The 121,896-nt window shown below is 42.6% G+C and overlaps 3 protein-coding genes and 1 long non-coding RNA gene across 17 annotated transcripts; all 4 read left to right on the top strand.

Moving 5' to 3' along the window:
* The first annotated feature begins 811 nt into the window (after window positions 1–811).
* Window positions 812–25,183, top strand: SERPINE2 (serpin family E member 2). 9 transcript variants are annotated; one of them, XM_030496094.1, is made up of 11 exons: window positions 867–932; window positions 10,574–10,639; window positions 15,096–15,370; window positions 16,571–16,690; window positions 17,840–18,067; window positions 19,136–19,333; window positions 21,824–22,022; window positions 22,166–22,266; window positions 23,297–23,383; window positions 23,927–24,010; window positions 24,515–25,183. In XM_030496094.1, the coding sequence occupies exons 3-11, from the start codon at window positions 15,115–15,117 to the stop codon at window positions 24,550–24,552; spliced, it is 1,311 nt and encodes a 436-aa protein (XP_030351954.1). In that variant the 5' UTR covers window positions 867–932; window positions 10,574–10,639; window positions 15,096–15,114; the 3' UTR covers window positions 24,553–25,183. The 9 variants fall into 9 exon arrangements, with proteins under 9 accessions (XP_030351956.1, XP_030351957.1, XP_030351955.1 ...); XM_030496097.1 differs by lacking the exon at window positions 16,571–16,690 and having other exon boundaries at window positions 823–932; XM_030496095.1 differs by lacking the exon at window positions 10,574–10,639 and having other exon boundaries at window positions 843–927.
* An 8,773-nt stretch (window positions 25,184–33,956) lies between these two features.
* WDFY1 (WD repeat and FYVE domain containing 1) lies at window positions 33,957–62,416 on the top strand. The gene is made up of 12 exons (XM_030496085.1): window positions 33,957–34,247; window positions 41,298–41,365; window positions 44,124–44,197; window positions 45,415–45,469; window positions 46,819–46,969; window positions 49,828–49,940; window positions 52,528–52,654; window positions 54,526–54,631; window positions 56,773–56,874; window positions 57,652–57,782; window positions 58,714–58,822; window positions 59,523–62,416. The coding sequence occupies exons 1-12, from the start codon at window positions 34,111–34,113 to the stop codon at window positions 59,580–59,582; spliced, it is 1,233 nt and encodes a 410-aa protein (XP_030351945.1). The 5' UTR covers window positions 33,957–34,110; the 3' UTR covers window positions 59,583–62,416.
* A 2,718-nt stretch (window positions 62,417–65,134) lies between these two features.
* AP1S3 (adaptor related protein complex 1 subunit sigma 3) lies at window positions 65,135–91,190 on the top strand. 6 transcript variants are annotated; one of them, XR_003992896.1, is made up of 6 exons: window positions 82,752–83,379; window positions 84,651–84,829; window positions 85,982–86,090; window positions 87,040–87,177; window positions 88,126–88,811; window positions 88,901–91,190. XR_003992896.1 is itself a non-coding variant. In XM_030496089.1 (5 exons), exons 1-5 carry the CDS (start codon window positions 65,247–65,249, stop codon window positions 88,159–88,161), a joined length of 471 nt encoding a protein of 156 aa, XP_030351949.1. In that variant the 5' UTR covers window positions 65,135–65,246; the 3' UTR covers window positions 88,162–91,190. The 6 variants fall into 6 exon arrangements, 4 of the variants coding, with proteins under 4 accessions (XP_030351949.1, XP_030351948.1, XP_030351950.1 ...); XM_030496089.1 differs by lacking the exon at window positions 82,752–83,379 and adding an exon at window positions 65,135–65,255 and having other exon boundaries at window positions 88,126–91,190; XM_030496088.1 differs by lacking the exon at window positions 82,752–83,379 and adding an exon at window positions 69,504–69,976 and having other exon boundaries at window positions 88,126–91,190.
* LOC115612149 lies at window positions 78,700–81,041 on the top strand. Its single transcript, XR_003992898.1, has 2 exons — window positions 78,700–79,478; window positions 80,553–81,041. It is a non-coding gene; the product is annotated as an uncharacterized LOC115612149 (long non-coding RNA).
* Window positions 91,191–121,896: the final 30,706 nt, after the last annotated feature.

The raw sequence follows: 121,896 nt of genomic DNA, 5'->3' as shown, positions 1-121,896 counted from the left end.
CTGTCAGTCAGTGTTAAGATTCACATGTGTTTTCAGGATTTTCAGGACAGCTTCTGTCCTGTCATGCTGCCATGGCTGTGCCCATGCTGTTACGCTGGAGCGGTAGCTTGCCTCCCTCACATCCCCCCTTACATAGTTTGTGAAGAGTAAAGCCCCAGCATCACAAGAGGGATCAAGGTCCTAGGCCACTGGCACGTTTCCTCACCCTTGCTGCTAGAGGACATGGGTGCAGTAGTCCCAGCCATGGGGAGCATGCAGGGAGGCCTGGGTGGTGAGAGGAGGTGTCCCTTTGGCCAAAATCCTTGAATCTCCCACAACATCACTGCCACGAAGGGGGCCTCATGGTGTTGGAGGTGGCTGCAGCCTTCGGCCTTAGTGATGCATCCCCTCACTACCCTGCTCCATCAGCAGTCCTGCGAGGCTGAGCCTTCTCCTTTCGGCACCACGTCTGCCTTCACCTCCCCTTCTCCCCTCCCCTCGCCCCAGAGAGCAGCCGGTGTGGCTCGGCAGGGACGCCGGCGCGACCAGGGCAGGGGCACAGGCGAGGTGGCAAGCCTGGGGCGAGGGGCCGCAGCCCGCCGTGCCCATCACGATGGGCCCTACAGTGCCACAGGCGGCATGGGGTGCCGCCGCGCCGCCCGCTTGCAGCCCGGCACCCCGCGGGCCGGCCGAGCTGCCCCCCTCAGACGGGGTCGGCCCTGCGCTTCCCGCCGGGGCTCCCTCCACCTTCCCGCTCTGCCGCGACGGCCGCGGACAGCTCTGCCCCGAGGCGGGCCGCCGCGGGGCTCGGCGGAGGGGCGGGCGGGCGGGTGGGGCGGGGCGGGCCGCGGGCCCTATAAACGCCGGGCGCCGCCGCGCTCCGGCTGAGCGGCGCGGTGCAGTGCAACGGTGCCGCGGCGGGACCAGGCTGTGAGGCACGGAGGGGAGGTGAGGTGAGTCAGGGCCGGCCGGCCCCTGCGCCGTTCTGCTGTGGGCGGGAGGAGGAGAAGGACGGCGCGGCGTGGGGCGGGCCGGGCCGGAGGGCCCGGAGCAGACGCCCCGAGAAGGAGCGGGACCGGGCGTTGCGTGGGCTCTGCGGGGCGGGTGGCACCCAGCGAAGTTTCCCTGTTGACAACCGGGAGGCTGCTGGCCGGTAATGGTCGATCCGGCCGCGTTACCCCGGGTGCCTGCGGGCTCTTCGGTGTGCTTCGCCTGTTACCCGCTCCCACAAGTTTCCCAGCGCCGGGTGCGTGGCGCTGTGGCGTGAGCGGGTGGGGAGCTGCTGCTTTTTCCTGCCGTTTCGGAAGCGAGGTGGGTTTTCCCCCCCAACAAGAAGCGAGTTTCCAGGCTGGTAGCCTTGCCCTCTGCCAGGGCCGGCCCGGCTCCGGGGGGGAGCGCCTGCGCCCCTCTGCCGTGGGCTCCATGCGGTGTCCCCGGCGCTGCATCCCTGCGCCAGCGTGGGAGCCCGCTCCCCAGTCACGGATGCGAGAGGTGGCACTTCCCAAGCATCAGCTTCATAGCAAAGCTTGAAAACTCGAAGTTACTGACTTCATTAGTGTCTCCTGTCCTCTATGAGGGAGAGTTCGCATTCCATGTACTAAACACCCACCAAGAATTCCTAATTCACTTAGTAACCGAGATTTCCTTTGCATATCGAGTGATGGAGAAATAGAAGTATTTACCTCCATTGCAGTTCAGGGAGGAAAGGGTGTATATATTTTGTTATTGAAACAGGATTTGGATAGTGCTGGTGACATCAAATTGTGTGTTGAGGCAGAGAACTGCCTAAAACTCTTATCTTGAATCTCGAATAATGTGGTAGCATGCTTCATGTAATGAGTTCTGGGAGGATTGGGAAATGCAAAGTATCTCACCTCAGGAGAGAGTCTTTTGTCTCCTGGTTAAAATGGTGCTCGGTACCTTGGCTCAATGTTGTGCAACACAGGAGGATCTCCACAGAGAAAGAAAACCTTTGGAGATACCATTGTGCTAGCAAATAGCTGTTAAAATGTCAGACTTTCCTTAAAATTTGTGCATATCTGCTTCTGGACTAGAGGCCTCAGTGTGATTAGTGTGATTTACTTCTCTCCCCCTTCCTCATGCCTGCAGAATATTCCGAAACATGGTTTGGTTTGTGGTTTTAATTGCATTCTTGGGCAACTTCCTGAAAGAGAAACCTGGCAGACTGATTTTTTTTTCTTTTTTTTTTTTTTTCTTCCAGTGCAGTGAAAAATGACCTCTCCTTTCACTTTCTCTTATGTGAGCATAGTAACATCTTACCCCCTGCTCTCCACAGGAATTCATTAGAAATGTGGTTTTGTAGGGGCTATTCACAAAACATATGTAGCTGTAAGCTACTGTCATGTAGCTTCGAAATAGGGGAGAAGCTGCAGAAATCCATGAGCAAAGTGAAAAGCAGCTGCGTGCCTGCGAAGCCATCAGATGAGTCTTTAAAGCATGTGAGGTGAAGACCAACACAAATAAAAAGGCAGGATGATTAAGTAGACTGAATCAAGTATGTGTAAGATGTGCTAGCTTGGAATCTTAGCATTTTATGGGGTGTGATTATACCTGTGAGAATAGCAGCTGTTTGGCACAGGAGTAAACTTTGAGTAATGAATGCTAGTCCACAGCTTCCTTACAATTGTGGACAAGTTGTATGTCAGACAATCTGTCAGCAAACTTCGTTAGATCTCGTAAGATGCTGAAAAGCTGCTTATGTGGACGTTACCCTTGCATCTGCTACCTAGGCATCAGGATGTTATAAAAACTCTGCTTTGGATGGTGATGTGGCCATCACTGTAGACAACTGTCTATATATAGCTTTATGTACCTCATGTGGGAGGTGATATAAACTCATGTCAGTACAAAAAAGAAAACAAAGAAATCTGCAGTGGATTTTGTCTCAAGGTGTATACACAAGTGTTGAAGCTTCTGTTTGGTGTTGTCATTGACAACCAAGAGAATAGCATGTCTTAGTGGCATGCGGAGACTTTTAGTGTGGGTCTCTAAATTGCACAGCCAGAAATGTGTTCCAGTTCTGAAGCTTTGTAACAGCATACTCATACTGTTAGGCAGGAAAATGTCAAGCAGCAAGCCCAGTTAGCCTGCACTAGGCATTTTTAGACTAGATTGAAGAGTGTGTGTATGCATATAAAGATATAAAAATAACCACTTCACCTTACTGCTAGGAATTAAAATGGAGACATGTATAAATTATTGCATCTACAGTAAGGAACAGTTGGTTCAAAGGGAGCTCTGGCTAGAGACTGGTGTATCAAGCTCAGTATCTACCTGGCTCATGCAGCTAGTTGTGGCTTTTGATTCTTGCTAGGCAACTGCAGTGTTCGTACTTGAAAAAGCTGAGGCTCAGTTTTTCTTGGAAGCTAGAGTTAGGGTTTTCTGGACTGCTTGGATTGCTTAATCACAAGCATGCATGAGAGAGCATGCTTTTGTAATATTAATTGGGGGGAAATCCAGCCTAATCATCAAAACACTTCCAGTTGGTTGATATGTTAACTGGATTCTACTGTTCTTTAGGGTCAAAGGTTTTATACATGGGAAGACATGGAAAAGATGGATTAATCATCACTAATCATGAAGTGTTGCTGGATGGAGTCATCTTTGTGTGCCTCCGGGCATACACCCAATTGCCTGTGACATAACATCCAAATCATGATTTACAGCAAAGTATTAGCCTCTAAGTATCATGTAATTCAGTGCACCTATAGTAACCATAAATGACTTTTGAATAAGCAAAGCGGGATAAAAGAATTACCTCTTTAGCTTTGGAGAGCAGGTAGCATGGAGTAGCCACTCACATACATGTGAATTTAGAAATTAACAGTGAAAATTAGAGAACGATGAAGATAGATATAAAAAGGTGGGTTTTTTTATTAAAGTATATAGCTTCTGTGTGTGAAAATGAGAGCTGAATATGTGCAACCGTGTACATGTTCAGGTGTGTCTGCTCTGTGCTGATTAAAATGATGGAGTTGGAGGAGACCAGAAAGAGGTGAAAATAAAGGTCGTAGCATTCTACAGCTGTAGCTATACAAAAGTTTAGGCTGGCATGTTATGGAAAAAAGCTGTCCTGTGCTCTGCTTTTGCCTGTCTCATCTTTAGTACTAGAATAGAGTTCATTACTCAACTACATGAATACTTCTGCAAACACAGAGGTCTGTTGTGTCAAACAACTGCTGAAGTTGGAGACAGTGATCATGGTCAGGAAGAGGAAGGGCAATTTCAGTGGCAATGCTAGTATAAGCCATACTTGGGTTGTTTGTCGTGGCCTTGAAATACACTTAAGTGCTAACTGAAATGCTTTATTTATCCTTTAGTACCTCTTCTTAAGCGGTGTGTGTGGAAACATGTGAGTCTTGGCAGCTACTGTATCTTGCCTGTGGTTTGGTGTTCACCTTTAACAGCCATAAAGATGATTCTGCTTATATTTGCAGGCTGAAATCAGGAGGTGTCTTGTGCTGGGGTCTGATAAATATGCTGCAAAGCAGTTTAAGTATGAAAGCATTTTCATCTGTGGATTGATCTTCCCATGGTGGAAATCTCAATCTTGCTGACCATACTTGGCAACATGATGTAAACCATGTGCTTCACGAAGCCTACTGTTCTCTTCTTGGGCTTTAGAAACAGTGGCCTGAAGTTCTTTTTAGTATCTTGGAATATAACAGCAATTATGGAAGGCATCAAGACTGATTACCAGCAAGTTCTGAACTCGAGACCCCTGCTCAAGGCTGTGTATATGTAGTGGCCTCAGCATGCAGGTAGAAACTGCTTGCTTGTGAGAAATGTTAGTTGTCAACAGACTAAAAGCTACAGTTGTTAATCACAGAATTGTAAGGGCTGGAAGGGACCTCTGAAGATCGTCTGGTCCAAGCCTTCCTGCCAAGGCAGAGTCACCTAGAGCAGGTTACACAGGAACATGTCCAGGTGGGTTTTGAATGTCTCCAGAGAGGGAGACTCCACGACCTACCTGGACAGCCTGTTCCACTACTCTGCCACCCTCAGCGTAAAGTTCTTCCTCATGTTGGGGTGAAACTTCTTGTGTTTTCATTCATGGCCACTGCTTCTCCTGTAATAGGCACCACTGAAGAGAGTCTGGCACCATTCACTTGGCACGTGCCTTTGAGATACTTATATGCATTAGCGAGATCACAATGGGGTCTCCAGCAGTCCTGTTGAAAAATGTTGGTACATCTTAGCTCTCTTAGTTCAGCTGATGTGCAGATGATATGAATTCATGTTCATCAACTAGGTAGCTTTGACGAAGCTTCGATTTCTTCTTACATGCTTTTCTCATAATTTAACAACTTGAACTTTAAACTTCTATTCCTGCAGAAGGGCATGTTGTGGTATTTAGTGATGGCCCTCACTGCTTCTGGAGATACCTGTGTCGTCTGGTCTGAACTGCAAGTTTCTGCTGACCAAAGGTTTAGTGGGTTTTGAATTTTATGGTTTTATTTTACTAGGAGAGGAGGGGTAGTCTCTGTCATTGGCTCTGGTAGGTTACAGGTACAAAAACAAGAGGAGAACTGAACATACCTCTAGCTTTTTGTCTTTCATTCTCTTCTTACTTTACATCCTTAAGCGATATGAGAAACCTAATTTGGAGATTGGTGGATTTGGTAGCTGTATGTCTCTATTATGCTGTATACCTTCCTCCTCCATAAGGAGTAGTTCGTGTAGCTTTCTCGGCAATGAAGCAAGCTTGAGGCCTCCAGCTGCTCTGGCAACTCAGCTTAAGAGGCTGCTTTCCCAGCTAATTGCTTACTTCCTCTGCTGAGGTTCATCATCTGTGTTACAGAAAGTGATGGACTGTGCAGCGGCTTCTCAGCCAACGCAGCTCACAACTCAGCCTACAAACTTTCAATCTGAACTGAATCAGATGGCTTCATATATGAGGTCATGACCTGCTCTTGCAGGATTCTTGTGCAGTTCATACTCAGTTGTCCCTCTTTTCTATGGAAATTTAGGTCTTGCCTTTCCAGAAACCTGTAGTAAAACCAGTGGGATTAATCGGAAGTGAGGTCAGATTAACGAAAAGTGCATGTTTTCTTAAATACAGGTCTTCGAAATAGCTGCTAATTCTCTTATTAACTGGATAATGTAAGTCGTCTTGCAGATGGCTGAGAAGGTATCTATCTGAGTATACAGTGAAGTTTCCCAGCACAATGCTTCACTCTGGTGTTCTTACTGATTGTGATCCTTAAAAGCATCTGTGATTTCTCATGCTTTTGGGGTTGGCTGGTTCTGCTTCTGAAGCTGCGGGGTAGGGGGAAAATGAATATATGTAAACGCCTATATGCTGTAAAGAAAAATATAAACATCCTTATCCTTTTGGGTAACTCTGGGGCTAGTTCTGAAATGGTTGAGAGAAGGCCATTAGAAAACTAGTATCTAATATTTCTGTGAGCTTAAGTCTGTTATGGCGATGCTGCCCTAGAGACAGAAAATCAATATGCTTTTTTAATCATAAATGTTGATAACTTTAATCCTTGGCTACATTACACTTCAAGGGTTACATTTGTTACATATTATTTCAGATTAGAATAGCATTTCTAAACTTGCAGATAGGAAGTGGTTGATTATTAGTGTTGTACAGTATGATTAACAAATGAAAGGCTAGTCACCTATCACTCTGCAGATCTCCAACCACAAGTGAAGTAGACAGAGAGATCAAGAACACTGCTCTAACCAAGTATTTTGTCAGATGGTAGCATTCCTTAGATACAAATGCTTGTAAGTTTCAGGTCTTGGATATCAGCAAGTTTGAGTAACTACAAATTCTCATTATGATCAGAGAACAGGGGAGTTTTTCCAGTTTACTTCTGTGGTGGAATGAGTGTATCAAATACAACTGCGTAACTTTATTGAACTGCCAACACTGTTATTACCATAGCCTTACCTCTTGTAGGAGGAAGAGTAAGTAAAAACTTAATAATTTCAAGTAGGATTTCTTAAAGGCCACTTGGAAGACTGAGAGCCTGCAGTTTGGCATCCCTAACCAAAGCATGCATGTGGCTGGTATGTCCTGCCATCCCTTAGCTTCCCAGGAGTATAAAAATATTGCTACATAGAAACCCCTCTTTTCAGTTGTGCTGTAAACCCAGACTGAACCATAGAGTGTGGGATGATGGGAACTGAGCTTCATGGGGTGTTTTTAATAGGAAATACAAGTACCCCTTTTGTAAAGTAAACTAAACCTAAAAGGTGTAGAATCTGGAAGGCAAGCAGTCATCTATCTTCCACTCTACAGCAACTCACATGCTTTGTCAAAGCTCTACTGAACTTTTCACAATTAGCTTGAGGAATCTGCTCTATCTGTAGCTTTCATTATTTTTTTGCAAAGGTTTTTTTCTTCCTTTAGTGGTTCTCCATGTCTGAGTGTCTCAGATATTAGTATCTTAACCCTTCTGAAGAAGGATGTGTACTGGGAAGTTCACGAAGTTAAATCTGCTCCAAGCGCAGCTCTGCATGCAGTCTCAAAGTGGCCATGGAGCCATCTCTACGAGGCTATTTCTACTCTTTCAGCCTCAAATGTGCAGGAGATGGGGCATGTGTTGTTGGCCTGCAGACTAAAATTTACCTGGGGAGAGAAGGAGCAAGTTTCAGTTTGCTCTGCAGGGGTGTAGAGGTGCAAGTCCTGGTATCAGATGAGTTCTGCAACAAGTAGAAATGAATAAGGGTACTGGGTTTCCCTGTAATATCCTTTAAGGAAGGAAAGAAGGTCAAATACTATAGCGGAAGTTGGGATTAAGGTAAAGGTGATGGTGGTGAGGTACCAGCCATTGTTAGCCCAGCACCTTGTGCTGCTACTCCATAAATGTGGCCCATTACCAAAGAGTTAATACGCTGTGCCTTACTAATAGGAGCTGGCAATCCTGTAGGTTTGCCTTTGGCTCTTAGTGAGCCTGTACTTGCACAGTGAGTACTGTAATGTACAGTAAATGTGGGAACTGTGGTTCTATGAGGCTTTTCCACAAAAACTTGAAATGGGAGCCTGGTTTGTGGACCTGCTGCGAAGTTTTAGGCAAATGCTTTAGTTATTGAACCATCATTCCCTCTACTGGGGTGAATCCAGAGCAAGAGGGAATAGCCTCACTGCCATGTTGTGAAACACTCCTGTATTGCATCTTTTTGGGAAACTGGTTCTGCAGCATTAGTCACGATGGGCTGACTGTCCCATGCTGTTTCTTCATTATGTTAAAATAACCACATTGCATAAAGAACCGAAGATCAACAAAACCATTTCTTTATTAAAGGGACACCAGTAAATTAAAAACATAATTCTCTTTAATCTTCTGATACTGTAAGACTTGATAATAGATCTTAGAGAAGATTGTGGAAACTCCGCTTTAAATACAGGAGTAAATAACACATAGAAACTTTAACAATAATTGTAGAGCTTACCATAATGAAAGAACACAAATAAAATTTGAAAATGGTGGCAGAACTATAACGTCACAGAATTCTCTGTGCCCCCTGCTCTGTGATACCAGCAAACTCTGTTTCATGAAGCAGAGCTAAAGTTGTTGTTATGTATAAATGAGAGATGGAAGTAAAAGCAAATGATACATAAGTGTCTATGTATGTTCTTGAAACTCATAGTTGTAGTACAGTTACAACTAAGTGGTGAAATCAAAAGCCTGAAATCAAAAGTGTCTGGTCAATCTCACAGACCAGTTTTGTATCATGAAGTGAACTACAATGAACTGTCATCTAATACTGCAGAAGATACTGGTGAGAAAGTCGGTCTTGCTTATGAACTGGAGACACTAGTTGTGAGGCTACAGAAAGCTTTAAATGGAGCTTGTCTGTCTGGCCTTCATGCTGAAAGGAAACTCCCATGAAGCAGTGGTCAGGACTCTTCATAAAGAAGCACTAAACACTAAACTATTGGCTCATATGGGAGCTGTGCTTGGATAAAGAGATGGTTCCTATCGGGGCCAGCCGGTTTTTGAAGCTGGCGCTCTGCTGGGAAATTCCCCCTTGGCAAGGGAGGCTGGTTGGACACAGCTGAAAAGGAGGTGATCCATTTTGAAACAAACACAAATGCACTAATGAACTGAGAGAATTAGAAATAGCAGAGAGAGAATTAAAATTGAGAGAAGAAAGCCTCAAAACCAGTACCATGCTTCTTGCAGTTGTGTGCAACATTGGCTGTATTGCCTGAAGTCAGACCAATATCTTAACATACAAAATGTTTTTAAAATAACCTTCCAGCTTATCTCTGTGTGCAAGTTGTTTATCTCATGTTGACAGTAACTTGCTCCTCTTCTGAGCAATGTAAGTACTGAGCTGTTTAAAAGCTAGCAATCATCCTTTCTTAGTAATGCTCTGCATGTACTAAACCTTCCAGGTATTGAGTAATAAAAATCTGTTTTGTTATGTTAGATATTTTTAATGTGACCTGACGTGTTGATAAAATGTGGGGTTTATTTTTTTGTTTCTATGGGGATGTCTGGAGTTTTTTTCCTCACTTTAAAGCAGGAAGCACTGGAAAGAGTTGTTAGAAGGGAAGAGCCAGCCTTCAGGACATACCAGAAAACCTGGATGAAGAAGAAACATCTCTTACTTCTGTTGTAGAAGAAACCACTTCTGAACTTGGCTGCACTCAGACCATGGGTCCTGCTGCTCTGAACCTGAAAGCATGTTCAGATGTAGCAGAGGCCAAGCAGCATGGTAGGAGAGAATACTGAAGCTGAAGGCTTTAGGGTAGAAGAGGCTTAGGTAGAAGGGGAGTTGTGAACACCCATGAGGGGAGATGAGAAGCCTACCAAGACGCTTGAGCATTTTAATACACTGCCAAATGTGCATCATAATCTGAAAAACAAGACCCAGCATGTGACCTTCCCATTGCAACCAGAGTGGTCTCATTGCTTTGGAGAAACAATTGCAGTGCGCTCAGCCAGCTCCATAAATGACTGCTAACAAGTTTGGTTGAGTATTTATTCGGTCCTGCTGGAAAGAGTTAGTTAAATGCCTGAAGTGAAGCTGCTTTCTTTGAGCTCACATGTCAGTTGAAATAAGACTTTTAAATTAGTAGCACAGATGGCACTGACAAGGGAATATCAACATCTCAAACTTGAAGTCCCTCATTGTTTGTTCTAGGCCATGTTTCTCTGGGCACACAGGCTGCCCAGTGCCTGCCATGAGGGCTCAAGGGCTTTGAGTGCTTTGGGATCAATACAGCAAGACCAGCAATGCTGCAAGACTCTGCTTTTTAGTTTTACTCTGTTTAGCTGTGCTTGCTGCCATTTTGGTTACAGCTATTCACAGAAGTGAAGTCTGGTATCTAAACTTCCCTATGCTTGATATGTCTTCAAAGAAACTATAGAATCCATGTTGCAGCCGCAAGAATGCGCTTATATCTTATAGCTGTTGAAGTTGGGCTTCAAAATAAATGTGTAGAGATGTCTCATAGGATACAGTACTTAGTGCAGTTGGTACAGTTAGGTAAAAATCTATGTACAGGTCACTTTCTTCCCCAGTTAACTTCGAAGTGTTCTTGAGGCTCTCTAGGACAGGTCTTTTCTCCAACTCGTGCTTTACATCTGGGTTTTTTTTTTTTTTTCAGGTCATGATTTTTGACTCTGATCTTGAACCAAACATCGTTCTCTAGCTCTTGGGAAGAGTGCAGCAGGTTGGTCTGTCTCTTTCAAAATTGAGTCCTTCCTAAGCTAGTGCTTTCCTGTAGGAGGATCTCCATGCTCAGCAGCTTTTTGGGCCTGGGGCTGAAGATGTAACTTCTCCCTGCTCCACCAAATGCCTTTCTAGACCTAGATCAAATGGTCTGTATTAATGTAACTTTGCTTTTGTACCAAGCAGTTCTATAACTGCAGGCCGAAAGCATTTTGTCCTCTTTGTTGATGTAAACACTTCCATAATAACTTCAGCCAAAAACTTGAACTATGCATTATGTGGGTGATGTGAATAGCTGAGCCTAGTGAGAATTGAGTACACTGCCTAGTATGCATGAAGGTTAGTGTTTGCAACACTTGCTAGAGGCTGAGGTCATCCAGAGATTGGTAGCCTGAAGACATTTCATCATCTGTCACGAAACACCACGAAGTTACCAGTCTAAATAGGACACACTACAGTGTTTCCCTCCTGCCTTCCCCAGACCTCTGTACCTGACAGGACTATTTCAGCTGCTTAAATTAGGCTCTGCAGTCAGATACAGGTAGTAACTACTAATTTAGCATGGTGTACAGGACTTGGTACAGTGCTGTTCAGTGAAGGAGGGGGAGTAATGGAGTTCTTTGTATGCTTGCCATGGACAAGGCATCCCTCATACAGCTGAATGCATGACACATCTGTTTTGTTCAGAAACTTTAGGATTAAGAACTGGATTCGCATAACATTGCATTTGGGGGTTTTGTCATTTATAATTCTCTAGCTGCATTTCTCTGGGTCAGTGACAGTGTTTCCATTGTCCGTTTAGAAGTTTTAATTGTGAGATGTCCTTCCTGCAAGTTCACAGTCTAAGAAGTGGGCAGCCTACCTTGAAGAGGGATTTTTTAGTCCAGCAGCTTTCAAAAGCCCACGCTTATGTAAATGAGTTTGCCTATATACCTTCCTCCTTCTCAGTTAACTTATAAAAATATAAAGGTCATCGGCAAAGAAATGCCTAGCTTTTATTTTTGTTCGGCTTTCTGAAGCATTAGATTCAAATTTAACTATCTCTAAGTTTTTAGCTGCAGCATTATGAAAGCTTGTTGAAAGCTTGTTGGTATTCTGTATAGCAGGTCAGCTGTTTTCCATCCTACACATCCTACATCCTTTTGGATTTTTTCTTCTTGCACTGTACTTAAGCTGTTTCTTTCAGGATATGCAAATGTATGTCTTGTTACTGAACTGCATAGAAGTTGAATATACTTAAATCCATGCCAGAAGCATTAATAACATGAATGCCACTTCAGCTCAAAGATTAAATTAGCTCCTCAGTTAGCTGGTCAGACTATCCAGTGGGCATGGCACGGCCAAGAAGTGACTGCTCTAACCAATGCTGAATAGCAGTTTTACTCTTTTCTTGTGCTCAGAGCACTGCGTGACTTTGTTTCACTTACTGAGTAAGCATCTGCTGGAGATTGTACTCCAAAATGGAGACCAACCTGCCTAATGGCATAGTAGGAGGGAGAGGTAGGGCAAGTGTGGAGACTTCTGGGGAAACCAGGTGCAGGAGGTAATAGTTTTTCCCTGAAACAAAAAAAGCAAACCCAAAACCTGCAGCAGTGGCCTTGGGAGCAGAGTTGGGTGGTTCTGACAAGGCTTCACACATGTCATGGGGAAAATGGAAGGTTATTGGTAGCTGTCACCCTGAGTCTGTCAGGGGCTGTCACCAGTGAAGTACAAAACTTGGGACTTGCAATATATTGTGGTAAAGGCAAAGAAGAGAAATATCTAACTTCAATTAGGCTTGGGCAGGTGCAGTACATAAATGACAATAAAACATTGTTGTATTTGATTTCATGCAAGCGTCACTCCTGTCCTTGCCCTCATAATATACTTCTGGCCGTGTAATGTGTCAAGAGTAGATGCGCTCAAAATAGCCCAATCTCTTCTTGTTTGCTGTCTGTACCAAGTGGAGCTGCCTCAATCAAAAGCAGGGTTTTCAAACTACAGCTCAAATTGTGTGCTCTGGGATTGCAGTTACCTGTCACTATCCCTGGTCTCCATCACTACATGGGACAGGCTGTATTGCACCAGTGTTAACTGTTTATTTACTTGTAAGTACTAAGAATCTCTAGTAGCTGTGAGGTGTTTTTTGTGGATTCCCCCCGCCCCCCCGGGTACTAGGTAAAGGTAAAAGTCTGATTAATATTGGGATTAATAACTTGTTTAAACTGGTCCTTGGGCCTCTGGGCAGGGAGAAGAGATGGCCACCAAAGAAAGACCTTAAACAGCTTTTCTTGGAGTGGCAAGCCGCACTTGCCTCCTGCAAGGCAGCATTGCCATCAGAGTAGAGGTGCTGCTGGGGAGAGAGGGAAGCATTTCCCCTAAGAACAAAACTAGGGATTTCAGCTGCTTTGTTTGTGCTACCATCAAAGAACACTCCTTAAAGAATATTTTGTAACACTTTTAATAGAAACAGTACAAGTTCACTTTCCCTGTCAGGCTGCTGTTCTTCCCATGACTGCTTCCTGCTGTAACCAGTAGTGTGGAGTGCAGGACAAATCTAGGAAATGACTCATGTAGTAACCCCCTTCGGGGGTATTTGGGTTTTCCTCCTGGAGGTCTCAGCTGCAGTCAGCCAAATCCATTCTAGTTTTCAGACCAAGCTTGAGTAGTGCCAGTTGATGGCTGGTGTGGAGCTTCTTTGGAAGGAGTTGTGGAGTTACTTTAGTTACTCCAAAACTGCTTGGCAGATTAGCAGGTTGATGGGAAAGACTTAATTAGTGGGTGAGCTGTTAACCCGCTTTGTAGGGCAGCATTTTCACTTGCATAACTGAAATCAGTCCCACGTCTTCTGGTCACAGCAATACCAACACTTGGGTTGGGGGGAGAAAGATGCCTTGCCTCCTGTTGTTACTTTATGTTCGGCACTTGCTTTTTCTGTGCTGCAGCGGCAAATGTTGACGAAGCTGATTCTATGCCCTGAAATGGTGTAGAAGAAAGTGGAAGTGCTGTATTTGTTACTTTCAAGTGCTTTAGCACAGTGAAAGTACATACTATTAAAAGGCAGTTAAATGAATCTGTACAAACACCAGCTGGTTTCTGGTGATGGGGTGCTGCAGCATGGCTTGAATTTGCGGTGTAGGTAGGCTGTGCAGTGGCAGAGCTCCCTGGTGCCGTACGCCCTTCTGTGGGAGTGGGAGCTGGCTGTGAAGAACACCCAAGCCGAAACACCCTCCCCGCCTGCGCGCTGCGGCCGCCAGCTCGGGGCTATGGGAGGCAGAAGAGCAAGTGTGCAGTGCTGAGCAGAGGGCTCAAGGGGCGGAGACTCCTATTTTGGGGTTTTGCATGTGGTTGTATGCTTTCTGCAGCCTCATTTAGCCTTTGGTGAACAAGGGAACTAGTTAGCTCCTCAGCATGTTCAAGACTAACACCTAAATGTGCTCTTGGAGCACCAGAGTCAGCTCGGTGGGGGAACAGACTTGCTTGTTGGGCTGAAAATGGAAGTCAAGACTAGAACTGCAACTGAGATGTCTTAAAACAAAAATGTTGTGATGGAACCTCTGAAAGGTGAGCAGGGTACCTAATTTGATGAAATAGATCATTGCATGACTATTCTTCCAGGTACTTGTTTGCCCTAACAAAAAGGGGATTGTATAAACTTCCATGAGGAGGAAATACAGCCTTGTAGTTACTGTACTCAGTGTTTAAAATTTGGGCTTGGTTCTTTCTAATCTGTTGCTGAGAGGTCCTGAACAAACTGTTGCTGCTTGTGCCTCCTTTCCTGGGAGGTCATGGGTGTAACGATACTGCATTCTCTTAGGTGCTAATCTGCAGATGAAGGTTGGCCCATTTTGAATGTGAACTTCCTTCTGTACTCATTAGCTGCTGAATTTTTTTAATGGAAAAGCACAGGCTAAAATCGAAACTTAACCTTGCATTTTTAATATCTTAAAAAGTCTTCCTCTATATTCCTATCATGGAAAATGCTAGTTACACAGCCAACTCTTATTATTCTAGGCAGGTGTAAATTCCCAAACAGAAGGTCTGTTTGCATATGTATACATGCTTCTCTTCACTGCAGAAAATGATCTGTAAAATGTACTGTGCATCACATTTGTGGGTAAGGACCATAAGGCTGCTTAGCACTAATTTATCCTAAAGGGCAGCTTAAATAGAATGCTAAGACTCCATTTAACTGAAACACAAAACTAACTGAACTTGCGTGTGGTGGAAGGTAGTATCCCAGCTTGGTGGCTTTTGTCCTGTTATATGGTCACTCACTGATATCTGGCTATTTTATGGTTATCTCCTGCTTCTGGAAATCCCTAGACCTAAAATACTGGTAGCAGTAAAACACAGGTGTGATTCCCAGAGCATGTGCAAGACTTGCCTGCTCTTTAGGTAAATAAGAACTTAGGCTGAAAATGAAAATGCTGTGCTTGTGAAAGCTGACTTAACTTTCCCCTCTTGTTCTCTTGCAGGTATCTCCATCCAGAAATCATGAACTGGCATTTCCCACTTATCTTTGTTCTTGGGACTTTAACGTCTGTATGTTCCCAGTTCAGTTTTTATCCTCTGGAGGAACTTAGCTCTGATGTTGGAATCCAGGTCTTCAATCAGATAGTGAAAGCTAAGCCTCAGGACAATGTTGTTGTTTCTCCTCATGGGATTGCATCAGTCCTGGGGGTGTTGCAGCTGGGTGCTGATGGCAAGACAAAGAAGCAGCTGACAACTATGATGAGATACAGCGTAAATGGTCAGTGATTCCTAAGGTGGTTTTGGCTGTGGTTTGTCAGAATCCTCATGCTCTTTTGAGGTGGCTTTCAAAGTGTGGTAGATAGCATCATGCACCAGTTAACTTTGTTTACTGAAGCACAAACTGGACATGCTTGAAGTTAATTGGTAATTTGAGTGTGGACATGTACATATACTTGAACTGGCTTATAAGCAGCTTTGTTAATGACTTCAGGGCCCTGGCTAGAACTGCCTTCATCCTTGCTAAATTGATTTTCCAGAACAGCGTGGTTGGCAGTCCAGTGCCAGCAGTATGCAGGAAGGCTTCAGAACCCCGTTCCAGGCTGTACTAAACGGCCTTTAATGTGCCACTCGTAAATAACAGGGCAAGAGAATACATCTCATCACCACATGGAAAGCAAGGCAAACTCTAACCATACAATTGATGCTTTCACTTTGATGCTCCTCAGCTTTGCTCTTTTGTGTTTCTGCTGTCAGGATCCCTGAATCTGTAGTCCTTGTAGTGCCCTCTTCTTGAAACAGCTGTTTCTGCTTGTCTCTGTGCCTGGTACTGCATGCATCTGTGTTTATATTCATCTGCCAATGTCTGCCCTCGAGAGGGTGTAGGCTGAAGGTTCTTGCTGCTTCACTTTGCATGCTGAGTATTTTGTGAGTGTTTGCCAGCAAGACTTAACATCTTAGTGCCAGCATTCTGCCTTACTTCCAGGAATAGGAAACCCTCCAAGAGGTAAGTGCACATTTAAATCTTAAGCAGTATTGTCATATAACATGTTGTCCTGTCTTCATTTGCTTTGCTGTTTTGGTTCTGGGTTTAAAGCACAGCAAAATGATTTGTCAGCTTAAGATCTAAATGCTGTAGATTGAAATCTCTTCATGGGATAATCAACTTTGGGAACATCTGAATGCTCAGAAAAAAAACCTTGCAAAAATTTTGAAGAGATATATCAACTACTTTTATTTGGCCTGCAGGCTTCCTAGTCCTAGCTGTGAGACACAGAGGTTCTCAAACTCCTTAGAAGGTAGCCAATACCTCATTACAGGGATTTGGTATTGGGATTGCTACCTATCTCTGCACAAATCTCCTTTGCTCTTGTTCATGATTGCCTTGCAGTCTTTTGGCAACTACAGCAACTGCTTCTTTGGAAAGTTAATAGTTGGAAAGTATTTAATTTATCTTTAGCTGTCTTTCAATGCAATTTAGCAGCTGGAAGCAAAGAGGAGAGCCAGCATCATGAGACCAACCAGCTCTCCCCAGACCACCAGCAAGTGCTCCGTGGACCACCAGTGGTCCACAGAATACAGTTTGAGAACCTCTGTTATGGTATGTTCTCCAAAAAAATTTACCCATAATATTGGAGAGTGAACATGTAGAAATTCATACAAATGGTACTGCTAAAGCATTCATGATACATGAAACAGCAAAGCCATCTGAGGCTTTTTCTTATATGCAGCTACTAGAATAACGCTGAACTAATTTATTCCCTTCATATCCCTTATCTCAAGTTTGTCTACATAAGGAAGCAGTCTGGAAATGTTTTCTCCTAAACTGTTTTAGGAAGCAGGGGGAGCCCATTAATAACTGCTGTGAAAACAGCCACCCAAGGATTCTGTTCAATATTATGGTTGAACATGAAGTTGCTTGCCTGGCAATAGCTTCCCTGTGTAGACAAGCACTGATTCATAAGCCATAACAACAGGGAGAACTGGGTATGGTGAACATAGCAGTTCTTCTGTGCTACCATATGCATTGTCTTACATACAGTGAAGGAGGTAGTAAACACTTGATGATACAAGCTGCTTTCAGCTCCTAAGGATCTTGACTGTAAGCACTGGAACCTACTGCTTTCCTTTTTCTGTTTTTTTAAAGACAAGCTCATATTAAGGGGTTGACTCCTGCTTGTAGTTGATTTAGGCCAGGACCTAGTCTTTAAGGAAACAAAGACTTGAACCTTACCGTAGAAATCTTGACAGCTCCCTTTATTCCCCAATAAATGGGAAGGAAAGATGGTGAGAAAACAACTTTTGCTTTGCATTCTGAGGTTCAAGACCACCTGCAGGCTGGTGGCAGATGAGCTTTTGACTTTCTCACTGTCACAGAACTGGCAGGTAACCTGGGCTTATATGATATGAAATACACTTTGGAGCAGTCTTTGTGGAGGAGCGTGGTTAGTAGCTCCACACTAAGACTTGAACCTCAATACTACCCCCAGCACTGTTTGTAGCATTCTGAGCAGACAGCTAGAGGGGCAGCAGGCACCACAGTGAAGGTCATGGTTTTGCTGGGAAACAGTACCCCTCAGAAGAGAGATCAGAAATGGGTGTTTGGAAGGCCTCTTAGAATGCCTGCTTTGGTCTCCTTGTCTAGTCCAGCACTTGATGTCTGACTTTTAATGTCATTAATAGTTGCATATGAAGTAACTGTTTGTTCATCATCTTATTCTAAATTAAACTTGCTGTTCTTTCCAACTAGGAGTTGGTAAAGCGTTAAAGAAGATAAACAGGCTCATAGTCTCAAAAAAGAATAAAGACATTGTTACAATTGCTAATGCAGTGTTTGCAAAGAATGGCTTTAAAATGGAAGTGCCTTTTGTTACAAGGAACAAAGAGGTGTTTCAGTGCAGTGTCAAGAGTGTGGACTTTGAGGACCCAAGTGCAGCATGTGATTCCATCAACCAATGGGTGAAAAATGAAACAAGGGGTGAGTATTGGTGAGTGCTTTTTGTGCCTGGCAGGGTGGTGTCTGAGACTTATCAGATTTGGATGGAAATACTGGGGAAGATGGGGAGGTAGAAAAAGCTCTGCCTTGCAGCTAAAAACTGTCTTTGTGCTGGTATTAGTGTGATGTTTTAGAGCTGGTGGGCCAGGAATCTGCAGTCTCACTGCCCCAGTAGATGTGCCTGTCTGGTGGACTTAAGGGATGCGTATAGTCTGTGTGTATGTCCATCTGCCTGTGGGATTGAGGAACTTCTACTGTTCTCTGCCATTACACAGCTATTGAGAAATCCAAGCTCAGTTCTCTTGGAGCTATGCTTTCTCAAACATAAAAGATGCTTTCCAGTAACCCAAAGTTTGACCCAGTAAATCAGACTGGTGGAAAGCTGTAGAACAGTTAATCTTTTGTTCTTACTGCCCTAAAATCTTGCAAGATACAACCATGTTCTTAGGAATCATGTTTACTGGAGGATCTTTAACCTTGCCTGGACGGATGGTTCAGGCCTCTTGCCACCTAGTTGTTAAGCTTACATATGCTAAAGGCAGAAATCATGTATTGCAACATATTCATAGTCTAGGTGAAGTACATGTTTAGTATCTCTTAGTTAAAACCAGTGCCTCCTGGATGTGAGGAATGTGTTGATGTTGGATGTGGTATTTGTGAAATAAGACTGTCAAATTCTTTCTTTACCATGTCAACCAGTTTTGCATAGCGATGTTGCAAGCAGTGTGTGAATGGGGAAGTTCTTCAGCTAAAACTGTTACCACTGTAACATAGTCTTAGATCTGCTCATATGCTTGAAAGGGTAAGGCCCTATTAGTTATAGTGTCAGTCTGTCAATTAGCAAAATATGTTGGCTTTCTAATTATCCCAAAGGCTTACTTTATGACAAAGAATACTGTTGGCTTTATGACCCTCAAATGTATTTCCCCATGAGGAGCTGGCACACTTGCAGATCTAAAGAGGTCTAAAGTAATATGTGCTTCAGGTTCTTAATGAACAGTTGGCCCATGTTATGACAGCAAATACTCAGGCTTCCTTTATTTCTTCTAGGTATGATCGATCAGGTTGTAGCTCCAGACGATATTGATGGCGGTTTGACCAGACTGGTTCTAGTAAATGCTGTGTATTTCAAGGGCTTATGGAAATCGCGATTTCGACCTGAAAATACAAAGAAACGTCCATTTTATGGAGCTGATGGGAAGACTTACCAAGTTCCTATGCTGTCCCAATTATCTATCTTCCGCTGTGGTAAGCTCAGTAACTCCCACTGCCACTGGTTGTAAAATTTGCTTTTTTTCCTTGAAACCGAAACTAGAGTTTGTTGTACACATGGTGTTTAATAGTATTGCTTAATCCAGGTTATGTAGGAGGCTTTGCATTACAGAAGTATCTCATCCATGAGGTGTGGATGAGCTTGCTGTGCAAGGTATTTGACAGTTGCTTAAGGTTCAATACTCTGTCAAAGTGCTTGCCTTATTCTGTTGCCTTCAGAAAGGAAAATCTGAAGTACTCAAACTGAGAACTTTGCATGTTACTTAAGCTTTGCAGTAAGGAGAAATTCTTATTTTTTGTAAGGGATAAGAATAAAGGAAAACTGCCAACAAAAACAGAACCCTGAGGTTTATCTGGTGATGGGCTTTGTATGAAAGAGACTTGCATAGAATCAATCTATATGTTACTGTATAATAAAGAAATGGGACTTGCACAGTCCCCAGTCCTGTGGGACCCAGAAGAGCACAGGGTTAGTATGTTGGCTATATCTCAAGGTGTGAAACTGCTCTTCAAATTCAAATTGAGTCATAAGTGAAAAGAAGTTCAGCAGGTTCAGCTGGACTTCGTCAGAGACTCTCAGAGCTGACATAAGCAGCTTTGTGACTGGCAGTGTACTTCAGAGCTTCAGTGTTGCAGCCCTATGGGGATTTTATCAGTCAAAGCAGGATTGAAGCTCTGATTAAAAACTTCTGGTTTGTCCTTCCAAGCAGAGAGCAGCGCTGCCTGGAACTCGCTTCCATGTACATTAAATACAATCTGAGAAATAGGCCTGAGAATACAGTTTGCTAAAAAGTCAAAAACCAAGACCCACTGTGCTTATAAATGTCTAGTTTTATTGTCAGTAGTGCTCAACTAATATTAGTATTTATGTTAAACAGCTGTAACCTTGTCCCAAATCCATGTATTCAGAGCAGATGTGATGTAATACTCTAAGATAACTGCTGAAAGTGTGAGTTGGGTGAGGTAGGAAAGTGTATTCTACTTATCTGTGGAGTTTGAAAGAAGTTCATAACTTAAGATGAGCTTTAGCAAGGCTATCTTAAAGGCTTTTGAATCTGATGGTGATGGTGAAAGAAATCCAGTATGATGGCTTATGTTAAGCTAGAAAATCTATTGAAGCTAGAAAGGAATAAGAGAAATACTCAATCAAAAATGAGTCGTAAGTTGACAGTGTCTCTGGATATCTGAATGCAGGGCTTCTGCCTTATTTATGCTTGCAAAGGGGATCTTTAAAAGTTTAAATTTCTTAAGCATCTTAAATTCCATCAGTTGACTGTGAAGATGAACTCCCCTCCTGTTTTGATTTGCCTCAGTAGTCATGGTAGTAGCACATAGCAGACCAGGAAAGCAGTACCTCACTGTTGGACAGTTTACCTTTTGTCACTGTCCTGTAGATGACTTAGACAACCACTCTTTTGATCTGTAGGCCCCAGTCTGAGAGCCAGTGCCATAATAAAGGGAAATAATCAGACTGCCAAGTTTGACACAATTCCTGCAAAGTAAGCACAGTATTGTCAGTTTTCTAGCAGTATGAGCTCAGTCAAGGCAGGTTACATGGCCCTGGCAACAAGATTAAATTTCTAATGAAGATGTCAATTTTCAGCTTGGGCTGACAAGTGCAGACTTAGATGAAGAAATGGGAAAGATAATAAGATCTTATTGCTATCCAAAAACTTTCCCAGAAACCTGTGTGTAGTTGAACTGACAAGTTATCACTTGAAACTCCTATAAAAAGAAACTTTTGCTTTCCAGTCACATGCCAGAAATTTTACAGTAACCAAGGGGAACTTGGAAGAAGAGGGCTGCCCAAAGACAGTCTTCCTGGCACTTACTGTAACTCAGAGGCATTTCTGTCTGTCTCCTTCTCATCTAATTGGCCTCCTGCACTACCTCAAAGTGGCTGCTCTCCACTACCTTGAAGGACTTAAAGCTGCTTCCTAAAGAGATCCCTATTAAGCAAGAATATGAAGTAAATGCAAGAGACTGCTTTAAATAGGAGCTCCTCCAATAACTCTTGGAGGAAAAAGAGCTTGCCTACAAGATCTCTTTAGTTTGGAAAGATAGTCTGCTGTTTTTTATTGCTTTTTTGTTTCTCAGGGCTCAGCTGATTCTGGTACAGCTGAAATCCAACTGATTGACAGACCTGGTCATTTCTAACATGACTGGCTTGACACTGTGGGCTGATGAGGTTTGTCTGGTAAACAATATGCTTATCAAACTCAAGTGAGTATTAGCTTCATGGTGTCATCCTGTCTTTTTTTTTCTTTTGTCAAACTAGCATCTGTACAGAGCCCATGACACCTTTTGAAGGGCTGTCTAACAGGAAGGCAGGCAGTCTGTTTAGTCACTTTTTAGTCAGTTTTAAGATGTGAGCAAAACTTTCTAACAGACTCATATAGCAGTAGTTATCTATAGAGATTTAAGGCTGTAAGAATCATGGCTCATTAGCTCTCCTTATTTTTTTAGGCACTACAAGTACTCCGAATGAGCTGTGGTACAACATCATTGAACTGCCATATCATGGTGAAATGATAAGCATGTTGATTGCCTTGCCTACTGAAAGTACGACGCCACTCTCTGCTATCATTCCCCACATCAGCACCAAAACAATAGGAAGCTGGATGACAACCATGGTAGCAAAAAGAGTGCAGGTTATTTTACCTAAGTAAGTACTAGTATAATCCATTTCTCCTTCATGAAGTGTTTGGGGGTCATTTATTTATCTGCTCTGGTATAGGAGAAACAGAGGTTTTTAAGACAACTTTCCTGCATAATACTGATGCATTCCTTTTTGCTTGTTCCAACTAGATTTACAGCAGTAGCAGAAACGGACTTAAAGGACCCTCTGAAAGCACTTGGTATTACAGATATGTTTGACCAGTCGAAGGCAAACTTTGCAAAAATAACAAGTAAGTTTGGGTTGGTTGGGTTTTTTTGGGGTGGTGGTGGGTGGGTTTCTTGTTTTGTTTGACGGGGTTTTTTATCCATGGTGGTCCTTATTCATAGTTTCTGGCACTAAATAAAGGGCTTTATTTAACAATGCAGTTGTCTCTTTTGGATAAATGTTATCATGACATTGGAGCTAAGTTCTGTTTTGTAGCCAGCCAAGCATGGCTGCTTGCTCCTATTGAATGCTGCAATGGCTCTTTTCCCTTTGTCCTGCATTACAAGAGTAAATCATGTTGGTCAGCTTCTAAAGATTTGATATTACAACCTGAGGGTCTCAAGCACTGTCTAAAATCTATGGCAGGACTTATAACAATACCATACCTTAGACCATAACAAATATTGCAACTGCAATATTTAGCTTTTCCCTGAAGCATGTGTTCAATGACTTGAGCTGTAGGAAAGCTCAAGGACTACATTTCTGGTTTAGGGGACTGGACCAACCTAGAGCTGTAAATGAGGTGTAGACATTTTTTAACTCATGGCTCTTAAAATGTCATTTTATTTATGGTCTCTGCTTCATTAAATTCCCAGTCTAGCTTCTACAGAGAGATCTAACAAAAAAGCCTGCTTTGTGCTGGCTTAATTTGAAAACAAATTCCTGTGTTTCACTGAAAAAGGAAGGTGTCTAGGTGCCTTTTTTTTCTTGTCCTGACACTGAGATAAATGGGAGTGTAACTTAAATTCAGATAGCATATTTTTTCAGTCACTTGCTTAATGAAAACTAAAAATGCAAGTGAACACTTCAAATTTAAACCATGATCTAAGAGAACCTAGTAAATGGGTTAGGTTATTCCTTATTATTTGTAATTACTTAGTGACTGTATCCGAAGATATTACCAGTAGTGTTCTTCATTGCAACTTCAGGATTTCAGCAGGATTGTAGCAGCTTTTATTACTCTGAGCTATGCTAGCATAGCTGCTAGCTACGAGGTACTTCAGGACTCCTGCAGTTAGTTTTACTGAACGTGCTGTTCTCCTTGGGATTTTCAGGAACAGAAGGTCTTCATGTATCTAATGTTCTGCAAAAGACAAAAATTGAAGTCAGCGAAGATGGAACCAAAGCTTCTGCAGCAACAAGTAAGCATCTGTACTGCTAACTGTCAGACTCATGGAAAACTATGAGAAGGCTATACCACTAAGCAGAGATAGCCCACTTTGAGACCACTGCAGGAACGTGCTCTGTCATCAGATCAGTTGATGTATTTTATGCAATTTCTCAGGAAAATCCCAATTTGTCAGTATTGTTCAGACCACTGGTGTCCTCTAAGAAATGCTATAACAGGCTTACTTCTAGAGAGGTGTCTCCTAATAGCTAACACTTTGGCCACCAGTGTAGTGTTCTAGTAATCCAGGTGTTGAAAAGGACCAAGTTACTACATTGTTTGGGTGACAACCCAACACTTCCAGCTTTCTGTGGGTCTTCTGATGTGTCTTTTAGAATGGGTCCTGTAAGAATAACATGTGACCTGTGGGGGTTTAAATGTCCATGTTGGTAGGTTTTAGGCATTTATCTTTACCTGTACAAGCTTCTAGGATACACTAGGAAACTTCAATTGATAGAGTATATAATGTGTTGTGGTACTTGCTTTGTCTAACTTTAAACCTTATCTTTCTTGCAAGCTGCAATTTTAATAGCCAGGTCATCCCCTCCCTGGTTCATAGTAGACAGGCCGTTTGTATTTTTCATCCGGCATAATCCTACAGGTAAGCAGCATTTGTATGTACTTTTTTGCTTAGAAGTTGAATATCAGCATGCAATAGAGGCAAAGTCTGGAGCTACTGAATAACTATTGCTTTAAAAAGAAAAAATCCTACAAGAATATTTTTATGCCTTTAATATTATTTAGAATACAACTCAGAGTTCTCCCAGTTACTTTGAGTAACTCACCTACTTCTTGCAGTGACATGTGGATGATGTATGTGCAAGTTAGTAGGGAACAAGATGCAGCTGCCAGCACCAGGGGAAGAGCAGGCTCCTGGCAGTAATCCTCCTCCCAAGGCTCCACAGAGCATCAACAGAAATGTGTCTCTAGAAATACAAGCAGGCCACCTATCCAAACATAAGCTTTGCTGGGCTCACAAGCTTGAGGGAGGCTAGACAAGACTGACGGGATGGCTTGGCTGTGCTCTGTGGGCTTTATGCTTTCATGGAAAAGTTTAACTGTGTCTGCAGACTATGGTAATCCTTGTTTTCATTTCATCCTTCAGGTACAATCTTGTTTATGGGACAAATAAACAAACCTTGAATGTGGAGAAGACTTTCTTCAAGAAGTAAACACTCATGTGGCACACCCTGTTCTGTTAAATATTTTGTACACTACTCCTTGACTTCACTCAAGAGCTAGTTTTAACCACTGACTAGTTTTTGAAACAGGAGTCGATGTAGTTGTGGCTTTGTGGGGAAAAATAGAGATTGAAAACTACAGTATCTCTTCAAAATGTCTAAAAGATTCTCTAAACTACTGAATGGTTACCTATGCTAACAAACTTTTGAGCTTTTTCTGTATCTACTAAGAATTTTATGTATGGCTTTTGTGAGAGGATTTTAACGAAGAATGATAAACGTTTCTATTAATGTTGGTTTCTTCTTGTGTGTGGAAAAGGTCTAATTTTGTAGATGCTGCCTATCAAGATTACTTTTGGTTCTTGGGTGTCTTGGTACTTGGATATTCTTGGTAGAAATAGATTAAAAGTTCTAGCAATTTTTATATAGTGCATGTATCACTGAGAGTTTTAAAACTAATGTGGTGTTCAGTACACATCGCATTGTCCTGTCTTATTGTAATGTAAACTTGTCATTGCTAGTATACACTTTCTATTGGATTTAAATTTTATATTTGTTTTTGTACAAAGGAAAAATAAAACTGCATTATGAACTGTCAATGTTGTGGATCATGGATGTGCTGATGGGTATTTGGGTACAGAGCCCTGTGAAGTACTTGTTTGAGATTGCCTTCTAAGGAAAGTGAAAGAAGGGTGGGTTTGAGATTATTTTTTTTTAATTTTTTTTTTTGCGTGTGTGTTTGGGGGCTTGAGTATTTTGTGGTATTTTTACTGCCTGGTGCTTATTGACTTCAGCAGAAGAGATATTCTGCTGTGGATGAATTATCCATAGGTTCAGTATCTGAAGAGTAAACTTTATTTGCTATGCCCAAGTTACTGCTAAAACTGCTGTGTGAGGACATCTCGATACACTTTTGGGGTGTTTCTTCCTGCTTGTTATATGTAAGTTGCATGCACGTTTGCGTGTCCTCAGCCCCTTATAGGACTCCCCTGAGTGCAAAACCCTTCAAAAGATAAGCAGTAGATCTCTTTGGCTTATCACAGATGGTTCTTTGTTTGCAAGCATGTTGTGTTGCTCCTGTGGCAACAGAGGGATTTGGATGGGGAAGGTAAATTTCTGCTAATAGCTGCTCTCTTAAGGGCACATTGACAGGGAGAGGAGGCTGGCTGATGTGGTCTGTGGTCCTGTTCTGTTTGGCAGACTTAGCCCTGGTGTAAATAGATGACTACTGCATAAGCTGGAGGATGAATGAGCATTGAGCCTCTTCATCAGGTAAGAATACAAGATGAAATGCAAATGCTTCCAGCAGGAAATACCTGATCTGTCATGGATGGCCAGTCATAACCCAGTACAAAACCCAGGATGAGATCTTGCTATGTACTGCCACAGATAATCCATGGATACTAACTTGGTAAGGGGGAGGGGAGTAACAAAACAGCTCTAGAGGAAGAATGTCTGGCTCTAACTGCTGGCCTTTCTTCCTGTTTCAGCTGATTACTGTGAACATTGAGAAGAATAAATCTGTCTAGCTGTCTTTTATGGGATGTATTAGCTGCCTGCCACCAAATCCTCATAAGCTGAGAGGGAAATGCTCCTGCTGCATACTTTCTTGTGGTGCTGCATACACAGGGCTGGGTTTTCTGTGCTCTGAAGAGGTGAATGGAGAAACTAGCATGATCTCTTCCTGTCTTGAAGAGAAAGTGAGCCGTGCTGGGGGGCAGGGGACCACAAAAAAAACCCCCACGCCTTTAAGTATGTGACTGATTTAACTAAAGATTCTGGTGCTGAGCAGGAAAGCCCACCTGGCTAGCCTTGCCTAGCCAGCCTTGCCTTTAATTTCTTACATCTCACAGAGGTAAAGAGTAAAAGTAATAGCAGAATTGTTACTGAGTTTTGTACAATTATAAGACAAACCAACACAAGTTTCCCTGTATCTAGCTTAGGTATGTTTTTTCCTGCAAAAATAGAGGAATGTTGCCTCCCAGAAACTACACAGCTAAGACCTGAGCTGGACTTCAGAAGGCATAATGCATGTGAGAAGTGACTACTGAGGTGCAAGTTGCCTTGTTAGGGCTCTGGAGCAGCGTGGGATTGTATTTCAGAGTAACAGCATTCCTATTTTTATATAAAAATAAACTTACAATATGAGAATTAATTTTCCAGTTGCTTCTACTTGATGTTTGTGGTAAGAATTCAAATATTAAGGGCTTGGCACTCAAACTGAGCTCCCAAAGGGCTTGCACACAGCAGCAGTGTGTGCTCTGTGCAGTAAACCGGCTTGGGATTAGAGTTAGGCAAGAAAATAAGCAGCCATGACGTAAGCTTTCAGGCTCTCCTTAGCACAGTTTCTTCTGTAAGTAATATCTGTTAGTCCTGAAATAATTTACAAAATATGATAGTTTAGAGCACCGAACAAAGAGTAACTGTGGCTATTTCCTTTTTTCCCATCCAGGCCAAAGCTGGACAACGAAAAGCGTGTCTTGGCAAATGTGAACAGGCTTATTCAGCCTTATGGGTCCAGGACTAACTGCCCAAGCTGAGCTGTGAGCAAACTGATGGGGAATGTCACACGTAGCAGCTGCTTGGGAGCTTCAAGGTTCTGCAGGACACGGGTGAAATATGTCACCACTCAGGAAAAGTTTTACAGCTCTGACGCTCTTATGCAGTATTTCTGTGGGGTTTTTTTTTAGTGCTGGGAAAGAAAAGTTTAACGAAAGCAGGTTTGAAGTAAAATGCTGATGGTATTTGCTTATAAACTAGGTAACGGAGATCAGGATGAAGGGAAGTGAAATAAAAGCCTGGGAAGGAGAGGGTTAGGTTAGCTGCTAAAATCTTCCTTTTTAGTAATGCTGTAAAAACACTGTCTGTGTTCTTCAGCCTGGGAGTTGATTCATATCAAATTTCCAGTCCTGCTCAACGGAGTAACTAGAGTTCAGTGTGATGTTTTAGTGGTAGGTCTGTGCTTACTCTAGTCTTATTAACCCTTACTGTAGCAGTCTGTTAGCTGCTTTTGAAAGCCTTTGGGGAATCTGCCTGCAACCTGCAAAAGTTGTCTGGTTTGGTTTTTGGGTTTTCATTAGGAATATCAAGCCTAATATAAATGATCATGCTGCTTGGTTCTGCTTCAATCTATTCCTTCTTGACTCCCAGCTGCTTTGCAGTTCAACTTTTGCCTTCATGGAAAAATCTCTCCATGGAGGTGGTTTTGGGCCCCTGAGCCCTGTGACAGACAGCCCTTCACTCTGCTTGAGGGCAGGTGGAGGAATTGTCCTCAAGGAGGAACAGAGATAGTGAGTCTGAATGTGTGAGGCTTGTAACTTAATGATGGATTGATAACCTCAATCAGGAACATAACTCTCTGCAGAATTGCAGCTCAAACAATCTCACTCTCTACCTGCTGTTACTGGCTGTTTTCCCTGGGTATGCCTCTCTTTCTACATCTTTAAAAGTGGAAGTAACACATCCTTTGTAAACTTTTCTGAGGTGGAAAGCTCATGGAGACTGTTAACTCTTAAGTAATATGAGACTGAAGCCCTGGCAGAGAATGATCATGGAAAATGCCTGTGGTTACAATTGCTTTAGCCTAGAGACTAAGCAGGGAGGCAGAATTTGGTAAAACTCACCCTATGTTTCCTGAGCCAGATTTGTAATGAAGTGGTTATTCATGAAGTAATTAACAGCAAAAATAGCAGGCTATTAATCTGCTAAGCTGTGTCTCAACTTCGTTTTTGTAACTTCAGAGAGCTCGAAAAAGGCTGCTTTTCTTTCACAACTTCCACATTTCATTAACACTTTGTAGTTTAAAAATCTTGTCTGCTGGACAGAATGGGGAGAGTAGGGAGGGGACAGATCCTCAGCCTTTGTGAACGGATAACTTCTTTCATCCCTTGGCATCACACTGAATTCCCTGCTGGCAGTCCTCTTCTGACAGCAGCCTCTCCTTTAAAAACATGGCTGCATTGCCTCCCAGCAGCAGAGTGGGTTAATAAAGATGAAAAAGAGAGAGAAATTCAAATACCTCTTTGTAAGCAATGTTCTGAAGACTCTCTCTTATGCTTCAAAGAGAAAGCCCTTTAGCTTAGCCCCATCAATTTCAGCTGCATGTGTTAGTAATACTGCTACTACCTGTAGTGGTTGAAACCTGTCTAACACTAATGATTCCCATTATTACTGTGGTGCCAGGAGGCTGTGATAGTCTCATGTGCTGGATGTGGCACCCGGGAGGAGACAAGCCCCTACCAAAGCCAGCAGGGGAACATGAAGGTAGAAGCTGCAGAGGGTGATGCAGGAGGCTAGTGCTGAAGCTGGTTTCAGACTGCAGATCTCCTTGCTCCTCGTTTGCTAGGCTTGCTGCTATGGCAAAGTAGGCACTGTTCACTTACCAGATGACAATTTTCTGTGAGCTCTTGACTAATGATGCTTTGTGTGCCGCAGGGACATGAAGTCCTGTTGAGTGGATACTGCTAACTCACAGTAACAAAGCCATCTCAGTGCTGTGCTGCCTTTAGTCCTCCCATCCTTCAGATCATCCTGAAATTTGCAGGGATGCCATTTTTGCCTTCAAAGCTATGGTGGGAATAACTGTTATAATCAGGAAGACTTGGACCCTGTGTGGTTTGTATGTAACATGTATGTGTATTGACATGATGCTGACATTTCCATTCCAACATACCTCCAATGCACAATTACCCTGAGCGTTTCCTGGGCTAAGCCTATGGCACCTCCCTTGAACACTGGATCTGGGCTCCTAATGCACCAAGTTCCCTGTAATTAAGTGAACCAGCTCCTGGAGGGTGTTTGTGCAATAGGGGGAGTGAATCAAATGCTTTTTCCTTTGGGGCAGTGAGCACCTGGAGCCTGTGGCTATCAGTTAATTATAATGGCTGTGAGCCACCCTGCCCTAGACCAAAGGGCTGGGCATGTCTCCGTGGTTCACAGGCAGCATTTGTTTCACTTCTAGACTAATTTGTGCTGGCTGGTTTGGGACCTGAACAGATGGTCGAGAGTGGGGAAGGCAGTGTTGTATCTTTTGCTGTATCTCACCAGCCTGGGCTCTTCTTCCTTCAAGAAATGGTTGAGGTGAGGACACTGCTGCTATCCGCTTGTTCAAGAGGGTTGATGCCATGGGCTGGTAGATGCATGCCCATGGGAAACACTGGCCTATGACCTTTCTTGCAAAATACCCCTTCTTCTGCCTGGCTGTTGTCTTCAGCAGGCATCGTGGGGCTTCTGATGGAGCAGGGGCAGTACATGTCTCTTTGAGAAACGGTGCCACCCCCAGTGCTCGTCTTCATACTTAAAAATATATATATATGTATATAGAGGGGATGGAATTTGGATAGTTTTGTTTTGCTTTATTCCTTCTGTTGGGGCTCTTAAAGGATGTCCTCTATGAACCAGGGTCGCATACAGGGTGAATTTCCTGCTTTGCTGGCACCTCCACGTGGCAGTATTTCAGAAGGAGCTTCCATGTTTCCTGTCAGTCTGTCTTGTCAGGACTTCTGCAGGGTGACAGGAGGGGGCCATCACTGTGGTCCTGGGCCACCCGTGGCTGCTGCTCACCTGAACACACACACAGACATCTCGCCTTTTTGATAACAGGCTCTTTGTTTAACCCAGAGTCATTGAGCCTTGCAGAGCCCGAGCAGCACCTCTGAGCTTCCTTACAGAGCCTGCCTGCAGGAGGGGGAGGCGATGCTCTGAGCTGTTCCTGCAGCTCCCACTCTTCCCAGGCGAGGCGGCTGCTTTCCCAGCTATTCTGGGAGGGCCTCTTCCTCTTCCTTGCAAGCTCAGACCAGGCGTCCACCATCCCAAGGCAGGCAGCTTGAGCAAGAAGCCCTGCAGCAGGGTGCCGATGGCCAGGATTCCCCTCAAAAGCCCTTGCCTGCTTGCTCCTGCACACTGAAGTGCTGGACAGCAGTGCCCTTCTCAGTGGCTCCTGTCACTCGTGTTGGTCTCTGGTGTGATGGGGCACATGGAGGAGAGGGGGAGTCAATTCTGGGGAGTTCCTTTACCTTTCCATCTTGTTTTCAGGGATGCCTGATCGCTGACACTGTGTTAATTATGCCTGGTTTAAAGAGGAAAACTGTAGAGCAGTAACCTGGCTCATGGTTCTTTGTCTGTTAAAATGGGCTGGAAGGTAAAGTCTTCTCTTCCCCACAACAGAGGCCAGCACAGAGGGTATGCTGGCAAAGAATTGCCTGAATAAGGTGTACTCCTGCTAAAGGCAAAGAAGATGAAATGTGCTGTGTCTTTTTCCTCTGGAGAGGCAGAAGTGAGGGCGGGCACTGGTAAGGAGCGATACAAATGTGGTCTTCTCAGGGAATGGTTTTTATTAACAAAAGAACAGCTTGTGCGGATTTCTGCTGTAGAAGAGCTGACATGATCCAGGTGTTGTGAACACAAATACGAATCTTTCCACTTCAGTGCAAGGTGCCGTGTGGCTGTAGTCTTATTTACTTGGAACAATATGCCTTAGCGTTAGACCGACCATCATGTCATGCCTCTGGCATGAGTGATTTGTGGGAGCACAGGAAGGGGGGGAGAAATGACAGTAGTGTATTTTGTAACTGTACAAGAGGCAACAGGAGGCAAGCTGGAGAAAGGGAGGAGGAGAAAGGGTTTTGCAAGGAGCATCCAGTAGGTTGTGAGTCTGGAGGTAGAAAACAAGGTATTTTCATATCCCCTGTTCCTGCAGAGGAGCTCAGAAGGAGATGGAAGAGCCAGTAGAAGGATATACCTCTGAGCCAAAATGCATTTCCGCCACAATCCCAAGTCAAGGCCAGCAGGATGATGAGTACCAGATGATGAGGCCAGAGGGAATATCTTACAGGAGAAGAAAGGAAGGTTTTAAAAAAAAAAAAAGACTTAAAAAAAGCTCATTACTAGTCATCAAATAAAGTCTTCAGATAGCTGTTATTGAAAACCCTTCTGTATGGATATGCAATTCTATAGCTGCATGTTCGTACAGAGTCCCTGCTGTGAAGTCTCTGTATGGGGGGAGTGCTGCCTTCCCTTCTCTTCTTTGGGCAGAGAGCCAGAATCTCACTTCTGACAATTTGCATGACCTAAGCAGCTCAGGTTTACAAATCAGAGCAGCAGGCATGTATGAATCTGAGGGGGGGAAAAAAGGGGCATTAGGCAACAAGGCGCCTTTTGGTGGCTGCTTGGGTTATGAGAGAATTATTAGTTCTGATTGTAAGTATGTCCACTGGGCTAAGCACTGTGTTGCTGTTTGGAAGCCTGGGGAAACCTTGCACAGCAAACATGGTCTAGGCCTGAAATACTGTGCTTGAAGGATTTTTAGATCCAGCTGTGCCATGTATCTCACCTATGTAGCTACTGCCTGTTGTCTGTACTGGGCCAAGTTGTTAGACCTGGAGTAATACTCTTGTCCTTGGTGACTGAGTCTGGGTGACTGCCACACAGCAGGTCCCCCGTTGCCAAAGGGATTCAGGCCAGATTCTCAGGGCATTATAGGGCAGCCCGTTACCTAATAAACTATTAAGCTTACCCGTGGAGCTTCTCGTAAGAGTGGTACGAGGAAGCGGTAAATGATTACAGGCGTTCCTGGTGGTTGTGTGCAGGCAGCATCCCCGAGTGCAGCGGGCTGAACGGGCAGCTCTGCCGTGTGCCGGACCTCAGCACCGGAGCAGGCACAGCAGCAAAGCACCAGGAGAAACCCTAAGGCTCCCTCTAGCGTGCAGCAAGTGTAAGGTCTGCAGACCTGCGGACGAGAGTCTCAAAAGGAGATTGAGGTTCAACCCCGCTAGAGTCAAAGGGGATTCAGGCACCTGCATCCCTCTGAGGCTCGGAGCTGAGCTCTTGGGGTAGCTCTGCGTAGAGCCACTGGTTTTGGGAAGACCTATTTCCTCCACGCCTCCTCCTGTGACCTTTCCCTCTGAAGCCTGGGTGAAGGCTTGCACAACCCTGGAGGACGTGAACATAGTCCCTTGTCACAGGGACTGTTACTTTGCCGCTTCACCTTATAGCTGTGCCCCTTCAGAACCATGGGAGATGTGAGGTAGTGTGGGGCTGGACTGACTTGCTACTTGGCTTGATCGTGGTGGTGGTGCAAACAGGATGATGGAAAACAAAGGTTGAGGAAGGATAAGAAATATAGAGAAAAAGCAGGTTATAAGTTTAGGAACTGGACCAAAAGAGAGACCACTAGAGAAAGAAAAGCATTTTGACACTGGCATGAGGAGAGATTGGGGAACAGGGAAAAGCCAAAAGCAAAGCAAAGTGTATTTAACCACAAGTATTTTAAAAACTGCAAGCCGGACCCATTTTTCCTGAGACTGTGTCATTTGGTGTCTAGCAAGAAGCTGGGAAACCCAGTGAGACAGATGAAATTCCTCTTTTGGTGCTGGTAAAGGGGGAGATAATTGCTGTCTGCTGCCCGCATCCAGGAGTCTGGGGAAGCCTCATTCAGCCTCCCTGGATGCAGGCATGTGACATGGTCTGTGATGGCACATCAGATGACAGGATCCTCACCACTGTGGTCAGGGAGGTTTGTCCCCACCTCTTCTTGTACCTCATCTCTTTGGGTACAGTCCTGTTTGGGATGTCCTGAGCAAAATAGCTTTGCTCAGCTCACACCATTTTCATGTAAGCTCATGTGTGTTGGTTATACCCAGACACACCATTGTTCAAATATTTATATATTTGCTAGACCTGGGATCAGAAACTACATCTCTGCTCACAAAGGAGGATTCTGACCAGTTAGAGTAACCTTTCCACCAGCCCCAGGCTGGTCCTGATGAGCAGGAGCTTTGGATCAGGACTGGACTCGAAGATGTGAGCACCACCACTGCCATTGTCATAGCACTAGCACCGAGGAGAAGGATTTTGCTGTTGGTTAACTGACTGTGTGGACAGCATTCACATGCACTGGACACAAAGACAATAACCAGTTGCTGAAGAACTTAAAGGTTGATGGCTTACAGCTGCTTCTAGTTTAAAAGACATAAAGAAACTAGCTAATACATTTCCTGTAACTACACATCCTTCCTCAGTCCATATCCTTCTGTTAAGTACTCCAGGGGGAATACCCTTTTCTTTGTGGCCTTATCACGGCTCCAGACCAGCCGGACTGGGCAGTGAGGTGGCAGTAACTGTGTTTAACAGCAGTGTGGTTTGTGGATGGGACAGCACAGCCAGCCGCATGGATCAAACCACGGGAATACTGTTAGAGCCCACGGCCGCCTTCTCCTGCTTGGGCAGCCACAGCCCTGCTGGAGGTGACGCTGCCCCCGGCAGGCCCAGCCACACACAGATCCGCTTCCTCTGCTCTTCCACGACATACGGCCCGCTGGCTCTTCTACTCCGGACAATACGGCTGCCGCCGGCCCGCCCCGCCCCGTCCCGCCCCGGAGGTGACGGCAGCGCGCGGCCGTGCTGCGCCGCTACACGGGGCACCTCGGCGCGGCGGGCGGCGCCGCTACACGCAGCGTTACGGCGGGCGGCGGGTTTTCCCCGCGCCGTCAGCTGATGGGCGCCGGGCCGGGCCCGCGGCAACATGGCGGCGGAGATCCACTCGCGGCCGCAGAGCAGCCGGCCCGTCCTCCTCAGCAAGGTCGAGGGGCACCAGGACGTGGTGAGCGCCGCGCTCCTCATCCCCAAGGAGGACGGGGTTATCACGGCCAGCGAGGACAGGTGAGCGGGGCCGCGGGCCGGCCCGCCGGGGCGCCTCACGGGGCGGTGAGGGCCCGCTCCCCCGCGGGGGGCTGGAGGGGGCGGCCCCTCCGCGGAGGGTCGGGTCCGCTCCGCTCCTCTCACTCGGCGGTGTCCGCTCCGTGCGGGGCTGGGGCTGAGCCCTCTAGTGCCGCGGCTCCGGAGCCGGGGAGCGGCGGCGGTGCGGTCCCAGCGGAAGGTGGGAGCCGACTGAGCTGGGGCAGCGCAGCGCGGTGGCAGGGTACGGGGTAGAATTCAGTTTGTAGGCTCTAACTTTGCCAGGAGGTGTGCAGCCATGACTCTGCCGGGAGCCGTAAGGAAGTAACTTACCGAGGCGGCAGTTCGAGGGAGGAAAATACCGTCAGGCGGCTTCCCGCTCTCGGAGGGAGGCTGCGGGCAGGAGCGGAGCTGGGAGCGTTCCCCTGCGGACGGGGAAAAGCTGTCGTGCTTCGCGCCTGGCTGCCAGCCCTGCGAAGTAGATGGAAAAGTACAACTCGTTTGTGTGTGTGAAAGGGGTCTGCAGGGGCTATGGGTAGAACCAAAAATGTGAGGGTATGTTTTCCTCTGCCTTCATCTGTGCTGGCTCAGTCACTTGTACGTGAGTTTGGAGCTACCCGAGCTGCTTCAGAACAAGCCCATTCTGATGGCTCAGTCAGAAGGTCTCAAGCCTTCTTCATTCTAGCTGAAACAGTTGAGGGAGTGAGTTGGCAGATCTGAGGGGAGAGGTGGTGATGAGGTAGCTGCTGAGGACAGTGGTTTCTGGAAGGGAAAAGGTCTTCAGATTCTAATCCCTATTCTCGGTCCTAGCTCATATGGCATGTGAAACATCAGTCATGAAAGCTGGTAATGTCATTAAGCAGTTATTCAGATGAAATGGAAGTGGAAACGAGGAAGCAAGTAGCATAGAGGATTGTTGGCGATAAGAGAGGTGAGGGGTCTGCAGTGTAGTGGTGAGAGCTGGAATTTTCCCCATACTGTGTGGAAAGTGACTTTTAAATATGACGAGTGGTAGGAGATGCTTCTTCAGAGCTCCTGTTCAGCAACTGTGTCAGGGTTTGGAAAGAGCATGCAATCATTGGCACTGATTATCAGCACTTCTCAGAAATCGGAAAACGCTAGTCTAGCCTCGCTTGCTCTGGAGAGGTGGTAGGAATGTATTTTTCATTGGCATGCTAAGAATTGTTTTCAAGTGCCAATTGAACTCTTTGGAACACAGGCAGTAGAAGTAGTTGAATTTGGAAGAGGAAGACTTAATTAGTTCTTTAAAGTGACTAACTGGATTCCCACCACATTTTTTATTCCCCCTGAAGATTAGCACACTTAATGCTTAGATGAGCTATCGATTATCAGGACGTGAGTAAAAACTCATTACTGAAGTCTACAAGTTTGAGGTACAACTGCTGTAAGTTTGGAGTAACTAAAGGCAAAGATTTTCTTCTATTATTTAAAAGTTATTTGAAAATATTTTTCTGAGGCGCTTGGAGTCAGGCTTCTGTTCCTCAAAAATATTTTTTTCAGCCACCACGTTGGTGCTTATCTTAACAGGCTATTAAAGAAGTACTCTTAAGTGTGTTGATATTAGTGTTAGGGTTATACCATCAAATTCTAGCACGTGACAGAGATCGTGGTCTTCTTTCCGAAGCTTCCAGAATGATGGAGTTCTGGGTGCTGGGAGCACTCAGCATCTTAACCCCTTGAGCAGTAGTACATACTGCTCCTTGCTGAACCATGGCAGTAATTATACCTTGCTTACAGCAAGCATTTACACTTGGATGTGTTAGCTGTGTTTTCTGGCTTTGATTGAAAGATGGACTTGGTTAGTCTGTTCACTTTCTGTGGAAATTACTTTCTGTAGCACATGTTGGATAGCAGGTTTTGGATGGGACTGAGCAGCTTCCTTTTTATTCTGCTCTTGCGTGAGGTTGTTCACCGGAACAACCGGTGTACATCTTAGTCATGTACAGGATGAAGGTGGCCTTTTGGGTGCAAACGTGGGTTGAATCTTAACCTTGTTTTGATGTGCTTCCTGGAGGAGACAAGAGGAAATAGCAATTTTTAAGAGTGGGTATCTGAGTTAAACAGAATTTCATGGTACAGGTTGCAGAGTGTAGCCTGTAGCAGGCAATGTCAGCCTTTAGACTTCAGGGTCTAATGCTGAATGTTAGCAGTCTGCATGCTTAGACTGTGTTGGTAAGAGCCAGGGGTGCAGTTGCATCGTGATCTCGGCAAGTTTTGATGTCAGATAGAGACCTGTGCAAAGAGGACAGAGGTCATTACCCACCTTTGGTGTGTATAAATTTCTAAGAGAAGCTTTAGACACAAGGCTAAATTCGTGTAGGCTGCCTTACTATGGGAGTTTACCTAGACCTTTAAACTTTCAGAAACCATTGCACTGTATTACCTCTAATATGGGATACCTCCTACAGTACATTAAAGCTTACGTATACTTCACCTACAATTTAGCATGTTATCAAACTTACTGCTCTTCTGTTTGTTTACTATAAACAGGGTGTAGGTGCCAATACTGCATAAGTGATGATGCTGCTAGCAGAGAGCATAGTACAGAGTTCAAGATGTGAAAGTGCTGCTGTGTACACCAAAAGAGCAGGACAAAAGCATGTTTGATTACATCCTAATACAGCTAAGGCTGTCAAGTATTTCATAATAGCCAGTCAGAGGAATGTGTTTACAAGTTAAGTAGTGAGGAAAATACTGGTGCACAAACATTTCCCAACAATGTTGTAGATTATCCTCTCGTTAGAGGAGTCGTAGTTCTTTGTAGTGTAAATTATATTTTTTAGAATGAGAAGTAACAGTTTGTTGTTGGTGGTGGTGGTTTTGCTTGTTTGTTTTCTGTTTGGTTGGTTGGGGTTTTTTTGAGGGTACAAAAGATGCCATTGAAGATTTGTGAATACAAATAAAACCCTAACTCTTCTTTTTAAAGTTTTGAAGCCAAAAAAGGAAGCAAGAATATAGCTGCAGGAGTTAAAATGCTAGTTTTCCGAATCTGATTTTTGGCAGGATACTTGCCATTTGTGAAGCTTTCTCAGAACTAACTCAGAAAGGATGATTCACTCTGTGTCCCTATGAGTATCTTGTCTGACCCTGGCTCCCACACAATGTTTGGAATTGTTGCAGTGTGTACCTCAGCCTGGGCAGAGGCTCAGGTACCAGCTGTGAGTTAGATCTGTCTGCTCAAGGCTGGCTTGTGTTTTCTCAGAGCTGAGATAGGCCAGCGTGGGCTGCACAGATCTGTGGTACAGCCAAATCTCTGGACTTGGCCTTATCACCCTTGTTCTCAACAAACAAATACCCAAGGCAAGATTGGTGTTTCCCAGCTGTAGTTGGGGATACTAAGGGATTATAAACTAGTGTATAAGACCCTAAATGCAAGATGAAGGTATTGTATTTGCCACAGGCTAACAGGATCTCTCGAGTCACTAGCACATCTGGATGCTGGTGTTCTGTGACCATCAGCAGCTGCTATTGCATTGGAACTACTGCTTAAGTTGTGGTATTAGGTTTGGTTGGGGTTTTTTCTGTTATGGAACTTAAATATTGGTCAAAATGAATGTTTTTGTGAGCAGAAATGCGATAAAAAGCATCAACTGTGAGCTGTGTCCTTGAGATTGCATGCAGTGGGATTAAACCAGATTCCTAGTGCTGTTTTGGGAACATGGTCAATAGCAATCTAAATACTTCTGGTTTATTTTGACTACTGGAAAAATGCAGTCTTCTGTTCTTGCTAGGAAAACAATTGTGATTGCTTTCAGATAGGAAAGCAATGGTTAGTGGTTTGAAGGTGTTGGGAAGATGCAGTTCTTGGAACACGGCTAGTATAGCTGTGTAGTGCTTGCCATAGTGCTTGTGTTGTAACAAGTTTGGATTTGCCTGCTAACCTTTCACCACTTCCTTATCCCTGACATACGTGCATTTGGCTTTTAGAGGGCAGCTTATGTGGCACGAGCACAAATACTGTTGGAACACTGAGGGATTCTTTAGTTCTCAACCCCCAATTTTATCACCATCACTGTTGGGTGCTTCCTCTGTTCAAGAAACAGCTATTGAGAACAATGGAAATCCTTAGGAATTGCTAAGGCCACACTTAGTATTGCTTAAAGATGTCTTTTTGTGCCTTTCTTTATATTACTTAAAAAAACCCACCCAAACAACTAAAAATTGAATTACTCTTTTATAAACACACATGCTTTCCAGCTGTTTCAGTACGCAAATGTTAGGAAAATTTGGAGGTCTTTTTCAATCTTGTTTTACTTCCTCCTGCTGCTCTCAGATATCTGAGCCTACTGTAATTTTAAAAGTATGTATCTATCTCTGGGTGCTCCTGAATGAGTTTTGGCATTTTCGCATCTTTACTTAGACTGCTGTCAAACAAACCTGTGTCTTTCCAGGCCCTTAATAAAGAAAGCTTAAGGAAGGGTGAGCGTGGTAGTCAGCCGTGAGCACAGACCTCTTTGTTAAATAACATTTTGAGGGGAGTGCTGAAGGCTCTAGGGTTGATATAGTGGTTCTCATAATAAAAAAAAATTAATGGTAGAAGGAAACTGTGGAAGCAGCATTACTGGAGGACTTCTCTAATCCTTGAAGCTAGAACTGGTATCCCACAAATTAATTTGTCCTAACAGAAGGAGATGCACCACAACAGGTCTGTAGGAGAGAATAGAGAAATGGTATTTTGGTATTTTGGTATTTGCTGACTACTGTAAAAACAATCTCTTACAATTTTGCTCAGTCAGAGCTTTGTATAATTAGATATAAAGCTGTCTGACAGCTTATCTTTGCAAATACGAGGCTAGCGATGTCTAAATCTTGCTTAAACCAAAATAAGAAGCTTTCGGAAGTTAATTTTGCTAACTCTTGCAGCTATTTGCTTAGGCTCTCAACTTCAGTGAGGGGCTGTGTTACTAATGATCAGTGCACAAATTATGCACTCAACAAATAATATGCTTAGAAAAACCAAATCCTTGCTTCCTTTATGTTAATTCCTAGTTTAATATAATCGACCAGAATACTGAGAGGAGACAAAGTCTACCTCAGGAAAATCAGCAATGCATGATCTCAAATCACTATGATAACACCTCGTCTTTTTATATAAAAAGATAATTACATGATTGTAGCTAGAAGTGAATGAGTTGAATTAGTAAGTTTGGAAACTGCCTTCTGAGATGTTCAGAAGAGTTTGAATATGATGGAGCTGCTTTAAAAAGCAGATTAAAAAGCCATTAAAGTGCATAGGTGCTAAACCGTGTCACTGTCATTTGCATCATAAGAATGTCTTGGAAGCATTGTTTTTTCTCATTTTCTCATGTTACCAAGATAATAGCAACTGCTCTCCTGAAGTGTTAGCTTTCTGACCATGAGGCAGGGTGCAGATTATTGTAAAAAGAAAGTGATAGCTTTTAAGAGACTGTCTTAATGCAAAATATTTTATGGACTGGAGTGGTATGCATTTGCCACTGAACTGGTGGACCAGTGACTTCAAAAGCTGAAAATCGTTATTGTGAGGCAGTGTGTACTCAGCGGTATTGATTTCAACTTTTAGAAAAGGAACGTAGTGCATTAAGGGTGGCCATAGTCTGCTTTATTTTTGAGTGGTCTTTTAAAGAAAAGCTCTTAAATGGATTACAGAATTAGAATGCTACCTTTATATATTCAACGTAAAAAGTGCTAGTCCTGATGCAGGATACCAGTTCCTTCCTGTGCTCTTTTTGTTAAACTCTTACTGGCAATCCCATATGATGTTTGGCAGATCTATCCCCTAGTTGGGTTGGTTCCTTTTTTTAGCCAAAAGTAAATAGAACAACTCATCTCAGTGAAGTCTCTTGACAATGTTTCCAGGTACACATATTTACAGATCGTTTAGGTTTCCATTTAGGAATGAGGAAGTTGGATTTAAACAGTATCAAGAAGGCAAACAATGGTCTGGAGAGGAAATTTCAAGTAGACTTAAAATAACCTTAATACTGTGTACGTGTGTGCTCTTAACTTCTTGATGTAGATTCCCTTCAGATGTGCCTATTGTAGGAATGTTTTTAATTGACAATAACTTTTCACTTCCTTGCTGACTCTCTTATATCCCTTGTCCCAGGATTAGACAGTTGTGAGAGTGGTATAATGCTAAATGTTCTTCTGGCCATTTTTCCTTTCCTTCCAAGGCCTGATTCTAGAAAACTACAAACCTAAACCAGTTTTATAAACAACACTAGCATGCTGTCCGCATCATCTTGCCAATTTCTTTCAATGTCCCGTGTGACTGGCTAATCAATCCTGTTCATATTTAGGCCAGAGGAGCAGTGCAGCATGACAGTGCTGCTAATGTTGCTTGTCCTTTGCATTCTTACTAGAGAGAGTAGAGGCATGGCTAAGAAGAAATAGTACTGAACTAGATATGATGTCCCCTATGGATCCATAAGTCAATATTTGGGGATGAAGATGTCAGTAATGTGCTGCTCTGGAGGATGAGGTGCTTCTCTATTAATATTCAGTATCTGGCTTGCTGAAGAATGAGTTGCACAGAGAAGCTGTAAAATTTCAAAAGTTCAGACTTCCATAATAGAATTATTTCCCTCTTTTTTTTTTTAATGTATCAAACTCTTAATCTGCTATAAAACAAATTGTGGTTTGTTCTGCCGAAGCTGAGGAGTTCCTGCAACTTGAGTTTGACTTAAATCAGCCAGAGCCGAGGAGAAGGATGCAATATGTAGCTGTTTCTGTGGCAAGCTGAAGTAGTATTTCCATTCCATACTTACTAAAAGTCCATATATAAGTAGTTTTGGAGAAGACTCTTCAGAATCCAAGGGTGGCTATTCTTAGTACTATTATTATTGTTATATTAGAGTGCTATTGGAGTACTGTTATTTGTTACTCTGTTGTGTTCTGTTCCTCTATTATATTTGAGTAGCACAAAAGCTGAGAGGATTTGAGCTGATACATGAGTAAACTGGTTAACTGTTTCAAATGCAAGGGATGATGCACCTAGTTAACTGTCTTCTCCTTGCTCTTTCCCTGACACAGAACAATACGAGTATGGCTGAAGAGAGACAGTGGACAATACTGGCCCAGCATCTATCACACCATGTCATGTAAGTACAATGCTGGAGATGGTAAGTGATGGTCAAGCATGGCATGGGTTTTGTAACCTGTGCTGTGTGTGGGAATATCTCCTTCCCATTTCCCCAAGTGTGGGATTTGCTCGATGATCTTGAAATTGGGAACTTTGCAGCAACTCTAGCTCAGTCGTTAATTTGAAACTAGCTGCATAGTGGGTGAGATCTAAAGCAGCATTCTGTCAGAACCACATCCTTCGCCGCGTGAATCACTCTGTGGATCTGCAGCTGTAGATGTCTCCAATGCTGGCAAATAACTTTTCTGCTGAATAAGTGACCTTTTCAAATGAGTAGTTTTAAAGTTCAGGCATAAGAATATTCTCTGCTTTCCAAGGTTGGCATCTTCTTTCTCTTTTTTTTTTTTTCCCTCTCCTTTTTCCTTTTCTTTTTTATTTTTACCAGCATTTAGATTATTAAGAGAACAACACTGAGTAGCAGCTTCAGTGCTGAGTAAATCTTGAATGTCAGTGTGCTTTTTTGGTTTTGGAACATCAGTCAGCCTGGGTGCTTCGCTGTAACTTCTTTAATGTGGAGTTGCTACCTGGACGCATACCACATATAAAAAGAAGGAATACAATGGCAAAACAAAATGTCATAAAACAAAAAGTAGTCTTTGGAATGACAATTTCTGGAGTAATTTGTATACAAATATTCAATGAAAACCAAAGAATTGGGCTTCATAGTGTTCTGTGCCTTCTTAGCTGCAGCCTACGATCTAGATTAAAAATGTGAACTGTAATATTTTTTTTTTTTCCCTAATAGTTGGTCTAATTACAGCAGTTGCTCCATTTATTAGTTTTCTAAATAGACTATTCAGATTGCTTGTATAAACCTACAAAGGTTTATACAAAACAGTGTGTGCCTGTAGGTAGTTCCAAGGGATGGACTTGTCCTTATGCAGTATGAACACTGTAATATTCCAGACTGTGCTGTCTGGCTTTAAATTTCTAAAAACACCTTCAGGGGCCACATTTTCTGAGGGTCTTGGGAGAAGAAGGTATTGGTTTAGAACACTCGATCTTTCTCATCCTTGTAATTTGCAAGTTTAATGAAGACGTTCTTCAGTGAAATTTTTGTGCAAAGTTTCATTAGGATGCTTTGTTGGTTTTTGTTGTCATAATTTCAAAAATGGAAGTAGGTCTTTAGAGGCTTTCTGCTAAAAGAGATTGTGTGTAATCTCAAAAACATAAGTCTCCTTAAAGTTGCAGATGTTGAGAAATGGTTCCATATGAAGTTGACATGCAATTACCTATTTTTCTCTAGTACTTTATCTCTCTCTAATGATACAGTCCTCAAATGTAAAGAATAGATTATTGTTGTATACAACTTAGGGATCCTCTTGAGATAATTTTAGTGAGCTCAAGTTCTTAAGTGTAATCAGCTGCACATGCTGTGGTTGCTAGCTAGGCTTTCAGCCTGTGTAAAATTTCCCTTACTGGGTTGCATCCTGGGGCAGGAAATCATGTTTGCGTATGCTTCCTAGTGATATATCTGAGCTACTGTAATAGTGTTCCTTCCCTTAGCTTCACTGTCTTACCAAGGGACATTAGAATCATAGAATAGTTAGGGTTGGAAAGGACCTTAAGATCATCTAGTTCCAACCCCCCTGCCATGGGCAGGGACACTCGCACTAAACCATGTCACCCAAGACTCCGTCCAACCTGGCCTTGAACACTGCCAGGGATGAAGCATTCACATCTTCCTTGGGCAACCCATTCCAGTGCCTCACCACCCTCACAGCAAAGAACTTCTTCCTTATATCTAACCTAAACTTCCCCTGTTTAAGTTTGAACCTGTTACCCCTTGTCCTACCACTACAGTCCCTAACGAAGAGTCCCTCCCCAGCATCCTTATAGGCCCCCGTCAGATACTGGAAAGCTGCTATGAGGTCTCCATGCAGCCTTCTCTTCTCCAGGCGGAACAGCCCCAACTCTCTCAGCCTGTCTTCATACGGGAGGTGCTCCAGCCCCCTGATCATCCTCGTGGCCCTCCTCTGGACTCGATCCAACAGCTCCATGTCCTTTTTATGTTGAGGACACCAGAACTGTACACCGTACTCCAAGTGAGGTCTCACGAGGGCAGAGTAGAAGGGCAGGATCACCTCCTTTGACCTGCTGGTCACACTTCTTTTGATGCAGTCCAGGATACGGTTGGCTTTCGGGGCTGCAAGCGCACACTGCCGGCTCATGTTAAGCTTCTCATCAACCAACACCCCCAAGTCCTTCTCCGCAGGGCTGCTCTGAATCTCTTCTCCACCCAACCTGTAGCTGTGCCTGGGATTGCCCTGACCCAGGTGTAGGACCTTGCACTTGGCTTGTTTAAACTTCATAAAGTTGGCATCAGCCCACCTCACAAGCGTGTCAAGGTCCCTCTAGATGGCATCCCTTCCCTCCAACGTATCAACCAAACAACACTGCTTGGTGTCATCGGCAAACTCGCTGAGGGCGTACTCATTCCCACTGTCCATGTCGCCGACAAAGATATTGAACAAGACAGGATCATAAACGATCCTGTTTCCCTGGTCATGAAACAGCACAACCCTTAGGATTTCAGGAGCTTGATGTCAGCTGGTAAGCAAGTGCAAGAGGTTAGTAGTAGCATTATCTATGTAGACTAATTTCAATCAAGCTACTTAATTTTAATCAGCTTTTGTCTTGAGTGAAAAAAAATAGTAAGTCATGCTATCCTAATACCTCTGTTTGAATAACTGTTATGTCCTTGCCTTTTTCGACAGCACCATGTTCAGCCATGGCTTATCATCATGACAGCAGAAGAATATTTGTAGGCCAGGATAATGGAGCTATCATGGTAAGTTGCTGTGACTTTTCTTCAGAGTTTAGATTAGAATTGCTTAGATTGTCTGTGAGCACCAGGTGTTGCTGGCAGCTGATAATTCATTTTCTTTCCTTTGTTTTTGGAATGCAACTACTACTAAATGGCTGAACTTCTTGACAGTTCACCTGAGATGTACATGGGAGGACTGCAAATTAGCGGGGGTTCTTGTGGCTAAATGTGAGCCAGCTACCCTCAAAAAGTCGTTGAGCCATTAGTGTAGCAGTGGACCCAAACAGTTATACTTCATCAGAGAATTATTTTGAGGAGTACATTAAGCTGGGAAGAGTGCCATAGTGGTGCACTAACAGTGGTTGTGAACTGTAGCTACCTTGCATCTGGCCAGAAGTACAGATCTGCTTGTGTCTCACCATGCACATGTCTGGATTCTCTTGATGCAGATCTTTTTATAATATGGAAATTTCAACACTGCCTCTAAAATGACAAGAGGCAGGGCTGGTTTCTTTCTTGGAATTCTTCTGTCTTTCTATACTGTCATTGTAATTGCTCTCACTCTCCTGGTGAGCAGATACATATGGCAGAATAAAATGTGGGTCTGTGTTCTTCCCCTCTTTCTTTGGCAAAGGAGGGGAATCTTGTGACTCTCAGATGCTTTAATGGTTTCCTTTCTCTATGAAAATAAGGTCAAAATCATAATTGTCCTATAAGGAAGGACCCAGGGTGCTGCATGAGTGTCATAAGTAGTGATTCTACTGATAAGTAGGTGTGAATTGTCTACACAGAACTACAGAGAATAGTGGTTCTAGTGACAACTACTTGAAATTGTAAGCTGAGACTTTTAAAATTTCAGTAATGGATCAAATAGAAAATACTCTCACTTAAATCTGTCCATTATGAAGTCTCAGATACATAAATCCTAAATACTACAAGGTACAGTTTTGTTTGTTCCTGCTGGGGCCAGGTGAGATCTTATGTCTTCCTGTATTCTCCCTTCAGCAAACTTGATACTGAAAGGATGCTCCCTATTGAAAATGTAGTTCACTAATGACTTTAATTTACAGTTGGTGTGTCAGTGCACTATGCTCCAGCCTCAGAAACTGCTAGTTTTTAGCGAGATATGTATGATATTTGCTATGCAAATTCTGGCCTTTGAGGTTACCGTTCTTTTTTTGGGTATCAATATTGCTTACGTTACTATGGTATCTTTTCTCATGGTTCCACTTTGCTTTTAGGAGTTTCATATTTCAGAAGATTTTAATAAGATGAACTTTGTGAAGACTTATCCAGGTAAACTGTTAACCACTGTCTACACTCAGATTTGTGTGAAGAGGAGGCATCTAAAATGCTTGGGAAACAGGACACCATCACAGATTAATCAAGTCCGAATATGCTTTAAGTCTGACTGACCTTCTAGTTGTCACTTAGTTGGGGATAACTGCCATAAGAAAAATATTCTGTTACTGAATAATCCTCCGTCAGTTGAGGATGTAATCATTATCATTAAGTTCAGTACATCATTAGTCTGCGAGTGTAATGAGCCAGAACTAGTGAGTTCATCTTTTGCTCTTCAACTGTAGTTATATTGCATGGATGTTAGGGTAAGAGCTTTCTAAAGGTGCATATTGGTATTTGCAATTTTCATCCTTTCTGTATTCACTGGGCTTGGTTACTTCTAGCTGAAGATAAAGAGTCCTTGCCTTCTCTGTCATCTTAGGAGAGCAATAGGGATGAAAAAGATCTCATTTTTCTGGTACGTGGGGAATAGGGATTATTCTTCTAATATTTATGGAGATGCTAATTTCAGCATTTGTCTGCACATCCTTAAAAGAAATACAAAACTCAATTGCTGGTTAAAATTGGAATATTCATCTGAAAGGCGTGAAGGAGACTCTTAAAGACTGCAGATTATGTAGCGAAACAAAGCGCAGTTTGTCTTATGACTCCCTGACACTGATAGAAGCAATGTTCTTGCTTAGGAGAAAAAGACCTTGTTCTTAAAGCAACAAAAAACCCCTTTATCCTAAGGAAGATGACTTGACAGCTCAGTTAAGGAAACTACTTGCATCTTGGGGGCAGAGGGGCTTCTTTCTAATGCTTGTGTAACTCCTTGCTTAGTGGCAGCTTTCTAAATGGAGTTGGGTGGGATTTGGTTGCTATCACAAGTAGCAGTTTGAATGCCGTGGACTAGATACACTTTTAGGTGCTTAAAAGCATGAATCTGAGCATAGCTCCTCTGGGGTCAGGAGAAAGAGGCACTTAGAGAAAGCAATTAAGATTTTTAATGTGTTACATTACTCCCCAGAAGTCCTGGCCTAACTAGAGGAAGCTGAGGATTTGCCTGCTCATTAACCAGAGCATCTTGGGTATCTGGGCTGAGCTCAGTTTCTGCCTCTGTGGGAGAAAGGCTTAAATTAGCTGACTGCCATGTTTGGTTCACTTAAGCTGTTCAGAAGGCAACTACCAACAGAACAATGCTAACCTTTTAATTTGGCCTAGAGGCGAGTATAACTCTAAAAACATCTCCCTGGGGCATTGCTTAGATATCGTCTTCAACCTGGGTCTCTCTGAATTAGAGCATAAGAACACATCACTTTGATTTTTAGGAAAAACTAGCCAGAATCCTATTCTTCCCACAGCTCATCAGAATCGAGTGTCTGCTATTACTTTTTGCCTGGCATCAGAGTGGGTTATCAGCACCGGTCATGACAAGTGTATCAGCTGGATGTGCACCAGGAGTGGGAGTATGTTAGGAAGGCATTACTTCACCTCTTGGGCTTCATGTCTACAGTATCCTTTGAAAAATGATTGCGACCCTGAAACTGGAAGAATATTTTGTTCCTTTAGCTTAATTTGTTCCCTCCTTTTCATGTAAAAAGCTAGAGTGAAATATCTTGCAAGTCTGCAAACCTGATTAGATGTTTAATACCTTTATTTCTGTTAGCTGTTGTTAGTTAGTAGGAAGGGGATGTTGTGACCTTGAGTTACAGAAATCACAGTATGTACTAGTTCCTAATTTCAAAATGTTTGTCTGTAGCATCTTGTGGAAGTGACTAGTAAATATCTATAGCCTGACCTGTATACTTCCTAGGCAGGTCACTTTGTTCAATAGATGCCAGTTTGCATTTGAGTCCTTCTAGAGCGTAAAACATCATGAAAATCCTTTGGACTGCTTTAATTTTTCTGTGTTTGCTCACATTAATCTTTTCCATCTTTAAGCTATGAGGTACCTTTGAAACTTTATTCTTTACTAGTAGCAATTTCTCTGTGTGCAGCTGGCTTTCCTGCAGATTGCTTTTAACTGCAGCATTTGTAGTTTAAGAACTCCAGTTGTCTATTCAGCTGCAAGTACTTCAAGGCATTCTTTATCCTATGTAGAAGACTTACAAACCCAGTAGCTTAAAATGTAGTTCATATATCAAAACTCTTGAGCATGAATTCAATAAATTCTAAAACTATTTTTAGCACTTGTTAATGGTGGCAGTTTAGATGTGGCTGTATAGTAACTGGAGGGACTGGTTGGTGTATGAAGATCAGTGGCAGCAATGCAGAAGTGGCATGATTCAAAAGCTGAACTACATCTCCTGGAAAAATAAAGACCTCTCTAGAATTGTTATATACCTGTGTAGTGTGAAGAAACTAAGAAGAAAGCTAACTGCTTGGTTGCCAGCAGCAGGTCTAGCCTTCTGAGGTTTCACATCTGTGCAGACCCTGCCATGCTGACTGGCAGGTTTGTATTGTTGCACTGTTCCTCTTTTTTGCTGTCCTTTGTTGTCCTTTGAGGTTGTGTCCCACAAAACGTTTCATGTACGCCTCACCTCAGCCGCATGCAGCACAGAATGGAATTAATACTGATGTGTGTGTGTTAGGACAATAGCTCACAGAACAATCTGGTGCCTCTGAGCCTCACTATTTAAATTCAATGGGTTCTATAGCTAACACTATCGCAAATAATGGGACAGTTTATTATGAAAATGGAGGAAAGAATATGACCTTTTCTATGAAGATAAAAATAAATTTCCATGACATTTGAAAATGCATTGTAGTTGATCCTGCCTTTGGACTTTTTTTTGGAAGGACTATCTTTCTGGTGTGTGTACTAGCTGCTGGCTTCCCTATCAGGAGATTCCTTAGGAGTTATTTGTTAATGATCCTATGTGTAAGCTTCTGAAAACCACAGCAGAGTGCTTATTCTTTACTGGATTAGTGGGGATAATGCTTGCCTGAACTTCCAAGATGAAGAAAGGATCACATGGTCAGAGACTTAGTGGATTTGTTGAAAGTGAATTGTTATCTCAAGATTCTGAAGGCTTAAGAGATTTCAGAATGTTATCAGATGGCAAAAACTCTGCTTTTTCACTTATGGTGGTGGGATTTTTGGTAAACTGACTTTTTAAAGTTAGTCTTTTCTGTTGTGTAGAGTAGGCTACTTTGCTAGCTGCTGCTTATGTTTTTGTGTGGCTCCAGAAGGACAGGTAAGATTATACACAACTCCTGGGTTATGTGGTATCAGCTGTTAGGGTTTTTCATAGCTCTTGCATATATCCTGAATAGCAAAAGTCTTGTAAAGGTGGCAAATTATCTAGTTCCATCCAGCTTGCTGTGCTTTAGTTTCTGGAGACAGTAGTTATATAGTTGCAAAACCTGAATATCAGAAAACTGTTATGATGTAAAAGGTAGCCAAACATGCCACGTTTTTAATAGATTACATGTTAGGGTGTAGTGTGGCTTTTATGTCACTGTTAAAAGACAGAACTCTTTCTGAAATTCGTTTTGGTCTTTGATACTGTGCTCAAGGACCTGCATTAGTAAACTTAAAAGCGCAGAGAACATAACAAGAAATTACATGGTCCCACCTTCTCAGTAGCTAGAATATAGCTAGAGTATACTTCTACTGTAAGGTAAACCAGCTGTGGAGGATCAGTGTCCTTGTATCTTAGTTTTCTTATCCTGAGGGCATCAACTAGTATAACATGCCAGAAAACTAAGAGTTTTTAAGAGCAGATAGTAGGTAAGACTGAATGCCACCCGGAGTCCAGTGAGGTGCCCGTAGTGGTAGCTCTGTACTCAACAAGTAGCCTGGGGAGTTCTGGCATTGCTCGTAGACCATGAATGCGTTCTGTAAATAGCTGCTAGAAATGATCTAAATCTACTTGGCCTGCCTTAAACAAGGGGATGAATTACCTCATGGCTTCTCCAGCGGCTTTCTAAAACTTTTTCTCACTTATTTTCCATGCTGTCTTACTTGCACGTGTAGGGAAGTGTGAGAAGAAGAGAGGAATGAAAATGATTTAACTATTATGGTCTCTACCCTGTCTAGAAGTAGTGCCCCTCCTCACTGGCAGAGCATGAAAGACTGAAAAGTCCTTGGTCAGGGTAAGCATTACTGAGCAACAACTAAAACATCAGTGTGTTATCAGCGTTGTTCTCAGACTAAATCAAAGTACAGCACTGCACCAGCTACTGGGAAGGAGAAAAATAACTGTTACAGCTGAACCCAGGACAAGTAGTTATGTAAATATTTATCTGGCATACTAAAATGTTTTTTTCCAATTTGTTTAAACTCTGTAGCTGACAACTGTGCCATCTGTTTCAGTTCCATAAAATACTCTAAGATCGAATGAGGCTTCTCCTTGACTGGCATTCAGATATGATCATGAGACTCGGCATGCATTTGTTGGTGATTATTCTGGACAGATCACTCTCCTGAAGCTTGAGCAGAATACATGCTCAGTTATCACAACACTCAAAGGGCATGAAGGTAAAGTAACTCCTCTTAATTCCACTTGACCCAGATTATAGTACTTCTTTGTAAATTGCGATTATGAAGTTTGATGTCTACCTTGTAAGGATAGACATTGCGTAAACAACTAGTGCAGGGTAGTAGTTATCAGAAGCTGTTCAGAGCTGTACATATGACTTCTTTAAGAACAGACATGTTCTTGTGAAGGGAAATCTTAGCCTTGTAAATATTGTAAATACTGATGTATTTACATATTTGTAAATATTGTAAATACTGATGGGCATTTTTATTATAGATGAAAAATAAACATATGCATTCAATTAAACACAAGTTATCCACTAGATGGCCACCTTTAAAAACTTTAGTCTCCCTAATATTGAAAAGAAAGGATGAGAATGTGGGAGTTTTTTTGGTTGGTTGGTTGGTTTTTTTTTCCTGGAGACCTTCTAGTACTATAATAATACCTAGCAACTCCCAATATAGCTTCTAAAAAGCCACTTAATTTTTGCCAATACAGATTTTGCTGTTCTGATCAGTTTTCATGAGACTCTTAGTTTAATTTTCTATGTTTAGCTGAAACTAAGCTATATGCAAGAAATCTAGAGAGCCTTTTAGGATCAGAACTGTCTAGTGAAAGACAGATGTCTCATCCTGTGTAGTATAGCTGAAGTCTTTATATCAAAGGAAGAACTAAATAGTCTGTAACATGATATGGAGCCACTGTCCGATGTAACAAGTAAGGCAAGAATGCAAATCACAGACAAATGTGTAATTTAATAATATACTGAGAGAAATAAACAAGACTTAATGTCTCTTCCCATGTGGTACTGGCAACTTTCAAATCAGCTGACTAGTTTGCATTTGGGTAGGGGTGAATTACTCAGAATCATGAGTCTGATCCACTGGAAAAGGCTGCCTTGTTTAATAGCTGTAAGTATAGAGTAGACTTTGTTAAAGCTGAGTAGGCTCCTGATTTACAGATGACTGTAAAATTAATCATGCTGATTTTGAATGCAGGAGACAAGTCGAGATTTTCAACTGATAAATGCCTTTTCTGCTTTCAGCCAGAATTTCAGATTGTTTCAGTTAAGAGCAAAATAGTTCTTTTGGCCCTTTACCTCTGTATGCTTTTGCGCTAGTCTGTTCAAGTGCAACTCCTTGGTAGTTATTGTTGTCAGTCTGAAAGCAGTATGTCTCGATATGGCACTACATATAGTGTGGATTCTGTCTACTGCTTCTAAGCACCAGCTCCAGCAGCGCTGTCCATGTAGCAGACAACTTTGGCTTATCCCTATGGGGATTGTGATCCTCAAGACAAGAATTGATCTAGTATAAAAGATTATTAAATTTGAGGCGCAGAAATAGGTTTTCCTTCAATTGGTGTAATAGCAGCTACTTTTTTTCCTCCACAGTATTTATGTAATATTCTCAAGGCCTGGTAACTCTAAACTTAAATGGCATCTAGTTCTTCTCTGAGTGCAGCTTTGTTTGCCAGACTTCAAGACTGACTTCATTTTATTTCCTTTCTAGCTCTTGCCTTACTGTGACTTCATAAGCAAGCAGTGTTTGCTTTGCAGTTTAAATGTTTTTAGAGCTTGTCTTTCAATGGTCAGCTTCCAGAATTCTCCATATTTAACTGCCTACTCTGTGTAATGCTGAGAGAATACTCAAACTACCTTTTATGCTGCAGATGCTCACTGTACTCTAATATAACTATTCCCAAACAGGTCACTTGGAAAAAAGTGTAGTCCTAAAGGAGGCAAGGAAAATCTTTTGCTCCAGAGACCTGGAAAAGACTGAATTGGGCTCTAAATTAGCATTCATCTTGCTTTCAGACTAAAAAGTTTTTTTTATGAAAAAGCTGAGCAATGGAAGGATGCTTTAAAGTGAAGGATGTCTGTAAGGGAATAAAATGTTCTTTCAACTTCAAAACTATAGGTGGCATGAGTGACAAAATTACTTCCTTAGTCTCCTGTCTACATTCCAATACACATGGGTGTAGTATAAGACTGCTACTGTAAGATGACTGGTTACTGTCTGAATAATGAGGTACACAGCCAGGTTGGGCCTTCTGAAATCTAATTTTGTAATATAGTACGTAGTGGCCAGATTTGCTAGCGGCAGTGAAACTGTCACTTAGTTTCTTATTCCAACTATCTCGAGGTTCTAAATAGTTATGTAAGGGAGTTGGTTTAGCTGTGAATACTGCATGCTGTTCTGCAACTGCTGACCAAGCACCTTATTATGTTGTAGATACTAATCTCTACTTGGCAAGTTTTAATACTTTTCACCTTACAAAGATCACATATTAGCCTGCCAACTCTTAAAACCAACCAACTAAATACAAGGGGCACAAAGATAGTAACTCAAACTTTCTGGCTTATGATTTGAATCTAACTTTCTTCTTAGGAATGTTTTGTTCTGCTGTTAAATGCTCTTTGTCTCTTTAGAAGTATTGTATCTTGCTGTCACATGGTGTCCTTTGCCTTAGGACTTTATATCTCTGTTGCTGTAGTAAGGGAGTACCTCAGGTTTCACTTTAATGACCAAGAAGAGCATCACCGAGTGACTCCCTTAGATCTAACTGCAGAATGTTCTTTCCTAGGAAGTATTACTTCCCTGTGGTGGGATCCTGCTCAACGGCTGCTCTTCTCAGGTGCCTCTGATCACAGCATTATCATGTGGGATATTGGTGGAAGGAAGGGACGAACACTGCTGCTTCAGGGCCATCAGTATGTAATGGGATCTTATTTTTCCCCTACATGTTCCATAATGAACACAGAGTCCCAGGAAGAGTAAATAGCACAGCAAAATATTTGAATCTTTGTGAATAATGGAGAAAATAACTTTTTGCAGACCTCTGAGGGGAAAGAAAGATAATCAGTACTAGGAAAGTGTTACTGATAAATCTTTATTTTTGCTCATGTTAGATACTTCTAAATCATGGGTAATAAGAACATAACGTAAAAGGAGGTTATAGAAAGAGGTGGATAAAACTTCTAAATCATCTTGCTTGGACTTCATGTAAAAGTTGCACGCTTCTATATTGTAAATACTTCACTGAGTTGCCTGTGAGGTTGGGGCTAACAAATTAATGTACGTGCATGTTGATGTACCCACGTAGAATAAACTTCAGTATTTTCCTGTTCCCTATCATCTTCTGTCAGTGAGGTGATAAATTATAGGGGTGGTCTCTCAACTTCAGAGAAGTATGTCACATCTCCACTGTTCTGTGGATTAAGTAGTTAGTTATCTTTATTTAATCAAGTCTTTATGTTTACAGAGACACAACACTAGCTGCCATTTTCTAAATCTAGGGCCTTAATTCCATCTGACAGGCAGTTCACCACTGAAGATATAGAATCACAGAATCATAGAATGGTTTGGGTCGGAAAGGACCTTAAGATCATCTAGTTCCAACCCCCCTGCCATGGGCAGGGACACCTCACACTAGACCATGTCGCCCAAGGCTCTGTCCAGCCTGGCCTCGAACACCGCCAGGAATGGAGCATTCACAACTTCCTTGGGCAACCCATTTCAATGCCTCACCACCCTCACAGTAAAGAACTTCTTCCTTATATCTAACCTGAACTTCCCCTGTTTAAGTTTGAACTAAACTTATATAAACTAATATATTTTACTTTAGAAATGCACTGGTAGTAGAGATCTTGTTTATGTTTAAAGATGTATTTGTATAGTGCATTCTCCTCTTGTCTAATTCCATAGATGCCTCCATCCACCTTTGATCAAGACTGATAGCCTTAGCCCTAGAACTCTTGTTAAATCTTGAGGATTTAGTTTTATGGCTAAAGAACTAATTAATAGAGTACTGGTTACAAAAAAGTAACTGAAGTCAGTCACTGGAGGACTTTATACTGCTGTTACTGCTGCATCATGTGTCCTGGTGAAGACTTGTAACACTTAGTTTCTCTTCAAACATCCCACTTAGCATCAAACTTCATACTGAATGGGAAAGTAAGTTTTTCTGAGAAGCAGAATGGCTTTTTTAATTCAACTTGGATGTTGCAAAGCAGTCTAATACTGTTGAGATCCTTTGTTTAGTTTCTTAGGGTAGACTATTATTTTGCCATGACTTTATTTAGGATTAAATTGTCTTATTGGTGAATGCATGCTTTGCTTTGCAGCTACAGACTTACTTATTGTGATTTGTTAGCAAAAGTGGAAGCTCCATCTGCTTCCTAGCTGTATCTTGAAACAAATATTTCTCTTTATTTTTCCAGTTGTCTCTGTTTTGATAACTGGCTTTCCTTGCCAACACAGATGAGTATTTGCACGCACGCTCTGAGCCAGTTGACACTCAGCTCAATGCTTACTGCCAGCAAATGTTAACATGGAACTGTACCTCTGGTATTCTGGTCAAGCCTGTAAAAACGCTGTTCTAGGCAGTGTCCTGATGCCAGGGTCGTGCTCAGGTGACAGCATCTGTTCACTCATCTTCATAGCTCTACTTAGTAGAGTTACCAATATGTTTGGAAATAATTTTTGGCTTCCTAGGTAGCTTTACAAGGATAAATCAGGGTTTGCTGGGAAACTAAGCTTTGTTTAAATACCTATGGGTAAATAGTGTCTACTCTGTTTGCAGTGACAAGGTGCAGGCTATCTGTTACATACAGCTGACACGGCAGCTGGTATCTTGTTCAGCTGATGGGGGAATTGCTGTTTGGAACATGGATATCAGCCGAGAAGAGGTAAGATCATATTGAAGGCCAAAGATTTATTTTTACTTTCTTTTTACTTTTTTTTTTTTTTTTAACCCTCCCCCAGCTTTCCAGAGGCTGATGTGGTTTTCCTTAGTCAGTTCTGCAGGCTGGTTTTCTCACATTACCTGAAACTTTAAGGCTGAATGATACCATTAAAACCTGCGGTTCTACTGTCTGTCCATGCAATTCAGAATGTAGAGATTCAGTCCCCACACAACTTTTTTTTTTAAAGACCTCAGTACACAGCAACTGAGCCTGGCATGCAGATTCTTTCTGCATCAGTTCATATCCATCATAGAAGCTGCAAATATGTATATTAGTACTATTTTTGGTTAAACCACAATTATAGGTGTTAGTTTTGGTTGCTCCCATAAAGCAGTATTTAAGGCTCAGCCTTCCTTGCTCTATTGTTATTCCTTAAATGCAAGTGTCATGATTAAGAACTATTTTCTTCTTCACCTTAAACACACTGAATGCTGTATGTGATGCTCCTAACATTTTCAGCATGATGAGCTCTCTTCAAAGCTTCTGTGATATTATGAAACTTTGTAGTTGTAAAGAATTGACTTACAATACAACTGGGAAAACAAGATGCACCTGTTTCTCTTTTGGATCTGCACACAATAATTAAGGGATCTTGTAAATAATAGTCAGTTTTAATACAATTAAAATAATATGGTTAGCTTAAAACAGCCATGATACCTCAGAACTCATTGGAAAAACATAATCAAGCCCAATCCAAAAGCAAAGAAACTAAACGTTTGAAGAATGATGAACATACTTCCTCTGAAGCACTAGCTAGTGAGTTATGTTATGGGGCATCTTCAAATATGCACAGAAGACTAGAAGACAGACTTGTTTTGATTAGAAGGAATGGTAGCTGCTGACAGTGTTACTATGATCTCTAGCAGTTCCAACTATATGTTGGTAATAGTGTTGGTAATATTGGCAGGTTTTTACCTCCTATTTCATGCTGAAATTAAGATGAAAAGAATAGGAAGATATCCTGGTTTTCTGTTAGAGGGAGTTAGAAAGTGGATTGTCTTCTCAAAAATGCTATTAAGTGAAAACTCTTATTGTAAGTAGCTGAAAGAAGCAATATCTAACATCTCACTTGGGGGAAAGGTGACTCATTTCCTCTACTCTCCTCCCCACCCCCCATGCTGGACTTGTTACTACCCTTTACAGCATTTTCCACTAGCGTGGAGGAAGGAAGGGGATGCATTCAACGTTGAAGATGTAGGAGCTGGACATCTGATATTAATAAATATTCATTTGATGAGATGGTGGTGCAACTCACAATACTATTGTTTTATTACTATCAACAATGGATGTAAGTGAATTCAGGAGGAAAGCTTTGTCATTCCAGCTTTCCTCCTGTGAGGGGAGTCTTCCTGAAACCCATCAGATGTATAAGGATGTATAGAATATAAATGTTCTAATTTAAGTCTGTGTACTAAAAATATTGTGCCTCTCTTTCTATTCCTTACAAGAGTGCTCAGTTAAAGTATCTGAGAGTGTTAAAACGTGTGAAAGCTCTTAAGTATTTTTATTTGGCCTAGTCCATTTATGGCAGGAAAAATATGTCAGTGGGAGAAGGGATGCTTAATGAAGATATGAGCGGGACAGAAAATGCAGATGAGTTCTCAATTATTTCAAACTGCAATCGTAGGGAAACAGAAAATATGTTTGCTTCCAGAATTTACTTCTGGACCCCACCTCTTTGAGAGGGTGACTGCCTCATATCTTTTACAGTTTGGATTATACTAGCCCTTAAAAATCATCTAGGCAACCAGAGCAGCAGTCTTTGAATGCCTGCAGCAAATTTAACAACTTAGACGTTTGAATTAGGTTTCTTACTAAGGCAGTAACATAACACACTGCTGTAGGCTTAAAAAATACAGGAGGTGTGTAGGTAGCAAATAACTGTAGTCTTGGGTTTGGCACCTTGGCTTTTGTACTAAACTTCCTATGTACTATACCTTAGGCAATCTATTATTGTAATGTCTAGAGCTGAGACAGGGCATCTTTCCAAGTAAAACTTTACTTTGGGTTCTTAAAACAGACTTCTTTGGCTGTTGTATGAGGAAAAATAAATCTGATTCCTTACATCTCTTGCTCTTTTGTAGGCTCCTCAATGGCTAGAAAGTGATTCCTGCCAGAAGTGTGAACAACCTTTCTTCTGGAATATAAAGCAAATGTGGGACACAAAGACATTAGGGTTGAGACAGGTGAGATTGCTGTTTCGAATGCTTAGCTGTATTTCAGCACTTAAGGAAAATGCAAACAGAAAACTACTAAAGCTGTTAGATCTTTTAAACTTGGTATTTTTGGTGCTTTGAAGTGAGGGTTTATTGAGAGGTTACAGCTTCTAGGCAGTGCTAAGAAATTTCCAAATTCTGTGGAAAGTGTTAGATCAAACTTCTGTCATGGGGCAAAGCAGGCTGTGTTGTCAGCACTCTGTTAGATTTCTCTGAATATTTCTATGCACTGGAACTGTGGACAGCTAATCCTCAAGTGTTGTGTAAAGTGGCACACAATGCCCCGTAACTGAGCAAGTTGCAGCCTAACATTGTGGGCTACTCAGTTCAGTGAAGCAGTGATGGCCCTGTTCTTATGGGCTAGAATGTAAAAGTTTTCCAGATAGCTTTCTTTTTGGAGGGACTGGACAGGCACCAAGACACTCATCTGTTTCTGACTTTTCTTAGACTATTACTTTCTTGGTTGCTTGTTCAACCCTTTTTTTCCCCTGCTCCCAGAAGGAGCTTGCAAAAAGAGAAGAGGATGGTCAGGGGCAATATGGAGGTAAGCCCATTAATGGCCAAGAAGATTGTACAGAACTCCAGCATCCTTGGTCTTTAACCTAACCAAAGACTTACTAACAGGCTGCTTCCTAACAGGTTGCAAACCAGAAGCTCTGTTGGTTTTGTTCAGTGAACGCTTGTAAAGTGACACAATAATAGTGATTTTTTTTTTTTTTTTTTTTGTTTTCCTCTTCCTCCATGAAGCATCATTGCAGAAAATGCGGGCAAGCAGTGTGTGGCAAGTGCAGTACCAAACGGTCAAGTTACCCAATCATGGGATTTGAGTTCCAGGTCCGTGTCTGTGATTCCTGTTTCGAGTCAATCAAGGACGAAGAGTGAGTATTAAGGAGTAATAAACTAAAGTAATACTGCTGAGGTACAGAGACGCTTGTGTTTGCTCCGTATCCACACAGATATGGAGCAACTGTGTGACTGTTGACCTTCTGGTGCTAGGCCACCTTTTCCTTGGACACTCAAAGCATTACAATAACAGAGATCCCTCAGCTGGCACTGATTTGGATTAGATGTGGTATTACAACTTTTTTATCCACTCTATTTCTTTTCCATGAGCCCAAATCTAGAGCTGAAACATATTTGTCTCAAGATTTCTGTTTAGGTAAAGGCTATTGATTGCACATGCATTAGGTCACGTATACTTACTGAAAACTGTTTCTATGGGGATATTCTTCACAGCCCAACATTATTTTCTCCATGCAAGCAAATTGGGTTAAACATTGTTTGCTGTCTCATTAAACTGTTCTTAGCAATGGAGGAACCCTTTTTTTATCTTGATAAGAACAGCACTTCACTGTCTTGTCATCTCCTTGGACACCTGATGTGCTAAAGGACCAAAGTAATCAGATGCCAATTTTGAGTGTTTGGTTTTTTGTTGTGGTGGTGCTTGTTGGGTTGGGGATTTTTTTTTTTGTTGACTCACTATAGCGAGAGTTAAAAATGTAGCTGAGCTTGACTTAATAACCAAGAGCAGAATTATTTGCTAATGTGCTGTCCCACTTCTGCTCTAGTATTATTAACAGTCAGGTTGCAGAAGACTAGGAAACGTCACACCTCGTAACTGCACAAGTAATGCCTTGGTATGACTTGCTAATTTAATTCTGTCCCCTTTAACATGGCACTGCAGTTCTCAGGACTGATTTATTAGTACTTGAGCAACTTTATTTTCTTATAAGTTTATTTTGCACTGCTATACTGATGCCATCAAGCTTCATCTGATGGCTGGCTTTCATTTGAATTGTTCTCATGCAGCCGTACTTCCTTGGCAACCTTTCATGAAGGAAAACACAACATTTCACACATGTCCATGGACATCTCCAGAGGGCTAATGGTGACTTGTGGGAGCGACCGGATTGTGAAGGTATTCATGTATATCTTTCCTGCATTTATTAGAGATACTTAATAGAGGACTAATGTTTGTATATACTTTTTTCTTTCTGACAACTGTTGCTACAAAGTTAAAACAAGGGCAGCAAGAATCCTATTTGTTTCAGGCTGTTCTTCCTGCAGCAGAGTTGAGGAAGTCACCTGGAATGACTCCACTGTATGGAGTTTAGCTGTCAGACCTGGAGTATCCTCTGGACAAACAAAGCAGTAGGAGAATGGGCCAGCAGCCTTAAAGGCACAGACAGGATGAAACGTGTAGACTTCCTTAACTCTGAGCTCCCTGGCTTCTTGGAGCATTGCGACTAAAAGCCCCGGTTATGAGACAGGGACATGGAAATCTGGCTGATGTAGAATCTTGATGTGCTTCAGATATACATCCACCATGTGAGTCAGAACTGAGACTGTTCCAGGCTGCCCTGTTTTTGTGTAAGCCTGTTTGTGAGAAACCGCATGGCACTTTTTAAAACACACCTACAGAGAACTTCTAGAAGGCTCTCTTGAGTCCAAAGTTTGGCTTTTGGTTTGTAAGGCTGGTGTAACTTTTTGGCATTTTTCTCAAGTATTTGTTACTTTGTCTCCAGGGATGTCTCTATGTTTGCTTTTGTGCCTCTTACAGAAATACCTCTTGGGTCTTATAATAATGCTGTGTAATTCTCTACAATATTTTCTTCCAGATCTGGGACATGACGCCAGTAGTTGGTTGCAGCCTTGCAACTGGCTTCTCTTCACGCTGATCTCATACATGACAGGTTTATGCACCTTATGTACAGCAATATGCACCAAACGGATGGAATTCTTCTTACGAATATTACCACAAACACTGGCCGCTTGATTCCTCTCCTGCTGCTGTTCCAGGATGGACAGTCACCTTTGTAGAGCACAGCTTTTCTGTTGGGCTCACCAGGAATCTCCTTGGTGCGGAAGTGCAGTTTTGCAGCCTCTTGGACTAACTTAAAATAGCTACCTGCAATATGACCCTTTGATGAAAGGACCTGTTGTTTCTCAGTTTACATATGTAGTGTTAACAGTGTGCTATCTCTGCTGATGTATCTTGTACAGATACCTTGTAGCTAAACCATTATCTGGGTAAAATGAGTGTAGTAAATGCAATTTGTGCAAATAGTAAAATAACTTATTCTCTCTTCCAAAAAGCAGTTCTGTAGAAATACTTTTGAGCAGTCACTGTCTAAACTGCCTCCAAAAGGTATGCTGGTTATTCCTATGGAAGGAGGAAAACTTCAAAGTGGCAGGTAACTTCTTTCAGGTGAGATAGTTGGAGAACCTTTAATCACACAAGATTTCCTTTATTGGCTTTCTTGTAGTATTTGTCTTCATGTTCATTTACTAGTGAAATCACCCTTGTGGAACAGCTGTTCTGTTTAGGTAGCTGGTGAGGCTTTGAACAATTCTAGGCTCTAGTATTTTAGCATAGCTAATAAACTTCTCTAATTCTTATGAAAACATGCAGCCCAGCTACTACACTTTAGAGGCAGGCCATTATTATGAGCCGTATAATTTGACAACCCTATAATGCTGTTAGAATGGGAAGCTAAGTAAATCTGCCTGGTCAAATGTAATGGCTAAGAAAAAATGGCCAGCTAAATTTTAGAGACTCTTTTCCTGTGGAAAGGCTGATGTTTCTTTAATGGTAGGGAACCTGTCTCTGCTAAAGTGTGGCATAAATTCAGATACTGCCTTGATGTTGCTTAAAATGGATAAATACAGAGCAATAATTACTGAGGTACAGAACAACTGCTTTTTTTCCCCTGCACTTAAGTCTGTCAATCCCAAAATACCCTTGTTGATCGTTTCCTGTTTGAAAGCAGAGAAGCATGAAGAGCTGGGAGGGTTTTGTGACTGCAGTTGTCACATACGGAAAATAACTATTGAGATATTGTCAATAAATTAGTGTGTCAGCTGTGTGAATTTCCTACATTTGAACACTCCAAGGAGAATTTACTTTGAAACTTTGAAAGCTAAGGTAATATGTCACAGAGTTTTAAGCTTGGTGCTGCATAGATTTTGTGGAAGCAGCAGCATATGTGTGAGGACAAAAATTGTGGGTAGGTCAGCTGGCCTGGGATAGGTGATGTTGCACAACTATCAAAGGTAATAGGCTCTTTCTGGCAGAGGACTTAAAGGTTAGACTGTCTTTATTTACAGCAACAATCAAGTGGTGCTATGAGTGTTAGTGAATTCAAGTCCTAGGTATGTAACTTGACACTAATAACCTGCACTGGACCATGCTGTAGGCTGAAATAGATGAAGATCATGGTATTGTTAATATGTCATGATTCACTTGCATTTTAAGCCAAAAAGCTGGTAGTCTCCAAAGGGCATTAGAATCTAGAATATGTTAGATACTGTTCTTTTGAATCTGGCTTTGTCTGCCTTTCGATGGGCCTTCTCTGGAAGTTTGGCAAAGAGTCTTTTAATTTGCTAGGCTTATTGGGCCACTGAAGAATAAATAAATCCCTCTTTTGTGGGCATCCCAAAACTTGCCTTGCCCTCAGTTTTGGGTTGGAAACTTGTCACGCTGATTTGACTCATGCCTTGCTACATGCTGTATAGCTTAGTGTTTTTTGTGAAGGCTTATTTCTAAGCTATTGAGAGAAAATCAGCTTGTACTGGAAAAAAAGTTGCAGCTTTCTGCTCTGAAGGCCTTCACCCTTGTAAATTAGAAAGGAAGCTGGGTGAATAAGCCTTGATAATGCTCTGCATTCACTTTCAGACTTCTTCGTATCTGGCTCCGGAAGAAAATAGAAGCCTTCTTCCTCACAGTGTGTAAGGCAGAACATAAGTTACATTGCTAGAAGTGTTTAAGATTCTACTCTGGTAGGTAAGGAGAATCTAGGATCAAGAGTTAAGTTGGGAGGCTGATGTAGATGTGGGACGAATAGCATATTTTTGAAACTAGATGTTCTGAAACTTACACCAATGATACTGAGGTGTAACTCCTTTGCAGCTAGCACTCCTGAGCTTCAGCTTTTTTAGTTCCGATTAGTCAATGTGCCCCCTGCGTAGCATGCAGCCTCCCCCTTCCCTGTGAATACTTCCTCTACTTCTTTGCATTACGGTTTTGCCACTAGATAATATATTCTCTACTACATATTGTTAAACCTAAGGAATCTATTTTCTATAATTGATATACTTAAAGATAGCATCAGTTTAGATATAATGACAATTATGGCTGCTAAATCATTAGTCATTTAAGTGTACTCTTAGTGTTGAATGAGTAATGCTTACAAACCACTAAAAAGATAGTGTTTTGTTTATAAACAACTATTTTGAAGGGGCACATACTCTCTCATGAATCTGAACATCAGCTCTAGTGCACAATTACTGAGAAGGCTTGATTTGAAGCATTACTAATCTTGCTTGTATAACCTCCTTCATTGGGGCAGGGAAGGGGAGCAAAGGGTACTAATATGTGCTAATTCTTTAGTAGTTGTATTTCTGTACCCTGCATAGTTAAGAGATGCTAGATATATCTGTCCCTTGCTCCTTCTTGTCTGTTTTTTAAACTTTGATTACATGTATAATAAAATATTTCTTGATATTCACTTAGTCTATTTGGATGATCCATCTTTTCTTCCATTCTGCGAATGCACAACCCCCATTGTGTGCTCTGGCTCCTCCTTTACATGGCCCATGTCCAAATTCTAGGTTGGAGGGAAAGCTTGTCACATGTTGTATTTGGAGCTGAAGGAGCTGCAGCAGTGTGGTTAAAGGCCCATGATCAACCAGTTTGCTGAGAGACAAACAACTGCTGCGTGGTCCCAGCTAGGGATGTATAACCCTATCCTGTATCCTACTTGCCAGTCCATATAGACCCCTTCTCTGGTTCATCTGGTTCCTCTTCAGAGGTCTGCAAAGGTTCTTACAACATAAGAGTATCAGAGGATCAACCCCTTCTCTGACATCCTTTGGACCTGTCTGAGGTATTACAGAAATACTAATTTATGCTGAATGGGATAGTCAGACTCTATAATATGATATATACAGAGGATATAAACTGCAGCCACAGGAGGTGGTTACACTTGTCTCATGATCGTTTCTCACAGAGCAAGGATGGGAACAAGCTGGGAAGCATCCTTATCCCTCACGGTTAGACGCAGCCTTCACGAGCTGAAATAGAGCACTGGCTGGCTTTGTAACGCTTGGAATGCCTGAATGTTGGCCAGTTAATAATGTAGTGTAGCTCACTGCTCCCTTGGGAACTCTGGAGCAATAGAAGGAACCTGAAAGGGTTTCACAAACTCCTTCCACATCTGAAGGCTGGCTAAGTAGCCTGTATGGTATATAATACTGTAATTTTACCTTTTTTAACAAGACACGTTTCATTTCGATCAGCTTACACTCCTCACCTTTTAAAGGCAAAATACCCTGTTTTCTAGTTTCCACAAAAACTGACTGGAGACAATGAAGCTGTTACTGATCTGCAGTCAGAAAAGCCTGTTTTGGTGTCTGTGTAGACCATCTTACAGTATGTTTTAAATAAGGCATATGAACTCTAGGTTTAGTTAGATTTGAAAATGTTTGAGAACTGCAAATGGTGTCCTTGTGAAAACGCTAAAATACGTGTGTTGGGTTTCTAAATGAGAGTATGTAGTTGATCACTTCTTACATTCCTTATGTCACAAACTTAAATTGCAGATAGCTGTGTGGCAGGTCTTAGCGGTGAGAGTTTTTTGGCGTGGTGTTTACTCTTTGGAGGTGACTAGGTGCAGGAAAGTGACAGGTTTTTATGTTGATCTAATTTACTACTGCATTACTTCAGAAGGAAAGTTCTCTAAAGCTTTTTGTCTCTGTAGACAAAGTGGTCAGTGCTGAATGACCTTGCTAACAGTGAAATACCTTTATCAAACTACAGAAAATGATTAATTTCTGCCAGCTTAACATTGAATGAAAAATCTTTGTCATGACCAACCATCTTTCAGTGAGTTGTAACATGGCCTTTGAAGTCTTTCTCTGCTTCTCTAGTGGGTATAAGGCAAGCATTCTCAACAATCTCTTCAGTGACTGCTACCAAATGATCCCACAAAGTTTTTTGTCCCTTTGGAGCAAGTAAGGGCATGGTCTCTAGGTAGCTATGTGTGGTCTACTAAATTCTTTGAATATGTACAAACTAATAGCTGAACAGATTCAAAGACAGTGTTACTGGTTTTATCAGTTTGGCAATAGAAGAAAGTATCAAAATATCAGTAATAAAATCTATACAATTTATTTTCTGTAAAATATAAAATATTTTACCACATAGTAAACTGAAATACATGGAGTAATTAGAAACTTTGCTTTCTGCTTCTATAGCATGAGCCTTTTTCACCCCAAAATACAGGCAGCTCAGAGTTGCTGTTGCTAATTGCTTTCCAACTTACTTGTGTACCCAGGGTCTCTTACCAGTTTTACTATATAATCTGTGCTCACACAGAGAAGTTGAACCATATTCTTTGACTTACTCTCAATGTGTTACGCTAATTTGGGTGGGATTGTCTTCAGAATATTTGGTACATTCATTCCCAAATTGCCTTTTGTCACAAAGAGATCATGAGTTGCCTTATATCTAACTATTATAACTGAATTACTAAGTCCTGTCAATTTTGTTTACAAAGGCCCTGGTGCCCTATGAATCATGCTTTCTGTGAGACACCCAGAGGCTTAGGTATCTCTCAGCATTTATCCAGCTCAACCTAAGATAAATTTATGTGGAAATACAGGTTGACTGTAGGAATTCCCATCTGTATTTTTATGTTTTATATAGTTTTATATTTTTCCATTTTTCCTCTGAAATGGTTTATATTACTCCATTCTTCAGGAAACTGACTTGCAATAGCAAATATTAGAGGTGCACGCTTTTCTCTCCTTTACCTTGTTCACGGGGAAGGACACAGAATAGGGTTTAACTTGCTCCTAGCTTTGCCTCTGTAGCTGTCAAATAAAGAAGATGCCATTACTCTCATTTTGTATATTGTTCTTTTCTTTCTGAAGCCTGTTTTCCTTATGGTTTCAGCTGCTCTCAAAATGTATATGCATGTATCTGTCAACGCTCTTTTAAGTTCTAATGAACTGAAGTGCACCTCTGTGTTGCTGATCAAGAACCAGCACTGCTTGCTAATACTTCTTGATGATGTTGTTGCTAAGCCATAGCTATTTTTCTGTTCTAGTACTGTGCTTTGTCTTTTCTCTGTTCTCATTCGTATCTCCTTCCTTCTCTCTTAGTTTATGGCTCCTTCTCCAGGTTTCCTCTGCAGCACCATGTCCATGTTGAAGTTCAGCTCCTTGAAATAGGCGATAGCAGCTCTTGAATCACAACTGAAATGCTTGCCTGAGCCTCCTTCCTGGTCTCTAAGAGTGAGCTGGTCTTGCAGTGGCTGAATTAAGGATGACTGAGACAGCAGATGTGGAAGGTGAGTGCATTTTAGGCCATTACCTCATCCTCAGTTACAAGACTCCAGCCATTAAGCACCCATAGCGATGCAGCCATGACTTGTTCTTCTGTTTAGTACAGCCTTTGCAGGTTGGAAACTAATACTGGAAAAGCCACTACCTCTTACCACCTTGACTGCGCGGTGTCCCAGCTAAGTGGTGGTCACCTGAGTTCTTAATCTTGGTAATTGGTAGGGAAGGACTGGGGGTCAACGGGACTGTCGATAGTACTTACAGGTTTTGGAGAATGTCAGGATGATCTCTGTAGGGGTAAAGAAACATTGCACATGTCTAAATGGTGGGACACTCACTTTAAGACTTGTTCTCATAGGCATCTAAAAGAGGGAAACAAGACTGTAAATTGTGTTCATGACAGTCCTTTTGCACAGAAGAAATGCTAGGAGTATAAGCATGCTTACAGGCAATGAGAGATGTTTCAGTCCTCGTACTCCAAAACAGCAGTTCTCTTGTTTTATGGTGTGAATATACCACCTGAGCATGCTGCTGTTTCAGAAGCATAGTCTTTGAATATGCTTAGATTTTACAGCCAGGATGGAAAGAGGAAAAGCATGAAAGAAACTGAGGGAAGGTGCAGAGGGCAGAGAACTGAATGGCAGTGTGGCTAAAGCATGCAGAGCCTTGATTTAAAGGGTTCTAAGGAAGGACACTGGATCGAATAACTGATAACCCAACTGAACACAAGAGGGCTACGATAACACATTTTCTCTTGACAGAGAATTCTGGATGGAGCTTTATTAATGTCTGTCTACCTTTTGGCCTGTTCTTAGTTTTATGCAGCTGGGAAATGAAATAAAATGCTACCCTTTAAGTACTTGTGTACACTTATCATTTCAGTACACGCTATAAGGGCTTGTGACTGATATTTTTAACACTTTTCTAGTACTTTAAACTGCTGGGACTACTTCCTGAACATGCTGTTGCTGCTGATAAGGTACCAAAATCTGTGGCACAGATAGATAATTAGCTATGTTTTCCAGTGATATGAATGTTTTTTTCTGCACTTAAATTGTGGAGAATCCAGATTGTGTGAGCAAATAAGGAAAAGGGAACATTTGTAAAGCAAGGCAAAATTGTCTGGAAAAGTACAAACTCCTGCCTGGTAACCAAGAACAAGTGTTAGATTGCTTCTCTATTGATCCAAAGTGCAATTAAAAGCTACCTCCTGCAGCTGAATTTAGATTGGGATTTTAAAGTTTTCTCTTTCCCCTACGGATCTAATATCAAGTGGAAAAAAACGTGCACAGCAGGTCTCCTGTAAAGTCACCAAGTGCAGTGTGCATCAGCTTGAACTCCTGGGTCCACACAGGGCTGCTTATATAAGTAGTCTATGGTTCTGGGTCCCTGGCAGCAGTTCAGTTTAGGCGCAGAGAAAAGACACCGAGACATGTGCTGCTAGAACCAGTGTAAATGGCCAGTGATCTGCTTCATTTACTGTGGTACTCAGAGTCAGTAAAAAGGCTTCTTTCTGCAGTAAAAAGGTGCGTCTTTCTCAGAATGGATTTTTTTGCAATTTTTTAGAAGGAGGTGAGAACATTATATTCTGTTCTCTCCCTGCTGTTCTTTGCTGTTCCCTGCAGTGATTTGTGTCTCTTAATTGAAGCTGTCAGGATTTGTTTGTTTCCCTGGAAATGCACATGAATATAACTTCCCAGTCAATTGTAAATCATTAGTGAATGTATAGCTTTACTTATATGCTCCAGTATTAGCTTCTGCAGTCCATAAAGCTTTCAGAGATCAGGAGGGCCTAAACCAAACCTTATTGCAGTTTTAGGCATCTGACATTTTAGCAATTACTTCCTTTCAAATAAATCATGTCCAAACTCACTGAAACCTACACCTAGGAGCTAGAGAAGCTCTTACAGCAGCTTTAGGCACACAAGGCTCGCTGTAACTGTTGTGAACATTTTGTACTTCTGAATGCGACGGGCTGACAAGCAAGAGGATGCAATACATAGTAGCACTAAAAAGCTGCTTGCCTCACTTGAAAACCTTTTCAAAGGGCCCTTATGAAAGGAGTATGAGCATTTTCCTCCAGGCAGGGGCAGAAGCCATATGAGAAGTGTCTTAAAGCCTTTTTGCAGCCCATTTGAGTTAGATAAATAAATTTGCCTTTCTTTGCAAGCTTTTCTGTTCACATTAATTGGGCCTAAGGACCCGACATTCTTCTGGCATAAGATCACCCCACCAGTTCACCTGGTACAACAATTGTGTGCCACAGCTGCCTCCCCCTGCTCCCATTGCTATGTGACACTGATAACCATCAGTAGTTCCTACCTGGGGAGTTTGAGCTATCTTCTTTATCACAACATTATGCAGGCACTTGGTGCTAGTGGTGGAGAGACAGGGAGGGGAGAATTCCAGCTCCTTACCACTGCTAGTTAGCCAGTGATTAAGTATAGCCTGGCTTTCCGCATGGAAAACATCTAATTTAGGCATGTTCCTGTATCTGCAGCCTTGTTTCTGTAGGGCAGCAAAATTCTCTCTGCTAACCTGCAAGGTTGGCCATGGTGGGTTGATGTTGGCCACTGCTGTTAATGTGCACTGTATGCATTATGTGTTTGCTGCTGCTGCTGCTTTTTTTCTGATGTACTTGCAAAAACACAAAAGCGGCAGGCTATTTCTCTCGGGTTCATGGGCCTAATTACTTTGCATAGAAAAGTAAGATTACAGAGAAGTGGTTGTTAAGCAAAAAGATATTACTGTCCATCACCAAAGTAAATTACACAGGTAAAATGTAGGCTGAACGGAGGTGTTTTCATGAAACTTGGGTTTTTTGAGGGGGAAAGGGTGAGGGGAATGTTCATCCCTTAATTTCGAATTAATTTTGGAGATGAATATTTTGATACCCCTCGTCTGTAGTACAACTGCATTGTGACGTCCACATTCTTGCATGTTAGGCAAATCCAGTTCCAAGTGTTCACAAAGACGTGGCTTGTGCAGTGGCATCTGTGGACTCTCCCCATTCACCAACAGTGAGGAACATTTGGGGTTTAGATGCAGAGACAGCTCTCTGTTGTTCTCTGTTCCGCATAGGCCACAACAGGCAGAGCAGGGGGCTGCAAGGGGCAAGAGCATGGCTGTGGTTGTGTGGGAATGTTTACCTCCTGGGAAGGCACCATGAGTACTGTGGCACTTTGCGTGGCCTGTTTACTGGTTCAGCTGTCTTTCAGAGACTCTAGGGAAAGGTTTCAGTCTAACAGATGCTGATAGCAGTAAGCATGTATTTGACAGGCTTACTGAAGGCGAGATAGTGCCCCAGCAAAACCAGTGAGGCCAGTGCTGTCTGGCAGTATGGTGTAGTGTGTGCTGCACAATCTTGATGTGGTCTGCAGCTAGTGCTGCTTTATGGGCCCAGGATATGTACTCAGGAAGTGACAGGCCATAGAGAAATAAGAAGATGAAGTATGGGTGAAGATCTGTAAGCAGCTGGGACTTGTACTTCTGTTGTGCACTCCAGAAGTGAAACCAGAGCACTTAGCAGCTGGCATATCTGTTGTGCTGCTTGGCAGGATAGGGTTGGAACTTGCAGAAAACAGAACTGAGCAAACTCTGTGAACTGCTAGCATGTCTATATAGACCAAATTCTTCACTGTGAGGGTGCTGAGGCATTGGAACAGGTAGCCCAGAGAAGTTGCGGCTGCCCCGTCCCTGGCAGTGTTCAAGGCCAGACTGGACAGGGCTTTGAGCAGCCTGGTCTAGTGGAAGGTGTACCTGCCAATGGCAGGAAGGATGGAACTAGATGATCTTTGAGGTCCCTTCCAACCCAAACCATCCTGTGATTCTACAAATCAAAGCTTACGGAGGGCAGAGGAGCAGGGTCATGCATGCTTAGGGAAACCTATAAGTTACCTTCACACTGTTAAAGGAGCACACCCTACACATGCTCTCTGCTCTTGTAAACAAGCATTTCTAACTGGGAGTGGATTTCAGTCCATCTGCCCTCTCAACTGTGCACAAACAATTGCTTTTGACCAAGGGACCTTTCCCCCTTCGCTGAAGCCAGAGGCTTAAGAAGGGTTCCACTGGTGTCAGCCATTGACACCATAGTGTCCCCTGGAGTCCCTCAGCTTCTTTGGATTTCCCTTTCTCACAGATGACTCAGGTGCATCACACAAGAGCAGGGTGCCAATCTGCCTGGAGCAAATGGGAACCATATCCTGCATCCAGACACACCGTGCTTGGGGCTAGATGCACGCCATGCACTGGGGAATGTATCTCCTTTAGACTACAAACATGGGACTTGAATGTCCTAAGTCTTCTCATGTTATGCTCATATGGTGGTTTGCATCTGGATCAGATTCCTGGTAAGAGCTTGAGAAGCCTTAGGCCTGGATTTAGAGCTTTTGATTCAAGTGCTGAGTCTGTGGATGTTACACATTTTTTGGCAGCAGCTGCTTATCAGCAAATCCCTGCCAGAGGTTACAGGGGTTGCTGCTGATCTACCGGCAGAGCTGCTCCTGTTTTGCTCTCTCCTCCAGCTCTGTCAAAAAGCACAGGTTAGGAAGCCCAGCTATTTAAGATATTTAAACTATCTGAGTTTCATTTTGATAGAGATGGGCTGCAGAGCAGTCGTGCCGGTTATTCTACTACAGTGTCTTCAGGGTATGAATGCTTTGAAGGGGAGCCACTAGAGCCGATGGAGGACATGAACTGCGTTTTTGTTAAACTCGATTTCACTGTGGTGAGAAGCGCACCTTTTGAGCGGTTAATGCCTGCGCAGGGTCTGGGTCACCCCGTGTGCGGACAGGGTCTCTGCAGCCCCTGCCTGTCATCAGCACCCTCGCGTCCATGACGAGCGGTGGGTGAGGAGCTGTCCCGGGGACAGCCCTGCGCCGCCGGGCCCCGTTCCGCTCCCCGTGCCCGCGGGCGGCGCGGCCGGCCCGCTCCCTCCCACGGCCCCTCTCTCCCACCCGACGGCGGTGCCCGCGGGGCGCCCCTGCCCGGCGGCGGGGGAGGCGCCCGGGGAGTGCCCTTTCGGGGCATTGTGGGAAGGCGCGATGCGGCCCGGGCCTCACCTGGCGCGGGGCGGGGAGGGAGGAGGGCAGGAGGGAGGCGGCCGGCAGCCAGCCCGGCCGGGCCGGCTCCGAGCCCGCCGCCGCCACGCCATGGTAAGTGTGCCGGGGCTGCCCCTGCCCCGCCGCAACCGCTTTCCGCCCCACGGTGCCGCGGCCGGGCCGGCGGCGGAGCCCCCCTCGACGGGCGCGTTCTCTGGGCTTCCCCGGCGGGGCGGGCTGGAGGCAGGGCGGAGGGGAGCTGCCCCCGAGCCCCTCAGACCCGCGGGGACCGGGTTGCTCCGCCCGGAGCCGAGACCCGGTGCTTGGCCGGCGGGGACCCTCGGCGGGGCCGGCCTGGACGTTGCTTTCCCGAGAGCCGAAAGCAAACAGAAATGTTTGCGCGCTGCCCGGGAAAGCAAAGTCCCCGCGGAGGTGGGCTCGAACGTGGAGCCGCTCTGCCACCCGGGTGCCCTGTCCTGGCGTGCCTGCGGAGAGGGCCGGTCCCGGAATGGTGCGGCAGCGGCTCGTTTGTGTTTGGGAGAAAGAAACTTGGGTTTTCTTGGATAATCGTTCCACTGGAGTAATCCGAGTTGGCTTTAAGTAGAGGTAAAAGGTGTTCTTTAGAAGGCGTATGCCAGCCTGCCTGCTAGGGCTGTGCCGGCTGCTCCGAGAAGCAGAAGTGCCATTTCCGAGCAGGTTTGGAACAAGGTTTGCACCTGTTTTGAGGAAATGAAAGTTATATTCTTTTCTGTCTTCTGACCGTTGGGGTGAGCTCGGGTCATGCCGACAGCATTTCATAGCCAACCAGGAAAACAAGGCTGTTACAGAGAGAGGTTTTATAAAGTCTTCCTGTAACTTGAGGAGGTGAGGTTCAAGTCGGCTCCGGTGCCTGGAGAAGGATCGAATGTGGTTTCTTAGGGATCTGTGTCTGTTGGCTGGCTCTGGGGTCAAAACAGAGCAGTGTTGGGCAGTGGGTTTTCTTGTAACGGGAGCATTGGGAAGAGCTTTTCCCCACGTGTATTCCCTGGTGCCGGGTAAGTGGAGAGCTTGGGCGGCAGCTTCGCCTCCCGCTCGGGTGCCTGTGCTCAACTGCCTGGTCTCATGGGGGTTGTAAGAACTTAGTTCTACTTTTCCATCAATTAATGCATCCGTGAGAGAGCATATGGGTCTGGTTCTCTTCCTTGTATGTTGCCTATTGGCAGTCAGTCTACGTGTGCGACCCAGCTCTGTGGTGGGGCAGAGGTGGCAGCAGCAGCTTGTTTTAGCTTGAGAGGGGGCAGCAGCCCTTCAGGTTGAAGGGCTGACAGGCAGGATCCTGGGAAGAAGGCCGTTTGGCTCTCCAGTGCTGTGCTTCGTGGTGGTTTGCTGGGATCAGAAAAGGTTGCCGTGCTGGGATCAGAAAAGGTTGCCGTGGTTATTCTCTTTTGTTAAGTGTGTTGACCAATATCCTCAGAATAATGGCTAGATTTTCCCCAAGGAGGACTGTGGGCTCTCAAGCAGTAAGATGGTCAGTGATGCCTCTTCATTGAGAAACCATCTTGCTGCTTGATAATTCAGACTTGGGGCAGGTTCCGCAGGCATGCCCCGAGCTGCTGTCTTGGACAGTTTGTCTGTGTGTGCATCTGAAGCACCAGTTACTGGCAGTGCAGCTGAACAGAAGTCTCTCAACTCCTTCATCGGAGGCCAAGTTTCGTTGTTTCTCTCTATCCTCAAAGGCAGAGCTAAGTTGTTTCTTTTCAGTTTCATATTTAGCCAGAATGCTAAATATGTGTTAGTTTAGTGTATTTAGAAAGGTGTACCTGTCATTACATTTGCAAGTAAAGTATGCACAGTAATGAATTTACAGATGGCAACGCAGTCTCCACACACCCTAAGTCCCTATGTAGATATAACCTTTTTAGTTACACCCTGAGACAGCCCTACATATCCACTTCCCTCAGGTAAAGCTTATGTAAACAACTGGAGTTCCTATTTTGCTCTTGAAGGTCAGTAAATATAGGAGCTGATTTCAGGGAAGCTGATCTCAGAACTCTCCCTGATGCATGCACTTCACAAATGCCGGTTTTCAAAGCACTCACAGCGGTCCCAGGGGAGCGCTGCTTACAATATTGCTGCTTATTGACAATTTGGAGACTGTCTGCTGTATTGATTGTTATAATTTTAAAAGGCGAGTGTGCATTCTTACAATTAATAATTGTTTTTTTGTCCTTTTCTGAGGTCATAGTACAAACCCTCGCTGGTGTTATTCCATTAACTAGTGCTGCCAGCCTTACCCCCTTCTGTTGTAGAACCAGTGCTGATGAAAGGGTGCTTTTGTCAGGCTACTCTTTTGCTTAAAATTCTTCCGTCTGTCATCCAGTCTCCATGAAGGGCTTGTTACGCTGGGCTACATGTCAAGAAACAAGGGTTACTAGGTTACAAACCAAGAATAAGCCTTATTCAGGCTCACAAGTGAGGAACTTTCAACAAGTCATTTAAACTCTCCATAGATAGGTTCCTCCAGTTTGGAATGACATAGTTGTGCTTGCCACCTTTTTTCTATGTTTTGAAGTCTGAGTGGAAGGTACTTGTGCAAATGGTACTGTGTCTTAGCAGAAAGGTTTTTTCAATTGTTTTCTGCGTTGCAGATTTCCAGGGAAGTTTCGGGAAAGAGTCCATTAAGCAAAGCTAACTTTACATCCTGCTGAGAAAGTCAGGCTCTTCTGCCTGGCTGCTACTTTTGTGACATGTTTAAAAAAAGACTTTATAGTAAAGAGACTGAGTTCTGCTCCCTGACATATATGGGTGCCGTAGAGAAACGTGTCGTAAAGAATCGCTGTCTCAACAGAGTCGAAGAGCAGGGAGAGAGCACAGAGGAGAAAATGATTAGTTTCTCCAAGGATACGTGTTGCTGTAGCCTTTCATGCCTCTAAGTGTTGCAACACCTTGATCCTACTGCCACCTCACTGTTATCAGTATTACTTTCATGACGGTACATAGCTCTGCTTGCGTAGCTTTTTGAGTGCAAAACTGGTGCCTGCATAGTAAAGGGCCTGCTTCCCTCCATCCTGTGCTGCTCATCAGCACAATGAGAAAAATTAGTACTTGTGGGCATGATCTGAAACCCTGGAAGAAGATCAAAAGAATCCCATGGAGCACAGGGGCTCTGAAAATGGACTTGGCCTGACTAAAAAAGGAGTTGGCAAGCACTGTTTCCGTTTAGCAAGGCATTTGATACCAGTCACTGATCTAGAAGCTTGGATGGAAATATTACTGAAGCTGCTGACACCTGCCTGGTGTTTGGCAATGGACTCTCAGCTATTCTGAATGTATATTCAATGACCTTAATTGTTAAAATAGACACAGGTCTGCAGAAGGTGTTTTCAGTGCTGCACAGAATTTACTATCCACAGTTTGAAGAATGACTCTTTTTTTTCCACTCCGTGATACAGCTGTGTATTGACCTAGCAAAGACGGTCTTTGCCTCTAGGCATTTACCTCTGAAATACAAGAAGGGCAGCAGATTAGAATAGATGAGGGAAGGAGAAATAATTGCAAATAAACAATTCGTGTTGTTTGAGGTATTGTTCTACATTGGGGGAAAGAAAAAAGTCCACGTGTATTTCTTTGTTTATTTATCTTGTGGTGAATTATTAGTGTGTGAGTAGGTAATGGTAATGGAATGGCATCCTTTTTAGGAGATCCTGAGTAGACAGACTTTTAAGCTTGGAAAGAGATGACTACAGGGGAAGTGATAGAAATGCATGAAATCATTAACGCTTTAAAGAATGGCTGCTACAGGAAGTATTAGGGTACATCCTTCGAAATTTTTAGGCACTAAGTGTAAAGAAAACAAAAGGGTGCTGTAGGTGTCCTAACACTTAAGGAAGTTCATAGAGGATGGGTCCACAAGTGCATTCTCTGGATCCAGTTTCTGGCTGTGAATCCTTAACCCTGTGATTCCTGGAGACAGGACTACCAGAATGATCTTACACATGCCATGTTGCATATGCTGTCCCCTTCTGGAAGCTCCTCAGTTCAGACTGCTGCTCAGGGGGTGATCCATAATCCGGTATTCAGTTACTCTGTCATTCAGCTGGACTTTTGAATAGCATTTTGTGGGATTTGCCAGGAAAAATGTTTTCTAGGGTTCTTCTTGGGAAGTCTGTAATCTCTGACTGTTGATGTGGTCCTCTTCCAGTTTTATATGGCTTTAAGTAGAGGTAAAAGCACTCGCTGTCATTACAGACTGTCACTGTTACGCTAGAGAGCACTCTGGGCTGGCTGGCTATGCAGTAATTGCGATGCACACTTCGCTGTCCCTGGGTAATAAGCTCATTTCCGGAAAGCAAAAGAAATGTTATGATAGATCATCTGCTTATTTGCTTAGGTGATCTTTTAATTTATTTTCACTCGCAAATAAAGAAATTGTAGGCATGTCTCAGAGCCAGGAGTTACTAGGACGTGGAGTGCCCGGAGGGCTTTGGAGAAAGCCATGGTAAAAAGCCAGGAAGAGGGATGGAAGGTTAATGGGCAGCTATGAGGAGGCGAAAAACATGTTACCAGGTCTGTGGACCATGTAAAGTGCTTGCTGCTTTTCTGTATCTTTCATCATTTCAAAATCCTGTGCTTTATAAACCATCCCATAGAGCTTCTGCCTTCTGAAAGCATCAATTATGTGCAAGAAAAGCAAAGGGACAGAATGATGAAAGTACTGAGGAAACTGATGGTTCAGGGAGGACAGGTAGAGCTGCTCCTCCCTGAAGTACTTACAAGATTTATGCTTTGGCAATACATCAAGCATTTATGTGAGCCAGTTGTAGTGTTTCTAGTGATGTCTAAATTAAAACCATACTGCTCCTGTAAAAAGAATTCTTTTTGTATCACATGCACACAGCTACTAATTACCATCCCTGCGCATTCATTTCCCTACTGTCTTATTCTTACAGGCTGTCATCTGCATTTACTTGGCTGCTTTGGGTGTATGCTTTCTTGAGCAGCCCTTTGCATTTTTGCAGATGTTGCAGTTTAGAGTTGCAAGATCCAGTCATGTACAAATGGTATTTCATTTGTGAGTAGGAATGTAGCATGCAGAGTCACTGGGGTAGGATGGGAAAATAAACTTTACATTTGTGTGTTTGAAGGCAAGCTTGACATGCCTTTCTGGCCAGGCATGTCTTTCTGGACCAGCCTGGCCTTTCTGGCCAGTCTCTTTTCCTTCTCCGACCTGCTGAATTTGTGTAGGATGTCCATCTTCTATCCTCTATTCAGACTTGAGAACAGAGGGCATTAAAATCCCTCTTCACCAGCCAGTAAATGCCTGCTCTTGCCTTGCTGCCTGAAATTGAAACTTGAAGGTATTTTTGCTCAGACACTTGAGTTCTTGATGGCTCATTAAAACCACTGCAGGAATTCTTGTGTGGTCATCACCCTCTGCTTAGTCCCCTGAGGTGAGTGATGGACACAAAACACCAAGGAATGAGAAATGGAATCATTTTTGTTTGGAGAAAGTGGAAAAATTTACTAAGTTGGGAACTATATAAATCTGCTATGCCTCGCAACACTGCATGCTGGAAGGAGAACATGTGAAGTGTTGGGTGAGTGTCTGTCTGTCTGCTCTGAGCTCTAGAAAAGCTGTGGGATGGTGAAACACTTTTCCCAGAGAAGCTGTGGCTGCCCCATCCCTGGAAGTGTTCAAGGCCAGGTTGGATGGGGCTCGGAGCAACCTGGTCTAGTGGAAAGTATCTCTGCCCATGGCAGTGGGGTTGGAACTAGATGAGCTTTAAGGTCCCTTCCAGCCCAAACCAGTCTATGAGTCTCCCAGCTCAACAGCCACTGGGCTTGGGAAATGGGAATGGGGAAGGGACGGTATCTCAGGCATTTCCTTTCCAAGTCTCATGAGAAGACCTGGATGAATGAACAGCAGAATTAATTTTTGCTTCACTTTTTCATTCTGGAGGCTAAATTCTGGGCCAGCATAAAGCGTTTTGTGAGGTACTGTGCTCTGGCCTTTCCTTCTGTAAACAGTGGTTGCTTCTTTTATGCTTAGATTATTAAATCCATGATGGTTTTTTACCTTAATGAAAAAATGACATTTTAAAAGGGAAAATTGATAATTTCTCTATTGAAAATGACTAAATGAAATTGTTCAGTGTTTCCAAAAAATCACTTCTGTGCTCTTTCAGAGTCATTCACAAATGTGGTCCTAACTCATGTGAATCTGTGTCCTTCTGGAGCTCAGGTTTTCTGTGAGCATCTTCGCTGGGAACCGGAGGAATGGTTGTGAGGCTGCTGCAGACCTGCAGTGTTCCTGGTCCACCAGGCACAGGAGTCCCCGGGCTGAAGCACTATCTGTCAGCTGGCTGAGAGAGCCTGGAAACTCATCACCTTCTGGTGTACCCACCCTGTCCCAGAGCAAAGCTTTTTAACTTTGCTCTTTGAAAGCTCAAAGGCAAGGGAAAGGCACTGCAGGACCTTCACAGAGCAGGGCTTTGCTGATGAGATAAACTGGAAAGGAGACTAAAAGAGGCTGCACCTTTTATCAGAGTCCATTGGCCTAGATTTTGGCTCTGTTTCTTCATCAGGTGTTCAAGGAACAGACTGGGAAAATGGCTTCTTGTGACTTTTAAATACACTGGGGCTATAGTCAATTAGGGGTAGCTCTCGGCGTGTTGTTCAGCATCTCCCCTGGTCTCCTCCTCCTTACAGTAACCTAATGAAGATTTCCATTGCCTCCCAAAAATGTATAAACAAATAAAAACAACTCTGAGAGCCCAGCCGAGGAGGCAGAAGGGATGTGATCACCTAGTTAATAATTGTTCAGAGTGTCTTCAAACGGTGCTGCTTTCTGTAAGGTCAGCCAGCTAGCATCCCTGCAACTGTCTGTCCTTGGAGCTGAGACTGAAGGTGCGAGTGCTGTTTCTCTGGTTCACACAGCTGTAGTGTGGTCACTAGCTTGCTCTCAAATGGTGGGGATTGAAGCAGGTTTTACACAAACTCTCTGCCTGGATCTGTTCTTGCTTATTGGCTAGAAACACGAGTAATTCCACATGCAGGAATAAAAAAGCAGTGATTTAAGAAAACTGAGAATAATTATCCTCTGTAAAAACAGGACAGCATTGCCTACATCTACATCTTAGGAGCTATCTTGCAAAGCTGTGCTGTCTCTCCTCTCTGGAAAGGTGCTGGAAACTAGGCTTAGCTGTTGGTGGGATGTCCAGCAGCCCCAGAGGAGAAGGCACAAGCATGCCTGTACTGTAGGGAGGAGGATATTGAAGGAATGCTTCCTGTTTACGAGAAATGAGCCAAGGGTGGGAGGAGTAGACCTGCTGTAGGCAGTGATAAGCAGGAGCAGAGCTGGAGGGAGCTTGTGGTGCACTTACGGCTTCCTTGAGCTTTGTTTTCTGACCCTTAGGTAGGAATCAGAAGTGGGGAGCTTCAAGATGTTTTTGGCTCAGCTATACTGTTTTGATTATAATTTTATTTAATTAAAGTGAGGCTATCAATGAGGTTGTTGTTTGGATCAATACTATATGGTGTAAATATCCTTTAAATGCTAGTATGCTGGTCAATTTAAAATCTTAAGTAAAAAGAAAAAAGTAACTTTTGTATCATGAAAAGCATGAAATCAATGTGTAACTGTAGTCACGTGTGCCTGTAATGATCTGGCACAGCTTTTATTGCATGGACTTTGGATGTATTGTTTAGGGGAAATTGTTCAGAAATGTTCCTAATGGAGATTAAGCGGGAGAGAATTCTGTCCCAGTTAGGCAGCTGCTGTGCTGCCTAGTAGCTACTATGCTATAATATGCTACTATGGTATTTTTGTGTTGCTGTTTTTTCACTTTTTCTTATTTGCTTGCGTTATGCTGACTAAATAAGTGTTTTAAAACAGAGATTCTGAAGTATTTAGCAAACATCTGTCAGCTTCTGCACTGCTGTAAATAAAAGTTTTTAGTAGAGTAAATAAGTAAGGAAGTAGCCTGGTTTGGATTTTACATAATTACATTAAAACCCTCGAGTGTGTGTATGAAAGGTCAGTAGCCAGATGGGGACTTGGTGCAGCAGCAAAATACTGAAATACCTGTACTTCAATGTGCTCTTATTCTGTCTCTTCCTGATGTGGCTAGATTGTTAATGCAATAGCTGTCTGTTTTTCTCATTTCACTCTAAATGCCTGGCATTGCAAACCATCTGTGTGTTCACAGTACAGCTATTCATTTTTTTTCAGGGAAAAATTAGTGTTTGCTTCCCTAAAAAAAAAAAACTAAAAACAACTAAACAAATAAAAAACTAAAAGGAATTTTTTATTCTTTGAATGTTTTGGAGAAAAAAACCCAAACAAACCAGCTAACGGCTGGAATACTTTGGATGTTCATACTTTTATTAAAAGAAACAGTTTAATGAAAGTAAGATTTATTCATTTTCAGATGCGGTGTGAAAAAAATACTAATAATTTCTGGACAGCTGTGTTGGGAAATATTCTTTCATATTGGAGAAAAGAAGGAAAAATAATAAAAGATAAACAGAATATGAACTTTGGTAGACTAAAACAGTGCCAGAAGGTCAAGCAGACTCCAAGAGAGTCAGAATAAGGTAAAAGAGAACTTGATGATTAAAAAGTTGCTTCCTCTCCACCAGGTACAGCCAGTCAGTCTGGTTTTCCCCAGGCCCCTGTTAGCAGCTGTTGCCATGTCAGCAGCCAAAGGTGTGGCTTTATTCATCTCACTTTCCTTTTTATGTGGTCCGTGAGTTTTTCTTTATTAGTATGTCATATATTGCCTGCTGCCCTACTGGCAGTGGCAGGCTTAAACTGGAAGTTTTTAAGGAAAATGTAAGAGTTTCTAAGTTCTGCCAGGCTGACAGTTTTAGAATAGTTATTCCTGATTTGCAAATTTTAGTTAACTTGTGAGTTTCAGGAATCTTTCTGTTTTATAAAGGTGGCTTTGTTTTGGGAGGGCTCTTAACTGAATTTGGAAAGGTTACAGCTGAGGCAGAGTCTACGCCCAGTGTTGCTGGAGTGACAGAGCTACCTAGCTGAACAAATTCTTGCCCAAACCAAACACCCAAGAAAGAGAAGGATGTTTGCTTTTCGGTCTTCCAGCTGCCATCTCCTCTTCTGCCTTCCCTCCCCTTAGGCTCCTTGGGGACTTACTATTTCCCCATCCTCTCCCACAAAAGGACCTGGAGCAACCAGATGCCACAGAACAGGTTTGAAACCAGTCAGCAAATGTTAATGCAGGTTGAAGGATGCGAGGAGGAAAAGCATTTCTAGCACAAGTTCTCAAAGTGGGGTGAATTGGAGCCTTGCTGCATTGACCCCTGGAGTTCACCTTGCAGGAATAAGCATGCCATCTTTTACATGTTTATGTCATTGGACAGTAAACTGAAGAAATGACCCTGGGAGTCAGGAAAGCCACTTTGTTTTCATGTGTAGTCATCTTTATTTGTTATCCCTACAGGTGGTTTGTCCTATATGTAATAGAATATAGTCTGGAGCCCTTTAGTCAGTTGTACTAAACGTTGCAGTACAGATTAGGTTAACTTTTAAAACATTTGTAAAAGCAACAAATGGTCTGAGTTTAAAAACAGTGAACCAACTGTGAAGTGTTTGATCAAACATTTGGAGTGTGAAATGACCAAATACTGGGAAAGGCTGCACCGAAGGGGACCTCCAGTCTTGGCAGGCTACAGTCCAGGAGACAAGATTGGGTGAGCTGCGTATCAGATTATGACAGCCCATTAGCAAAAGGAGGGAGAGGTCTCCCAAGGAAGGTGGGGGAAAAAAAATCAGTTTGTTAGTTTTGCATATTTCTCTTACATTTGCTGTTTGTGAACATGTAAACCTCCTCTATTTTGCATTTTCAATGTCTGTTCAATTTACTGTTAAATTATTTCATGTCCATATCTACCTATGAATGTTTTGTAGCCCTGAAACTGAAGGTGTTGTTTGTTATCCTGGTACAGTTTTGTTCATCTCTACAAAGCAGAAGGCCCCATAACTTTCCAACCTGTTGTATATTTTACAGCTATAATTGATTCAGAGATGCATGAGAAGGGAACAGAGTTCAGGTTTAGTAATCTGGTTTAAATGCTTGGTTTTTAAAAATCCCTATTCTTCCAACTAGAAAATAGTGGCCTACAAATAGAAAATGCAGTCATTTAGGCTACTTGCAGATGTTTATGGGGATCATTTTGCACAGTGCTGTGGGTGGTTGGGTCTGATTCAGTAAAACAAGCTAATAAAATCACACTCAGCTCCTAGACCAAAGCTTGCCTCCACAGACTCTGCATGTGAAGACAGCTGATGCTTTTCATAGGAACTGCACTCCTCATCCCGACCCACTCAGGCTTGGACCTAAAAATTCCCTCTGGCATCGGCCCTGGGTCTGGTGATTGTTAGTCACGGCCAGCACCCTAGAATGATAGGAAAGGAAACCAAGCACCCTGCTTCAAAGGTGTTTTGCTTGAAGCAAGTAATTTACCTTTGTTTGCCTCTGAAATTAGAATTTTTAAAGATAAGTAAAACATTTTGGGGTAATCTACCTCTATTTGTATTTTGGCTGCTGAAAACCAGCCCAAAATTCCTTAGTCAACGTCCATCTTGTCATTAGCAATATAGGAAATCAAATGTTTTCACAGTCAAGGAGCAAGGAACAGATGAGCTGTTACATTTGTGTTTGTGCAGCACTTCAGTGTTTCCAGGTTTATTGATGCACCAAAATTTTTCCAGTGAGCTGTAATGAACAGAGCTATGAGCGTGAGGACTGTGTTGTATCATGTCAGTGTGGCTGGGCAGAGCAGAGCTGAACTGAATGAAACAACATATGTAGCAGTTGGATGCTTACTACTTACAGGAATTAAGCCATTTAAGCTCTTGAGAAGGTAATATTCTTTACCTTCTTAGAGAGTTCCCCGGATTGAGTGGACTTTAGAAATCAGAAAAGGAAGAAAAGTCAAAAGAGGAAAAAGAAACCCACAATATTTTTTAAGTATCTGTAACTTTCTAAGATGTTTGTTTGTTACAGATGCTCTCAACTGGGCAGTAATACATACCTAGGCTTGAGGGTACACTATTTTGTTGCAGACAGTGAAATTAGAAATGAACTATAGAAGAGGCTTTTATCTATTTTCTAGCTGTATATATTTCAATAATAGTAAAATTGCCTTACGAGTTATGCAGTTATATTCTGCATATGAAATATTGTGGGATGGGAGATCCAAAAGATAGGATTTTTTAAGCTTGTATATGAGTCTTGATGTGTTTAAGAGCATTAATGGATATTTTTTGATTGCAAGGAATGTTGCCTCTGCTCATGAAAGTGGTGGTGAAACATCAACTGAATCTTTATAAGAAACAGTGTAGTTTTCAAAGCAATTTCAAAAGGAAGGCCTCTCAGTTTCCTATGGGTGAAGCATAACATCCTGAAGTAAACTAATCAGCAGAAAATGGTGGTCATATTCACAGTAATTCTTTGGCTTGTGGGTTTTAACCTTTTAGAGGCATAAGGTTGTTCTCCTGGAGATACTATTTGCAGGCACTCAGATTTAAGGTCTGTTGGGTACAAAACCTGAACCTAAACTCGAATATCCTTTTATTATCTTTCCTATAGAAGCACTGCAGGCAAATATATTTCCTCCTAAGGATGTCTCAAACAGCATGATCTTGTTATGCTGAACATGCTGTCAGCTTTTGATAGGGATTCATTGAGTAATTCCCTGCGTTTTCAATTGAATCTGATCATCCTCTCCTATCTGATTCACCATATTTTTAGGAATTTGTTTATCAAATAGCTGTTACCTGTGCCTGATTGCTTTTAAATGGACACCTGCTGAGCTGCTGCTCTTATCTGCAGAACCTACACTGCTTTTTGAAATGCACTTATCTTTACAAAGGCTTTGGAGTTAATGTGCTGTGCATCAAGAAAATTGAGTCTTTCATTCATCCAGCTTGTCTTAGTGGACAAGTGTGTGTACAGTAAGTACTGTCCCTTCATCTGCTGGGAGAGGGTATCTGACAGCTGGAACATTATCATGTCAAAACCCAGCTGGTAATATGAACGGAGAAAGGCAAGAACATGGTGCTTTGATCTTCACTGTAATCAGGCCATGTGTACTGCCAGCATCATAATTGTTTTTATTTAGCAAGCTCATCTGGAGTGTATTACAGGACTCAACACAAAATCCTTGTAATTTTATCAAGCACATTAGACTAATGATAGTGAGAGCCATATTTCCAGCAGTAGATCCTGCCACAGGCACATATGAATAAAACAGTCCACCCCGAAATCATCCATGTTTGAAGTCTTTCTCAGTATAGTCAGAACTCTTATCTCTGGATTACTCAATAACTATGCGACGTAATAGCTAGAGAATTGTTCTGAATTATGAATGAATGCTTTATTTAAAATCCAGTAGCTTCCCCCCCCCCCCCCCCCCCCGTCCTTTCTTTCTTTTACATAAAGCTTCTCTGATATATTTCTCTGCTTGGACTTCACCAGAGCCTAGAATGATTCTCTTTGTACAGAAATCTGCATTGTGATCTTAATAGTAGTTGTGAACATTAACTTTGGTCCTCACTGGGGAGATGGAGTGATAGGGAAGTATAGGTACAGGAATAACATAGAATAGAAAACAAGAGGGAGAAGAGAGTAGGATGTACATTGAGAAGCTATAGGGAAGGGTAAGGCTAGGCTAATGGGGATGTGGCAAGGGACCTGCCAGCTCTTCTGTTGGGCAGTTGCAAGGATTAGAAGCAAGTGAGGAAAACAAGGCTCCTATGCTGCTTCCTGGTCCTCCCACCAGCAGGGGAAGCCTTGTCTCTGCATGGGCAAGTGGCAGTGTGCCTGTTGTCATGCACATGGCTGTGACTGCAGTTGGACATCCTTCCTGCAAGTCCATGGCCTCTCCAAGCATTGGTACTGGTGAAAAAATGATGGGGATGCCTGTCAAGAGCAGGGCAGTTCACAGTGTCTGCAGCCATTGGAAGCATCTCTATCTCTGCTAGGTTGTGGGTTTTTTTCCATTTAATAGAGGATGTCCTGTTGAGATGGATGTCATGATATCATCCTCAAAGATTTCCTGCATTCTTAAAGCCATTTTCATGCTGTGGGTAGATGGTTTACCATACTGCTTAAAGACTTAGTATGGTCAGTTATTTTAATCTGCTAATAAAAGTATTTGTATTGTGGTAATTTCTTCAGTAAAACTAGTCAATCTATCTTTCCAAAGTAGTTGGTTTCTTCTGCTTCTTATAGCCTCTTCTAGGAACGGTCTGCTTTGTTTGTGACCTGAAATAGTACAATACCAGATTGTAAGTGATTATGATTACTAACTGCCATACTTAAGCCCAGCCAGTAACTCAGAACCACGCAGCCGCTCACTCACTCCTCCCCTTTTTCTCCCCCCTGCTCCCAGAGGAATGGGGAGGAGAATCGAAAGAATCTAAGTCTCATGGGTTGAGATAAGAGCAGTCCAGTGACTAAGGTGTAATAAAAAACCACTACTGCTACCACCAATAATAATAACGATGAGGGAAATAACAAGGGGAGAGGATACAATTGCTCACCACCCGCCGACCGATACCCAGCCCAACCCGAGCAGTGATCTGGGCCTTCCGGGTAACTCCCCGCAGTTTATATACTGGGCATGACGTGCTGTGGTATGGAATACCCCTTTGGCTAGTTTGGGTCAGGTGTCCTGTCTCTGTTTCCTCCTGGCTTCCTCTCGTCCCTGGCAGAGCATGAGACTGAGAAAGTCCTTGATCGGAGTAAACATTACTTAGCAACAACTAAAAACATCAGTGTTATCAGTGTTGTTCCCAGGCTAAAGTTGAAAACGCAGCACTGCACCAGCTACTAAGAAGGAGAAAAATGACTGCTATAGCGGAACCCACAACAATATCTAAGCATTCATATTTCTAGTCTTGTGCCGCACTGCGTCCTTGATCTCCCTAGCCCTGTGGAATATAAGTCTTTATTCCCTTCACTAAGGTATCTAATCTTGCTGGAGGAGGGGTGGGGACCCTCTTCTCACCACTGCAAAGTGGTGATGCTCCTCCTGTTCCCCAGGGAAGTGGCAGAATAGGAAGCAAAGCAGCTGTTTGCACAAGGTAAGGGAGGATGGGTGGAAGAGGATGCAGAGGGGATGCTGAGGGGAGAGGTCCTACAGGGAGATGAGAGCTGCCAGGGTAAGACACAGGAGAGGGGAGGGATCTCTGCTCCTATGCTCAGCCTCCCGCAGACTGCAGTGATGCCACAGCCAAACGTCATGCCAGGGCCAGAGATGCCTTCACTGAGATGTCACAGATTTCAGTGTCAGGCAGAGGAATGCTCTTCTCTGGCCATGGCCCCAGCGTTAACCATGTTGCTTTGTTTACTCTAGATACACTTTATACTGCTGTTCAGTCGGCAGGGGAAATTAAGGCTTCAGAAATGGTACACGACGCTACCTGATAAAGAGAAGAAAAAGATCATTCGAGAAATTGTTCAGATTATTTTGTCTCGCAATCAAAAAACAAGTAGTTTTGTTGACTGGAAAGACCTCAAGCTTGTTTACAAAAGGTGTGAGTAATTTTATGAGAACATATAATTACTATTCATACAAATAACATATGCTAGAACAGGAAAAATAAAGGCTCACTTTAAGAAAAACAGCATACAAAACACTAAGTGCTAGACTAAGCTAGTAGGAGCCTGCCATCAGCAATCTAACTGTGTGTAACAGCACAGTGTCCCTGGATAAATCAACAGTGTAAATTGTGGGTGCAGACTACTTACACAATCTGTCAAAAGAGAAGAATGGGATTAACCTAATATTAGTGATTGAAATTCTGTTAGAAGGCTTTAGGCTTCACTGCTCCTAATTCCCCAAGGTAGCCTGCTGAGACGTGCTGGGCTTTTTCAGGCTCTTTGGGTGGTTGCAGGAACTGTTCTGAGGCAATTTCAACATTGTGTCATATTTTTGTCTTTGAAATATTTGTTGCTCTGGAAGGTGTTAATTCCCATTTCCTTTTCCAAGCAATCACTGTTCCCCAGCTATAGGATGGTAAGCATTCACTGCCTGTTAATTCTTGTAAAGTTGTAGCAAACAAAAGTAGCCTTAAGGTATAGCGCACTACAAATTAAGCAGCATCTCCCGTTTCGCAAAAATTAGAGTTCCCTGCTGTGAAGTGATGGATGTAAGCATCTGACCAGATGATGTGACAGGTTGAGCCTCCAGCCACAGCACCAGAGAACTGGTGTAGATCGCTACTCCCATCATGGGTTGATTTAAACAGAAAATTTTGCTTTTTTATGAAGATTGTTTAGTTTAAGCAGTTTCATGCCTTATATAAAATACTGTCGGTCATTCGATAGGCAGTAGCCTTCCACCTTTATTTTTGCCTTTATTTTTGTTAATAAAGAGCAGTAACTCATTCTACAGTTTAATTAACCCCACTTACTGTGGTGCTATTGCAGCAGGTGAGTACTACGGATTTACTGTTTGGTTTATTAAGACCAGTGTTGGATGTATCCCACTTTGCCAAGGGTGGAGATTGTTTTTCTAACTAATTTGTTTAAATTGTCTTTTTAAGTGTTCCTTGGGACACCACAAGAATAAAAGTATATTAGTATTTTAGAGACCAGATAGACATTAACTGTCATTTGTGTAACTTCTAACAGACAGAGCAGAGCACTGAGGATTCACTCTCATGTTTTTGCCTCTTTCCCTAGGTATGCTAGTTTGTACTTCTGTTGTGCAATAGAAGACCAGGATAATGAACTCCTGACTCTAGAGGTTGTTCACCGATATGTAGAGCTTTTGGACAGATACTTTGGAAATGTAAGTTTCACTTTCTCCTATGAACTGCATTCCTGGCAGTCTGACAGTTGTCTGAAGCTGGTTTAGTTTGTGTTTCCATCCGCCCTGTTTGCCTTGTAGACTCTCTCAATTCAGAGTGAACTCATTATTAGTATATTTCATAAAATAGTGCTAAAACTATCAGAAGATTGCTTTTCTTCCACCACCACCACTCTGCCCCAGTTAAACTTCATGCTTTGTATGTTTGTCTTGGAATAGAATTTGAGGGGAAACTTGAGGAAAATTATTTAACTCCTGTGTGATGGTGCTTTAATTGTCGTTCCTGACATCTTCAGATACACTGGTTTTGTTTGTTTCATGATATTGTGAAACAATGAAGGATATAAAGAAGAAAAAGTAGGTGTTTTTCTTAAAGAAAATTGAAGAAGGTCAAATAAGTTTTTCAGTAAGTCTTTAAAGAGTACAAGAGACCCATCTTTTCTATGAATATTCTTGAAACAGTTCCCACTACCTTAATTCATCTCTTATTTAAATCACTGTGCCATGACTCATGTTTGTACCACCTTGAAACAAGAAAGCAGTTGGTGACCGTAAGGTCACTAGGACAGGGAGTTTGTCTTGCTCTATGAAACTGTGCAGGAACATATGTAACCCATATTACAAGAGCTGTATAACACCTACTGTAAGGTTAGTAGGCTAGGAAGTCAGCTTGGTTCTCTGAAAACCGGTATGAATGTAGTGTATTATATAAAATATAAGCGGAATATCTTTGCTGTAAGTCTAGGCTATTTGTATGAAGACAATTATGGGTAGAAGCTGCAATATTACATAATAAGCAGTGTTCTTCATCCTCCTAACTGCCACAAGAGTGTATATGTTGAACAAGTTTGATCATCTTAACAACTTTTGGCCCAGTAGTGCTTCTAGTACTGTAAAAGTGATTTAAATGTGGGGTGTTTTGTTCTGGCAGGTGTGTGAGCTGGATATTATCTTTAATTTTGAAAAGGCTTATTTTATTCTTGATGAATTTATAATTGGTGGAGAAGTACAAGAAACTTCAAAGAGGTCCGCAGTGAAAGCCATAGAAGACTCTGACATGTTGCAGGAGGTAAGGCAGAGGAAGGCAAAAGACAAATACCTCGTCTTCTTACATCTTCTGTCAGGAGCTGAAAATACAGCTAAGCGCTTCTGATGCTTAATTACCTAAACGTGTCTTATGTTCAGTTTCAATAGGTACAACAGTGCAGTTAAGATAGCAGTTACATAAGCTTTCAATTCAACCCTCTTGCATCTTGTGGAATCACCTGAAGGCTCTTTATATACCGCTCTCGCTCTCTCACGGTTTAACTGCTAAGGTTTCTTGGATATTATATTAAGAAATAGTTTAAGACGTATCTAAGATATTTATATAACATAAGAACGTAATCTATGATTATATTTTATGTATACATACGTATATCTAAATACACAAAAATATGTTTCACTAACATATTGGAAACAGATAACCTACTATTAACATTTAAAACTGGAAAGAGCAAGTGCTGGCAAACTTCACTTTCATTCTGAAACACCTGTGTAGATTTTCTGCAGGACACAGGTGTATTGTAACCCTTATTTGGAACTCTGCAGGATTCTCTTGTAATATACCCTTGAGCCAGGAATGGCAAAAGCACTTAAACATGATGGATTTACTTAATTTCTTCTTAAGTAGTGAAGGAAGATACTGAAGGAAACAGCATGCTGGTAGAACTAGCTAGGGTCAAATAGTTTTTCACAGTGATCTGGCATTTGCACATGAAACTAAGCCAGCTAAGTAGAAAGGCCAGCTAGATATGATGAGTTTAGCCACAACTGTGGTATGTCGTGATCTGAAGATCAGATTCTAAAATACTGTAAAAGGTTTTTAAAGCAGAATTATTTCCATGTTTTAATTAATCTGATCTAATTCCATGCAAAACTGCACTGTCTTCAAAGAGGACAAGAGGTTTGGTTTGAGTGTTACTGTACTGCTCCATAATGCATCAATTGACTCTTCTTTTTTTTTTTTTTTCCCCAGACAGTGGAAGAGTACATGAACAAGCCTGCATTTTAATGTTACGACTACCTGGAGAGAGAACTGCTGTATGCACCTGTAAACTCCACTTCCTAAAATTGTTTCCCAATGTGCCAGATCCTCAGAGAAATACCAAAAGCAATAACTTAAAGGGATTTGTTTGTATAATTGTGAAGATGGTCAGCTAATGTAGCACAGGGTTTAACAATTCTGTGCTTGCCTTACTCTGCATATGAGTTTCTCAGAGTTGTTACCCTTGATGTAGTTTCTCTTCTCCTTGCTGGACTAAACACTTGTTTTGTACCATGTCTTTTAGCTACCGGTTTTGTCATCATAAAATGTTACTCTGATGGTACTTTGAAGAAGTATTTTTACTAGTTTTGGTCCACTGCTGACTGTATGACTCTACTTTTGTACAAATGTCCATTATTTTGAATTTAATGATTATTCTGCTCTAATAATATTTTTTTTTCCAAAAGCCAAATTGTTGTGGGCCTTGATTTCACAAATGTGTTTTGAAAAGATTAAACCATCTAGTTCAGGAAGAAATGTGCTTCTCTTTGGACCAGCCCTTTTCTTTCACAGTCTTCCTTCTATTTTCTACTCTAGTCTGCTAGTAAGACTGCTCCAACTGCTACTAGCATGCATTCCACACCTTCATTTAATCTGGAAGACTGTTCTGACTCGAGGTAGGCTTCTCCCAGGTTTAATGAATCCTTTTTGCTGCTGCATGTGGATGGCCTCTTTCTGTCTTCTCATTTTCCTGTCCCCTTCCTAGATCCCCTGGACCTGAACAAAGGCTATAACCTTTAGAAGTGTGCAGCTTGAGAGCAGGAGATATCCAGAAGAGAAGAAATTAGTCTTTGGGATTCATCGATTGCATTGATTCACATTTCCTTTCAACACAGATTTTCTTTGATTTCTGGGATGTACAGTTCGTATTTTCCTTCAGGGATTTTTCTGATCTTTAAATGTCCTGCGTTCTTACTCCTACTCTTTCATTGCTCCTTCCTTCCCAGTCTGTCTGTATCTTCCTGGGGAGAGGTTTGGGGTTTTTTTTGGAGGTGGGAGCACTTTGACACAACATGACAACTTTGTTAATTGTCAACCCACTTTTCTGCCTGTTATCTAGTCTGTTAGTAAAACTGTGACAAGCTGGTTCATAGCGTCATGCTGCTCTTTTTATAATTACTTTATCCATCTGTTTTCTCTGTATTGATGTCAAAGGCATACTTTCAGCATCGAAAAAATGGTGAAATTGCTGAAGGGCTTTTAATAGCTCTGAAGATATTCGATTTAATAGTAAATTAATGAAATTGTATGAGTTGGTTATTATTTTCTCATGGCTTGAAATGAAGTTTTTTTAAAGTAGCATTTAATTGATTAAGGAGCCACTTCAGAATGTGCAGAGGCTCTTTCCGCTCTTTACTTTTATAAGTGTCTTCTATTCAGTGAAATCATCACTAGTTTCATTTGCTTTTACTCTTCTGGTTTTTTGTTTGGTGTTTTTTTTTTTTTTTTTTTGGAACCATGCTATGGTTCTCTGACTCTTACAATTCTTGCTTGAATTCTAGGCTGTATAAAATTAGGAGTTCCAAAAGGAAGATTTCTTAGTATGAATAAAGATATCTTAAGCTTTTCTCTTCAGTCATTCTAAGAAGAGCTGTAGGACTTCTTTCTCATTTCAAATGAAGAAGAATTCCTTATGGAAAAAAATAATACATCAGCTAGGGGTACTTATGCCAGCTGTGTCAACATAGCATCTAAAATACATAGCATTGCCAAACTCATGTATCCAGTGTCAACTTGAGAAGTGTGAAGGAATTAGTATGGCTTCCTTGCACTCATGCAAAAGGTCATTGGAATGTGCTGGGCCTGTTGTGCCAACTGCCTTTGTGCTACAAAGATGAATGCAAAGTATGTGTTAACTACTCTAAAGAACTTCTGAATTATATTTTTGGTCTAAGAAACATCTACAGATTCCTGTTGCTTTTGCCTACAGATGGGCTACACAAAGTAGGTAGGTGGGCATTACTTAATGTGACTTTTGCAAGTGTCACTCTGTATGCATGGTATGCTTATGATATAGAACAGGTTGGTTTGAAACATAAAACTTGTATTTATACTTTTTACAACCTTCAGTGAGAAAGGGGTCACTCACCTAAGTGGTGTTATAATGGCATTCAGCTCAACCCAACTCTTCTCCAAAGGGACAAAGCCCAGATGAAACCCAGTTATTGTCAGGTTGCCTTAGGTCACTGTGTCAAAATGCCTGTGGCTCCATCTTTGCGGAACTCGCTCACCATCAACAGGACTCTACATAGATTAGTGCACTGAGGAGTATAGCTCATCAGAAGACTTATGTCTCTTCTGATATCTTAGTTCTTTGATTTTTCTTAAAGCAGGAGATGCATATATCTTTGTATACATTTACAAATATCTCCAAAGCATTGCCCATTTCAGTTGTGTTTGCTGTTGATGTTTCTCTTTCCAGCGTGCCTGACTATTCTAGGCAATGTTCAATGTAAGGTTTTCTGAGACTACTTTATGAAATTATTATCAAAAAACTGCTAGAAAGCAGGTTCCTTAATGGTTTTCCCAATCTCACTAACCTCTTTTGCCAGTTATCTAAATTCTCACCTTGTTGATGAGCTTCAAGCACATACATCCTAGTTTGCAAAATCGCATTTATTAAAATAATCATTAATTATGGTCATGTTGCTAACCTAGATTCCCTTCCTTGCTTTTGCCAGCTGTATCTAACAAAAAACTGCTTGGTTTTCTTATTAGCATCTCTACCTGGAGGATTCTTACTGTGATGTTGCTGCTTACCTGTTGTGACAGGGCTGGTTCTCTGTCATGCAACTACTTGCAAATTGTGAGTTTTGACATCTTTGAACATATCCTGACAATTAAAAAGTGAGAGACAGACATTGACTGGGATAAAAATAAGTATAATAATGTCAAAAGGAATATTAAAAGTATGACAAATTAGTATGATTGGGAGACAGGAGTGACAGGATCTCATAGGATGCATGAATTCTTAACATTTGTTTCTTTTTTCATTATACATTTGAGTGTGGCTCATTAAAAGGTGTCAACTCTTACGAATAACTATAGGAAAATCGACATTTAAGTTACATCCTATAAGTCTTTGTTTAACAAAAAGCCACTGGAAGTGGATCTTCAACACCTCCTTCTAGCTGCTCCTACATAAAACCCCTGTGCTTCCAGAAACCCAGATGGGAAATTTAGTGTAAAGTATTGGTATGGTTCTGTGTCTGAATGTAATACTGAAGTAATGCTGTACTTATGAAAGGATGAATAACTTTTTTTTGTTTCCATTAATTTACAGTCCTTTCAATAGATAACACAATTTTTACCCTCTGCTTAGCACTGTGTGTGTTGGAGTAATACAGCATGCAGTAACAGTACATTAGGGGTCAGGAGGGATTGGTTTTATAAGGAAGGATCAGAGGAGTTTAGCAGCGTGAGTGAGAATTTCAAAGATACCCAGAGATGTTCAATCAACAAAATAACAAGGCTTGGTACAGTTCGTAGAGAGAAAAACCTCCTATCTGTGCCTCTCCAGGACATTCTACTGCACTGAAAATGTGCTGGAAAACATTTCTGTTAGCACAGCTCCTCTGTGAGGGGGACGTTGCTCTCAACCTGCATAAAATGACTAAACCTAAAGGTCTCAGTTCTGCAGTTAAGCGTTATGGTGAGATTTTCATTAACTTTATTTGATGCCTCCATGAGCGTGGAGTCTGCATCATCATCTTACATCATTGTATTTTTGTTTTAGATGGCTGCCAAGAACTTGTGAGCTCAGACCAGGTAAAAGCATCCTTCTGGGGGATTTGACGACATTCCCACTGAATGCAATAGCGTGCGTATTCCTTAGCAAGATCATAGTACAGATAAAATATAGCTGTTGATTTAAATGTCTATTAGGATTTTTCAGGGATTTCTTTTCATGAAGAGAGCGGATCTAGGTTGAAGTACAGTAGTGAAAGCTTAGTGCTTACGGCAGAAATAACTGCTGCAAGAGACTTAATGTTTGCTGTCATGGAAACCTGTAGCCTTGCAACATGACTAATGAGACCCAGGCTAAGGGAAAGGAAAAGCTATTCTTTAGATTATTGTTCAGTGAACCCTAAGGAAGACCAGTAATATACATTATCATAAATTGCAGTTATTTCAAGTTCTGTTGTCTAGTCCACTTAACCTTGTCTTTTTATTTACTTATTTTACAGCTCTTGTTACCACATGTTTTCATACAAAGAATGTTATAAAATAGTTCAAAGCTAATCCTTTGGCCATCTAGAAGTAAATAGCGTCTTATTTGCATTCCACTTTCCCAGTACACTACAAAATTTGTCTGAATTTTGTGGAAAGGACACACTGAAACCAAACTTGTGGCTGGTCTGAAGTGCCCCAGTAAGCTGGGGAATAGTTAGCAGTTTAGCTGAGGATTTTTGCCTTTGGTTGCAGTTGTATGTTTTAAAGACAGTCCACATATATGAGGTAGGGAATGTTTCTGTGTATATATCCATATGGAAAAATCCAATTACCCCTGTTTTTCAGTGTGGTAAGAAAGCTGCTTTCCTAAGCTGAAAGGAAACTTGGTTGGGGAACATAGAGAAGGTATCTTAAAAGTTTACCCTTCTGTCATCTCCTTTTAAAATTCCCACTGAGAATTCCTCTCTTTCGAAGCTTCCTGCCCCAAACCCAACATGTATCATTACACAACAGATTCTGCAATGGAGAATAGAGTGCTGATGGGTTTTTTCCTGCAAAGGTGAGCTTTTCTGTGTCTGTTGTAAAAAACAATGCTGAATGTAGAATCCCTAGTGGCACAGGGTGACAAATTCATTACATTCACTTGCTGTGGATCTCAGCTGTTCTCTGGACCAGGATCTTTCGTGAATAAATTGCCAGCAGCTGTGTAAGTCTCCCTGCTGTGTGGAGATCACGATTCAGGGTCCTTCTGGAAGCTAACAGTGAGGAGTCAGCCTTAGCTGAGCCAAGCCAACAATGACACATCACAGAGGAGTATCTTCACGGAAGTTTCAGGTGAAAGAATATGTTCTATTTTATTTCTCGAGAGGGGTTGGGACATGGTCCTAGGTGAGTATTATGCTGGGTAACACCTCCGAAAGAAGCTGAAAGAACAATGTGACAATGTGGCAAGAAGGGAATATTCTGGGGAAAAGAACAAAGAACTGGCTGGGTTTGGAAGCTGACAGCTGCATTTGGGGCGAATGAGGGTTTTTTCTGGTGTCTGTTGTCAGTAAAAGGTCCTTGTTCTCAGAGATAAAACTGGCTTGGGTAATCAGTTCTTGTTTGGCAAGGACTGACACAGCATTATGTTGGCAATGATAAGAATGTTCTGGCAAAAAAAAGGTACTGCAGAGGGCAGGAAATATCATAAATTATTTTTAAATATGGTAATAAAACATTGATTCATTTTGGCTGGGTTAATATGAGGAAACCACAACATTTAACATGACAGTTCTGTCTGAATGATGATGAAAATAATTAGTATGTCAAAAATGTTATGTCATCATGTATACTCTTGCATTTATGTTTAAGCCTGGCTTAAGAGTGGAAAGACTAGAACCCCAAGAAATCTTGTTCATCCTTCAGTCCCAGGCAGGATCAGCTGCATGTAAATTATATCCAAGTGATGTTTTTCTAACTTCTTGAAATCAGCCTGTGGTGGAGACCCCAAAATGTTCTTAGACAGTCTGCCCTGAAATGGAACTCTCAGCTCTTCCTAATGCCAGCTCCTTTACTGTGACACAAGCCCAGTACTACTTGTGATATCAAGCATAGATATAGAAATACCTTTATTACATTTTTCTTTGCAGCAGTCTTTTAAGGGGTTCTCTGTTTTGCTGTTTAACATTGCTTAGGGAGCAATGAAGTGCAAGGTGCTGTGCCTTCAGTAAGGGGGTGTTGGGTGGTTTATCCTTGATTCTGTTGTGTGAACCATATTCTGTTATGGATCATTGGTATCTGATCAGAAAATTTAATTAGCAACTAAATTGATGAAAACCAGAAGCACAATTCCTTTCTTTTTCTCCTATTTTCTTACACTCTGTAACTGCTGATAACAACTGTGCCTGAGATCTGAATTTGGAAAGTGCTTTGAGGTGTCATTTATTACAAGCATTAAGAAAGCTCAGCCTGCTTTCACAGGGCTACCTGCGTTTTTTGAGGTTTAAATTGCTCCCCCTGCCTTGCTTGCTCAGCACTGGGGAAACAGCTGTTTCTGTTTAGATGTAGAAAAGGGGAGTTCTCTTCACTGTTGCAACTCTGGAGTCATGCTTTAGGATAAAATTAATGAGATATAAAGTTTGTTTAAGTTTGGACAGGTGGTGGCTGTGGTGGGAGGTTCCTGCACATCATTTTCCATCTGGAAAGCAGCAATTTGCTTTCCGAAGTCTTGCCTCTGTCAGACAGGGCTCTTTGAGGTGGGGGAGGAACTTAAAGGATGAAACTGGGCATGTTTTGAAGCCAAGGCAAACAGGGAAGGGAGGCATTACAAAAGGGATGACTTGAGCTTCGCCTGGCTTCTCTGCTGGCATGCTGGATCAGCAGGGCTGGGGCAGTCAGTGATGTGCTTCAGCTGTGCTTAAGTGGGCACAGCTGTACCTGGGGGCAGGGGCCAGGGGCCAGGGCTCTGCCTGATGGCTGCGGAGGGGAAGGAGAGGTACTGCGCTCACATTACTGTGCCTTTTCTGACCCCAAAACAGTGCAGGTTGGGCTGCTGCCTGGCAGGCCAGGGCAGAAGTCGCTTGTTCTTGTCGTTTGTCTCTGCGCTGCCCTTCTACACTGCAGGTCCCACAGAGCAACCCGCTGGGGAAAGCTAGGAAGTGCAAAAGCCTTAGGTTTGACTTGCTTTTGCGATGGCAGTGAGGGCTGGGCTAGAACTCAGACCCAGTTCAATAAAACATGGCTGTGCTCCACCTAGGACTCAGCCTTGAAAAAATGTATTAACTAAAAATGCTTTTACTTTAAATGGTTAGCATTTCACTGCATGGGAAGGGCCTAGAGCACACGTAGACAGTGGATCTCTGAAACAGCATGGTGGTTGGGTTAGTCCATTCAGCAAATAAGCACCCAGTGTCCCAAGCCTTTGTGTTGACTTCCAGAAGAAATGGAAAATTAAATCCTCTGGGACACCAGGAGGAGCGGGCTGGGGCACACAATGGTTTGCTGTCGGTTGACTTGTCCTGCCACACGCTAACAAGCAGAGCAGCTTGTGCATCCTGTGCTAATAAAGTTGTCCCAGATATTATAACCACGTTGGACCATCCAGTTCTTTCCTAAAGAATGGGAAAAATTTAAGACCCTAAATATTTGCAGATTACTCCAGTAAAAGGACAATCTAACAGAAAAGCAAAGGGGTGCTTAGAGAGGGAGGAGAGCCTCTGATTTCCTTCTGTTCCTCAATGAGATACATGGACCTTATTTGCTTATAAGAAGATACTGATGGTTGTTGAAAGTATTTTTATCTATTTTTTTTGTTTTTAATGATGACTTCCTGCAGTTGCAGAAGGCTGTATCTGTGAGGCCAAGCAGTAGTAGCACGACACAAGTAAACAGGAGTGAAAGTGCTCCCTTTATACTCCAAGGTGATGCTGGCCAGGAGAAGGAGGGAGGTCCTCCAGGGCTCTGGCATGCTGCTTCCCCTTTACACAGGTCGGGGCAGCAGGAGATCTCTTAGGGATGGCCGCCAAGAGCGTGAGAGAGATCCTCAGTGCCAGCTGGTGGCAGCCTCTCCTGCCTCCAGCATCCCTGCGGGAGCAGGGCAAAGAGCTGCCCTGAGGAAGAGAGAGATTTTTTACAGTAGGGAGGAATAAGAATGATGTCTTTCCAGATGCACTCTTCATGCTATTTGGGAAGGAATAGTTTCAGTACTATTATCCTCAGCTTTTAGCTCTCTCTGTTCTCTATTTCTGCGTGGGCTGTTCCCCCCATACTCTCATTACCACTTTTTTACAATACTTCCCTCTTTTCTCTAACCTTATTTTTCTTCCTTTTCTTTTCCTGCTGTCTGCTCTTCCATAAACTCCCCTTCATCTCCCATGTCTTCCTCTCTCTATTCACTTCTAACCAACTTTCCCCAGAGGGAATGGAAGGGTCTGTGTTGCCAGGGAAGGTGGAGCAGTGGAGCCCAGGAGCCATGTTTTGCTCATCCCTCAGCTCCTGCTGCCAGCACTTCTGCAACCTTTTTCTCTCTTCTTCTTTCTGTGTCTGTTTCTGCCAAGAGTGCAAAGTCTTTTAGAAAGCCTTGTTTGAGGAATGACCGCATTTCTGGTATTGTATTCCTCATTTCTCCTTCTTAAGTAATTACAGCGCTTGATCTAGCTGGGATGAATTTTGCAATACAGTGATGTTTTGCATAATGCATTACTGCCACTAGGTAAGATGGCAGCTAGGCACTTTTTCAAACTGAAATGTTATTTAGAGTCTAAACTTGAGATTATGAGGCATAATCTCATGTGCGAAATTCAAGTCTATTAGTACTGCATTGCTAATTGATTCTAGAAAGATAAGCAGTAAGATTATTTTCACTCCCATTTTAGAGTGCTCTGTTGTCCAGGGTTAACTCGAACACCCAGGGGCCATTTTTGCTGGGAACTTTCCATCCCTCTGCTGCATATATGAGAAAACAACTTCTGATTTAGCCTGCTGATAGACAGGGACCCCAGTGAAAAACAAGCAGTCAAACAGAGTCAAGGCTGAGAATACTGAAAGAGCCAAAAGGTCAGACAATAAACGCATTTCTGCAAAACGACATCAAGATTATGTTGATTTATAAAATCTGTTTTTAGTTGAAAAGTATGTTGGGCAGAGGCCTGTGTGTTACACTGGTTTTCCTCTGCCTTTTCTGTTACATATGCTTGGTCAGTATTTCAGTCATCCTTGGGCTTTCATATCATATCTGTGGCCTTGACCAAGTACTAGGGGAAGCAGTGCAGGTGGGAGTGTGGCCGTATGCAAGCAGCATTTTCCATCTCTGGCACAAAGCCCGTGTGTGTGGATGTGCCCCACGTTGCCATGCTCTCTTTCCAAACCTCCACTTTACTCCCTAATTGACTGCCTTTGGTGAAGAGACTGAGCTAACAGCAGTATTTCTGCTTCCAGCACCGCGCTGGGGGAGGTCAGTCACGGGCTGAAGGCGATGCTGCCCTCCAGGCAGCCGGGAACATGGAGCTAAATATATCTCCTGTCCCCTGCTGTGGCCCTTTGCAGCTGAAGAAGGAGCGGCTGCAGCCTGGGATGCGCTGCTGCCGGAGCTGGTCTCGGAGGAGGCTGAGGCTTGGCTTTGCAGCCTAAAGCTAGCAGGGAAAGTAAAACATCACAGATGCTAGTAATTAATCCCATGTAAGAGCTGAATCTCAAATTGCGTGGCTTGTTCTTCTCTCCATTGCTTTGCAGAGTTTCTGGGTAAAATGCTGTTCTTCATGTGACAGAAGGATTTGCCGTCTGGATTAAAAATCTGAATTTTAACCACAGAGAAACAGCCCCTTTCTAGATTACTTCTTCTGCTTCTATCTTTCATGACACTGGGCCCAGTTTTCTGACAAAGATAGGAATCATGGCTGTGTTCACATATTACTTTTTTCATGTCTGCATATTTCAGCTTATCCTTAGCAAGGCACAGAGGCACAGGAGGGGTCTTGAGTTTGGCAGCACTGGACTTGATGCTGCTTCTCTGCATGTCTATTTGGGCACCCTTATCTAGTGTTACTGGGAAGTATTGTTTGGGCAATTTCAAGGACTGCTTAACAACTATTTGGGTTGTGTAAACATCTTGTGAAAGTACTCCCACTTCACTCTGAGCATGGCTGAGCTCCACCAAGTGGGGCAGCGCCCCTGTGAGATGCACAAGAAGGGCTTACCAAAAGACCTAATGCTGGGGGTTTGGTTTGATTTTTGAGTCAGTAGCTAATAAACCAACTTGCCTGAGGAGGTACATGGCTTTATGTTTTCAGTATTCAACAGAAAAGTTTACCCTTCGAAGGAGCTGTCAGTGCGATGTGCATAGTGTAACTCTTGAGGCAGAGATGACCCCTGACCAAACCCCGTGTGTTGGGGAGGAAGTTCAGGCTGTTATGTTGATACCTTTTTTTATCTTTTTAATGAAACCTCCTTCCTGCCATTTCAGAGGAGAGGAGGGTTTGACGTCATGTGCTGATGAGTCACTGCTTTTAACAGGCCAGCAAGCGAGGATTGAGAGTGCTGTCTGGAGCAGCTGCTCTGTTAATCATTCACAAAAAGCCCAGAGAAGGCTCAAGGGGAAAGCTTGTGAATAATTAAATTTCTGTTTTCATTATGAAGACGCAGTTGATTTACCTGGATCTGCTAGAATCCAGGTATTGGGAAGGTAGGGAGCAGGACAATAATCTCACCAATTTATTGATACCACTGTAAATAGCTTTTGGATAGTCATTGGTGTCAGTCAAGCATATACATGATTTAACAGTTTCATGCAAAGCTTATGTAATATAGCTCTGACCGTCAGCTACATCTCACTTGCTGCAACTACTTCAACCATTGGATATATTTTATAGAAGAGAGTTCTTTGGGAAGCAAATGCCCTTGATAGGGAAAGACATGGATTTTACTGGAAGGCTGGAGATCTGGCATATCTCATAGCCTGAAGTCATAGAATCATAGAATGGTTTGGGTTGGAAAGGACCTTAAGATCATCTAGTTCCAACCCCTCTGCCATGGGCAGGGACATCTCACCCTAGATCACGTCGCCCAAGACTCTGTCCAACCTGGCCTTGAACACTGTCAGGGATGGAGCATTTACTTCTTTGGGCAACCTGTTCCAGTCATATATTCTTAAAAGAAGCAGAGTTGCCCAGGGTTGTTCACTGATGGTTGTCCTATTCATAAACACCTCCTGGGGATGACTCCATCATTTTGAGTTAGTGCTGAATCGGTATCTTGTTGTGAACAACTCACCCTTGTTGTGATGAGCTTCAAACTTCAGTTGCCAATATGTGATGACCAGAGAGTTGATTAAATTCTTCTTTGGATGAGTAGGACTGTTATTTCAGACAAGGTCCAAACTGGAAAAATTCCTACATGGTGAATTATTCACTGCTCAACGATTCCTCTTGTAGGTTGTTTAAGTGTCCTAGACAAGAGCTGCTGCTTTTTACCCAGAGGAGGAATAAGATGGGCAGTTTTACTCCCAGAGCAACCCCATCCCCTACATGGTCAGTTGAAGCTGCCTTAGAACAGAAGCATGCCACTTGGCTTTGGCGAAATGTTAGATTCAGCTTCATCTACACAGCTGGAGTGCTGGACCGTTAGGGGAGTGGGATTGCTGACAAACATTTAATTACCTATATGATGTGAGTAGAGACTTGTTATTCTGGCTGACAGAGGAATAATGAGGAAAAAAACATGCTATGAAAACATTTGAATCTGAAGAACCTTTCTGTCTTTGGGCATTGTTTTCATGGATTTATGATACCCTACTGATGTGTGGGCAGAACCTAATTAGTTGCAGACATTGAAAGAGTAAACTTTCAAATAATTTGTTGAGAACGGAATATGTTTTTCTTCTTTTAGCACTAGTGGCCAATTTACTGTGTATTTATCTTCTTTAACTGATTAGTAAAAAAGCTTAACTGATCATATCAACTTCTCCATACACACATTAGCCCCAGATTCTAAAGCTTCTTACCACAATAAAATTCACTTATTCAATGGGCTGTACTGTTCTTGATAGATGGAAAAAATGTTGGTAGATGAAACCAGATAGTACCACTGTGGAAGAGAGAGTTGTCCTAGAAATGCAATAGCTGATGATTTGCCATTACTGTAATGAGACAGTTTCCAGAGCCCGCTTCTCAGTCTGCAGTTGTGATGGCCAGTCTGGACCCTTTCAGAAGAGTTGGCCTCGCTCCCTGAGCAAGTACATGGCTCCTGGTGGGGCAGGAGAGTGGGGTGGCTATTGAGATGTTTAGAGGACACAGCGAAGGACCAGCAGAGATGATATGTGAAATCTTATGGGGGGAGCAGGGGTTTCATTGGAATGGGTTGAAATCTGGGATGTCAGCAACATGTTGGCTGACTGACCCGAGCTGGGAAACCAGAACCAGAAGGGTGGGGAGGGTGCTGGGCTAACTAAGTAGCTGACCTGTAGCTCTTCTGATGAGCAGCAGAATTAGAAATAAATGAAGGCCAGAGGAATGTTGGAAAGGCTTCTCTGCAGAACTGAAATTGGTGGAGAAAGCAGGAGGTCTCTGCTGAGGAGTTCAGGGGATGGCTGGACTGGCTCTTTCTCAGGAGGACCAGAGATGAACCTAAGAAACTGTAGGTGCTGGGACCGGGATAGCTGATGTGTCAGTGTGGTGAGTTTGGGGTTTTTAAGGTTTCTGTGCTGTCTGTAAGTAAATGAGAGGTGATGTGTGTACCTGGGTCATCGCACAGCACAGGAGACCAGCCATGGAGAGACTGGGAACAAACCGGGACTGAAGCATGAGAGCAGTATGGGAAAACCAGTAATGCTGTGCCCTTTTCACCAGGGTGACCTGGTATCTATCAGGGGACACGGGAGGGAAAATTTTGGATTTCATATTGCAGAACATAAGCACTGAAGAAATTGTTGGTGAATGGGTTTTATCTAGCTTTTCAGATCATTGCCATGCTGTAGTGGGTAGTGTTGACTTTGCAAACCCATGGAAGGTGTGATCAGAAGAGCTCAATTTACAGATATTGACAATGAGAGGTTCTGCATACACCCTGTCCCAAGCACTCAGAGATCATGAACCAAGTGTCTTTCTTCCCTGTTGAAACACAGCCTAAGACAAAGGATGCTCAAGGATGGCTGGTTTATAACTTTGGTCCTGTGGTACTTCCTTCCTGGAGCTCTTTTTGTTTGACTTCTGCCTTCTGAGCCTTGGAGATTCCTATGTTCAAAAAAAGTTAATTTTAAGGCTTGGAGAAACTTAATTATTGAAAGCTGTGATTCTGATAAATTGATGACATTATAGGTATACCGAGCTTTACTAATTACTCCAGATATTGTGAGATTCAGTGTCATGAGCTGCTGAGTCTGGGACATAGATAGAGCCCAGTTTGAATACCATTTTAGGGCGGTTATTTATATTAGCAGCAGAAAAGGTGTCAGGAAAGCAAATTGTGGTGTTCGCAGACGGAGCATATTTTGTATGGCATGCAATAATAACGAAGGTCATCTTTCAGAGCAAAGTTGCAATTGAAAAGTTGAGAAATATGAAAAATAGAGGAAATCAAGCAGGAACTTACAAAGTATGATCCAAATCAAAAGGAGGAAAACATTTTAAAAAGAACACTGTTTCTGAGGCCTCATGTCAAATGTTGACTCTACAAAAAATGCTTTTTTTCAGTTGCTCATTAAAAAAGATCCTACTGAAGAGTTATTGTTCCCTGAGAAATCAGACATGTTGTGTAGTCAAATATATTAAAAAAAAGAAAAGGATTTCCAGAAAGATGTGAATGCAAGAAAGCAATAAAGCCTGAAGAGGTTATTAAAAGCCACCCAGAGAAATTGGCCATGTGAGGTGTATTAAAAAAGACTGAGAAGCAATCAGCAACAAGAAATCTTCTGGGACACCAAAGCCTAAGTCTGAATGTAATCCTGATCACCTGGGAGCCTCTGATCTCCCTCTCCTGGAGTCCCCACTATGTGGATGAAGACAGCTGATGGCCTTTGCTCTGATGTTTCTGCAGCTGGAGTTATTCTCTGTGGGAAGGGCTGGCAGATTCAAAAACAAGTTTTCCCTATTCTCTAGGCACATTTTTTTTCTCCTAATTGCAAAGCCAGTATAGTTTGTTTTGTTGGTTTTGTTGTTTTTTTAAATAACTGATTCAACCAGCCATTTAATCTCTTGCTCTCTGTACACAGCAAGAAAATGTGAGTTTGTCTGGAAAAATAATAATTGGAGAAAGATTAACACAAGGGACCAAAACCATCTGCAATTGAATGATGGGCTCTGGAGCCGTTCACTAGCCCAGGTCAACAGTAACAAGATACTGTCCAGTGGGTACTGATATAAATTGTGATCTCAGGCCAGTGTTCCAGGATAAGTATCAGCCCTGTGACATTAAAGGGTGGGTATCCCTCCCACAGGCTCTCTCATCAGAGCACAAGCCTGTCTGCTCGCCTGCCTTGGTGCTCATTAGCGATCACAGAGTTGTGGGGTAGGAAAAGCACAACTGGTTGCTGGTCATATCATTAGATTTCTTCCCTTGCTTCTGACCTCTTGATTTGTGCTCAGGAGAGCTCATCCAGACTTCTGAAACCTGCTGGGTCTCGAGGGCTGCAGTCTCTGTCTTGTATGGCAAAGCATAAGGGCATTCTTGTAATGCCATAGCCTATTATATTAAATGTGTCATCATTAATTATTGACAGAGCACTCAAAGATTGGATTGTGATATTTCTGTTCTTTGATTCTTCTATAAGAAAAATATTAGTTTCTAAATTTGAATTTATAAAGTTTAAAGTTTTAAAGAGATGCCTGTTCTCCCACACCTGATGGATAGATTTGTTTTCTTCTAAGGTCAGGAATAAGTTTCTCTTCCAGCTTCCATCCTTGATCTGACACCACATGATTTACAAAAGGCTCTATGTCCAGTGTAAGCCAACGCATCAGATGACTCCAGTGCATCAGCTACAAGCTGTTCTCACATGCACAGTACCAAAGGCAGAAGTAGTTCTGACTTTAGTGCAGTTACTCACTACTGCCCGCTTCTTAGAACTGGGTAGCAGGCATCCTCAGAATGAGTCACAGCTTGAGTTGATGCTCATAGAGATAAAATACCTGTTGCACCCCCTTCTCTGGCAGCCTGATCTTCCTGTCATGAGCATCATCCTTCTGTGCATTGCAGCAGGGATTCTGAGTGTCTCTGTGAAGCTGTTCTGCATTTCGAGAGCATGGCATTTTGTCTCCTCAGAGAGACAAAGATGTGTCTTTCTTTTAGATCCCAGCCTACGGGAAAACAAGGTTAACCTGATTGTTTTGGAACAGATGGCTTCCTTCCATGTAGTGGCATTTCCCTGGCTAAATGCAGCCTGACTATACATAAATATCAAATGCAGCTATATGTGGATTTATAAGTATAGTAGCAAATTACAGGGTTAGGAGAATTTAGAACTGCTGAAAACATAAGCAGTTTTAAAAACAAAAAATCACTTTTATTTACCAGTTTTCTTTATGTTCAAGAGTCATCCTTTAAACTAAGCTAAGTTGGCAGGTGACAGGTTATCCCAGTCCCTCCTGGGGAAGGTTTTCAGTGAAAGATGACTGGAAGCAACAGCACAAGAAAAGCTTGATGTATTCTGAGCCATCTCCCCCAGTGGAGCAAGGTTTTGTTGGGTTCTGTGGAAATGTGAGCTAAACCACATCTGAGCTGGATGCTAAGGCACAAGATTGACTGTGAAGCATGGGTCATGAGGCTAGAGAGAGTACAGGTAGGTTAACTGGACACAGAAAGACTAACTGTTACTGAGTAAATGCATGCTGTTGTCAGGTTTGCATACTTTTCCTGGTCCCAAGGAAATAATTTAGATTATATTAATTAATTATTTAAAATAATACTGTGCAGGAGGGAAAGGCCCATTCCAGCTCTATTTTCTATAGTTTCAAGAAAGTGGGTGACTGATGCATGCTACTTACCCCTGTGCTAAAGAGTAGTCCTGGCAGCATGTGGGAGTCCTGCCTTTCCAAGGGTGGCATTCAGAGCTCCCCACTCCAGCTTTATCTTATTACCTCCTTTCAGAAAATACAGCAGAAATATAATCCAATCACTTTGGCATTCAGAGGCCCTGGCTCAGTGTAGGACATTCCAGCTCACTAACAGAGATGCTGCTTCATGACTCATTTCCTCTCCTTGGCCACTGAGTCACTCACTGTCCATTCCTATTGCTAAAAACTCTTTGAAAGAGTCTGAATGGATTCCTGGGCACTTGGTATTTTATCTACCTTTAGATGTGGAAGGAGGCACTTAAAGACATGGGAGTTTGTCGCCCCCTCCAAAACACCACGAACTATGTTGAAATAGAGACATACCAAGTGTATTTGAAAGCCTGGCTGAAAAATGTACAGGTTTTCTTCGGCCAGTAGGTCATCACTAGAAAAGGACTGAACCACAAATACAAGGACTTTACAGGGTTCACATATAAGCTAGAGCTGAAATTCTGTTTTGTCACTTGGGCTTGCTTCAGAGCAGACCAGAACTCAGGTCTGGGTGTTAAATACTGTCAGTCTTCTAAGTCAAGTACCAAGTTCAAGTGTACAGTCAAGCAAGGTCCTTGACCCTAGGTATCTCTGCTGTGCCTAGCCATAGTTTCCATGCCTTTGTGCTCATGCATCTGTGCGGGAGGCGATCAGCCACTTGGAACACCTCCACCCTGCCTGCTTGGCAGCCTGTCAGCTTCCCTGCCCAGGTTTCCTTCCGACTATATCTTTGCATTCTTCTTTTTTATCTGCTGGTTCTGTTTCCAGAAGTGCTTCCAGCTCCCCATAAGTTTGTCTTGTCTGTCAGATTTCTAGCGCTCATGTTGACCGCATCCCACAAGTCTCCCTGGTCCACCTGTAAGTCCAGAAGCTGATGTGGTCTTAGGACTGAGCCCGCTCAGCCTCTCCTCACATAAAGCAATCCACACATGGCAAGAGATCCAAGGTCTTTTACAAGCAAACCCAGTTCATTACAAAATGGAATCTTCTGAAACATACGTTTATTTTTAGGATTTTTTTTTTCACTCAAAAGTTTTTTGGGGTTTGGTTTGCTTGTAGTATTTTTGTTGTTGCTGCTTTTGTTGTTTTTTCTTATTTTTATCAATATTAAAGTCATCCTGTTTTAAGAAATTTAGGATTTTCTCTTCTGAGATGGAAACTAATTAACACAGTAATTCCCAGTATTCTGATAAAGATTGTTCACTTATTAAACCTCTTTACAAATCCCAGGGAACAAATACCAGCATAAGCATTATCAGACTTAATGGAAGCTCATCTATTTTTCATTAAATTCAGGCTAGCCAACCCCCCAAATTCATATGTTTTTATCCTTTTATTTGTGATTTGCTTATCTAAGGTAATAATTATGTAGTGATGTAATATGTAATATTCCTTCATGCTGACCTTGTACTTAGCTCCAGTAGTTTCAAAAGAGACCTCCCAACCTTCTTAGAGTAACTTGCCAGAAGGCAAACTCATTATTCGTAGACCTGCTTTATGTAGATGTCCTTTCTGCTCCCAAGTAAAAGCCATCCTAGCGTGAGAGCTGTTGACCCCCTCCGTATTCTTGGCCGCATACACCAACCCAACTGTTAGTCCAGAATAGTTGGTTTTATTTTTTCATTTTGTTAAGCTCTAGTGAACATTCAAAGTGACCAAAAGGCAGTTGGAGCCACTGTAGAGCTGCTGGCTGCTTCCTGGTCTTGTGTCTAACCCACTGCACAGCTACAGTGGCAGCAACCGGGAGCTTGGCCTCACACCTTTGTTTACCTGAGTAAGTTGACACATCTCCTATGTAATAAACATGCAGAGCAGACTATTACTATGAGTAGACCCATTATGTGAGACAGATAAAAAATTAGGGGAAACGAAAAAAAACAGCTCCATAAAATCTGATTAGTAGTTTTTGCTAAAAATTGCTGGCAACGCAATGATTTTGTGTTGTTTCATAGAGATTGGCTGAGACTAAATGACTGAAACTGAGCAAGGATTGATGCATATGCTTAATTTACATGTGCTCTGTCCAAAACAATCTTGATAATCACATGCAAGTTTAAATGTTCCCAAAGACTTTGCAGAAGCAAGTCCCTGAAAATTAATTTTCAAAGCTTGGAAAAGTATTTCCCCAGAACTTATGGATGTTTAAATCCCTGTTGTTTGGCTTTGCTCATTATAGGATGCATCCTTCTCTCCTGATTAAGATGTTTATGAGATATTTACGGTCAGATAACCACAAATAACTGAGATTGATTTGTGAGTTACCAGCCCTCAGTAACACCTGATGATTGATGCAGTCTTGGTGTGGTTTGGGTTGTACCTCCCGTGCAGCCTCTTGGAGTTGACTGTACCATCCTTGCAGCTCTCCGTCCTCTCTAAGGGGGAGAAAAGGACTGTCCCTGAAGTCTGAACCTGGCTTCTGACTTTCTGCTCTCTTCTAAGTTTGCTTTTATTGGTTGTATTTGAAACACCTCATGAAGAGACTTACTAGTGGGCATTTAATATCACTTAATATTAGGGCTTATTTGTTTGGTTTTAGTTTTATAGCTGCATTTTAGTTAGTCCTCTCTTCCATCACTTAATATTAAAATACTTTGTATGTTTTGGAACAGAAAATTAAATGTACCAAAGCAATTTGAAAACTAATAGCTGTCAGGATCTAAACGTAAGTCTGTGAGCAGCCTAGGGGTTTGCTGTTCTTGCAAAGTTTTCAGAAAGCCCTCTGGGTAAGACGCAGAAAGGCTGCATCATTGACACAGCTCTGGCTGGTAAAACATGACATAACAGCAGAATCCTGTTGCTTAGCAACTTGTGAAAGATGATTAACCCTTTCCCAGCACCGCCCTCCTGAGGCATCTTTGTGGACAATAATTGAATATGAAGAAACTAATATCTTTAGCTACTAGATGTATTGATTTATTCATCATTAATGTTAAATGAAGGACCATCTTAATCTTACCATTAGTTACTGAATGAGATCTCTTAATCAGATGTCATTCATATTCCATAATATGACATGTAATTCTTGCAAGAAAGGATCATGCAATTACAGTAAAGATGGAGTAAGAAGTGGTTAAAAATAGTTTGGGGTGATGGTGGTTAATGCTACTGCTGATATTTCTCCATATGACCTCAAGTATTTCTAAAACTTCCACTAGGTTTGAAGACTGAGTCCATGTATTGACACTGCTCTTGCTCAGAGTCCCTTAAAGCAGAGTTTGGTAGCAACGGTAGTTAGGGAAGTTCCCCACCTCTAATCTTCTGCCAGTCCAACAAGGAAATTTTAAAGGCCATTTCAATCTGATAATGCTCCTTTTAATTCAAAATGGAATTAATCTCTGAGTTTGATGGGCTGCAAAATTTAAATCTTCTTCTTTGAAAGGTGCCTGAAATTCAGCAAGACTTGGTGAGCAGGAATGTGGGGTGTGGTGGGTGTGTTTGGGTTTACCTGGTGTCACCCTTTTGCAGATACTATGGTGCAGAAATTTTCCATACAGTGTTACTAGTATGTTCCAGCACTTGGGTTGATATGTGTTTCAAATGTGATCACTTTGGATGTTGTTCACCTCATCCAGCATGAGTTCTATTTAAATTGGATGTAGTGTCAGTCCAGCCATGTACAGTCAGAGCAAGAAGAGCAATTCTGATGGGTCATTCATTACATCTCTTTTAAACACGCCCTTGGGTGGGCTGAGCTGCCCTGTTTCGCCATCTCTTGAAAGCACCCTGGCAAGACCATTGCACTCCAGCCTACAGCAAGTGCTGAGGGAGATGAGCCCAGCCCCCTAGTTTTAGTGGTGTCTAGTGCAGCATATTTCCACAAGGATGGCTTTCTAGTTTTCAGTGTGCTGCTTAAAAACAGTGGCAGAGCAGAGATTTTCAATTGCAGCCATGGAAAAAGCCTCACATGGGAACAGAGGTTAAGGCATAGAGACAGGATTTAAGATTGCAATGGCCTCTCCTTGTGAAATTAGCTGGTAATAAAGAATTCCCCTGGAGCAAGAAACACGCTGGGTTTCACCTCTCCCCCTCACAGTGTTCCAGGAGCAGCAATTTGCTTCTGTAACTATTGCCCTCAGTTGTGGTAGCTTGAGATGAGGTTGGGGCTGTTGACTGCTGAGAACAAGCTGCTGCCTACACATGACTCTGTGTTCAACAGCATCCCAAGCATCGTTGTGTCTCTGCTATCACCAGTAAACTATCTGAGCTAGAAATATTTTGTGTTTGGTCGTGGTGGATTAACTCCGTGACCTCAACAGAGACTTGCAAGGCGTTAGAATCAATCCAGATGACAACTTGTCATGAACACAACCTTTCCTACAACATACCCAAATGCAGGCCCCTGCATTTCTTAATTTGTCCTTACTGAGTAATACTGTGTGTGCTCCTATCAGGCTAATACAGAAAGTGCTGAAGATCTTGTTTCCCAAATGTTTTCTCCCAAAGCATTTAAGACTTTTGGCTCCAGAGAGCAGCCCGTGTGATAAATAAGCTGACTGTTTGCCACGTGGTGTTTTTCACTGCTGCTTTTCATATGAGTCTTCATGTCACTGAGAGATCTCAAGGGAGAGTAATACTGTAACAGAGGCACAAACCAAGGCAGATACTTCTGAATTGTTAGGCAGATTATTTACTGCTGTTTTGAACATGCTTTCTTAACCCACCAGCAGCAAAAAAAGAAACTTATGCCATCGATATCTGAGCTGTTTTCTTTCACTGTTGTCAGTAAGGAGATGGAGCTCACAAATAGGGCTGTTTTGGCATTTAACTAGAATGGATGGATTCGACTTGTCTGATAGATGATTTCTGCTGGCACCTATTGGAGGAAATACCCATTTATCTTGTGCTGTGCTAGTTGGCGTGTCACACAATGGGGACAGAGTGTATTATTAGCCCAGCTTTGTACCTCTCCTGGCATGCGTTAATCATGTGAGTTGTGGTGGTTGCTTATGAGCTTAGTTATGCCTGTGCTTCCAGTTTCATTTCTGGGCAGACACTAGCCTTGGAAACTGTGATTTAAGTGCTCATGTACAAAACTGTCCAGCAGTCCACTCTGTGCTCCAGACGAGGAACAAGACGTTCAGTGCTGCTCCTGGAGCTGAGGAGGGGCAGGGCTGAAGCACCAGTGCCCCAGGCTCCCTGTTGAGCCATGGTGAGAGAGGGCAGTGTGTGCCCTTCACTCCTTTCTCCTTGCCTGCTCTCTGAGGTTGGAAATCAGACCCCTGGCATTGCTCTGCACTGACGGGCACACACTGGGAGGCAGCACACGTTCACACCATGGGCTCTGCCTTGGCTAGAGTCTAAATTTCTGTGTTCTCTTATGTGTGTTTGTAGGGGGAGTTTTCACAGAGTTGAGACGCTGGAATGTGACAATACACTTGAAAGAGAAACAAACTTAAGCCAGGATTTTTGTGGGCTACGGCAAAGCAATATGTGTGGATGAATGTGGTTGCCCTCAGGGAAATACTTTGGATCTTTTGTACCTTTCTAGTTCAGATTTTGTGTGTAGCTGAAGGCTTTGTTATTTTGAGGAGCTGTGTGGTTTTATCTCAGTAGGAGAGTCTGCACCTCGGAAAGGTTGCTATTTATTTTGATGCTGTAATGTAACAGCAAAAGGTGCATCCTGAGGGGTATGTGGGCTTCAAGGTGAAGGGTGGTCCAAGGGTTAGATGCTTCTGTGGGCTATGGCAGACTGGGATCAGTTCTGAGGCCCCTGCAGTCATCCCGTGGGAGCATACCAGGGACATGGGACTTAAACCCCCTGTGAAGCCACAGCTACCTGTAAAGTACTGTTGTCCCCGCTCCCTCCCTTCCCTACTGCACCAGAGGAGTACTGTGGAGGAGAGAAAGTTCAAATACCTTGGTGATGAGTAAGGGGAATATTAACACCTGAGAGCATGCTGGGACCTGCCCTGACCTGTCTCTGTGCTCAGGTGTGGTGGACCTAGGTCAGCTGTGACCCAGCAACCACAGAGCTGTGTTAGCAACAGTTTGGATCTGCTGCTTGGAGATAAACAACTATACCTGCCCAAAGGGATCAAATTCTCCATTTTCCATAAGTTCTTTTATTTAGAGGAAAAATCCTGAAGTGCAGATATTCACTGAGTCTAGGGATGCTTCAGCTTTGTGAACTGTGAATAAAAACATGGCATATGAAATCCTAGCCACTAGAATGGGGAAATAAAAGACAACTAATCTAGAAACTATTGATTTTTTTTTTTTTTTCTACTTGTTCTAGGTTAATATTTAGCCACCCCTGGCTGTGCTTGAACACAGCTGCAAACACAAACTGTGAGACAGGTGATAAGGAGCGGCTGGTCTCATTTTAACATCCCTTAGTTAGTGCATAAAGTAGCCCCTCAACCATATCTGAAATGGAAGAGCCTCACGCTGAAGCACTCACCAGGATTAATTAATACATGATTCCAGGGGAAGCTGTTTCTTTCAGTGCTGTCAACAGAGAGCCCTGGGGAGTTTTTTCTTTCCAACTGGATGACAGCTAGTGACAGATTTCTTAATATTCGTTACAGTGTTGATGCCTTTAACTGTATGGCACATCAGGAGAAGAAGATTCACTGCTCTGAATAGCTGAACCTGGCCTTTTTGTTCTCGTCGTTTGAGTTTAATGGTATCGCTTAAAGCCTGTGAGAGATGATGATCAGAAGTTCTTCAGTTAGCCTGTAAACTGCCATATTTTATATTGCTTTAAATTCATCATGCTTCAGAGGAAGAATGAACTTTAATGTCACTATGCTATAGAACACAGAAATTTTTGCAGCTAACTTCTGTATAAAACCATAGGAAACTGTTTTCAAGCACGGTACAGGGTACCTGTCACATTTTTCATGGTTTATTTTGAGCAGTTTTCTATTCTATGAGTTTTCTATCCTTCCTACCAACCTCAAAACCTATTGAAACTTTTATGATATTTTTCATTCTAAAGAGGCCTCCCAGTCTTGAATGCGTAATGCTGTGGTGGGCAGGGAAACTTCTCAGTTCTGCAGAGAGAGAAGTTGGGTACAGAGAGGCTAAGTGAGCTGACGAAGTCCCTGCAGGAAATCCAGGACAGATCAGGGAAGATATGCTCTTGGTTGCCCTGCTAACCTACGTGGCCAGCCTTGCTCTCAAACTTGCTATTTGGACTTGTGTGTTAAGCATCCCTTATGCTGAAAGCATGTCTCTCTCTTACAAGGACCAGGCCCCACATCCAAGGAAAATGCAACAAATTCTGGAAAGAGAAACCCCGCTACTCTGGGTGGATGTGCCTTCAGATAGAGTGCAATAGCGACAGAGTGCCCTCTTTTCCACCCACTTCGAGACATCTCTGGGTGCCCACATAGCCTCTGCAGCCAGCATGGTAACATGGCAGACTGCTGCTGTACTCCCGCAGCCAGCAAAAACAGGAGCAGAACCTAGAGCCCTGTTATCATCTGTCTTTGGAAACAGCAAAAGTGGTCATTGTGTCTGGAAAACTCCATCATTTGTTTTGTTTTCAGTGACTGGGTAAACATATTGCTGTAGTTGTGTTACAAAGGAGAACCTGCTTTCTGTCTAGGCTCTTCCTCTTGGAGACTGTCAAGTGTTAGCAGAGACCTAGCAAAAGTAACTGTTACCAGTGTTTCTTTTCATGAAGATGGAGACAACCGGGAAGGATGGTTGTATGTATTCAAGACTGTTGGACCCTACACTCACAGATGCTATGTACAGGCAGAAGGCTACAAGCACTGCTTAGTCTCTTCAAAGACCCATCCATTCTGAATCCCTTGGCTGGAACACTGGTGAGTGCTGATGGGGAACAACTCTGTGCTTTGCATTCAAACAGTAAAGAGCAACTGCTAGTTGTCCTAGCAGAATTTGAAGGTTTTCCAACTCATAAACTTGGGTGGTATTGCAATGTGATGGCTGAAGATTATTTTACAACCATTACTCAAACTGAAAGTTAGGTACCTTTTTATTGAAGCCAGCTCTAGTGAAATGGCTTCCTCCTCTGGCTCGAAGTTCCTGGTGATGGTAATAGAGAGAATAGTTGAATGTTTTGATTCTGTCTAAAAACTAATTTCTGTAGTACCAAGAGAGAGAAAATGCTATGGAATTACATAGTTCCAGGAAAGTACATGTACAACAAATGTTATATTGTGAGAAGGGGCTCTGTTTGCAGATAAAAGATAGAATTTTTATTGACAAAGATCAGAGGAGGCCCAAGAAATAGATGACTGAAAGAGTATTTGAAAATAGGCAGTCATTGAAACCAAAAGTGTCCCAGTCACAAACATTCAGTGCACTTGTGACCTGGATCACCTCATTCTGTCTGATAAACATTACCTTTAGTTTGGGAGTGCTTTTTCCCCTCTGTCCCATGTGAACAATTTGATTTTCCTGGCCCATTTGCAGCAGCGTTTAACAGCAAAGCATGTATCTTAAGATGTCACACGGGTTTTATGTCCTGTGATTCTGGCAATAGGTCACAGCTTGAAGCATTGATAATATCCAGTAATGAGGCAGTGCTATGTCAGATACAACTGGATGAGTTATTTCTAGCAAACAACTGATTTAATTTCTTTCCCTCAGTCCCTGAATGATCTACTGTGAGTTTTTGACTGCCAGAGATTTGCGTGTGTGAAATGACAATGACTGTTTTATGCAAATAGGTTTCATGCTCTGGTTTGTCCATCAACTATTCGGAGAAATTATTTCTCATTATTTGCTATTTCAGCTGAATGACAGCCCTTGCAAGTCACGGGGCATTGAGTCTGATTCCTGCATGAACAGCTTCCAAACTCACATGGAGCTTTCAAGATGATCTCTCAATAGGGCTGTGTGCATGCTCCGAGTATAAATCCTCATGCAAACAGATTTGCTGTGTTTTCCTCTTCTCTACTGCGTTCTTGACGATGTTTGTTTATTGCCAGCAAGGAATGGGAGTGCTGCCTAGTCTGTAGGGCAATCAATTGCTTGTATTCAGACAAAGCTTTGTAAGTACTTTTTGCCAGCATTTTCTTGATTGTAAGCATGGGCCACACTGGTGCAGGAAGACCAGTGGGTTTGAACTGACAAGCAGTGTGGTAGTGGTTAATGGGTGAGCTACTGTGGGTTTGCTGGTGCCACCACAGGTGGGTTGAGCTGACCCATGCTGGTGGGACTCAGACACTGTCCCTGCTCCTGCAGGCAGCCACTGGCACATCCAGGCCACCATGCTCGCACAGCCCAGGCTTTGTCTCTGCCCAGGAAGCAGCCAGCGTTCGCTGTATTCCTTATGCAATTTTTCAGCAAGAGGTAGTACGTGAGAGCACTGCATCATTTGTGACAGTTGTAGCTCTAAATAGGAAGTGATTAATATTTCATGATTATTTTTCTGTAAGGCATGATTCTTGGGAGAATGCATCAGTCTGACTTGCTGGAGAGAATGAGCCCGCCTTGCTTAGCTTCAAATCAAAGTGTAGTCAGGCACTGCATGCTAATATACCTATATTAGATGAAAACTCTCTGGCTGGCTGACTAATGCTCTGCTGCCAATGCATCAGTACAAAAGTGAACACTTCAGTTTTAGAAACTTCTGTTTCACTCATCAGTCTTGCAAGTTAGCTGGCTTTCCGCCTTTGTCTTGTGCACCTTTGATCTAGGTTTTAAAATAGTGCAGGAGGTCATGAATGTCAGCCGACTGCCTCAACTGCAAAACCTTTGATTCTGATCTTTCCTTTTTTCTTATTTACTTACTTTTCCCTTTCCTTAAAATATTTCAGAATTGCACTGGAGAGAATAGCAGCCAATCAGTCAAGGAAACGGTCCTTGTAACTGTGATATAACTTTTCCGTGAAGGTAGCTATTCAGAATGTCTCAAGGTAAAATATACTGGCAAATATATTACAGAACTTTGGTTCTTATAATACTAATAGGATGGTCCCCGAGTTACTGTTAATCAGCAGCTAGGCCAGCAAGACTTTGACTTATGCCGTGGACTGCTCGCAAGAAAGTCTATGGGAAGGTCATGGGAAGGTTGGTAAGAAAAGTGCAATGAAAGCTACTCTTCTCCTTTCTTCTCTGCAAGCGGTCCTGTAGGAAGACTTGCGTCATGTTGTAGTAGGATGTTGTAAAGTGTTGCAAATCAGGGTGAAAGAAACAATGGGACAGATTCCTGTTTACGTATATAGGTTTTATTCTTTAATCTGAACCATATCAGACCAGAAGAAAACGAGACTCAAAGATGATGTATGTTCCCCTGGACTAGTATAATGGCTTAATCCTTGTACAATACTGGAATATAAATAATTCACAGCAGATTTTGCTGGTCCCAACCAGGCTTTCATTCTGTTAGACACAGTAGAGAATAGTACAAAAATATGATGGAGAGTTATATTGCAGACAAAACATATGTTAGGAAGTGTCCGTGTCTGTGAAATGTTAATTTAAACTCTCTCTTCCCACGTAAGTGCTACACTTGTTCTTAATTACATTCATGTCTACCTGATCTGTCTGTACAATAGAGTGGATATATTTGCTATAACCAAGCAAAACAAGGACTCCTGGTTCTTTCTAGGATGCTATTTTAGAGCTGGATTTGTTTTTATATCACAGCTGCTCCATATTTTTTAAGGGTTGTTGGTAGTCTCTAAATAAAGCAGAAAGCAATGTGTAGGAACAGCAACTACTTTCCAAGACAGCTCTACATTGACAAGACACTTGAAAATAAGTTTTGGAGAGGAATGATTTACAACACTAGAAGTATTTTGAGACCTCATTGAAAGACAGGGTCATCTCAGAACTTTTGTTTCCACTATCCAAGAGTTCTGGGACCTGGAAAACAACATAGCTGAATTGCTTTTCTGTCTACAAAAACCCTGATAAAACAACCCCTTTGGGGTGTGTATAATTTTGTACATGTGTGGGTATATTCTATGGTATTTGATGATCCATCTTTTTTTAAGCTAATGCAGCTGATATGTCAGGCAAGGCTTGCTCAGCATTATTAAAATTCATGTGGCTTTATGAATTTAGGTCTTACATCAGCACAATGCAAAGTATAAATTCAACAGGTACTCTGTAGGTCAGAGTAGTCTTCAGATAACAGGCGATAGAGCCAAGGGAAGATACCGTGTTTATCAGTGGATTGTGAGAATCTTTGTAGATGTCGCTTTTGATGGTCAGTATAGCAATCAAATTTGTAGTCTTGGCTTATGATCTGTTTGACTGAAAATCATTGTTTGATTGTTAGTTTCTTGTGCCACTGGCACAGAAAAGCCTCTGCGGTTCTTTTTAGTTTCCAAGTTAACACTCTCTGGATGCTGCTGACTACCAATAGATGGTCTCTGAGCCCTGGCTATCTAAGCAGCTGTGGGAAGTAACAACATAAACTTAGAACTAAGAATTGTAAATAGTAATAAAAATCATGGTTAAGGGCTCTCATTCAGCAAACACTGACTGCTGCTCAAAGCACTTACGTATGTTCCTAATTTTTGCATATTACAAATTTATTTGGTCTTGTTACAACCGAAGCATATACTTTGAATTCTATTGTTTTACTTGGTTTTTAAAAGCAATTAAACGGTTGTATTTCATGTATGCACTTGGTGGGTAAAAATCAGGGACCATAACTGCAGCTGTATGTATGGATTTACTTCTCAGAGCAGGTTCTGCTATATTTTTGCATCCCTGCAGGTTAATTGTGCTGGGATTTGCTTTGTTATGCTTCTCAATTTACCTTATTCTTCCTAAGATTTCTCCTATATTCTAAGCCCCATTTTATACATTTAATATCACTGTTCAGCAGCCTAATTACCCTTTGGTCCCACCTCCTTGGCACAGACCCTGAAAGAGAGACTCGATATTCCTGCCTCAGCTCCTGTGCCATCTGGCCTTTCTAGCTCAGAGCCTCTGGCCATGATCTCCAGAGGAGCATACATCTTCTCGGCTGTGCTGGCTCACATATTGCAGCTACATCACTGACAACTGAACTGATTCTTTTGCTTCACAGTTTCTGCTGTGTCTCCTCATGAGTTACAGTTCTTCCTTCCCGTTTCTTCCTGTTCTGTACAGAATACCTCCATTCTACTAAAAAAAATACAGTAAGATGGGAATTGAAATCCCTCACAAAGCATAGCAGTGAGAAAGGAAATCCTTCTGCAGGAGCTCAGGGAGGACTGCTTCTACACGGGAGCAAGTCTGTACCCACCAGCCACTGCCAGGTCCTTGCAGAGGGAAGGATGAGGAATGAGGAGAGGAGCTTTGTGCCCCAGCCACTGCAGGCTCATACAGCCACTGAGCTGGGACAGTTTCTGCAACTGTCATCTGAGAGAGACACCAAGAAGCAGTATGATGTTGTATGGAGCAAGATGTACATCTGCTGCTGCAGGCAACAGTGCGTCAGGAGAAGCTGAGAAGATACCACTTCAGCAAACATATATGGTCATGACTTCCTGATTAAAAGCAAGCAACATCAAAACAGAAGGGTTGTGTTTGGTTTTGTTTGTTTGTTTTTCATATAATAATATCATGAAATGGTCATGTAAAATTGAGTACCTCATCAATATTACATCTGCAACAGATGGTGAAAACCTCTCTGCATGGACAAGTGATCCATTTAGTTCCTCAGACAAGATCTCCAGTGCCAGAAGTAGTATCTGGCCTTTTGAATCAGATTTCAGATACACTAGTGGAAAACCACAACCAGCCAAACAACTCCCTGTTGACCCCACATCTATGCAGGAGCATATGCAAGCCATGCTTTAGGTGAGGCTGATTCATTGCAGTGCTTTGTGACCTGATTTTAAACAGCTGCAATGAATGCTTTTGTCATGAATTTCGAACAATTTATTTTGGGTGAACTGGAACACTTCTATGGGATCCAGCATCATGTCAAATGCAGTAGCTATTGATGACAGAATACCTGTCATTTTTTTGAAGATGGCAGCTGATTCCTTAGGGGATGCAGCTTGCATTTGTGAGCAGCTCCTGGGCTGTGCTATTTTGCTATGTGTGCAGACCTGCTGGTGGTGGGATGGACCAGAGGTGATGGTTTGCAGCTCAGTGGCAGTGCAGCAGCAGGACTGCTTCAAAATGAAGAGCTACAAGTCTGGAGGAAAATGTATCATGCCAAGCAGGAGCCTCAGGGCTGGGAAGGGCACTCAGCCCTTCTCAGGTGCTTACCAGCAAGGTGTATCAGACACAAAGTATTTACTGTAGGGGAAAATCACAGCATTTTCCCCTGATTGTATGGATTTTACTTGCCAGTCAAGGCTCTGATAGCTGAGAGAGAGATACAAGACTGCTATCTAAAACAGTTTGGAGGTCCAAACAAATGTTCTTCCCAGCTTACAGAGGTGTTACTAGTTGTCATGTAGACTGCAGCCTGATTGGGAAATAATGTCACCCCTTATGTTTTGACTTTTGCTAGAGAAGGAAGCAGCCTGCCTAGCACTTTTTTCCTAGCCCAAGAGACCTTTTCAGGATTGAGTGATAAGAAAATGATTGGTGTTAAGAGAGCTTTTAATCTTTTCAGTGAATAGATGTGTTGTGCCATGTCCCCAGCTGTACCCACCCTGTGGCTCCCACCCCATCCCATATTGGATGGAGCATGGTATCTTGTCTATGTGCACTTACGCAGGGCGGCAGCTTACTGCTCCCAGACCGCATTGCTTGATTTCCCTGTCTTCTGCTGTTAAGAGTATGCGTCCTGCAATCTGGGTGATGGCATTAAATCCTCACTGTCCAGAGGGTGCCTCTGCCAGTTGATAAATGGTCTGTGCTGGAGGTTCTGCTTAGCTGTATGAGCCATGGGGCATGCCTGACCACAGCCCAGCTACTTGAAGCAGCGAGGCTGGCCAGGCAGGAGGCTGGTGCAAAGCTGGTGCAAAGATCACCCCTGTATCTCTTCTGCTTTTGCACCGAGGTTCTGGAATTGCCTTGATCCTACAATCACTAAACTAGTGATACTATGGTTGGAGCCAGCCAACTCTCCCGGGCTGTCTATCCTGAAATTCGAAGTCAATACAGTTCAACCCTAAAAATAGAAGTGCTCTGCTTGGATACTGATGTGGCAAGTGTTAATAGCTATAACCACATGGGATGATATGAATTTGTGCTCTCGTTTTGATGAAATCACTCATCTGTGCTGAATTAACTTTTAAATTGTTATTATTTTTTAAAAAGGGCATGACATGAAGTGGTTTTGCTTGTGCACATGAGCTACCAAGTCAAACTTTGCCCTCTTTATGGCAGAAGCTGCCTCCAGGAAGAAATTCTGTAACATTGGCTCTGTGCTGTGCCTTGCACTGAGTCTCTTGTTTCTACTTTTGTCACATTCCTGACCAAATGCTAAATTTGGTTTTGACCCAGATCTATATAAATTACTGTAGGTTCCAGTAATTGGTAACAGTGTTGGAACCTATGTGGGCACATACTTGCTAAGCAAGTAAGGACAAGCCTATGGACACAAAAAGGCTATAAAGGCACTGGTGAAACTAATGACACTATCAAAGGCAATGCAAGAGAAAATTTGATAATGTTTTAGTCATGAAAACAGAACATGGCTTCTTACCCTCCTAGCTTCAGCAGATAGATTCTTGCATGCTGAAGCACTGGTTGCCCTAATGACTTGGGGATAGAAGAACATTTGCCCATGTGAAGTAAGGCAAGTTCACAGTTCAAGAGTAAGAACAGGAGTGTTAATTTGTTAATTTTGGAGTGGCGGTTTTTCTACTCTGTGTCCTATCCTGTGTTGTAAGACAAGGCAGCAGATAAAAAAAACAGAGGTTTTCTGCCAGACACAGGGAGATCAAAAATCACTGAGCTTTTTCATGTTTATGAGTGATCAATGTGAAAATTAATGAGTCCTTAATGTAAGTAACACATAGAAATGGGTTAGCCCCAAGATCGTGAAGTTTCTGCAAAGCAGAATTGCTGTAATGATTTAGCAGAGGACTAAATAATGTAACTAACCTTATGCACAGCTGTGAAATCACTTCTGTTTATTTGAAATGAAAAATCACATAAATGTGTGCACAGATCACTTCTGTGCCAACTTGTTTCACCCCTATGTAAAACCTTTGTGTTCTCTCATGAAGAAACATCACTGAAGGTCTATCTTGGCTGTCCTAAGTACCCCATGGTGGCCAGTACCCTCATACTAGCCAAAGAGATTGGCAGGGGCAGGCGGCACTCACTCAGAAAAGCAGAGACAAAATGGGTTTGCTATCTGCTATTTGCTGGTGTTGCCACAGCTGCTCTGAAGGGCAGCTCTGAAAGTTTCAGTTAAGTAATCTCCAATGATTTCAGGTGAGCCTGTGCAGCTTCTCCAACTGCCAAGCCGTGGCTGTTTTGTTTCCTTCCCCTGTGAGCCAGCAGTGGGGAGTAGTGCAGCTCCTCAAAAAGGTATGACCTGGTTATAAGCAATCATCAAGGGTTTTTTTGACTTAACTTTAGCAAAGGGAATTTGGCTGAGACTGGAGCATGGGCTGCATCTTGTGTGTCTGAATGACGCTAAAAGTTGCCGGGTTTTGCAAAGTCTTGTGGGTGGCACATCACTAAAGCAGCTTGTGAGCAGCAAAACTTCCCTGAGCACTTCCCACTGCTGAGCTCCTCTGGGTGCCTAGGAAAGGGGAGCCTGCCTCATGCTAATTAAAACTCTTTTCTCAACTTCTCCTTGGCAAGGTGCAAACAAAACCCTCTTTTCATGCTCAACAACTAAAAATAAATCCTATTTTGGGTTTCAGAAGCAGCCACATGACTAAACTGAGCCGTTCAGTTTCATTCATGTTTGCTGTCTATTAATCTGTTCTCCTCACCCTCAGCAGGGTATGACTCAGGGCTTCGCATTGTCTTCCTCCCTAAACTATCTGTGTTTTGACTTTAAATTCTGCTGTCTGACGCAAAGCAGTGCTGAAATCATGACAGTTTGATCCAGCCAGCTCCCAGGAGGCTCTTGATCTTTACTGGCTGGTAAATGTAGCACTCAGAACAGCTATGCAGAGCAGATATTGATATTTTTACACCAAATGTTGGTAAGCAGATGTCACAGGCTTGTAAAGAGCCTTGAAACTCCACGAAAGAAAATATGTGAGTACATATGTGGGGGAGGCTTGAAGATAAAAATAATTTGGTGGTTATATGAGAAGACGTATACTCCTTAATCTGTTGGTATTTTGCTATTCCTGTTCATGGTACTCAAACTGGAGGCTGCACTGGAACAATTATAACAGTAAACTCCATCCCAGTTGATTCATCTTCTGCTTTTACGTGGTCCTTCCAGCAGAGGCTTCTTTTCTCCTCTAGTCTCAGCTGAGCTGTTATGTCCTGCCATGAGCAGAGCCTGTGCTATGTCGTAGACCCCAAGTATCCCAAACTTGAGGCCTCCTATAGTAAGTGTAGGTCATTGGGCAGGGAGGAACAGTGAGGGGGCGGGTCTGGTCTACCCCAGCAGTCACGAGAAGAACTTCTGAGGATGACAAAGTCCTGGGATAGGACTCACAAGCAGGCACAGCACAAATGAGCCCTGGATGACCCTAACCCTGATGCAGGAAGGCTGAGCTGCTGTATGCACAGAGTGTATGCTGTATGTACAGAGCATTACAAACCACCACCAGTTTTAGTTTGCCATAAGCAGTTATGCTGCAAGATGAGCAGCTGGGCCAGAGTGGCTCCTGTGAGCAGGCTGGTGGGCATGCATGGAGGGAGAGCCTGCAAGGTGCCCTCAGCAAGGCTGCCGTGGTCACTCCTTGGGCCAGTCACCCACACAGGCTCCTGCAGAGGGACCACTCATGCCTCTGACATCAAGGAAGCCTCACACATACGGAGTGCCTGGATCTCAGACAGCGGAGGGTGGGTATGGGGAAACCCCACCCGGGGCACAGGAGGCTTCTGCTGAAATAGTGAACACCAACAAATAGTTGTTGGCATGTCCACAATGCAAAGGTGGACATAGAGCCATGTCTCAGAGGCAGCACTCAAGTCTTGCCCTAAGGTTCCTCTTCCTATTTAATTTTATTTATATGCAGGCAGCCTGAAATCCTGAAGATGTAAATTTTGGGTAAAAGTCAGGATTTATCTTGGGGTTTTTTTTTGTTGTTCTTAGCAAAATCTGTTCTTGAAATGTCCCTATGGAGTGAAGAGCCAACCTTCAGGGAGGCATGTCGGTCAGCCTGCTTAATCCTATTGCAGCATGGAATAAAGCCCAGTGATCTACAGCCACCAGACGCTTGCCTTGACATCCATGCTTTTAGAGGACTGTGGTTACAGACTGCAAAGCTCTTGCTTTTCCTAAAAATGTTATATTTTTCCCTCCCCTTACAGATTTGGTAATGAAATTTGAGCCATTTATTATGTGCTAAATTTAGAGAGGCCAAAAATATTTGCATATAAATATGTTTGATCCTTCAAGCATACAGAATGAGCACAAAATAACAAGTCTGATGTTGGACACAAGCACAGTTCAAGTGCTTTAAAATTAAAATAATTTAAAAGCATCTATATCTGTGATGGCAGATGAGCTTTTTCTGAGATAAGAAAACCTCCCCCTTCTCATTACATACCAAATAAATGCAGATATTCCAGTCAGGTATGGACTGAATTTCAATGTGACAATGGCACTTACTCTGCAAGAAATGCCATGTCTGTAATGAATTGTAAATTATTTTTAGTTGCCACTGGAAACAGAGGAAGGGGAGGGTGAAATAATCAATATTGACACAACTCCGCTTTATTTTTGAGCAGTACTTGTCTTTGGTGACACCAATTAGAGGAGGAGAGAGCTAGAGCTGAAGTGAACTGAACAAACCAAATACTATTTTGGTGTTTAGAAAAGAGCCACACGTGTGCTGCCTGCTGCTGCACATTACTGCCGGGTGGTCATACCATAGAGATCATCGTTTCATCCTCTCACATGAGCTGGACACGTGTGATGGGAGGCAGGTCTCACTGGGAGACTGTGGTCCATGAATGCTGGTGTCCCCACCAGTGCTGGTGTTGTGCCAGTGACTGGGCACAAGGGCAACAACACCAAGCCTTGTGTCAGACATTGCTACCTCCTGAG

The sequence above is a fragment of the Strigops habroptila genome, chromosome 8 (genome assembly GCF_004027225.2).
Source record: "Strigops habroptila isolate Jane chromosome 8, bStrHab1.2.pri, whole genome shotgun sequence".
In the NCBI taxonomy this organism is placed as follows: Eukaryota; Metazoa; Chordata; class Aves; order Psittaciformes; family Psittacidae; genus Strigops; species Strigops habroptila.
This window is presented reverse-complemented; position numbering and strand designations above follow the sequence as displayed.

Coding starts and splice junctions, on each gene's coding strand:
- SERPINE2 (XM_030496092.1), top strand. CDS start 9,647: ATGTTCAGATGTAGCAGAGGCCAAGCAGCATG. Junction 9,679..15,095: donor AGCAGAGGCCAAGCAGCATG/GTAGGAGAGAAT, acceptor GTTCTCTTGCAG/GTATCTCCATCCAGAAATCA. Junction 19,334..21,823: donor ATTATCTATCTTCCGCTGTG/GTAAGCTCAGTA, acceptor TTATTTTTTTAG/GCACTACAAGTACTCCGAAT.
- AP1S3 (XM_030496086.1), top strand. CDS start 83,317: ATGGATGTCATGATATCATCCTCAAAGATTTCCTGCATTCTTAAAGCC. Junction 83,380..84,650: donor AAGCCATTTTCATGCTGTGG/GTAGATGGTTTA, acceptor TGTTTACTCTAG/ATACACTTTATACTGCTGTT. Junction 87,178..88,125: donor ACTCTGACATGTTGCAGGAG/GTAAGGCAGAGG, acceptor TTTTTTCCCCAG/ACAGTGGAAGAGTACATGAA.
- WDFY1 (XM_030496085.1), top strand. CDS start 34,111: ATGGCGGCGGAGATCCACTCGCGGCCGCAGAGCAGCCGGCCCGTCCTC. Junction 46,970..49,827: donor TCTTGGGCTTCATGTCTACA/GTATCCTTTGAA, acceptor ACTGGCATTCAG/ATATGATCATGAGACTCGGC. Junction 54,632..56,772: donor TGGATATCAGCCGAGAAGAG/GTAAGATCATAT, acceptor GCTCTTTTGTAG/GCTCCTCAATGGCTAGAAAG.